Below are 144,179 nucleotides of genomic sequence, written 5' to 3'. Positions count from 1 at the left end.
GTTGTCACTTAAATTAAGTGTGACATAATAAACGACTTCTCTAGAAACAACAGCAAAATAACAAATGCAGAACCTTTTATATATCCCCAGGAATCTTCCACCTGCAATATAATTATTATTGCTTTTTCTTTAAAAGGATAGCGAATAATTGGACCAAATACAGAGAAAGTACGAAATACAGAAGAAGTTAAACTCTAAAAAGCAAGTTTCCTTGACTCGCGGTTAACCTCTAGACAACGACTTGATTCTCATGGTGAATCCATCATGGTCCCAGGGAACGGTGACCGCGATACTCGCATCTCGAGCGTACGTCTTCCTACGTCGCACACGGCGACCATTTTTTCCGTCCCCCCGGCCACGACGCACAATTTCTCTGCTGTCCGTCGCACAAAGCGTCGTTCTGCATTTCACGCGGCTGTATCCTCGTCAAGAAGAAAACTGTTCCACGGGACATCGTCTCGCCCGAAGGACCGAGACGATCAATCTCACGCATGACACCGAGTCTCGCGGAGTTAATTTACCGCGGGGGAAGCTTACGTATCCGTGTCTAATTGGAGTACGCTTAAAAGAGCCACCTCAGTCCCTCTTCACCTTTTCACGGTTTAAAATCCAAAAGATCCTTGACAAAGCAGGATCTTCGTAAGAACTGACTTGCAGCGATTCGTAGACAATATTATACATGCATTTGGTTCCAGATATTAGCAATTGTTTCTAACGCAAGATGCTGGAGGCGATGCCTCTTTCTTTCTCTGAAAACTAGTCCATTTTATAAGAAGTTTATGAAGAAAAATTATATTCAATATAATTAATATGCTCTTACTCTTTCAAGCAGATTTCTCATTGATTATATTAATTACTAGAATATTACTGAAATATTACATCACTTGGATCATGATTGATGTATCTATAAATTCTATCTTGCAGACAGTTCGTCCAAATAGATTCACTTTAGATTCAAATCTATAAAACACATTAAATTCAGGGAAAAACAGATTCGTTCAGAAAGAAATTAATCCATCAGAAGAAAGGAGAATCAAGAAGGACATTTTCATCGAATCTCGCAAGGTAATTAGAGGGAGTAGCGGGCTTGACTTTCTCTGCGATCTATCGACGGATTGAACGGCGTCATTTACCGCAGACCTTCCGCTGAAATACGTTTCCGGGTGACGGCTTAATGAACGGGCCGAAATAAAAGTGAAGAAGCGAATTTAGGGGACAACGGGCAGAGAAGAACGCGAGACTGAACGAAGTCTCACGCTGATCGATAGGATGCATTCTTTCTTCATTGATAAGGGTTTCTACCAATCGAAGAGAAACCTTGATAGAAATTTCTACCCTGTCTTTTTATCTTTTCGTTCGGGCTACGATTACTGTGAAACTTTTACAGTAAAAGTAATTACGGAGACCCTAAATTCACCGTGGAAACGCTAGTTTGTTGAAAACAAGCGAACGAGGCAATCGCTCGATTTGCATAATTAATGGGCATTTAAGCAACCGAGTCACGCGTTTTCCCCGGAGATTGCGACCGCTTCCCAATGTTATTCTCCCAGCCCAAGGATAAAACGCGGACAAAATCCTTTCTCAAGCGCAAAAACAACTCCACGTAGAAATCGTAAGCTGCGTGTTTTTATTCCAATATGCGATGGCGACAGTCTTGACTGTTTCGATCCGGTTTCGATACGAATCTCCGCCCTTTCGAAACCAACTTCATCGTTGGAATGGCTCGGTAGCACGGTAGGACAGCGGCAATAAAGGATCTTCGTCCCTGGCAGATGAGAATCTGCCTTCATCCATCGTCACGGAAGAAGATATCGTCGCCTCGTTTCTTTTCATTGGCGCTTCGAATTAATGCTCGATTTAGAGATCTTTCAGTGTATAAATGAACGTGAGATACATATCTTTTTAATCATTTTTTCTTCTTTTATATCCACTGTTATAAACCATACTATTTATTTGCATTTCGAATAAAATCCTCGGTTTGGTATTGCGCGATCATTTTTATCGGACATCTCTTCCCGATTGCGGTAGTACGTTCGTTAAACAATTCCTGGAATTAATTCCGCGCGCGACACACGACGAAACAGACAATCTATTTGCATATCGGTTACATAACACGAACCGGACGCAGGATTCAATTAATAGCCATCCGTATAATAGACTCCCATTGCGCCGATGATCCAACTAATCGCGAAAACGATCCTCTAGATAGCTTTACACACGAACTGGAAAATTGCGAGCAACCATTTGCTCTACGCCGTACCAGGGAAAAAAGCGACAGAGAGGAAAAAAAAGGGAAATTTTATACCCCTTCAATAAAATCAAACTCGTGTTGAAATTTCATCGTTACGGTTGTAGGTTTTAAATAAAAATATTATATTGTTAAATAAAAAAGCAAATTTTTTCTCTTCCATCGCATGTTGGTCGACATATTTACTCTTCTAAAATCCTTTCCTACTTTTTATCCTAAACTTTCTCATGGGGATAGACCTTTAGACGTCTTCAGTATCTTTTCTTGTTCCAGTACATTCATACTTGTCTCTCTATGTTCAAGCATCTTTTCTTCATCTCCATGCAGCCTCGGGAGTACATATGGATGGAGACACGTGTTATTCAGGATCGTGAAAGTGAGAATAGATTTTCTTCTGTAATTTTTCTTTCTGATACGTTCTTCAGTTTTATCATTTTCTACTATTTGCATCCGTATTTTTGTTATTTTAAATCGTATTTAAAATCAATTTTTAAGTTGACCTTCTGTTTAAATACAAATCGTATTTTGCTATTAATCCATTTCGATGGTTAAATAAAATGATCAAATAATACTTTTTAATCGTATCTAAAAATTCAACGTCGTCAAATTGGATTGAGGTTCTTTTTTGAATATTTTTACAACACAAATGACTTTGGATTCTTCATGGCAACGTCAGTTGAATATGCAAATCTAAAGCGTGTAGATGAAACAGCGTTCAAATATTGTTATACATTCATCGGGCATATAGAAACTTAATACAGACGATCACTGTTAGTAAAGTCGTTATCGCAATACCTGAGAAACAATTTTAAAAAGCCTATTGTTTCGTGATTGACAACTGTACTCGACAATGGAGACGAAAAGATTAAAGAAGTCGACACGCAATTCTACGTTGAACCACTTTTCAGCGGTACTTTCCTAACCAGGATAAAGTTGTCAGAAAACAAAGCAACACCTGGTACAGTGTTTAATGGAGCAACACCGGCGATACACCGACGACGATTCAATAAAACAGCTTAAACCGTCGATCACGTGGCAGTCGTTGACCGAACTGGGCCGGATCTACGGCGTCTCTCGAAGACGGTGATTAACGAGCGAGAATTAGGCAAAGTCCCTGATGAATAATTATGCGCCGTCCCGGCCCCAAGCGACCGAGAAAGTCTGGCGTGCACGAGCGTTCCACGTGGAGAAAAAGAAGGACCACCGTCAGCCCCACGACGATGAGGAAACGAAAAGAAAGGACAAGAAAAAAAGGGAACGTTAAGGGGAACTGATAGACGCTGCTCGAAATCGAGATTAATCGACGTTGATTGAAAGAAGCTACGGAGCAGCAGTCAGTTCCTTCGATGGAAAGAAAGGCGAAGAAGAAAACTGGCAGATACATAACAAAGCTACTGGTGAATATTAGGATACTTGCCAAAAAATTAGGTGAACTTGAATGATTATTAAGAAATTTTTAAGAGTGATTATCTTATTTGAAAGCTTGTACTAATTAGATTTGAAAGAAGTTGTATGTTCGGTAAATTTGTAATCAAAATTTGTCATTTTCCCAGATACAATATTAATTATTCGATATAATAAATTATTTAATTTATAATTTGTTGGCAAATTTATCATGGACGTGGATTCTTTATGTAATTTATTTTTCTTTCGTATCTGAATCTGCCGAACTATTGGAAAATTGTTTCCACTAACAAAGTATTGTCGATTTTCTTGTTATATTTATTGTCATTTGATCCCATGAATGCTTTGATATATTCAGCAAAGTAGATTCTAAAACTAAGCGGCAGGAGTCTATAATATCACTAATATTATTACACAACAAACTATTGCGCAAGAGATTCTTGAAAATATTCTAATACTTAGGAATCAGTGATACATACACCTGCCAGATTCTTTTAAATTAACACACTGTGCGATCAGAATGTTCCTAATAAGAAAATTGCGTCGATCTGAGACGAAACAACAGAATCATCAATCAGTATCCAGAGAAACAAGAAAGTACCAGAGTAGGAAGGATTTGGGAGGAAGTTTTGGAAGCTTGATGGATGGAGACAGTACGGTCAGTCACGCAGTCGATTTTGATTCGTAAAGTGCGTTCTCATGCTGTACAGGGTTCCGGTGATCTTGTTGTCGTTTGTCAGCCGTCTTTTCTCGGTGTCTGGAATTGTGTCCTCCATACCATCAACCTTGTTTCCTTTTATTGTTCCTCTGTCCTCGATCATAAAGAAAAATTGATACATTGTACCCTTTACATTGAATAAATCCTTCGTGTCATGTAGCATTTAGCTAATTTACATCAACGTATATATTCTGACTTGTAATAAATAAATAGGAAGATAGAAATATATGTATTGATCTTATAATTTCACAAGGACTCATCTAGGATTCGGAGATAAACCTTGGAGGAATCGTACGGAAAATTTTCACTCGATTTATTAAATACACGTGATTCATCTATTGTCGTCCCCTTTTTCTTTCGAGTTATAGAGAATGGAATGTTCGTGTTTTATCGGAAGAAAGCCGCGCGGAAACAATTTCGAGCCGCATGAAAAATACCACGAGGCACGCGCGCTCGGGGTAGAATCGTGGGTGGTGCGGATAAGATGATCAATCGGTGTGGCGCCCGAGCTGCTAAAGGGGGAGCAAGAGGGCCGCTGGGTAGTAAACACATCCAACTGGAAGACACCTGAACAAGGAGAGATATATGAGCGCACTTTCACCGAGAAGCGAAAGCACGAGAGGCCTCGAGCTTGAAAACGCTCGATAAAAATTAAGAAGAAGCATTCCGCGAAGCTGAATTCTTTTCCAATGAATCCCAGATTCGTTGGAATGAATTCTATTTGCGTGCTTTGGTCTAATTAGTTTGTTAAATTAATTAAGATGGGATTTTTGAAGGATGATACAGAAATTCTGTCTTCGATCTTAAATAAAATAAAGTTTAAAGTTGAAAATTAATAATAGAGAGTCTCGTCGATCCTTTTGCACGATAATTTACTAATTGATGATACTAGCGAATGGAAAAATTCAGAGTTACAGATTTGATAAATTTTTATAATAATTAACGTACGTATGGTATTCAAAGTAACATGATGATTAGACCGCGGACTTTTATTGTACTTATGGGAAATTTGACAGTACACATCGTATGCAAAAGTATATAAAATATCCAAAGTATAGTATTGGTTATAACACTAGTAAGAAATACAAGTTTCTGCCTAAGTGTCATTTCTTTAATCATATTTATAAAAGTATGAATTTACATGAATATCCGCAGTCTAGTGATGATATTCGTATGGCATCATGCCGGCAACAAGATCATGTTCTAGGTTGTACAGTTCGATAAAATCTTGTAACGTAGCGGTAGCTGATACAAGATAGCCCATTGTTACACCGTGAAGATTTGAATCTGTATCGCGGGTCACGTTGTAGATTGAAAGAGACGGTGTCTAATTTTAGAGATGGAAGATTTAATGGAAACGATGTCTTGCGGTCGATGGCATTTTTGAGGTGTCGTTTATGGAGGGAAATGGAACATTAAACTTGTACGCGGACAGCTGACACGGAGGGGTGTTTTGAGCAGAGAAATTCGAAGAATGGAAACGATGAAACTTTGAGAATATACGATTGTAAGGGACCTTCCCTCGCGTATCCCTTGGATTTCTGACAGCTTTCAGGTAACACGACACGAATACAACGTTGTATTAAGCTTGGTTCAGCACTTTACGATTATTCCGCCTTTCAAAAGTTTCATTATAATGTACTGGCTCTTAAGGTAACATTGTAGTATTTCTTAACTTGTTGTCTTTTAAAGAAACAGATATGTCGTAGTCGCTGTTCACAAGGGAGATTCGTTATCTTTCTTTGAATCTTCTTTTCCCTTCATTATACATTTGAAACTTCACTGAAGGTTTCTTTCAATGTATATGACACACTCGTTTGTTAACTTTCACATAATGTTGAATAAAATATTCTTCGATATATAAGCGTTACAGTCTTGTAAGAAGATGGAGACATAATCTGTCTGGTTTTCTGGTTATCGATTGCATATTAAGAGGTAGTTGAAACTTTATTCTTTGTAAATTCTTAATCGATTCTTGCCTTTGAGAGTCTTTGAGACAGTTTCATTAACAGTATCATTATAAGGAACGAAAATATATCTATGAAACATCTTCCATTTTTCTATCTTCTACGAGGCTCTAATCATTGTGAACGTCGCCTTACACGCTGCCCGAAAGGGACACGAATTTATTTCGTACCCGGGGATAAAGTAACCCTATGGGCTGTGAGAATAAATTATCGTAATCCCTCGTGGGCTTACGTCTCCCGCTACCTGTTCCCACGGATTTACATTCGAATTTTTGCGATTTACATTTTTAAAGGGCCCAGGTTGCCAAAAAGAAAGATGCTTCTGTGACTACTTTCCCGAATCATCCAAACGATTACAATCCCTTGTGCTCCGGTTGTTTTTCGTCAAAAGTTATTCACCACCATCTTTTAAACTTCACTCACGTATAAAAAAGATGAAAAAGAAAATCATAAAACAAATGCAAATAAACTGCAATGTCGGATGTCAATAAATTATATCATCCTCACCGACGTGACTCTCTTCGTTATTAATCTACGTGAACCCATCTACGTGAATCTCCATTTTGTCACAGGAATTTAATTCTCTCTCTCTGTTTTTCTTTTTTTTTTTTTTTTTTTTTAAGAGATTCGATTCAACCACGATCGTATAAAATTCAATCGAGTCAGGAGCAATTAACGAGGCAACCAGGCGAGGCGTTAGCGATACATTCGCGTAATTTATACGAAACAGCGAGCACACGCGATACAACGGCGCGGCATGCATACCGAAAAAGCAAACGCTACCTGCTCGCCCCTCGCTCTCTAATTATTTTTTTCGCGTGCAGCGTGACGTCCACCGGGCAATCTTCGATCTAAGATTTTATGAAGACACGTACCACGGTGCTCGCATGCTGTGAATTTATGATCGTGGCCTCGTCTATACTGGCGGACGACTCGCGCCAACTGTGTTCCTTTGGAAGTTCGTGTTTCCACCTACGTCTCCGGCTGTCTCTCCCTCGCCACCCGCCACGCCGAACGGGACGAGACAACGAATCGTCCGAAATGACATCGTCCTCGTGCTCAAGCAATAATGCCGCCGCTCCGGATCCTACCTACGCGTCTCTCTCCCCTCTTTCCTCCTCGTTTAAGCCTTCTTCCTGCGTCCTTCGAGCCACATCCCGCGATTCTTCTCGATTACCGGCTTCTATCGAATTATGCTAACGCACCCCGCCACGCTGAAACACGAATTCTCGACGCGATACGCTCATTCGCGGAATGAATTTTGTCGTTACCAACCCATGTCCTGGAATCTCGTTTCTTTGTGTGTCGCTCCTTTGTTTCGCGAAAGAGTTCATGCTCGGCCAAATTGTTGCAAATTGTTCATTGTAAAAGGTAATAGAGACGACGTAGACTGGGAATTCTAACTTTACTTTCTATAAGAATGTAAGAACATGGTGTAATTATACAATGTTTTATGAGATACAATGACTTTACTCTCCATGATAAGTTGAACTAATGTATAGGAAAATATTGTTGTACCGCAAAATTGATTCTTAGGGAGTGGTATGTAATAGCAAAAATTGTTAGACTGTGTGAAATTATGTACAGATAATAGAGAAACTAATATACATATAAAGATACGTAATTAATTGGAATCAACGATAAGATCGACCAATACACCGGCAAATTCTATTTCTGACTATAATGTACATACAGCTAATTTGATTTTGATGAACAATCTAAACTTACAGTCTTTTAGTCCCATAAACAGTAACATTACTAACTTTACAATTAATTTCGTACGAAAAATACACAAACTGCCTCTGATTATTCATTTACAGTTAATTTATACATCTTGGCGAAACTCATATACCATTATTCCATAATGTTTAAAAATTAATGTACGATTAATCTGTACACTTTGGCAAAATTCACGCTGTGTCGCTACAAGTGCAACCAGATAGTGCAGCCACTTATAACCTGTTACCGAACTATCGGGATATTTACGAGAAAGGATGCATTGCAAATAGTATTAAACTTTGCCAAGTTAAAAGTTTTGCCAGCAGAAATGCCGGAACTTTTACAATCTTGGAAATGTGAAACGTGAGCGAAGTTCATGAACACGTAAAGCGATCGAATCGAAAGTTACGGAGGATTCAAATCTTTCGTCGTCCAGTCAAGGCGTTTAATTCTTCTTCTGGTTGATTTCCTATGCCTGTCGCGATTCGTTCGCGCTGGAATCAGAGACTCGCTCCCATGGACTGTCTGGGTCCCCGGAGAAATCATTCGGAACACCTGCGCTTAGAGTGCCAATAACAGTGGAGTTTACTGCATCATCTTTACTCATGGAACCTCCGACGCAATTCCTCTACCCCGCGTCCTGCGTATTCGAGAAAGAGAAAGCTTCCTGTATTATTTACCGATGTCTGCTGGCATCGTATGCTTTATTAAAGGATGCGTACGCTTTGATGCAACGTCTAAAACTCGATCGAGCCGACTTCGCCCCTCCATTATTTATTAAACCCCCTCTCGGAGGGGAGCGTGTCTTTCCGTATCGATTGCAAACAATCTGCATTGCTGAGCAGCGCCGTGGAACGAAACGCTTTTAAAAGTCCCAGATGCATCTGCCAAATGCTCCTTCCTTTTTCCTTTCAATTCTCAAGACAAAGTAGCGGGGAGAAAACCCGTTTCGACACGTGGCGGATATTTCCGTTTTTGAAATCACGAATCTTCCTTACGTGAGTCCGGTAGCTAGCAGACAGATTCAGAACTAAACAGTGGCGTAAGAAAGTTAAATAGAGATCTATGATTAAGAACTCCCTGGGAGTCAATTTTAATTCAAACTTCGTCCGCTCTTTCCGCTATCTTCATCCCCTTCTTCCAACTATTTCTACTTATTCCCTTGCTCCTAATAACTAACTCAATAATCGTGCAGAGTGTCTTCTTTTTATTCACGACTCGCAGTTTTGTTTACTTTCTTCTTAGATAAAAGAGTTTTCATTATTTTTGAAGATCACTTGGACGAAATTACGAGACGCGACTCCCAAAAGCACCCCGTCGAGCGCGATCCGAGTGATCCTGTCGGTCCGAGGATTACGAACGCTGGTTATTTCGGCGAGATGGCCAGAGATAAGCAAAGAGGTACAGGATAGAAAGGGAGGAAGAGGGTGAGACCGCGGGGAAACACGGCAGGAGATGGCGCGCATACGAAGTGGCTGCTAGTCGCGATATTAAAGTAACTCTTTCTCTAACAAGGAAAGGTCGGCAACGGTCCGGCTCCGTTTTGGGTAAAACTTCATAGCCTTGAAGAACAGCTAAAAATATTACACGAAGTGCGTACTTTTTCTTAGCTATGATAGCTCAAGTTTCAGAAGTGAAATCACCCTGCAAAGCATCTGCATTTTAAAAGCCAACTCAAAGACGCTTACTTATAGAAACAAATTCTATCAGCATGGTTGGCGGTACGTATTATTTCCTGATAACGATGCATTTGTACCATTTTTCAAGCTTTTAACTGTTAACATGTGTAAACGTGTAATACAAAATTTCAACGTCAAACATTTATCACCGCTTAGCAATGGTAAGTTTCTGAAAACGATCTCGTAAATCGAAATCCCGGTTCATTGTTATTCACCGTGAGACTTCGACGTTCCTCGGTTTGAAACCGGTCGAATTCACGTCATCCTTTGAACTTCCAATTTTCGTTTCTTCCCATCATGCCGCTCCTCGATCCAATTTAATCCAAACCAAGGAAAATTCCCAGTGACGTCAAGGCGTTGCGTCGTTCGATATCTCGAGTGATTTAAGTCGTTCGCGGGACGAACATGTTTAACAAACGAGGATTCAGAGTTCACAGGGTGCACTTGGACGATCCTCGTCACCCTTTCCGGAGGGTGGCCACGAATTTCCGGGATCACACCCCAGCTCCCTTTCTTCTCGGAGACACCTGAGCCACGGAAATCAAAGCGTGACTATCGCGAAATGAAATCACGGGACTGTCGCCCACCCTCGCCGAATTACTCGGTCACTGTTCGCCAGGCTTCATTCGAACGGTTGGAATAGAGTCGCGTTATCATGATTGAAGCGTATTACGCTGGTCGAGGGAGTCGAAGTTTCGCGGGAATATCAGGTAGGGATGGAAAACTTGGGGGAAAGTTTGCAGAACGCTTTGTACCTTTGTGCATATGCCTTTTTCCAGATTGCCTTGTGGATCACAGAAAGAATATTTCACAAAAATATACCGTCCCTATTCTTCCTTCTAGAGTGCTTTCCGATTGAGAAAAATCTCTGGAAAATATTTTTTATTCCTCTTTCCACTATGCGATGTAGGATATTCGTAACTGTGGAAATACGTATTATTTTATCGACTAATATGTAGTATAACTTACTTCCTCCGTTGTGCAAGTTGCTTATAATTTTAATATATTCATTTCTGACTAATTAATATTAGAATTTCCTCTATTTGTATGTACAACTGTTCGATTATTTTCACGAGCCTGTGTATAAATGTGAATAGGACTGAAGGGTAAGCTCCAGCGTGAAAGTAAAAAAAATATCAAGTTAAGAACCTCGTAAAAAGTTCTCAAGTACTCTGCATTAACATGCGCACATACATAAACACACACGCACGATCTCCATGTAAAAGAACGGAGTAACCTGCAATCCTTCGTTCCGCGGGGAAAATATAAAAAAGCCGTAGCACGTTGTTGCAAAATGCTCGAACGCCAGGCTGGAGAGGCGTGAAAACGCGAGCCACTTGAAAAATTAAGGTCGGCGAACTTTAAAATCGAGCAGGAGAAAGGGCTAGAAGCTCAGGCATGGCAAGGTTATTAGCGAGTCGTCAAGTTCCCTCATATTTCACGCGTTTGACGAAGAATTCTCGCATCAGGGCGAACGTTGCTTTGAGGCGACAATTAAAATATCTCCGAGACATAACCGTGTCTGCGGCATGAGCTGGCGCCCGGGTGGAACGGCCGTGCAAGAAGGAACCCCGAGTGCCGGTTACACACCTCCGAAATAAAACGAGCCGAATTTCTGGCCGCAGTCTTCAAAGAATGTTCTCCGCGCAGAGTGAAGGGCGGAGTGAACGGAGAACACGGGTGAAAAAAAGCCACGGCAATTAAGCGAGATAGAGCCACGGGGACGCGAACTGTTTTAACCCCGTTTAATTGTTCCTTTAAGCGTTCTAAATATCCCGAGCGGAGAACCGTAAACAAAAGTAAAAGAATACGTCCGAGAAGCATGCACTGTACGTGTGCCGGCCTCTGAATTCTAATGTAAGTCGTTCGCGCGATTGTTCCGCGGTATAATAACGTGGAAATTGCATAATGGAGCAACATATGGTACTTGTCTTGCTCTGCAAGTTCTGAATAGTAATGTTTAATGAAATTACAGCTTATTGCTGCTTTCGTCGGTTATGGTAGTATTTGGAGTGTACAATGTGAAGGGTTATGCTATTGGGTACAATGTGGTACATAGATTTCTTAAATAGAGATTTTTAATGGTATTTACCACTCGTGTACTTATTGATGATATTAGCTTTTACACAAGATGGATAATATAAGTTCTATCAAAGCTTGGATATTTGTCACATGTACGTTAAATATAGAGTTTGAAGCTAATCAACTACAACATCATTGATTTATTATAAAAAGGGAAATTGTATGTCAACAGAATTGTACAAGTTTAAACTACGATATAGCGCACTAAAAATGTTAATGGTATTGGCATTAACATAATGGTTGAAAATAATTATAACACTTAAATTAAATGGTCGTTTTGATCATCGTGAAGCAAGATTATGATTACTGAAATTCAAATGAGTATATTGAATCTCTCGAGCCGTACTTCAGTTAATATCCCTTTTAATAAAACTATAAATGTCGCAAGAACTAAATAATGCGACTTATAGTAGCTGCAACAAAAATCTTCAAACAAGTCAGATTTTTATCTACTTCCACCTAAATATCTTTCGAAGCTGATATCGTATCGTTTTATTCGCCGTTCAACCTGTTCGAAGCGTACGACGCATAAACTGAAAAGCTGTGCATAGTGGAGCACATTCAGCGGGATTGCTACCGATAAACAAGCGTAACAATCGTCGATATTAAAGGTGGATATTGAAAGCGTGAAGGTGGAGACGGGGAATCGTTGGGAAACGTTGGCGCGACGAAGAAAGAAAGGGGTTGGAAAGGAAAGGCGCGTGCTCGCTTCATACGTGAAAACAGGCGAAACGCATTTATCTTCGTTTCAGGTGAATCGAGTACGAATAACCCAACACCGATAACTATGGTGCACCTGGGACGTCGATCGACTTATTTCCGACAAATCGGCAGGAATGGCGTCGGGTTTTCCATTGATCGAACGAGAGAACCCTCGCCTACGACGGCGAAATCCTCCCTGGAGGATTCTGTTTCTGCTTAGACTTCCACGACCCTCAACGTTCCACGTATCTTTCTATCATGCTTTGACCCTATTGGTTCTCTTATTTATCGTTTGGAATACGTTCCACGAATGATTGACCTATACGGTTCACCAGTTTCTCAGCTGACCCGTTTTTGACGATTTTGAAATGAAATAGACATGAATTAAGATTTTCGGTTATAGTTAGAATATACGTAGCATGTAAAAATGTACAAAATATAAAGTACAATATCCGTGATAAAACATACTTGTTAAGCGAAACAAATCCCTGACTAGGTCCTACTCTTTCACTTGTGTTCATAAAAATATGAATTTCGCAGCCTAGTTACAATAGCAGACTGATATTTATCATCGCATATAGTCTATTAGTAGTTACTGATACATTCACGTGCAATCTTCTCAAATGAATGCTCTCTCACATACTAAAATGCTTGTTTATTAAAAGCCTAAAAAATAAATGAGACCAAAGAAGCACAAAAACTTACATGTTCATCCAAACTGTTAAGAATCACCTACTAATTATGATATTAAAAATAGATCGATTTACCACCAAACGATTCTCCAAGGGACATAAAGACACTTTCGGAGTCGACAAAAGATAAGTGGAGAATACACAAAGAATATTGGATGCGACGTGACAACTCATCGGACAAGTTTTCTCCCTCAGTCCGGCGAGCTAAATGTACATAAAATATACATAAAAATATACATAAAAATATACACTAAAATGTACATAAAATACATAACGACGTTATCCATTTGGCAAAGTTCATGAAAATATGGAAATTTTTGGTCTGGTAAATAAGTCGGTGCGCCGCTCAGGGTGGCAAACTAAGTCGCTCTACCGCTCAGGGTGGCAACTAAGTCGGTGCGCCGCTCAGGCTGGCAAATAAGTGAGTGCGGGTTTTGTCAATACCGACTAATCCAATACCCGCGATCATCGTGTTTTATCGATGACGTTTTCCGGCAGGGGAAAAAGCTGGCGGGACATTATATTCCTGAAGATAGCGGGTCTTTGCGTCGCCGTCGCACGGAACAGCGTCGTGTAATTTATGCACCCCGCGGCTGCGTTCATAAAGCCCAAATATTTTAAAACAAGAGGAAAAGAGCCGCGCGGAGGTGGATGAAGGTGGAGGAGGAAAGACAGTGGCGCGCGTGGAATACACGTTCCGTGGGCAGGCCGCATTACCAAAGGAATCAAGAGCCCGTTCCAGACGACAAAGGGCCAAGAACGACTTCTTCGCGACTCGTTTCCCTTCCTCGATGCCAAACGGATGTCTCATCGTCGTCGTGGATGAACCGATGAATCTCCACCAACTTCTTCCTGCCGCTTGGATGGAGTTGTTCTTTGAGGAAGAAGTTTCTCTTGCGAACGTCTGCGGATGGAATTAAAATTAGGAATCGCCTCTCTGGAAAACCGTCTTTCGATGGCGATATTTTCCTAAGTGTTGTCGATGGAAATCGTTATAGAGACGTTGGAACGCTTTCGAGCGTTCTGAAACGAGAAGTCTGACGGAAGTAATTGATTCTTAACGATAGCGGGAATGGCCATCGCTATTGTGAACCGAAGGAACCAGCCGTGCTCACCTTGCCTGTTCAATTATTCCGCGTGAAACGTAATATAATAACCGGGGGCTGCTATTCAGCCGGCGACAGGTATTATTAATCGACGAAGTTGCTTGGCGAATTAAAAAGTCAGCCGGCTATTAATCCACCACCGGCCTTGCCCCGGTTCTCCCATTTTTACGATGCAACAGTTCACGACGGGTGTCGCCGGTTCCAGCCGCATGGAAAACTTTTTTTCGCGTCGGGGTTGAAATGGCGACAGAAAGGACGTAGCATAGAAGGAGATACAGATATACATATATATATAGAGAGAAGAAGATAAAGATAAAGATAGCCGCAAGGGAAAAGGAAAGGAAAACACGTCCTAAATCAGGCTAGTGAGCGTGTACTCGCGGCCGGCCAGTCAGTTTGCAGAAAATCCGCCATTGTTTTCACTTTAGCCGGCCGTTTTAAGCGTGGCCCACGTAATAAATATTCGCACTCTCTCCCGTAGGATTACGCCCGGCAGGAATAATATTCCTCTTTGTGGATGTCGGCTTCCTTTGTTACCGTCCTTTCGCGAACGTCGACGGTGGTTGACGTCGTTGTCGAGGTAACGAAGCGCCTTTAGAAATCGTCCTCTTTGTTTCGTCCGCTAACCTTTGTCAAAACCAACTCCCTCTTTTCCAACCCCTCTTCCGTAACCCCAAAAACTGGCTGATAACGCTCTGAATTATTACGTTGAAGCTTGTAGTAACCTGGTCCAGGTTATCGTTACGACACGAGTTTTCCGCCACGCTTGATCCCTCGCGAGACAAACTTTCGATTAAATGGTGACTCCGGTTTTCTTAAACGCGGAATTAAACGCGGGATAGTGTATTCCGTAGAGTTAAGAATCAGAAAGGGCATGCTTCTTTCTCCCTTCCCCCTTCCTTCTTTTTCTTTCCTGCCACGTTTCCTCCGTCTTTTTCTTCCCTTCCTTTTACTTCTCTGCTTCTTTGCCACGCAGTCCAATTTACCGTCTTCATTTGTTCCATGGCTTTTAATGAATACTGCAACTCGCGCTGTTCCTGCCCTCGTTCCTCTCGCAAATGGCTGGGCGTGACTCGTTTATTTGCGGATGGATTTCCATGGGCAGGAAAAGGAAAGGGGTAAAAAAGATAGAAAGGGATAAGAGGGTGGGCCGTGGTGGAAACGCATTCGCGCGGAGGAACGACCGGCTTCAACGAGTGGACGGACGGCTTTGTGGTTCTTGAAAGAAAATTTTCAAGATGGAGAGACTGGCTAGATCTGGAACGATTAATTTGCATTCATTTACATGGCATTTGTATGGCAAAGCGGCGCGATACCCGTGTGAAATGATAACAGCGACACGGAAAAGTTATTACCACCGAGTTGCCACTGTCTCTTCTTTGTCGGGGATCTCTCATTTAACGAGCAGTTGTTACCGATACCCTTGCAACACGGAAGCTTCTGATGCTGCTCCTTGCGGTTACTTTCATGAGTACTTCTCTATTTTTCCGGTGCTTCCTTGTTTCGGTTCTACCTCTGTAATTTATTCCGTTGTCCTTCTGTACTTACAGCTCCTTTTACACACATCTAGTAACGTTATTCTCTTTCATGGTGGCTTCTTTTTTCTTCTATGATTTCGTTTCGTAATATTTAATACTGTTCTACTTGCAAATAAGTAGAACATTAATGACTTTGCTGAATGCCATATCGTGTAACTTGTGTGGGTGACGAGCGGTTAAAAATCGAGCGAATGTTTGTATCAGAGTACTATCAATGAGCGAAGATTTGTAGAAATTTGGCATGCATTGTATCACGTGAAAGATATGACATGACCGAGAAGCTTGGGTATCTTATAAAAATCGTGGAAGAGTTTTTGGAGTTCATGTAATCGGCCACTAACAAAATTTTTTTCGAATGTACTGTAGTGTAAGAAAATCGTATAATACTGATTGAGACTCCTTGTAGAATGAAATGCTTATTGTATTCTCAAAATACAACTTTTACATCTTATTTCCACAATGTTTCTACACCTTAACATTTAGAAATACTTTTACTGGCATTCTTCTAAAATATTCTTCCGCTTAAGCGTACCAAGCTTACTAGGAAAATTTTAAAAATCTGCAACACGTTTCACGTCTAAAGTAAACAGGTTATTATATGACGACAACAAACAACGAAGTCTGGATAATCGACGATGAAACTCGTTTTAAAGCTCAATTATCGATTGCACGATGAGAAAGGGCAAAGAGGCATGGTGACGACGGCAGAGAAAGCAATTTTCGAAGTTGCTAACGCGACCAGACAATTTTTCCCCGCGTGGCTTTGGCATAGTGAACGCAGGTTGAAAACTCGGCTCGGTAATACCACGGCTGCCTGCCCATCTATTGTAACAGCCGGCCGTCACGAATCCGTCGTTTCAGAAGGCCTTCATCCGTGTAAAAGCCCCGGCGATTCGCCGCTAATTATGAGTAACGACAGCCTTTAACGCGCCGCGGCACGCCAACCCCTTTCACGTAGACAACTACAGGCTTCCCTATTATTTTTTTCGCTAGAATTTCTCCGACTGCCGGGCACCGCGCTTATTTTAGAACTAAGTTGTTAGCGAGATTTAAGAACGGCTGCATATTAACGTCGAAACATCGTTAGGGTTGGATATTCTGCATGTTTCGATGGTAGAACCGACCACTTTTTGTTGTGCAACCGACAATCGCTTCTGCACTTTTGAGCAAGTAGAATTTTAAAGCTCGAGCTAGAAGGTTATACGTAAATGCAAGTGTATAGTTTGCGATATTTAACCATTTTTATCGTTACACGGCTAGGTTTTTAAAGTTTCGCGTAATTTCCAAGTAATCTCGTATGCAAATATAGTGACTGAAACTGTTATCATCAATATTGATATTGATATTGAGCTTCGAATAATTGATCTGAATATAGTCTATTTAATCGGCTTTACTCTGGAACTGTGGAATAACTTTGATTGCCAATGATACGACCCGATAACCTGCCATAACTTCTAGATGTCTTTGGAAAACTTTGGAACATATAGTTTTAAATAAGTTTAAAGTGGTGTAAAGTAACCTTGTCTCCTATCAAACTTACCTTGCTTTTAAACTCAATTATTAATTACAAAGATGATATGAACCTTACCATTACGTCGTATAATCGCAATTAGCAGATGTAAGTACCAGAAAGCTATGCATACAATAATTTCGAACAACACTTTCATTCGAAACGACGTAATTCCAAAGCTATTTACTAATAGTCCACCGATCGTGGAATAATCTCTCGGCTACTTCAAGCTTGCCGGTAGAAAATCAACGCCGGTCTCGGTGTCGCGAGACACGATATTTAATCCGTGTAATCAGCAAGTTGACTCTCTGAGAAGCTACACGGCTAACGCTGGAATTAATTCGGCCGGCAAATTTAATTATCGCTCGCCGTGTTGGCAGGTGTTAGAGAACCAGTTGTCAGAGACAATTTACCGCATATTGGGTGTTCCGTGCGGTTTCCCGGAGAGAGATAGAGCACCGGACTGTTTGTCGCCCACGCCTATAGCCGTATTCTAAATGCGAGCTCGTCCTGTGTCCCTGTAACACGGACGATACCCGTGGTCCTGCTTATCGATCGACCGACTACGTGCAAGGATCTGCTGGCCTAATCTCAACGTTGATCGCGATCGGTCTTAATGCGAGCTTGCGAGGGCTTTACGGTCGCTCGTAAACCTGCGTAGCGATCGTGCAACCTTCTTACTGATTTACGAGCTGCGTAAAAATTAAGTGATTTCTTGCGCCGCCAGGTTAGCCACAATGTTTAAGTGTCGCTCGTTACATTAACTCTTTAAGAGGCAAATCTATGCATAGCGCAGAAGCTTAGTTTTGAAGCTTTGTGCAACATTAAATAGCTACGTAAGCTAATGGTTGTTTCAAAACAATTATGTCAAACGGGTACATACGTCGAACAACAGTACATGGTTTCTCAAAGAATGAAGCAGTATTATCATTCTATTAATGATAATTTTTAAGTTTTAATGATAATGATCATTTTCAGTTTGTAGATCAAGTTTCTCAAGGGGATCGAATATAACGTGTTTTATATTTATTTTTAATTGTAATTACATAAAATATTGTGTTCGTAATGATAATCATAACACAGCACGCGTTGTCTATAGGAAACGTTTATATCCGGAGTATTCAGTAGTCAAAGGGCCAAAGGGAATAGTATATACCAATAGCGCATACCGAATACATCGCAGACGATTATATAATGCAAATGTAAATCCTCTATTAGCATTCTTGTTAAACACATCATACACGATTGATATAATTAAAGCGGACTAAAATTATACATAAAATTTTCGTTGAAAGATTTGGCATTCTAACAAATTACTGTGAAAGGGACGAATTAATAAAGAAACGCAAGCAGGATTGGAATAGCATTCGGTATTCGGAGGAAAACATTAAACGTCTTCTCCGAAGAAAGGATCTCGTCATTCGGGGAGGATCGTCCCGCGAGGAAGTTGACTGAAAGACGCTGATCGTCTTTCATCCAAATCGCGTTACGGCAACTCGTTTCCAGCGAGTCGGCGAAAATCTCTGCGGCCATTGAACGGGACGAGCGCAAGAAGAGGGAAACTTTTCGGTGGAAGGTTCCTGAAAAGGAGCTGCATTCTTCGAGGGGTCGAGCAAGAAGAATTCGACGACCAGCCCTGCCAGACGAAGGAAAAATCTTACGCGGTCAATCGAGCCTCTGATCCTATAGTACAGAACTCGGACGAAAAACGAAACGCGGCAATAATAACGAGGGTTTTTTCGCGAGCCGATTTTCCTCGTTTCCTATACCCCCTACAACATCGCTGGATCCATTCATACTCGCGGCCAGTCAGCAAGTTTGAAATTACATCGGCTAACGAACCTGCGCCACCCTTGTTTCTCTATCCACCTCGATAGAGGTCTCTCTTTTTCTATATATTTTTCCATTGACACAAGCAACGATGAAAAGCGAATAAAATTCCAACCTTTATTCGGTTCTGATGCTTGTTCAAATCGTCAACAACATTTTTCTCCAAGCAACCTACATGTATGTATATATAGGAATAAACCATCATCCCCATTGATTTCGTAGAAAGGGGCGCAGCAGCGACGGGATATTCGACGTTTCTTTTTCCGGGGCAGAAGAATGCGTGCTGTTAGGCGTAGCAAGGACGAGATTCTCTTTCTGTGTTCACGAACGATCGGAAAGGGGGAGACTGTACTGAGAGAATAGAATTGGAGAGAGACCTGGGGAAACTGCAGGAAAGAAGACATTTGCGACGGTAGTGGAAGGAGTCCAAGGATCGCTGGCTCCGCATACGATCTCTCTTTGCGAATTTGTATACTGAGCGACATTAAAATTAACTAACAAATTTGCATCTTAATAATGTAAAATCCTTCGTTCTTTATATCGAGGATGTTGTCAAAAAACATATCATTTCTGTGAAGAAATAATCTTACGTAATCCCGAAAAAATTCCTCACATTTCATCCCCTAACATTTTTCCCAAGCTTCTTCTAATCTCCAACCTCCTCTCCCCCCACGAGCCTCCACCCTATGAATACAAAAAACCCTTCACCTTTGAAATAAAAGACGCCTGATTCTTACAAAGTATCAATTATACGCACGAAGAAAAAAAACTTAAACAACTTGATAAGAAACACTCCACCTTCTGTCACCAAAGTCGACGTTCAATAGCATTGTCCTTAACTCTTAAGCCTCCTACTGCGATCACCTTTAAAATCGACCCTCGTGTTTCTACCACGTACACACAACAACATACAGTGAAAGCAGATGTATCTGGTGTCGGTTGGTTCCGGTCGCGAATCGCTCGCGAGATCGGCGAGTGCCCTCGAAACAATTTATGCTGCTGGGCGCGCGCCACGTCCGACGTGCCTTATCTGCTCGCAACGTCCTCGCCGATAAGACGGTCTCGCACCAGTTGCCCTGTTCGTAAGAGGTATGGAGGGCAGAGAATCGAAGGACGTGACGTAAGTGCGTGTAGGAGCGGCTCTTTATCCTGTCGTCGGCAGACACGTCGGCTATGATTCTTACGCGTCGTAGGGAAGCGTTTTCACCGGAGTATTCCGGAGAAAAAAGGTGGAGAAGGGGGAAAGAGGGGAGAGATGTGTCACATCGGGGGTGGCTGAAAGTTTCCTTTCGCAGCTTTCCGTGGGGACGAAGTGACGGTAAAACGGTCTTTCTGGAAAAGGTGACCGTACGTTTCTGACAGATCTCCAACGTGAAACGATCGACGACGTCTCGTTAAAGCGACGTTGAGAATCGAAGTCACGAAAATGGCTTTTACGGTCTTTTAATGATCGCCGTGGCGCAGTCGCGATAATTGGATTCCCATGTCTCGGAGAACTCGGCAAAATTGCCGATTATTTGTTGTCCAGTCGCACTTGGTGGCCAAGTCGCTGGTAAATCATGGAGACATTCGCCGCGATTCCGCTCGATAGCTTGCTTATACGACGTCGCAGCGGGCAGTCCAAGAGAATTCGGCGCCTGCTTCGCCTAACGAGTATTTTGGGACACAGAAAAGATAATTGAAACGTCCCTGGGTAGAGTGGATTCGTCGAGGTGTTCGTACATTCCACGGATTCCTCACTTATGGAAGCAATTTCTTATTTAAACACGCGAAACTTAGATAACGTGAGTCATGATTGAGTTGCTCCTAAATCATATTGATCAATTCCACAAATATCAAAAAAACGAGGAAGGTGATGATATTACGCACATTTGTAATAAATATACTGTTGTAAAAAAATCCATAATAAATCACGTATATATTGAAATCGTGAAATTTACAATTCCGACCTTCTGAGAGCACAGTTCGTCCTCCAATTGTACCTATTCTCTAAATCTTTCCGTCAGAACGCAATCTTAAATCGTATGAACTGTCCATTCCCGAAACCTCCCAACTCTTGCCATCTTCCTCGAACTCGAAGCTCTAAATAAAAAGCATGCAAGCTCTTGGACCGCGTTATCTCGCGGAATCGTTAGGATAGCTCGCGCCATCAATCACCGACCGGTCTCTCGTAGGCGTGTCTCCGCGAGGGTTTTGTAGATTACGCGTCCCGGAAAGGGCCGAGAAGGAGCATGCGAAAAAATGCCAGGAACCAAGGGGGTGGCGCGCAGCGGACGGTTTATTTACGACGTTATTTCCGAGGAATTCAGCGCGCGCAGCCCGCGCGGTGGCAATTTGGTCGCTTGGTCGTGTTGGTCGCTCGCTGGGCCGATGTAAATGCAAATACAAATGCGTTTAAACTGGCTGCCCTCGCTTCTTCTTCCTCTCTTCGCCCTGTGTCTCTGTTCGTTGCAAAGCACACGAGGCCGTAACCGTTAATCCGTGCCGCAACTAACCGCACTCAAATGTGTACACGCCGGGGACACGTAGACGAGGACAGCGATTCAACGAGAGCGCTGCCTCTTCCGGGGCTGACGCGCTGTTGTTGCCTCTTCTTCTTCATTATACCAGGCGGCTACGCGCGTACGACCGGTTATCCTCCTTTTCGCTGGAACAGCGCCGCGACGCGTTTCCTACCGACCGCTGCGTCGTCGTCGCCGCCGGGAAGCCGGCTAATTTCTGCCGGTGTAGTTTGTCATTTTAATTAGGCGTTTTAATGCCTTGTCCGCGCCGCCGTCCCCGGATGCCACGTGAACAAGTTGTTGCTGGGAATTTCTCGCCTCGCGGAACGATATTTCCGACCACGGGCATGAAATTATTGTCCAGACTGGCGAGTTCCTGGAACGATATTTTCAGCTATTCGTTCAACTGTCGATCGTATAGTGTGACGACCATTCTATATTCGGTGCTATACTATAGAAGAGTACCTGATGCACAATGTTTTAAAGTAATTGTTGAAACAATTCGATCGTACAAGTGACTCTGATTGAACTCTTTGACTACTGTAGGACCTAAAGATATATTGTATTCATTTGAGAGCAGTTTCAAGAATTTGTACTTCCAGATGGACATCGGAAAACTCGTTCTTCACTTTCTATACTTAGATTTGGGAATGTTAACAAATCGAGTCAGTCTTCACGTGTCAGCCTTCTGATTTCGCTGTAATAGTCATGCTGATGAACTCACCAACAGATCTCATTAAGAAACATCCTGTTTAGAAACAGGAAACTCATGATACCTGATGTTAAATAACTATTCTTTATTTCCATCTTTAAATGTCTCAAATTTTCTTCATTGCGAATGACGATGAAGAATAATCAAGAAAGGAAATCTCCCTTTAAAAGTTAATAATACGCAACGAAACTAGGAACATAAAACCAAGCTCAACGCGTTATTTGAATCCTAAGTCATTCTACTTGAAAAAGAAGGAGAACAATCGCCGCCAAAATCCTGGAACAGCACCGGTACCAAAATAACCAGGGAGTAACACAAAAGCTTTGGAATCTAGCGGTGCATAATCTCCCGCGTCCCATTTTCACGGCCACCGAGAAACGTTGAATCGGTCGGTAGCCATTCCGCGCGGCGTATTTACCGCGTTTAATTTGGTATTCAAACGGCGCCGCGTTTGTAGCCACTGGAAACGCACGCGTTTCCTCAATGAAAGCCGTATTATCATTCGAGGCATTCAAGCGACGCGTCACCGTATTCTTTCGCCGGTCTGGACCGGTGGATTTGCATGCCCCGCGGTTCGAGAAGGACGAAACACCATGCCCCGAACGACGGCTTAATCCGTTGAATACGAAACGATAAATCGCGTTCCTTTGACGACGCCGCATCGTCTAGAAGAAGAAGAAGAAAAAAAAAAGAAAAAGAATAGTAATTCATCGTTTCCCGTTGCCGTGCCGCGTATTTATCTTCGTTCGCGATCAATACACTTTGCCATTCGTTCGTTGAATGAGTCCGCATTCAATCAGCCGTTTCGTGCTTCTTCCGCGTTCTGCGCGGTTGTTCCGTGTTGTTTCGGCCGGATGAATGCCATTGGAAACCATGGTGGAGAGAAAAATCGAGGAGGGCAAGGGGAGATCTTTGAATGGTCACGAGGGAAAATTGTAATTACTCGAGCGGGAATTACACAGAACTGGTAAGATAGGATTATGAGATATGTGCAGAATGTGCACGCGTGTGAATGTTTTCAGTTTTTCAATTCAAAGCTTGTAGAAGAGGTTCGGAATATTTCAAGTGTTTCTAAGTAATTGAAATCCTGGTTATAAAAAAGGAATGATGTAGTAGGAAAACCGAGGAGTGTCCTAGAATTTTCTCATAATTGTCAAAAGCTCGAAACAATAAAAAAAATTAGACTTGAACGTAAGACAGCCAATTTGCAAATGCCAAACTTAAATTTCTTCCACCTAATCTCTATTTTTATTAAGAAAGTATCAAATATGTATACCTACGTGTTTTCCGATACTTTGAATGCTTAAAATTACAGTCCAGTTTGCTGCATAGGAGACTATACTTACTAAATATAAATTATTATTTAAACGATAGTACGTACACCAGAAGAATATTTTCTTAATAAAGATCTCGAAACGACGTGCTCAAAATAAAGTCTGTAATTTTATCCTCTGAACCTATTTGCACCACTAAAAGCGCTAGAATTATATTTCTAGACTACGTAAAGTACCTTACGATCCACTTATCTGAAGCACTAAACCCTTTCAATTGCATCAAATAATTCGGGATGCTCTTAAGCAGTGATTTCGACGATTTTCGGGCAAGCACGTCGATTCTCTGGCTTGCAAGAAGCAGCACCGCCAGTCGGACCCGGTATAATTTCTCGTTTGTATTCGAGGGATTAAGCCGTTCGTGGTATCGCGAGGTCTTGCTTACGGTCGCGCTGCCATGCAAATCTGGCCGAGACGAAAAAATACGATAGCGTCGGGCTACCAAGCCGTGCCACCGACCGTTACAAATGATAATACAATCGAGAGTTCCGCGGGATAAGGGGAATTCATTGAAGAAGCACTTTTAGTCACGAGTCCGGTTCGTCCCGGTATGTTTGAACTGGCTAAAGTGCCCGTTATCATGCTTAAATTCACCACCGTGAAGGATCCACTAATTTTGCTCACCCTCGTATCTGCTCCCAGATAAGTTACGTCCCGCTTAGGCAAATTATTTGATACCGTATCAGTTTTTACAATTTATTTCAATTTCATGGATGTAAACTGTGTTATTTAGGGTTGTAATATTTATCGCCGGTTATACCGAGCCTGACCAATTTTTTATGCATAGTGATCTTGTATGGTGATTTATACTTCAACATAAATTGGTTAGAATTAACGTAGTTACATTAGCTTTTTTAACAGAAGTCAATTCTCAAAGTGGAATGTAAAGTAGGTATTAGGATACCGATCACGTAGAGAGTAGTGGATCACGAACATTATACATATGTTCAGGCTTGAGTTTTATTTCAGAAAGATGGAAATAAGTAAACAGGAAAATGCAAACAAACGAGGTAAAAGATAAACAAATAGGCAAACTTGGAAAGCAGACAAACTTGGAAACTAATGGACAAAGAAGATAAATACACAGACACTAGCCCAGATCGGAACTTTGTAAACATGGTAAATAAACAAACAAAAACATGCGAAAGACAAACAGTCACGCCTATAACATAACAATACGAACGTAGAATATAAATAAACAAACAGTTTATCACAAAACGAGATCCTGCAAACATGAAAAATGAACAAGTAAACAAATTCAGAGAATAAAAAAAACAAACGTAGAACTTAAAAAATATAAATGTAGAACTTAAACGGACAAACTCTCCACCTCGGAACGCACCCCAATTATCGTAAGAGTGGGCTTCCGTTTAACCGCAAATCTCTCAAGAATCTGCCTGAAATCTTGTCATCATTATCGTCGCCATCATTCTTCCCCACGAAACCACAAAGGTACAAAATTCTCTTCTCCATCAATCTTTGAGAAAATGTACCTTTCTACTCCGCCACCAAGTTTCCTAGAGATCGAGGGAGAGATCGCAGCAGTTCTGGCAATCGGCAAAGGAGGTGGCCGCGCCGCGGCAGACCATCTTCAAGGTGGAGTGCACCGAGGGGTCTGGATCAGGTCGCCTTCTATCTGCTAACAAGATCAAGGGGCCTGATCTGGCCGACTCCTCGAGGCCAAAAGATACACGCGGCACGACGTGTCTGCGTTCGAGGTAACAAGAGCGTTATCGAACACCCACCCCCGTAGCCGCCTCTTATGGAAACGCGCCCATGCGTCCCGACATTCTACATGCAGCGGGGGTGGTACGCTCCCTTTCACCCACCCTGTATCCTTATTTCTCTTTCGATGTTCCTTTCTGCTTATGGCCGCGTCTTTGTCGATGTTCCTCGTCGTAGCTCGCTCGAGATTCAAGCTGGAACCGATAGCACAGGCGACAACGATATCGATACCAGCCGGTAACAAAGCCAGCGATTTATGGCGGCGATTTATTGCCGTATTTATAGCGGCACCTTCAACACACTGCCCCCATAGCAGTCGGCTCGTTCAAGTTCGCGTCGGGCGCATTCGGTTGCACCGCGATAAGGGAATGCAATTTTTGGACCACGTGCACGCTGCCTCCGGAGGAAGTTGCCTTACAGTTTCTTTATACACCGTGGGCCAATAAGTTTCAACTCTTTGTATGTGTTTTCCTCTTTTGTTGGTTTTAGGGATCCGAGGAAATTTGGTCGGCTAATGTTATGGATAGGATTTTACGCGTTTGTGGAAAATTTAAGCGTGCAAAAATTTGTAGAATGCACGTTACATGTAAAAGGATATACAATATTCAAAGTATAGTAGCTGCTGAAATATTTAGTAAACGAAACGAATCTCTGATCGAGTCTTGCTCTTTCAAATGCGTTCTAAAAAATATGAATTTGCATAAAAATCAATTTCTTGATGTCCTTTTAATTTTCATCGAAGAGCGAACACTGCCATTTATTTTCTATATTTGCGATTCTCTACAATTGCTTCCAAGCGACGATCGATGCTACAGTGAACTGGACTCGATTTCCCTGAACTTCATAATTTTACACATATGTAGCAAAAACATTCGATGCTGTTATACTATTTCATACAAGAATCGCTCTGTTTAAAGGATGATCCAATAAGATCCCTTTTCTTTGTCCTCAACCCTGTCGTTCATCAAAGATCTTTCTTTGGCACTTCCTTAGGATTGTTCCTGATGTTTACGAATGGCCTGGTCCCATGGATTCGATTTTCATCAAGCCCACCCCAAGCTTTCAACGACAGCCGCGCGATCTCTCCGTGTGGCGAACGACGCCCGATTCTTCAACAGCCGAGACTAATCTTCGTGGCACGATGGACGGTACTTCACTGTCACCGGTCGTGACAATACAATACCGGATCGTAGAATCGCTGCTCCGTTTCCTTCGGTCCTTGCCTTTCTTTCATCTGTCAGCATCAGATCGCCCGATTCTTTCGATTATTCGTCTTCCGCAGGTGTCGCTTTTGGCGTCTAACGAAGGGAAAATTTTAATCGTTTAAAAATATTCATTTCCCCTTTTTACTTCGTTATATTTCATTTTAATAACCTTAATAATTAACTTTTACTTTATTCTATTAAGTTAATTAGTTCTGCCTTAGTCCAAATATAATTCCCAAATTTATCGTAATTTATAATAAACGAGCTACTGATTCCTTTGAAAGTTATGACAGTTATAATTTATAAATAAATATTCTTTTCGTCTCTTTGGTACATGTTTCGTGCTTCGTCGGTAATTTCAGTGCCGAGGAAGAATGTGATCAAAAAGACAGAGCTTTTATAAAACACGTGCAACAGCGATAGACTTTAAAAAATATCCTAAAATATAAAGCCACGATAAACGTTCCCCGATAAATGTCCTACTTCCTGCATTTAATATCCCCGCAAGCACGTTCAATCCACTATCTAGCCTCGAGAAAGAATGTATCACACTTTTCGAGGAGCAGAAATAGCAGTAATAGATTTCCAAAAATATTTCAAAAAATATTTCAAAAAATAGCTAATCGAGGCACTTCATCCTTTCGCTACTTCGCCTGGCGTACGCTTGAAATTTCTTCCATTTAATGTCCGGAAAGGCACGTTACATCCACTATCTGGCTTTGAATATACCGCACATACGAAATGGGATAGCTGCGCATAAAATATCGGTGCACATTCCCGTCCCATTGGATCGTCGTAAAAAATGTATCGCGCGAGGAACGATGCAAACGATCTCCGTTCGCTCGTAAGAACCGTTTATCTGGACGGTCGGTTCCGCGGAGAGAAAGAGCAGAACGTGGCCGACTCTCTGCTCCACCTCGGCCAAACCGAATTAGCATGCACGTGCACGGAACTTTAAAGTTTCAGCTGCACGATGTGTGCAGTTCGCAAGACATAGCGGCGATTCGTTAATACGATACGACGTTCAATAAAGAGGAGGGTAAGAGGGTAAAGGGACCGATTAGATCGTGACTGGCGGTCGAAGAACGTCGAAGGAACGACGGAGCTGAGGGAGGAAATTTACTTTCGACACGAGGCCAGATTAAAAATGAATATTCATGGCCACGCCTATTAAAATATAACCTGCTTCGATTAAGTATTTGTGGTTCAATTTGCTCCTGTCGTCTCGCGTAGATCGATCCAATGCACGATTTTTGATAGATTTTGATGACTGATACGACGTTTTGGGGAAAAGGGCACGGTGTTTTGTGAAGGAGAAGCTTTTCTCATTTTCATGATAAACTTTCGAGGAAAGATAGAGATTTTAGAGATTGAAAAATTGAAGCTAACGATTAGAGTGTAGATCTTCGTGCAATTCCACATTTTTATTGGACTTGTTTTCGTTAAATATTGTAAATACTTTAGTTTAGTTTGGATTTATTCTTTTGTTTCTCCCTTTTCTTCCCCGCTGTGTTCACAGGACTATAGATTTGCATAGAAATGATTTACGCGTGATTCCTCTCAATCTGCATTACGACAGTATTGTCCTCATTTCTCGACATCCATAAAGACCTAGCTGTGAGACCAATCACTTAAGACCGGATCAAATTCGAACAAAGCTACTGTAGTAATCAAAGTTCGATAGTTCGCAAGATAATCGACACACCGTCTAAATTGAGCGGGAAAACAAAAGCAAGCCGCGGGCGTAATTAATCTTGGCCGTCACGAGCTGCCGAGAATGCGAGGCAACGAGATACTCCGCGGTGTCTCGTCTAATCGATTACTAGTGGCGAACAAAAGCGAAACAACAAGCTGCGACCACGCGTTTAGAAATGGGGAGGAGAGAAAAAGTTTTACATGCTGATGGCAATCTCAACCTCTAGCAACCCTCCAGGTCCCATGGTTCGTGACGATCTTGAAAAATTGCCACAGATAAACCCATCCACCCTTCTAATTATATTCCAAACAATCGCCCCTGAAACTAGTCGTTATTTTTTAACCTCGAACCGACCGGCCAACCCGGTTAACCCTTGAACTTTATTCGTCCTCTAGAGAGAAGAAAAATATCACTTTATCATCACGACTCGTAGTGTGCTAAATGGCTGTGTCTGACCGAGAAAAAAGTATCGTACTCCCTTTGCAGATTAGCATCGCATCGCGTTTGATTACTCGATAGTTATTCTATATATTTTTTTAAAATAATCCTTATAGGTAATAGCTTTAAGTAATTTTTACAGGTAAATAATATCCTAATTAAGGATCCTAATTAATGATTCAGATAGTTTAAAAAAGAGTAAAATAAAAATAGAGAGTAACGAAAATTATGATATTTTCCCCAGACAGAGAGGAGCAATTTTAACGTATTATGGGCTGCGACAAAAAAAAAAACTGATTTTTTTCTTCTCTGTAGAAGATGAATTTGGTTCAAAGGTTAATCGAGTGAGTTGATTAATTCGAGATGAAAAAATAACGACGAGTTTTAGGAGCTACGACCCCCAGGGCTATTCGTAGAACAAGCACGAAGAACCAGAAGAGCCACGCGAGTCGAATCGACTGGACTCGAGGTTTCGTTTCTTATCCTCTGGCGAATCGTCGCGGTCATTAAGGCGGTAATCACAGTGGCGGAGATTCTCTCCGCCCTTTTTTCACTCTATTTCACCTTTCACGGGGCCACGTTGGTCGCGTGAATCTGCTATAAATCGTCGACATAGCCGATAGTTGCCATCATGGCAATGACGTACGATCGACACGGCCCATAACTTAAGGTGGAATCAAAAGCCGATTACCCGTCTTTCGTCCGCCCCTTACCCTTCTCATCTGCCTCGTCTCCAAGCTACCTCTCACCTCCGTGGTCGAACCTCGCACCCTTCGCTCAACCTTCTTCTTTCTCTCCCCACTCGTGGTACTCTCCATGGTGGTGCAATTTATCGTATTAACAAATTACCCTCTCACACCTTCGCCTTCTTCTCTTAATGCATGCAACACCGAGCCGACGCTTTCTCTTCTCAGTCTCCGTGCGAGTCCGTTCGTTCTGACCTTTCGCGAGCATCCACGATCTTTTCACTTGAAAGACAGGAGCGTGAAGATCGAGTGTTGAGTAATTGTTGATTAGTAGTACTGAGTGGTTTATTGCCTTTTGTTGAGCGAGATTTAGATGGAGAGATAAGGCGAAAGATCGTATCGGCATTGTATCGAGAAGAAATAGATTTCAGCTGATGGATATCGGTTTCAATAAGTATCTCTCAAACAGAACAGAAGATATTTTGTCAAGAAATTTGGTACAAGGTGGCACAAAAGTTGTACGATCGAAAATTTCTCTATTCTCGTATCTTTGCTATTATTACATTAATATAGAAATCTTCTATCGTTTGCAAAAATGTTTGCTCATTATATTAGTAAAAATATTCTTATCCGCCAATCTGCTTTCGACGAGTCTCGTTCCGGCGATCAAACGCAGGATCACAGATAATACGTTGCGAGAATTGTTGCGTCGACGAAGCCTTGTCGCCGATCGGTTATTGCGCGAGGTGTTTCGTCGCTTTTGTCTACGGACTGCCATACTACGGACCGGTTACGCCCGAGCAATATACAAGAGGACTAGAGCGCTGGCTCGTTCGTTCGTGACAGCAATCAGCTGCGCGATCAAGCGAGCACCGAGCGAAGATTTGTGTTCGAGAGCGTGCAATACATCTGTCTACCGCGACGGCTACACGTGTAGGTCCGTGGAAAAAGGGTAGAAAAGGCCCCCGGGGACCTGCTCGAGATTCGAATCTAGGTCTACCATAGTATCGTGGTAGCGGGAGATATCTAGTCTGTTACTATTCTCTCGTTCTGATTTTTCTCTGCTTTTTTTCTTTGCTTTCTTTATTGACGCAGAGATTTCAGTTTATACGAACATGGTGCGATTCTCGATAGCTGACTGAAATAAACATTTTTATTGAATGGTTTTTTGTGAATATGGAAAATTAGTCGGGCGTGACAGAAAGAAAGTAAGAGGTTTTAATTTGATAATTTATATGGTAGATGATAAAAACTTCTCGTTTACCATCGCTATACTATCGTGAGGTATCGCTTGGAAAATTATACAGCAAGATAGGAATAATACTGTAATTCTAGATTCCACGACATTAGAAAAAAAAAAAGGAATTTTGACGAATGATTAATAATCGTTGATGTAAACACTTAAGTATTACGTTAATTATTAATATATATATATATTCTTTCATGAAGAAGAATATTAAAAATCTCTCATTAAAATCTCTAGATCAGAGAACCATCCCCACTCTTCTCACGTCTCACCTTATCTTCGTGTAAATCACTTCGCCATAAGATCCCTCGACTAATTCCCATATCTTAACGAAACATAACGCGTCTGCTCGCATTCCTACGTACTTTACGATCACCTGTCAGCTCTTCACGATGGTCACAGTGTAACGAGGTTGAAAACGATCACGAGGGATCATCCTCAGCGACGGTCCAGTCACGTTGCTGTAAAGTTCGCTTAATTAAGTGAACCACGGATTTAATTCGAGTCTGGCGGCCAATTTTGTCGCGAAATCGTCATTTATCGGGCACACGCCGGGCCGAGCGTTATGCAAATCGTACGACTGGCATAATTCAGCGGCGGACTCGCGGATTAAAGCCGGGCGTTCCCATGCAAATGTCGAGAGCTAGGCGAGACACGGCCAAGAAATCCGCTTCAATTCGCGCTACGACGTCGTATCAAGGTGCATCGATACGGCGGGAATGGTTCAGGCACACGGTGCAAATTCGTCGACAGACGAGACAACCCTCGTGAACGGGCAAATACGATCGTGAGCGTGTAGCAGCGAGACATCGCGCTATTTACGTTCGTTCGTCGGCTTCGCTCGTTCACAGTGACTTGTAACCGACTGTATCGCAATTTGTAAAGTCACCGGAGGGGTGGAGACGCGAATGGGAAACTCACTGCTTTACGATCTTGCCGTGGTAACGTTGCCGTCTAGCAACACGCCGTAAGAAAATGTATGCAGATTGGGGCTGTGTTTAGATCCTGACGAGCGACGCGGTGATCGAGGCTACTGTTCCTGCTTCAGGGTTGGATTATGTGCGTGCGCGAGATTCCAGTGGATGGAGGTGTTTCTAGAATCTTTGAGGATATAATTTTCGAGCGATGGATGTATTTGAAGGTTGAGTTAGTAGAAAGTTGTTGTAGAATGAAGGTTCAACTTTTTTCTATTTGTACACATAGTTCATATTGTAAGAAAAATTTTATATAGAATGTAAATAATACAAATTCGAAAGAAATTTGTTTAGTACGCATCGCGAATGAAAAATTCTTTCGATTGCTCTGCGTGAATAAATTAAGAGTTTGGGAGCTTCCTAGGTGATTATCATTGAAGAAACTGTATGTAATATTTTGAACTTGAAATTTAACACCACGTAAAAGGTAATTCTCCAAACAAGATGTTATATGCATAATATTTTGAACAGAGTATACAAAATGATCTCGAATAATCTTGAAAGATCAACATATAAGAGGTTTATGAAATTGTTGGTAACGAATTGCAAACTTAGCTAAACGATAAATTCATTTTAGCTAAACAGAATTCATGTTCATAAAATGCTTCTTTCTAAATTCTATTATGTTAAATTCTATTTGAGAAATTTGTTCAAATAACGTATAGTTTAGGAAATAATTGTGTCTAAAGGTTCGAGTGAGAAATTCTGTATGGAAATTCAATGAAATTTGTATTTAGAATGGAGGAGGAGTATCATCATATTTGAGGTAAATGAGAGAAGTAATTGATTTCCGATTGACAAACTATTATTTCGCCTCATTTGCAATTAATTCATCGATCCCTGAAGAATTACCGCGTGGTTCTTGCAGGGACTGTACGTGCCTGAATGCTTAGCGTGGTGTGCAAAATGCGCGGCAAATTTACTGCCCTTTAGCCGCGGATGTCGTGGAATTCCACGACGGAATTGTTTCGAAACTATGCGGCCACGCTTTTTGTTTCCGCGCCGCGGCAAAAATCCGGTCGGACGACAGCGGAAAAATACGCCGGTTCCTTCCAACGCCGTTTTAGAGACGCTTTCGTCCCTTTTTTATTTCCGTATAACCCGTGTTTCCTCATGCCAGCAGTTTGCGTGATTCAATCGTTATTTTTCTCTTCTTCTACGGCATTTCTATTTTTCCCGCATATTTCCATGTTATTTCGCCAATGAAATAGAAATTTTAGAACGATGAGAAATGATTTTTATTATGCACGCTATCTCACAAGAGTATTCAAACCATAGAAAATTTTTATATTCACATTGTATACCATAAAACATTTTGAAGTTTCATTCACGCTGTAATGAGATACAGCGTTCGTTATTTGGTTCATATTCAATATAAGATATTGAAAAATTTGATTCTCCAAATACGTCCATGCTCGTTACAGATACGATTCTTGACTAAAGAATAATCCTCGATACGATTTCAATCGCAATCTCGTTCTTTACAATCTTCTTTTCATTGCGTCGGTAACTTCTCTCCTCTCGAAACGATCCTTATATCGCAGATTCTCTTTTATTTCTTTTGCTGGCGAGTGTAATTATCCGAAAGACCCCTGGGCTTCTAATATTACATCCATACACGCGTATATACAGTAACACACTGATTGTATTTACTTCAGCACCCCCTTCTACCGGTTCCTCTGCTGCTCGTTAATTCCTATTCAAAGCAGAATATACAAAAACATCGACCAAATGACTACTCAATGAACGTGCCAACTGTACATGTATCGATTTAAGTAAATCAAACTCATCGGATCAAATTTCCCTTAACAAGACCGACCCTTCGACCACCGCCGAATAGTTCAAACACGAGTCCAAACTCAACCCTGCTTAAACTGGCTCACCTAAACCTAACCACCAAAGCACACTAGCCACGAAACAACCGAAGTAACACAAAACTCATCAATGTATACTGCTCTTATCTAATTAACCAATTACCACCTCGGTTCCGGTAATCCTTCCTGCATTATACTATACTCTATTCGTCAAATATATCAACTATAGCCGTGCAATGTTTACACATTAGTCATACACGATCGAGCAATATTCGGCCGCAATTACGGCAATTAGTTGCATAATTTAGTCACATGGAATCGTGAATTTGGGCAGAAAGCACAGATCGATTTCGGAGCTCGGTTCGATCGCGATATCTCTGGACAATTCATAAAGCCAGCCACCCTCCATGTTGTTGTGCCATGCAGTTTTGCACGCGCTGTACGATGGCCGCGAGGGGATGGAAACGCGGGGCGTCGACTGCGTTCAGGGGTTGCGTGTGCGTGACCGGACCTTTCGCTTTAACGGAAGCGGGCGAAGCGGCCGCCGCCAATCTGATTGGCCCCATCCTTCTCGTAATTGCCTGTAGATCCCAATCGCGATTAGTCGGGGAAATTAATACGGTTCTGGATGTGGAATTTATGCGACTCTGACGTGGATTATGCATATACGATGGCCGGTCGGGCGCGGCAATAACCGCGTCGTTACGACGACGTTATCGAGGCATCCTGGTTCGCGGAAACCTCTCGCCCGCCACTTCTCGATTTTACCCGATAGGTATCCACGATTGGTTCATATCGAAGATTAATGGCGCTTGCGCCCCGCATCGCGGTCCAATTCCGAATTAGACGCTGAAAGAGACGGGGGTTGTCTATTTCCTTTGGCGAGACTGATAGGGGTTGATCTTGAGTTTGTATAATTCTGGGGATGTGGATATTGTGATGCAGTTTTCAAATGTATTTGGTTGATTCTAGTTAATTTCCGTACCAACTATACAATGTAAGACAACTTACATTGAACGGAATCTCAAACGTAAATTGCATATTTAATCACGTACTTTACTACTTTTCTTAGTCTTATAATGAGACATAATGCACATAATATCAAAAAATATGCAAAATTACATTCTATCTAAATATGAAAACACGGAATTGTATAAGAGTATTCGCAGTCTACTTACAATAATCCCATTGGATATAACAAAGTATATAACAAAGTTGGAACAATAGTAACCTGCAGCACTTTCTACTATTCCATCACCATCCTCTATGTACTCGACAGTCAATAATCACCAGTAACACCGTTCAGCTTTCACAATCCATCACTCTCCTCCAATACATACTTTTACATGAACGTAAAGAAGACAGCCATCTGGCGAGCGTCGAACGAGCGACAAATCCATATTCACGGTATTAGCGTGAAAGGGTAGTTCTCCAGTATCCCCGACGACGCAGGTTAACAGCCATTGTCCGCTGGAATTACCAGCAGCAGCCTTCCGTGATTAAACGGTTTCCCCCACCGCTGGTCCGTGATCCTTGGAAGAGGGTCGAGATATGAGGGGAAGGGCAGAGGTAAAGGGATACATGCATACCTATATGAGGGCTGGCATCCACGCATACCTATAGCTCCTCGAAGCTTGCCAGAATCCCAGGACCCTCACTCCCATGTTTAGCCGGATAATGCCCATTGTTTCGAGCATCCCACGCATCCTTGCTCTTGGACGCGATACCTAGTAGAAACCCCGAGCTGAAATGCTCGCGACGCGATACGATGTGTTCGAATGGCAGCCAAATGGCCGGCTAAATGCACTCGCGACTGTATTCTGCTGGCACCAGCCTCACCATCGCTTCGAGGAACGCGGACTCTGGCATTCAGGTGCAAATTGGCCCTGTGAAGGTTCGTTCCCTACTTCCGATCTTCCTGTTGTATTGTTGCGGGACTGGCATCTTACGGATCTTCGGTAGATCAGAACTGGTGAACTAGGATTCTGCGTTAGGATCGGTTAGCTTTAGGAGGCTGGTGATGACTGTCGTTGATCAAGTACTTGAGATTCGTTATAGTGGAGGATCGATACGAATGATATAGCAACTGACGGTGTTGAAGAATAAATGGAAAAGGGTGTTGTTTAATGGAGTGGTCAGTACGAAATCTAGACGACAGAATTTTGTCCTCTTTCTTTTATTCAGGCTGATGTTTGTGAGGGGCTAGAAACTTTGTAGATTCTTGGAGCTAAAGTTAAGAAGAACGCTGAAACAGATGATACTGTTAAGGACTGGTAGAGGTAAGGAGTGATTAGAAATCAAGTCATACCAAGAAAAATTTTCATTGAACTTGTAGAAAAGAGTAATGCTTGTGAAGCATTGTGTCTTCATCACGTATTCTTCATGGTGAGTGAAAAAAGCCACAAAAAAAAATTATACGTTCATACGAGTTATGAATATGAAATTGTAACATATATTTGTCTCGATTTCCTCAACTGCAAATAAAGAAAAGGATAAAAGGAATTTGTTACAGACCAGTAATAGGAATGTTTTAGGATTGTAATGTAGTAAGAACCAGTGCTTACTATAAACGAGTTTTATGTACAAACACGGTCGTTGCCTCTATACAACGTGATTCTACATCGATTCCTCTTATCCATAATATAGACTTCGACTCTCTTATATGTACAAAACATTGTAAAATTGTAAACGAATGCTTGCTTAATGGGCAGTGGATGTTAGATCCATGGACCTAGGCGACTTTCGAGAACATTGGCAGCGTCCACGCGTCCCATCAGTCTTAAATGATTCAAAAGATCCGCGAGAGCCGTAGCTTCCTGATGTTTTGCCTCCCAAAGATCCAAAATGTGCTCTGTTGGACTGGATTTTGTTGCAAAGTAATCAACGTATCTGCATAAAATCATCGATAATTGCAACCTTCTGTCTTTTTTCACTTTTTCCCAAAAACAGTTAACAAACTCTCACCGATCTACTTGAAGTCTCTGCGCTAACATTCTCCAATCGTTTCCTCGCGCACTTGGCGGATCGAGACACTGACACAACTGTTTTCTTAGCGTCTTAGAAAATCTTCAACGAATAAAATTATCCAGAATTATTGAACTACGTGTAAATTAAGAAAATAAAAAGGACGTCGAGTGATACCTGAATGGTCTGGGAACAATTGATTCGGTCGACCTGTTCGAATTCTTCCCACGCAAAACGATGGATGATTCAGACTTCGTGGCTCTCTTTCCACTAGAAGTATTTCTCTTCATCAAGTCCAGGTCGATTCTCAGGAAGAGCGCATGCTCTTCGAAACCACATTGACAGACTCGCAGCTCGAAGCTGAGCCTTAGATCGCCAACGGTTTTCTCGATCCTGAAGGATCTTCTCACACTGGTTCTCGTCGACGACCAGATTCGACGATGTGGAACCTCTTGACGCTCGACGAATCCGCTTTCTCTGTCTTCTAAGTCGATTCGAAGCGGTGAACCACCTGCTCTGAAGCCTAGCGCTCCGTGATCGATTCGGCAACCGCCTAATCGCCGTTCCTGTACGAATTGGAGGAATCTCAAGCAACACTTAATGATTTGTAAGTGTTATTAGAAAGTAAAATGGCGTCTGAAAAGAATTCTAACAATGGAAAATATAAATTAATGGTTGTATCATAAATAAAGTACCAAATAAATGTATGTTCCATTTCTCCAAAGCTTCTCTATAATTGTTAAAACTGTCATTTTTTTTAACTAACTAGCAAAAAATGAAAAATTAATTGATAGAAAGATTTGATCATGTCTGAATCAAATGAAACGATGTGTAAAAGCAAATTTAGGGTTAAGAAAGTGTCATTTTCTAAACGAAATGATTGGAGTTTAATCTAACAGCGAGAAATAACGTTAAAAGTCAACCTGTTCCACTACAAGTTTAAAGGCAGCCTTCGTGTCCTCCATTAAATGACACCTGATGTGATCCTTCTCGCGAGACAGAAACACAGCAACACAAATTCTCTTCACTGCCAATCCAGGCGCGACCACAGAATTCTCTCCAGCGACTGCATACACACTAGGACTCTCAGTGACCAAAAATACTCCAGAGTGATCTAATTGTGCAAATGGTTGCCCAGGAAGATTTATAGGCTCGCCTCCCAGTGTAAGAATCTTTCTCCACATAGAACCAGAAGCGAGACTAGAACTGGTAGACGAATTGCTCGAGTTGTTAGACTTTGTCTCCAAGTCAAGATCCGTGGACCAGAGACTCAGTTCCCAGTTTCCAGTCCTCAATTCGGCACAGTGTTCAAACTGGAGGATCACAGGCTTCACCAGGTCGATTCCATTCGGGCCACAAGCCACTATTGCCGACAATAGAGTCAAACCAGGTGGTAGACCAGGTCTCAGAGAATCATCTCCAAGAACAGCCAAGTGTAGACCGTGTCTTCTTCCACGAGAAATGGCTCCTTCTGGGATGGACATCGAAACTCCAACTTCTGGAACCACCAGAAGAGCACCTTGATCATCGACCACAGCTCTCACGATGAATCCACCAGAATCTTCGTGGCTTCTGTCGTCTTCTCCAGGTCTCTCCTCGTCGTCGTGGTCGTCGTCGTCCTCGTTGTTGCTCTCCTGGTTCGCCTGGCAGGTGGAACCTAAAGACCAGATGTTACCAGGCCCGTTTACTATCTGTTTCTCGATCGTCCTGTTCGAGTTGATGGTACTCGTTCCTTACGAGATGATCGGCCTTCCTCGTTATCAGATAAGCCTTTGCCACGCTGGGAGTTCCTACAGGAGGATCTGGCGACGGAAGAACTAGGCGATGGCCTTGTGGTCGAGGGCAATGAAAGCTGAGGCACGTCGTAGTGGTGCTCCGAGCAAGATCTGCGCACCATCAGAAAGACTTTCAACGAGGGACAAACATCGAAATGGGTTTAATTCCTGAGGGTCGTTTACCTAGGCATCCTAGATGCGTTTGACTCGTCTATCACTTGTTCCAGTCGCCTGTCCACGGATAGAACAGAACGATCGTTCTTCGAGACGACCGATTTAGCTAAATCTTCCGGACGACGGAAGTCTAACCTGGCTACCCCATACAGGGCTTCCCTTCGTTCTTTTCGACGCATCAAGCGGAAGAAAAAGATGCTTGTTACTATCAGAGTGATCGCTGCTAAGATGAGAGTGATCCAGAGTGCCAGTATGTTTCTGTTATCGGTCGCCCTGGTTGCTGAGGGAAACGACGGCTTTCAAACTTATTTTCTATAGGTAGAACTGTTCTGTGCAGTGGAATTTACCTTCCTTGAAGACTCGCGGGCCGTCCTGTCCCAAAGCTGCATGCGATAGCACGAAAAATGTGACTTATTTCATGAACGGACAGACGTGATCTGAGAAAGTCTGAGGAACACGAGTAACTAGTTACTTATCCGCGATGTTTATAAACTGAATAGTCGCAGTTGACATACCATTGTTCTTATTTTCAGAACTACCATCGACTGGATCATAAATCTTGTACGAAAGAAATATAAATGAAGAGTATACGAAAAAATAAAATGTAAGAGAATACAAACAATATAGATATATATAAATTTCATGTATACATTTCGTAACTATCAGGAGACATAGTGATGAAAACTAGGAATATGTATTTTCCACAATGAAAAAGAAACGTTGGAAATAATGATAGAATAGTTCAAAACGCCCATCATCTGCTACATAACACAAATTTCGAAGGTTCTTCTAACAAATTTACAAGGATAGCTCGTCTACCTTATTGTTGAATTATTATCTTAATAGTATGAATAGTTATTTTCAGTTTAGTATTCTGATGGTCGTGTAAAACTCTACAAAAAGTCATTCAAGTTCTCACGAATATACCATTATAAATTCACAAAATTTCTATGCATAATTACAAATTAATAATTTCGACCATTCTGTTAATTCTATTACAGTATTAATTCATTGCGTTCCACCCCGACAATTCATCGCCTGAAAATTTAATTCGACCTCCGCCAACGATGTGCCGTCTGTCACTGAACAATGGAAATATTTGCGTCCAACGACCGGTTAATCGAAGGAGGTTACAACGCACGCTTTCGGTCCTATTTGACCTCAGCAAATAAAGGATCAGGGTCTTTCTGCGAGTCATTATTAATTTAAATCGTATCTTTGCGGCACGCATGGAACCGCGAACGACGACCATCGGACGTGACGCTGGACAAGGGAAGTCCGTTCGCTCGTAATAAATTGTTCGTTGCTGCCCCGGTCAGGAGAATATCAAGAAACAAAAAGATACAACGAAAAAGAAGAAGAGAAGCAACGAAAAAAGGAGGCAAACGCAGCTGGAGCTCACCATTACATCGATCCATGGAACAAGACTCGACGATGACGTCCTTGCCTTGACAGGGACGACCACCATTGCTCGCCGGGGGGTCGTTGCAGGATCTCCTTCTTACTCTGGAACAATCGGGACCGCATGCGGACCACGAGGACCAGCTTGACCATCTGCCGTCGACCGCTGAAAGCAACGGGTGAACTTGAAAATCCCGATTAAATCTTGGTTATCAGATGTATCCTGCAGCCAACGGGGACCAAATGATTACATCTCGTTGTGTTCTGTGTACGCTTTTGACGACGAGGCTCGTCTTTGATCGTTTCGTCGATGGGACAAGAAACAAGACTGTTTTGAATTACAGAGAGGAATTACATAGTTGGTTATAGAGACACAGGTATGGAGTGGTATCGTTGTAATTGTTTTGTAATTGGTTGGTTCTGTCGGTCTTACCGGGACAGGAGGGATTGCACTCGACCCTCTGCGTCAGTGGACCTGGACAGGCTTGACCTCCATTCATGGCCGCGGGATTCGTGCACGTTCGTGTTCTCTTTTGTACACCTCGGCCGCAACGGGTGCTGCAGTCTGACCATCCTGACCAGGAAGACCACCCGCCGTTCACTGGGAACGTTTTCAGAATGGGTGGAATGTTGTATTGGGGAAGGGTGTCGCGTTTGCAAAAAAAAAGTGACGAGGTGAAATGGTAGTTTGAGCATTAACCCTATAGCATTTCAACTTGCCGCGTTCCATTGTCGAAAGAGTTTCTTCGAATCTTGACTATATGTAGTATATATGCAGGATGATAAATATGTAATACGTATTATTAAATGATGGATCATTATAATTGTAATAATCGACAATAATCTTCTTAAGCATATTGGATCATTGACGAGTGAAGCAAGGTTTCGTATCTAATTTTTTGAAAATTTAGAAGTATAAAAATTACGCGTGGACATATAAACTAAATCATCAATAATTCAAGAGAAATTTCGCCTTTGAACTGGTTTGAAAACAAGCGAACGACGTCTTACTAAGGTAGTAGGCGAAAGAACTAAAGCTATAGAATAGAAAACAATTCATATTTACTCTTCTTGCCGAGATTTCAGATAGATTCTCCGATTAGGAAGTTCCGGAACAAACAATAAGCGCGTTGGAACGTCAGCAAGCGTTTCGACAGAAGTGAACGAAATTACAGGAATCTCATTAAACTCCTTCAGGAACAACAATTAGCATCAGTCCTCTGCCGCGAACTTAGACTACAATCTCTCACGCAACGCACCACCGATTTCCCCTTATTGTCTACCCAGACACCGCCTCATTCTCCTATCCCTCTTCCCTGGCCCGTATCTGCGTTACGCTTAATTATCCCTCGATACGCGATCATCGTTTCTAATTACGTTCGCTCTGATCCGCGATTTAATACAATATTCATGGGTCTCACGGAATGTGCAAGAGGTCTCACCATAAACCGTCAGCACTGCCGGTTCACTGACCCGCCTGGCAGCGATGTTCTCAGCGACGCACGAATAATTCCCCTGATGCCTCAGCTCGGCCTTCCCCAGGATCAGGTGTCCATCTACGGTTTGAACGAAATTGTTGGCCGCTGTCACGTCATTGGGGATGCTGTCCGCCATAGAAGAGGCCGGAGTGGAGCTGGTCATTGTCTCGAGAGGCGTGCCATTCTTCAACCAGTAGACTTTCGGTTGTGGCACTCCTAAGGGTGGCGTGCAACGAAGTTCCGCGTTTCGGCCAGCTTCCACGGACAGCGAGTACGGCGGCGACAGGAAGTGCTTCTTCAGGTCTGCACACGAGGACCACCGCGCACCAGTGGCGGGATTTTTTTAATATTCGTCCGGAAACACGAGGCACGAGAACTCGACGAGACACAAGGACGCGGGGAAACAGCAGCGAGGGAGCAGGCCACTCAGCGATATTAGGCCGCGTATATAAATGCAAGGGCGCTTTCATGGACCGCGACTCTATGCTCCGCACTCGAGCAGAGTCTCTTTGCACCGGTCAGGAGAAAGATTTTGCTCGATCCGTGAGGGTTGCCATTCTGGATAGCCAACAGCATATTATTCGCTGTGGATCCACGGAAAAATAGATGCTTTTATATCGCGAAGGGAGGGACTGGTAAGCAAGAGCGTGCTCCCGATCCACCGGTTACATTCTTGCCCTCTATCAGACCGTCTAGACTACCTTTGACCCCGTATCACTATCAGGGATGCTTTTAGTACGCTCGTGAATGGGGAGTATGAACCGATTAGATGGAGACCGTGGTCGCGTTGTACGGGGTGTGTTATAATTCTTGGTGCAAATAGGGTGTGCTATAATTCGTGGTGCAAATAGGGTGTGAAGAATTCCTTGATTTAAATTAAGTCGAAATTATACGGGAAATTGTTTTGCCTTTTAGAAGAAATAGAACGAATTACAAGTTCATATTCTTTGTAATTCACTGAGTTACAAAGATCGTAACAATATTCATACAAGCGGAAATGAGACGATCTCGTGAATCAATCATAGTGTTCAATCATTAATTTTAATTAGCACACTATACTTCTTCGGTAATTAGGTTCTCCGGCTACGATTGTGCGAAAATGAACTACCATAAAGATTAAACTCTCTCATTAAAAGAATACTTTGTTCTTAAAGCGTACGAGTCTGGACAAACTTGAAAGAGAACGATCTTGTTGTCAGATTTTCCGCGTAATTTCCTCGGCGATTTTCTTAGGAATCACGCTCGCGTGTTGGTACGCGGTTTCGCCGGGTGCTCTCCAGGAATTTCAGCCGTGAAATTAAGCTGCGTTCTCGCGGCGAATCATCGTTTCGAGGCGTGCAACGAAATTACCGCAGGATTAATCCAAGCTCGATTTCCTCAGGTGGATCGCGGCGCGAAACGACGCTGTGTTTCGCGACGAAACGCCATCACGATCAATAGCGTCCCGCGTATTCAATTTCGAAAGCACGTCCGTTTCCTGTTTGCTCGCAAATACGAATTTAATTCTACGTCCTGTTTGTCTCTCGCGTGTTTGCGCACCGCGACGCGTCTGGCGAAAATTGCTCTTTCGACTCTTGAACTTCCGCCTGTGGCAACCCTCTGTTCGGTTTTATCTGCGCGCGAAGAGAGCGCCGATGGTATCTTCGATCACTGTGAAGGAAACGCGGGGATGGGAGAGGCTTGGAGGCTGCTTTTGGAAAGGTGATACTGGCTACTTCTGTTTGTTTGAGAGCACGACATGACTTCGTGCTCAAGAAAGTATTTTAAATTCAATATAATGTTTTGAAAATGAAATGTGAGATTCGAATCCTTTGCACTTTAAAAACGTTTCTATAGGATTGACCAAATTCAAGATATTTTTATAGCGAAGCCTGTTACTCAAGCAAATGTTTTAAATATAATATAGCGTGATGAAGAAAGAATAAGATTTTATCCCTTTGGACTTAAAAAATGATTTCGTATGATCAACAACTTCGAAACACTTTTATAGCGAAGCTCTTTGCACTGAGAAAGTCAAAAGGTTTGTTCATTAATACAGTAGCTTTTATCCATTTTTATTTTTCATCCATGATGTTCATTTCAATCTGTGCATCCAATTATTTTGTAAACTATACGTCATTCAAACAAGTGTTTCGAACGAAATACGCAATCTGGAAAGAGATACTTGAAAATGTTTTTAACATTTCAAAGTAATCTTTCCTTTCTTCGATACAATCATATATTTTGTATAAAGTTTTGAATATACCTGATTGTAAAATGAATTCACCGAATTGTAACATATATACTTTTAAAAATCATTCTATCATCTACGATCGTCTAAATATTCCCCACACCAAATCACCAATCAAATCGCCATCAAAAGTAAAATCAGTTCAAAAATCGCAAGCCGTCTCACATTGTTATGCATCTGGCATCATTGTGGTTCATGGGTTACCGTTCCAATTTGCATAGTAACAATACACCGTTGTTGTCTCTACCCCCACGAAAAAAAAAAAGAAGAAAAAGAGAAAAGAGAGGATAAAACGAAGGGTAGTCGGAAGGTAGCGCAACGTTTCTATATTCACAGGTGTTTGCTTTGCAATAGAATATCGATTAGATTTTGGGTTCGGTTTACGCGTCACGAGATATTCGATGAAAACAAGCGAACGCGGCATCCCTCTGCGCCACTACCAACTAACCCTTGCCGACAGCGAAGCTTATGGGAGTGAATTTCGCGGCGGGTATCTCGAAAACCCCTGTTCGAGAGTTAGCTCGCTCTAATCGGGTTAATGAAGTTACATTTTATGGTCGATTCCAGGTGCTAGTTGCTCCCGGCCGTTTTCTCTGCACGACCTAAGTCCTTCTTTCATCGTTCGCTCGAATATGCGCTACAATTGCGAGTTAATTCGTTTTCACCCTCTCTGTATTCACCCTCGACGCCCCTTTTTATTTTGCGTTACGTATCTTTTCTCTTTTTTTCGTCATATGATTGGAATTTTGGAGACTATTACTCGACGAACGTTCGTTTCAATTACATCGTAACATCCTGTCTTTAATGGAACAACTTGGTGTAACAATAAAAGTTTAGTATAAACCTTTTCAAGAGATATATTTTCGAAAGTTTAATTTGGTAGTAAAAAGAAATTTTCTTTTTTGGAAGCTTATTTTGGGAAGAAGATATCTGATTTGGACAAATTGATTGGAGGCTGTCTGATCTGTCAGACTCAATCTACTTCTCCCTATATTGAGCTGGCACTGTATTTATAGTGGAATAAATAGGGGTACCGTGGGGAATGTCGAGGAACTGACCAGATTGAGGCAGGATAAATTTATTATTTCTGGCATTGACTCATCTATTTATGCGTTACTACCCTCGCGAATTACGTATTCGGTGTCTACTGTATATTATATATCCATGCATTATATCAAATTCGATGAATTATATCCGATGAGATATGTCTTTTCCTCTCTCAATTATTCACAAAAATCCACGGTCCATTCATAACTATATCTTGCCAAAAGCAAGATTCAATAAAATCCCAAAGACTTTTGCAGGATTCAAGAATCGAGCGTAGAAAGTGGCATATACATGAAAAGGGACGATCGAAAGCTGAGTGACCGAAGAAAAGCTCGAAGAGGAAAAGAGAGCGCCGAATGGATAGATTGGAGTGTTCTCTACTTACAAGCGACCTCAACTGTAGCAGGCTGCCCTCGAATCTGACCTGGTCCCGACCATGCCACGCACTCGCACTTGAACCTCTCCCTACCGAAGTACTCCTCGACCTCGTTCCTCGTCACGTTCAACTCGACCTCGACGACCCTCGTTCCGGTACGAGGGTCGACAAAATCCTGGTGCTGCGAACGTTCAGCCCGGTCACCGTTACAGCGAAAATACACCTGCAATGCAGCACGGTTCGAATAAGACGACTAGAATAAGGTAGTAATTGGCGGCGCGTGAAAAGGGTCAGAGACCAACGGTCGTCCACGTGGTGGGTAGAGGTTTTTCGAGTGGTTAATAAGGGTGGAGAGGAAAATGACGGGGCAACGGCGCTTGGACCTGGCCTGTTTCGCGAACAACGTGCGAAACACGGAACCCATCGAGCCAAAAACCTCCTCTTGGATGCAAAAGCGACGACTACTTGCCTCTTTACTAAGCCTCTTCGACGCTTTATTTTACGAATTTCATTGTGTAATGGAGAAGCTGTAACTTGAGAGATTAAAGGGCTCGTTTGTCGCAAAGACGTTGTACGATGAACTACTGTAATTTTCAATTTCACGAAGGAATTTGGACAAATGTAGAAAATGGAGGTAGGCTGCGGTATGTACTGAATTCTTTAAAGTTTGTCACGTTTTTAGAAGGTATGCTAATGTTACGCGAGAGGAGTTTAACTCTTATATTACTAAGGGGAAATATAGGTTCCATACAGAAGAAATTTTTCTTCACTATGCTGCTAGCAGTGAAATACGATGCCATCTGAAGATTTTCGATTAATAACGACATGTGCCTTCTCTTTATGATTGCGACAGAAACCGGGTTTATCTAGCATACCTGAAGAGCGTGGGCTGCGCGGCAATGAAGGGTAGCTGGTTTCCCTTTGACTACGAACGTGTCAACGGGTTCCGCTAGGAAGATCGGCAACGAGCCACCAGCGATAAGATCGATATCGCTGTTTATAGTTGCACTTTCGTAGTCACCATAATCATAGTCATCAACGGAATAATTTTCTTCGTCATCTTCCTCCGCGTCTTCCTCCTCCTTTGTGTCTAGAAGCAAAGGGTGAAGTTCACCTGAAATTTATGTAAAATTTATATCGTAAATCTTTTGTTTCAACGAATCTCCATCATTAACAATTTTAGATGCTCTGCGATATCGGTGGAATAGCATGACAAAAGTGGAATTTAAATGATTAATCCAATTATAGGAGGCCGAGGGAACTTCCCTTGAACCATGAATAAATGATCGAGGCGCTTAACTTTGGCCGCCACAGATGTGAGGAAAAGTGAAAGTTGAAAGAGAATGAAGTAAGCGGCAGTGTAAAGACAGGGGCGCTTCTAATTTCATATAGTTTCATGAATCAACTAGTGTTCCCTTTCGTAATCTAATTATTCTAATCGAGAAACAATCGTAGAATCTTTAATGCAAAATCACACATTTCTCTACTTTTTACAGCACTTATAACCTCCATAACACCCTCTATCTGATTTAATAAATCCATCTAGAGCAGTTACTACATGTTCCTATCCATTCAAACAAAATTATAATTCATCGCTATTCTTTTTCTTTTAATGGAAAAATCCAATTACAGAGTATTAAATATATAACCGCCGAATTTTTCAATAGAAACCTATAATTCTCTAATATAAAATGCTTATACCATTACAATCGCACGAATTTCATCTACAGTTTCTCCTCCAATTTCAAAGTACCACGTCCTTCAATTCTGTTGCATTTATGCAACTCTGACGAAATATTTCATTATCTGGTCTGTAATGAGTTAACGCATAACTCCACGAGCAGCCGATAAAGATCGGACGTCGCAACCGAGTAACACGTGCATGGAGTGCAAAGCGTTAATTCAGCGAGTGAAATGAGCCGTGCTCGCCGAGAGATCCGTTTCTCACCGATCATCGTGGCTACGGATAACAAGCCAAACGATGTCTGTTCTCGAGCGATCGAATGTTTGTCCCACCTCGACCAAAGCGCGATTCTGCCCACGGTAAATTTAGACGTCGCGCGATGGAAACGGTAAAGCTCGGTTTAACGATGCGTACGGGATTTTACGTCGTGTATCAGTCAGCGGGATCCGCTCGCTTAAGATCTCTTAGTCTTTACATTTGGTCTCCATACCATGTTTCTCTATCTTTCTCTTTTATCCTCGTGATTCGTTCGGTCCGGCTTGCACACATTCTAAGTCACAGCCAGAACTTTATTACCCGGCACGACTAGGCGATCGCGACTCTTGTTTGACTCGAAGCAGTAAACCGAGAGACGATTATCCCCGCTGTCACACTCGCGGGAAAACATGTCACGATTTCGAGCCAGGGCTTTGTAGAATATCAACGTTGCACGAGTAAATTCAACCCGCGAATTTATCTCTGTCGCCCGGGGGATGTTTGGACGTGTCCGAGGACACTTCGAACGCGACTCTGTGTAAAGTTCTCGCGCGAGTTGTTAACACTGCGGCGGCGAAATGTAAAATGGACGAAATTGTTTCTTTACTTTTAGTATTTCACCACGTACACTGCTAAACCAAAAGTTTCAGTACACTGTATGTTCTATGAAACAGAAGGGTTTGGAGAGAAGTCAGCATAAAATACTGTTATCTACGGAAACTCTTTTGACAAAAATTCAAAGCGTAAAAGTAGAGGAAATTATTATTAATACATAAGATTACGAAGAGCAGCAAGAATTTATATATATTTGATAAAAAAAAATTATCTCCAAATATGCACCGATACAAATCTATAAAATTTCTACAAATTCTGAATATTCTGGTATTTTCAGTTTTAAAATTTCGAATATTTAGAAGCTGATTTGATATTCTGAGTGATTCTTGACAAATTTTACGTTTCTTTGACGATAAAAATCATGAAGAATATTTTTTTATAGGTATTCTGTCGAGATTTTTATGGGAAACGTGTGATTCGTATTCACGAATTTAATTCGCTCGCTTCATATTTTCGCGATCCTCTTTCCGGGATATGATTAATTGCCTCCGGTGTCGCGGACGCGAGAATCAACGCACCAGTTCATTTACATTCTGCTCAGTTTTTGGTTACGTGTTAATCTTCGCGCCCACTCGCTGTTAAAACAGCGCATGGAAATTCGCTGGAATTTTTATAATTTCCTGAACTGTGAATTTTCATTATTTTTTTTCTTTTTTGCATTCAGTAATGAAAATTATAGTAAAACATTTCTTGAAGAAACATCAATAACTCTCTATGTGAACTATCGATAGATAGAAAAGTCGCATTATTCGACCGTTTCTCCAACCATATCAAGACGTGTCGCGATAAGAAAAGTTCTGGCGAAACATAAATGCAAACGCGACAAAAGTTCGCGACCAAGCAGACACTAACAACTTCATAACAATCGAACAACCAGACCAAACTCTCGTACCAATGGATAAGGAGCGTTGTTTGATTCGGGGGTTCCAAGCACAAAACTCTAAATTCTCGAGCTCGAATTCTCTATTTACGATGGACTCGTAAGTCTACGATGAAAAAATGTTCTCGCTGCGAAGTTCGATGCTGTCTATTACAAACCATAAGCCGCGTGGTGAAAATAACTCATCCTTACTCTCGAGAGTGCTGGCGAGGCGTAAAAGCGCCAGAAGCAGTATGCTGATCTTTAGCTCCATTCTCGGCTCACATCTCACTGAACCGTTTCCCTCGACCACCGATGAACGAAAGCAGCATACGACCACCTTACGCTCCAATCACCCTTCAATTACACGATCAAAAATCCATTCAACTTCATGAATCTTCATTAAAACTTCTATCACCCATTGTCTATCTTATTACCAAACTCTCTCTTCACATCTTCAATTTCTTTCTAAGAATTCCAAATCAAATATCAAAATATCGAACAAGTCATAAAGAGAGAAAGAAATGAACAAAATGTTAGAAGAATAGAAAATTATGAATTCAGAGAGAAGTTGTTTTCTTTGATCGTTGAAAAAAAGACACGGACAAAAAAAAAAAAAGAAAAAAGAGAAGACTGAAGCGGCGTTAATTGTTCGCAGCTTCGAATTACATGACGAATCCGCGCGCGGTACGGTTCGCTGCGCTTCCGTTCGAGCGTGCCGCGTTGTAGCACGAGAAAGATGGGCTGAGAGAGGGACACGTGACCGGCTGCAAGAGACCCCCCGGTGTGCGCGCGATCGACAAACGGAACGAAGAGCTAGCCGAAAGGGGGGAATTCGGAATGGAGTGTTGGCAGCGCACGATCCTCGCCGCTCGGCACGCGGTAGACGACTGAACTTGCCGACGTGCGCGCACCTCTATATATATACATATATACACGTCTCGCTTCGATAGCGTCGCTCTTCTTCATCCCCTTGTCGTCGGGGGTAGTGGTGGCGACGCCGCTGCCACTGCCGGAGACGCGGAGGTGGTAGTGCTCCGGAGAGGATGCCGGAGGCTGCGCCTTCTTCCGCGAATGCCGAACCACCATCCGTCGCGGCGAAATCAGACGCGTGCTCGCTCTTTTGCGTGCGCCGGCCACCACTCGCTCGATCCTTTTTATTTATCGGTTATTTTCTTTCGATGGACACAGGGGGTGTGAGCAATTCAAAGTCGAGGAGTCGTCAACTAACGTACCAGCGAGTCGTGGTCGTTGGTTTCGCGGGCAAAGTTCCGGTGAAGATGGAAGGGGTGAGATGGAGATTTGATTTCGAAAGTAATGAAGATGATGCGTGGAGGATGTTTCGTCGAGTTTGAAGAGGTTTTGAGAGGTTGTGAGAGGTTTGTGAAGATGTGTATTGGGAAATTGGTGCTCGGTATTGAGGATTTGAGAAGGTTTTAGAGCTTGTTACTTAGAATGTAGAAGATGGGTAATTCCAGGTCAAACGAGTCTGTTACGTAGACGACATTTCCCTAGAAATGGAAAGGGCGAGATGGAGGTTCTAGCTGGAAAGAAATGAAGTTGACATGAGAATGATACTTAGCATGGAATGAGGAGGCATTGAAAGGTTGTGAGAGATGTGTGAAGTTGTATTTGGGATAGTGTGTATCAAATCAGTGATTTGGGTAGCTTTTGAAGCTTAATTTGTTTTCGGAAAGAGTTAACTTTTCCCTTTTAGATTTAGTTACTTATCTTTTAAGATTGACCAAGCGTTGATTCTAAAAATGAATTCACAAATTATACAAGTTCATATACATGTGTTGTACATACAACATCTTCCGAGAGAATAACATTCTACCGATAATTCTTACTATCCAAAACTGGCATAAACTTCATTGAAGTTAGCAACGTCATCTTGACACATTGCGTGGATCCAATTTTCCAGCCATTTGTCGGTAAAATAATGTTGTGCGCGGTCATTGTTACCGCGGCTTCGTGTGGCAGTTGATCAGGGCCGGTAAGGATCGAATGAATGTCATCGAAGAGGACGGTCGGGTTGCACGACGGTCGGAGGCGGTCGACGAACGAGTCGATCGTCGTCGAAGAGGATCCTCGCGGGAACGTATGGAATTTCCGGCGGTCGATCATCGGCGATCCGCTCGAACGTGAAATCGGATCCAACCACGGCAACGACGTTAGAGGCGTTGTTGATGCTCGTGACGTGTTCCTCGAAGGGAGGGCGGCATGTAACGGTAAACTAGCTTCCGAATCGGTTGGTTACGCGTCTAAGAAACCGATACCTGGCTCGGTGTAAATAAATCGCTTCGAGGGGATCTGTTTCCGTTCCGTCTTGTCCGCTGGATTAACTTTTGTCGATGCTTCACCGTGATCGTTCAACAGAATATCGGCTCAAGTTACTCATCATACAGGTTGAAAAGATTCCTTGAAAGTGAAATGATGATTAGATAGCTGGTAGAGATTCTTCGAGTTACGGTAGGGAAATCGGTTTCGTAATTTCAATGGAATACTGTTGGCAGAGTGGATTAATTTAAGGTTGCATCGACTCTTTCGCCGAAATGGAAGGCTATAGAAATTCTTCGAATCATAATAAAATAGAAATGCTGGTTTTGCTGATTACTTCGAGGAAATTGCTAGTTGATAGACATTTTTTGAGTTACAAGAAAAGAAATGGATAGGAGCATGAATCAACGTATACGAACTGTACCGATCCCTTCTACGTGTGTCTGTATAGATTAGCACAAAATCTACTAATTACTGCAGAAAGATCAGTTTTGCAATTTTGTTAGAACATAATTAATAAATTCGACCAATATAGTATAGAGTACACGGATTCCTCTGACATAAAGTAGTATGTAGTTGAATACCTGGTACAAATTCTTCGAGTTACGACAGAGAAATCAGTTTCGCAATTCGAACAGAATACAGTTGGTAGCGTGGATCAACGTCAAGGTGTTCTCGCGAAACAGTACTAATGGACTGTGCTGCAATCACGCTGCTTTTACTTAATGGAACAATCCCGGGCCATAGTAAATTACAACGGAACGCGGAGATTTACTTGATGTTTAGAAGACAAGAATGTTGCACAGTGGCAAATGAGATAGGGTAACCATTGTTGGAATTTATAGCGCACTATTATGATTGCGCTGTTTCTCAGACGTTTTACGAGATTGTTTTAAGAACTTCGTCCCGAATTTTCTATCGCGTTACTCTTTTTATACGGGCTGTTGAAACAAAGCAGCTCCCTTGGGCGAGATTCTATCAAAGAGCCGCAATTTAATACAGGATATTCTCGACTTCCAAACTTAATTCCAGGAAAATTCGTTCTTGAAGTTAGCGACTGGATTACAGGATTAAAAGGAAAGGATATAATAAAAAATCATCAGGGATATTACATTTTGCCTACACTACCAGCCGAAGTTTAATGAAGTACTCAAATTTCTATTAGTAGGACCTTAAAGAATTATAACTGTTTTCCACAATATAATAAACAATTAATAAATATCAATGTTATGAATCACGAAACACGTCTGATTGCCCAACAAATAATTCATCGAATTATATTTTGTATAGTGACAAAGCACTAGAGAATTACATTTATTCTTAATGTAACAATTAATAAGTATTAACTTTATGCAACAAACATTCATCATCAACACGCGTAATTTCCTACTACAACAAAATCCCAGGAAATCTCCGAGCATTAATAAATATCAACCTAACTTCATAACCGTGACATCCATTCATTTCTACTGCATATTCACTAAATATCCAATGACTTATCTCCACTAAGAGCTCCACGATTAACATTCCACATCACATAACTTTCTCAACCCTCCTGGAACCATTACAACACTTCCCCAAGAACAACTTGGTGCAATCTCCACAGAATCACACCCCGTCGTTTCCACGATTAATACCACCCTCGCGCGTCGGATTAGCGAGCGCGCGAAATACACGAAAGCGCGAGTGTCCGCGCGGAGGGTGCCCCACGTGATTCGAGACGAACACAAAGTTGTCTTAATCCAGATAAATGCGCGTACACGGGAAATAGAGCGCGTTGGCTGGTCGAAGCTTGACTTACATCGATTGCACTTTCTCGCAGATGGCTATCGCGCGCTTTTGCGTTCAACGCCGTCTCTTAAGCCATTTAACGTAAACACACGTAGCAATTTGTCCGATGGTTCATGTCGCCCTCGGGAGCGCCTGCGACCCGTCCAAGTGGTAGAAGAAAGAAAGAGAAAGTGGCGGAGAGAGGAGAAAAATAGGGTGGTACAATGAGCGTCCATAGTTGGGGAAGAAACGAAGGGTGAGTGACAAAGGAGGAATAAGGGAAAAACGGAATACGAGGGAAGGGTGATCATAGATCATGACGTTTTGGGATCATCGAGCCTCTTTGTACAACGTTCTCGTTGCCAAGTGAAGGATTTGTCTGTGAAAGGGGTGTTGACTTTTAGAGAACTGCGATTCAAGCGGAGGTCTGATGCGTAGGAGGTTAATTCTACTTTGGAAGTAGAATTAGCGAACATGGGCAGACACGGCGACCGTGTGAATTTTGGGCTATCTGTATGGATTAATAGAGATATTTAGTACTTTGAGGCTAAACGCTGAAGTCAGACATTGTGACAGCCTGAATTTTAAATCATTTGGTATAAATTTTGAAAGGCAGATATATGCAGATTAGGAAAGCTATCTATTAATTCGTGATGTGTTAAATTTTGAAGTAACTTTAACGACCATTTAAATTTGAGAGTCAAATCTGGCGATAGGCTAAATTTTAGTGTCATTTATAATAAATTTTGGAAAGCATATGTAGATTAGGATACTTACTAATGTAGGTGTGTTAAATTTTGAAATTCGATCTGATGATCGCTTACATTTTGGGATCAGGCACTATAAATTTTAAGCTCCGCACTTTGTATATTCCACATTAATGGAGCTACTATTTCGCTATGGTTTCATTACATCAGAAAATTCTACAAATACATTTTGATAAACCCCATAAAAGAATTTAAAGCAAATTAATATTCTCAACCTCACTACAAGTTTACATACTTAATCCACGCTTAATCTACACTCAACTATCCTCTACAAAATTAATCTAAAAATACAAAAAATATCTCAAATATACCGACCCTATCCTTCATTTTATTCTACGCTTATCTACACCCCGTACACTGCAAATATCAGGATCAAGAGAACTGAAAAGAAAAAATAAGAAAGATGGAACTAGAGCACAAGGGGTAGCGACGGAGAGGAAGAGAATACAAGGAAGAAAAGGGACAATAGAAGGACAACGGAAGAGAATAGAGGCGAGGGAAACAATCTGGCAGTGCCAGCCCGCGGCTAGAACACGGAAAACAACGGAAGAAAGCCCGTGCTCGGTTGCTAGCTACGTTCCACAGCCGCGACTAATTACGATCGCTAATTTCGCGCCCGAGTAAGAAAGGAGTACACCGTCGACAAAAGTTCGTCCATAGACGGACAAAGGAAGAAAAATCGCCGACTGCTTCCTCGCGAGGAGAGACGTTCGCGAGTGGGTGGCAAGGTGCTCGTGTGCACGCGTTTAAATAAATTACCACGCGCTCGTTTCACGCGCAGCATGTGATATATCATGTTAAATCGAGATAAGAGGCGGTCAGAATTATTAACGGGCTCGAAGCCTCGAGGCTTACGAGCGTTCGACTGCTTATTGGAAAGGACGCAGGACTCGGTAATGTCGGGCTTTGTTCGAGGAAGCCTCGTCGCCTACGCCTTGCCTCTTGCCAGTTGGTTGAAATATTCAAACGTGGAGTACATATCCGGTGTACGGAGACATCGAACGCTGCAAGTTTCGCGAAAGGGCTGTTGCGTGTCTGAAAGGGAAGCTGTTTGCCTCGGGAATGTGGAAACACTGCAAAGGGTGTACAGTGACCCGGAATGAATCCCCTTCCTGATCTCGTTTGATTTCCGCTCAGATTGCGAGTGTGAAGGGTGGTTTTGCCGAGTTTTACTTGGTAGCTCGTATTGGAGAAATGTTAGACTGTAAGACTTTTAATCATTAAATATAAAATAACAACTATATTACATACGAATAAAATAATATTTTCTAGGCAATTTTTAAAATCTTTTTTTAACAAATGCGTTTATCTTTATACATCATTTCATGTATGTCATTTTAAAGTTGAGAATCTTCTGCTTCATATATGAATTGTAGTTTTATATTTACGTATATAAACGAATCTCCCTTAGGATCCAGTGAAATATGAACCAGGCATTCCATATGTTACATCCTAATAATAAAATCAAACAGTACAAGAACAATTCAATTCTACAACAACCCTCGCTTAATACAATCGGACTCTCTCAATCATTGTCTTTCTGAACTCCTACTCTCTTTCAATTCTTCAACGATTCACTTATTGTCAGAACTTTCTCACTTCTCAATCGTATCGTCTAGATCTATCTTATATCTTATAGATCTCGCACGATAACACATTCTTTTCAGATGCGTCAAACTTCCACATGGCTACTATGTATGTCAAACCTGCGTGTGTATCCTCTAAAATATCCCTTACTCGCTATCAATAGCTTAATACGAATATTCATTTGCAGGCCATACGAGTGCTCAATTCTACAATAGCATCTAAATTTTCCTAATTTTTCCTTAAACGGGATAAAGTTATTCAATTATAAAACTTCCTAATTTCAATGTACCCAAAATTAATACCGGTGCCACGAAGCGGTGCCAGGTCGTGCTACGTAATTTCGCGCGACTAATTTTAGCCCATGACGCAGTTGGAAATTATGAAACAACCAAAATCTATTAACGCTTCGACCGACGTGTGCGAGCGAAGCGAAACTGAAAACGGCGGGGCCAAAACGATCGCAACAGCGAAATAACTGAAATCGGGTATGGCAGGAGACGTGGCGCGATGATTACGTGCAAACAAACGGTTTTATACTGTTTAATGACGTTCCGCGTCATTAAGCACACATATCGACGATCTCGTTTAAATCGGATCCCGTTAATTGTGTCCACGGAACATGGAAAATACAAATGACAAACCATGTAACGATCCGCTCCATCATTAAACAAGGATAATCCAGATCGAGTTCCATATAGCCCGACTCACGTTGTGGAAGGCGTGAGAGGTTAAAGACACTGTGGCGATCTATCTACGAATCGTAGAAGCAACGATAACATCGACCTGCGTTTCGGAATGTAGCACATTCAATTTGTTTTGCGAAAAAATACAAGTTTGTCTCAGATGTGATTCAGAATATCGTACTTCGTTTTTCTTCCCGAAAAGAAGCACATTTGTACGTTTTGCTACGAAAATAATACGAAAAGAATGTTTCGTGCTTCGTAAAATGAAATAAATTAGACGTACTACTTTCCGTAACGCGGATAGAATCAAAACATTAACAATTCGACTAGATATCCATGTTAAATTTGCCAGAGGCTGAATAGCAACTATTGGCCCTGTTTCGTCGATAGGGCGCCACGATTGTTATTTAACTCGTCTCGACGTAGGTGTAGTCATGCGAATCAGCTTTCGTAATTCCTTTCTGAGAATCGTACCATGAAATAGGAGTGAGAAGGTTCGAGCAGCTTTCGCTGTAATTCGAGTTTCAGAACGCTTATCGTGACCGCTCGTGGATCGGTGCAATTTGCACGGAAATGGGGTAGAGGCTTATCGACCGCTGTTGGTATCTTGGAGTGGTCTGGTCTTTCGCGGTCTATCGATTTCGATATATATATATATATATTCTTTGATTTGTATAATAATGCATCGAAGTCTGGAAAGCTTTAAGAAACTGGATGCACTTAATAAGACTTCGATGATTATCCTTGTTACTACTCGATCGGTAACTCTAGTGTTAAATCCAGTTCTGACTAAAACATCATTCCAATAAACGTGTCTCGCACAAACTAAACTCTACTGTATCACGATATGGATCACATAACGGTGAAAACTCATTTTTAACATCTTACGTAACTTAATATAATTCTTTGGTTCAATCCTCTGCACTCTGGATCCGCAACTTTCTTCAAGAGGTTAAAGAACGTTCCGCGAAAAGCTCAAACGTCACTCATACCTCCCTGTTCTTCTGGAAATAGTGCGAGCATTACACAGAACGCTCTACTTTTGTCTCGTGCGGCGAGTATAGCCACAGCTGCACAAATACATCGATTTACCGACGACACGATGTATTATCGATCAACGAAGGAAGCACGACGTTGGTCGTGGCGTTCGATCGATTGTATGCCTCTCTTAGAGGGTTGGCGCTGCTGCCTCCCATATGAAACTCCTTAATATTTCAACGAGCGTGCAGCTGTTGTCTTCGCAAACTCGAGAAAACCGGCTGTTCTCTTCCGCGGCACGGTGACAAAACTGGATGGAAAGGAACTCCGTCGGGGGTGGCGATAGTTCACGTTCCGAGACGACGATGTACGCCCGTTTAGGATACGCGTCGCCGAATATTACTAATTCAACGACCGCTAAGAGGGGTTCGCGGTTTCGGCCACGAAACGTTACACTGGGACACTTATTAGCCATCAGCTATTCATGACGAAAGTTCTTGCACGTGAACGCGCGAGGCCACCAGCACGGTGTTGCATATTCACGCAAGAAGACGAACGATTAACAATAGTGTACGGTCCGAAGAGTAGAACAGTCTTGTTCCTCGAGAAACGCTTCATTAAGTCGAAGACTTCTCTCTCTCTCTCTCTTTTCCCTGTGGGAGTGGAAGGTGAGGGTGGAGATTCTGGATTCTCCCAATTATTCCGCGGTTTTGCTTTTGCTCTAACTAGTGTTCGGATGCCTGGTCATGAATGGACTATGGACGTTTATGCAATTTCGTATTTTTTGATTAAGGAAATGGAATGTAAATGGAGATTTGTTTCGTTGAGTAAATATTTGAAGATTAATTCAGCAACGAATAAAGAGAATATGAAATACTCTTTTAAGAGTGATGTGGGAATTTTTCAATGGTTTTTTAAAAATATCGGTTTGTTACTAAATCGATAATGTAGCGTATAGTAAATGAAGTATGTCGGACAGTCATGAACTTAATGAGTGGAAGGAAGAAATAATAGACAAAAAGTATCGAAGTAAAATTATACAGGAGTGGATGAATAATGCAGAAGTCTGAGGGTTACAAAATTATGATTACCGTAAGTACGAAGAACAATTTATGGAGATCTATAGCATCTATTATTGGTGGAATACACAACGTGTAAAAACTTGTAAAAAATCATACAACCTGCTTCGGGAAAAATATTCGACCCTAATTGAAAGTAATGAATTATTCACAGATATAAACCAACTACTCTGTCTACATTGTGTACCTTACTAATACTATAATGCAGCAACGAAATACATAAATTGTCAGATAGATAGAGAACGATTATAAGTAACGATGAACATTATATCGAATACTAACTGATAGAAAATTCAATAAAAATTGGTTACTACCCTTTTAAAGAACAAAACGACAGAATTTTCCGTTTGGCTCCCATATTTTTGGACGATAAACGGAAGGAGGACATTTTCGGAAATATCGCGAACACTTCGGTCGGTAGAGTAACGACGTCGATTTTAGTAGTAGCTTCATGGACATTTCACGCTCGTAACTCGGTCCTGATCTCGTGGAGATTTTACGAGACGACCGTGACACGGGCAACGTTCCGGAACTGCACGGTATGCCGATACACGTTCATCGAGGGATATACGAGGGAAGAACGTGCACACTGCCGACACGGAAGTGAAATTCACGCAAGACGCCAGGGTGGAAGGGTTACATTTCCCCGGATAGAACGTCGTACGTTTGCATGACCGACCACTCGATTGCCTCGTCATTCATTTATTATAGCTGATACCGGTCTAAGTATATCCTCGGATCGTGCCTCTGCCTCTTGCCTGGGAGAGGATAGGGAGGGGAAAAATGCAGGTTCGAGCGACGATCGAAGGGAACAAAGTGTCTGTCGTGCAACGCGATCGTTCAGAAGGGACAGAACGGGGTGGAGAAACGAGAGAAAAAAGCACGGAGCAGAAGAAACACGCTCTCGATACATCGGTCTATATTTTATTTACGCTGATAGAGACCTGGAACGATTCTTCGTTCTAAATTTTCTCGCTCTACCGTCATAGAAAATAGTCTTTTCAGTCACATTGTGTAATATTTCTTCCAAGCCTTTTTATAACTATGTAACTTCTACTCTCTCTCTTTTCATCCCTCAATAATAGTGTAAAGATTAAGTACATGCGTTTAAGAAAAGTCTGTACGCGAGTTGAGAATCTAGTACTTCCACGAAACACAACCATGAATGAATGATTGTGAGCATATATGAGACACACATAATAGAAGCCTTGTAAAAGGCTTCCAGTCGATAAAATCAACGGATGTCAAACGTACAAGCAAAAGTACAGCAGACATTTGATTGTCACAAACCAATCTTACCAACCGTAATGTTTATTAAAAAACCGTGTTAAAAAAAAGGTTTATCATAACATGCAACACAATCATCCATCAAGAAAAAAAGAAAGCGGAACTTCAGTGAAAAAGGTCCTTAAAACTTAATACAACCTTTCGTCAAACAAAACGCAAGGAGAAAGAGAAATAGAAACTTGTCTGTAGAGAGTCTGAAGGCTCTCAGAAGCAACCAGAAGAAAGCTGTGTATCCTCCCTCCGTTTTTAATCTCCCCGGGAATAGAGAGAATCAGCAGAATCAAACTGATATTAATCCCAGGGTTTCGCGAGGCTGTAGTCGCGCAGCGTAATCCTTTAACCTTGGTGAAGTGTCCTCGAGAGTATCCGTGGGTGACATAGAATCGTCGAATCGGCTCGTAGATCTTTTGGAACCGTAGTGTTGATAGAGTCCTCGGTATCCGGCGACTCTGTCAAGGAGGCACAAGGGTGAATGTGGGTGGAAGAAAGGGGTAGGGGTGTTGCAAGTCAAGCGAAGGATAGAAGTCAGCAAGCGAGAAAGGAGCGCTGTGGAAAGGGAATGCGGAGAGGTCTCGAGAGGATACTCCCGGAGGATTTTCCGGCGTGGAAGGTAGAGGAAAGCCCTGCAGGCTTTTCCCGAGCAGAGAGGTCCTCACAATACGTCGTTACGTGGTGGCTAACCCTCCCCTGCGAGCGAGGGCTCGTCGAGTGGATAATCGTTTTAGGGAGGGCGCCACCGGGCCCCGGCCCTGGTATTACCGCCTTTGTGGACGATGTTTGAACGCCGCCGGCACTCGGGCAATCAGCTCGATTCACAATCAGCGTACTTTCCGCGTCGCGACCGATCGCCACCACGGAAACCACCTCTCTTCGTCGATTAAGTCGTCGTGGCACAGCGCACGCGGGGATCCCCCAATACATTTCTGTGAATCGGCTCTTTTTTCTGCGCTAGGCCGCACGATTCGTAAAACGGGGGCGGTACGATTCTTGGATCGTCGGTGTTAAACGCGTAATATTTCCACGAAGGGTAAAGAAGAAAGGGAGCACACGCCGCTTCTTCTCTATTCTTTTTTCCTCCCATTTCGTCCTCTTTTTTTTATTTCGTATGTGCATAGAGAGGGAACGCGTCCCATTCGGATGCAAATTCTTTTTTGTTATGGACTGGACTCCGGTGAACAACGTTGACGGGAATTCGATTTATTCGATGGAACTCGGTGGAGCGAGGAGATGGTTTTTTGATTTGGAAACGTATGGAAACGGAATCAGAGGGTTTAGCGATATTCTCCAGTTTATTGGAATTCTTGAACTCGATTACGTAGCTGATAAATATGTCGGTTTTATTCAATGGCCCCAGACAGGACATTCGACGTGCGATTAATCCGTGAGAAGCGTCAATTGTCGCGTAATCGCGTCGCCAAATTTATTATAATTTATTATCGGGCGTCCAGGATGGCGGGCGAGAAGGTATGACAAACTGCAGCCGGGGCAAGAATAGCTCCAAGGCCTTAATCGAGATTCCAGACAGAGTACATTTGCAAGTAATGATTAATTCATCGGTTCATGAATTAAAATGTTCACGATCTCCATTGTAACGGTGAACGTTCCTCCTCCGTCCATTGAGTGAGCATCGCCCGCCGCGTAAATCCGCCGCGGGAGGAAGTTGCGTGCGAATGCAGAGTTAATTTCGGCCTACGCGTAACTGCCGCCAACCATTCTTCGAATTATGCTTCTATTAAAACAGAACAAACGAAAGACCTATTCAATTTTTCGATTTATATATCAGCCTCTTACAAACCAAACTGATTGTCTTCTTTGCTCTTTTCTTAATTTCATTACTGATATGCATAATTTTGATTCGATCTTTCATCAAACGAATTATATATTTCCATAAATTTATAATTTTTTCTCCAGAAATATAAAACTTTGTTTAATTATTCTACCGTCGATTTAAAAATTCCTCCTTACCATCCCAAAACTGAACATCGTCCAACATCTCAGCATCCTTTTATTTATCACTAATTTCCAAATCATTGGAGAAGGTTTACACACGCCAAAACAGCATCGTAACCGATTGCTTGTCATTATTCCCAAACAAGCCACCCCCATAGATCTAGGGGATGTTAAACCAAATGTCCTCCGGTAAACGCGGGAAATTCTAGCTGCACAGTGTATAGTGGCAAGTTGGTGTACAAAAGGAAGGTCTGACACAGCCTTCCGCCATTAGAAACGGAATCGCAAGCAGCAATTCCGTCATGTGATGTTCGGTAAACCACGACCTGGCTTCGACCGACGAGAAAATCGTCGTTTCGGATGGGCACGATCGTTCAATTATCTCGTATACAGCATTTACATAACGCGCATGGTCCGTTCGTCAGCGTGGCGCTTTTCACTAGTAACGGAAGCACCGCCATCCCTCGTTCGAACGGTGGCTTGCGAGCATCGGCACCCTACACGACAGCCACGAGCTCGCGGCAACCGAAGTAATTACAGACGCGTTTCAGAGAGTACCGACTGAATACAGAAATTATGCAGATGGTGTAATAATATTCGCCACACGTTTGCCCGGGTCAATATTGAACTAAGCTTGCTCGTAATTCCTCGCGGAAGACGCGCGCCTCGCAAAAACTCGGTTTACGACGCGGCCGTCTAATTCGCTCCGGGAAAAAGAGGAATTCTGTTCTCTTTCCCTAACCATTCCGATCGTCCTTGACTGTCTACGCTGATTCATGAACGTGTTTGAGCATTTACCATAATACATTTTTACATCGTATGTGTTGTATAAAGAACATTAAAGTTTCATTATTGTTATATTGTTATAGAAAAAGATTGAGTGAGTTATCGTGTAACCTATTAAAAAAATCGAGCGCGACAGGTGGATGAATAATGAATATCTATATGATCTGTACAATAAGCATAGATATGAAGGGATTTTTGTATAAAATTACGAGCTAGTCTTATATTCTTTAGTTTCTTTGTATTATTAAATTGTTTCCTGAATTTATATCGGATCGCCCGGAAAGTTCATTCCGATTTACATTTCGACTCTATGTACGTTTATTGAATTATATAAGTAACATTTTGTTCCGCAACCTTTCCCATCCTTCACGCAACTTGAATATTCCATCCTCCCAGAAACTCTCAGGTTTTTTTGCGAAAAACTTTTCAATATGATCTTTCGTATCGACCAAATTCCTTGAAGATCGGAACGAACTTTCAAGATAGTATCGTATGAAATTGTGGTTTAAAGGTTTACTAGAAATAGTAGGTACATTAAAATTTCTACATAATAATCTACAGAAAATTAAAGAAGGGAGAATACCTCTTCTTTTTCTGCTCACATTATTCTATGATTGTTTCTGGCATCGAGGTGCAATATTTTCCAAGCAAAACCCAACACCGCTGCGTATGATTCCACACAAGGATTCTCCAGTTTGGAATCCAATACTCCTTTAAAATCTCAGTATCCCGCCATAAATCCGTGTCGATTCGACTTCCCGTGCCCGGTCCACTCGCGTCGCTAGCGCGACACAATCGTCGCGGCGTGTGCCGTGGTACTCGAGGCGAACTGCCGGCGAATCGCTCTATAAATCAGCCGTTAGCGAGTCAATTGAGACGTCGCGAGCACTCTTCCGCGTCCCTGGTCCGCGTCGTTGCAGGCTTTTTGTCGGTTGGCACGAGGGGCGCCGCGATGCCGGTCGTTAAACGCAGCCGTACTCGAGTACCCAAGTAACGATATGCTAAAACCTGCGGTAGAATCGTTCATCCCCCTGTGTTCCACCGTTCTGCTTTTCTCGGCCGTCAACGATGTTCTCTTTTTCCACGATCTTCCACTCTCTCTTCTCATCTTCTTTTCTCAGCTTGCGTTTGCATCGGTAGTTTCTCTTCCGTGGATATTCGTCTGTTGATTTCGTCTCTCTTCAACCACTAGGCGGGGAGATGCAGCGACCACTACCGCAACCCTCGTGGCCTGGTCGAACTTAACGGTGGCACAGCCGATGGCAAAGTGGCCTCTTGACGGTGAATTACGTCAAAAGCTTCGTTTCACGGGGCCGGTGACCATAACGCAGCTCGTTACCGATGCGGACGCCCCGGGAAACCGCAACAGGCGAGTGCACTCGTAAGAAAATATAACGTGCCTTGCGCTGGACGTGCCGCGCCACCCTCTCGCAACCCACCACCCCGTTCTGTCGCGCGGTTTGATGTACCGCTGCGTCACTTTATGTCCCCGGGGGCTGTAATGACCTATTTAGCAACGCGCGAGCATCGTTTTTTGACGTGCCTCGTATTTCGTATTTTCGAGGGTTGATTGTGCGTTTAACGAGCAACGATTTTTCTCTGCTTTCTTTTTTTGAGTGGAGTTAACCAGGGGGAAGTTTGTTCCGCAATAAATCACGGAATAAAGGATGTTGAACACACTGGCTCGGTTTTCTTTATAGAAAAATAGCAGGATATTGTGAGTTTTATACGTTCAACGAGGTAAAACGTAGAAATTTTACGACGCGATAGGGAATGAAATATTAATTTTTCAGGGGTTGCGAGTTTCGTTTGGGATATCGAATCGTAAAATTCAGTCGACCTTTTCCCTACCGCCTCGCCATATTTTTCTGATTTAAGCGTAACCTCCGTGCTCGTGGCCAATTAAATCGACGAAGCGCGAGCAAAGGTTTCGCTGTGGCGCGTTTTGGGCAGCGCTGTACTCCGAGCACTGTTATTATTTAACCGTATCAAGATCGAAAAATACAAGCAACCGAGAGGGCACACGATAAACTTCTGCGGAATTGTGCCGGGAAAACTATCAACTGTTACTCTGCAAAAGTAATCGGTTCATAACTCTACCTCTCTCTTTCTCTCTGGCTGTGATTGTGTCGTGAAACTTTCGAATGTACAGCGACACCGAGTAAATACAATATTTATCGAACTAGCGGAAACCACTTCTACATTATATACACCGTAAACTTTCCTTTTCCGAAACACAATGTTCCGGCCAAGAGAACTTATCGCCTAAAGTTTTATGACCATCTTGGCTTCCGCTTGAGCAGTCGGTAACGTTGGATCGTTTGGTTATTCAGTATGAAACTATACTTTACACATCAAAGGAATTATAGCATCCATTATACTCTATAATTTAACCCTTCAGTGATTGTTTGATAATTACAAAACTTTGATTTAATTTCAAGATATTTAATTTTAATTTATATTCTATCATTTGCATTTGCTAAATGCTATTAATCTTTTGAGAAATATCGGCATGACATTTTTACATCCTCCTTGAAGAAGCTAATGATCTCTATCACATGAAACACTAATGACGTATCATAAACTACGTTGTGATTGCATTACATTATAAACAAGAGTAAATCAAAGAACATGTTCAAATATTAAGAAACTTACTCTCATAGATCGTTTATAATCCAACTACACCTATTGGGAATTACAAATATAATAGAACAAACGAATAATACGATCCTCCAAAAAACAGAATCTCTTTATACACATGTCACTCTAAATAACTTCTTCAAAGAAAAAAGTATTTATTTCTTAACAGCAAGCAGAATCTTCTCAACAACCACTCCGTGTACGATTACTCAACACACCGAATGCAAGAAGACGTTCACCACTTGGTTAGAAGCGAAAGTTACTCATGTCGCACTACTCGAAGAGCATTTTACAACATCTCGATCGTTGACATCGCCTCGAAACGCGTCGCAGATCTCGATAACGAGGGATCGTGAAGAATACGCCACACAATGGACCATCACTGGCGTCTTTTGTTCCCCCTCTTTTTCCCTTCTCTTCGTTTCTCAGGTAGTCTGTAAAGTTTTGGGTGGAAACGGGAGCGTATCAGGTGGAATTTAATCATATAAATGGACGAGCGTCCGAATCGGCTCGACGAAAAATAAAAGTTTCACGCGGCACCGACCATCCCCTCCAGGTTTTGCTCCCTCGAACCCCCACGGAATTTTTCCGATCGAATTAGCCACGGCGAAACTTTGCTCGCACTGCTTTCGAACCGACCATTCGCTCCTCTCAACTCGTTCCTCTATTTCTTTCTTTTTTTTTTATTTTTTTTTTTTTTTCAGTTTTCCACAAGGTCTGCGTTTCGAAACCAACCCCCCTATTTATGCAGGACAGCTCTTTTTTTGCCACGGGACGAACCGCCGGGGTGAACTGACCAGCTCTCGACTGAAAGTCCAGGGAGTGGATGTTGCAAATTTCAGTCCTTTCTCTTTTTAATGATGCGTCGCGCAGGGATCGAAGCGTTGATTATCCAACTTTTATTGGCGACTGAGTGACGAGACGGCGGCACCTCAAAATTAGCATGAGAAAATTGTGTGGTGTCCATAATGAGAGTGTGTTTTAAAATATAAATGATGTATGAAATTTATAATTATGCATCTCGATGATTCGTAAGGGTATTGCAATAAAATTGCAAATTAGTCGTGTGTCTGCCAACGAAAAATTTATAATATGGAATATTGTAATACATTTTGTATATTGTGTAATGTATAAAATATATACACTCTGTTTAGGAGGAATCTCTTTCAATGTAAATCCGGATGTTTCTCAAGTGTATACGCGAAAGTAACGATCGAAGAAGCTCGAAAGTCGCTCTTGTTTTGCTCCAGCGTCACGTTTGCGGTCTCCATAGTGTTGTCACGGTATTCCATAGAAACTGTTCGGAAAGAAAAGAACTCGACGGAACAAGCAAAGACTCGACGAAACAAATAAAGATTCACGACACGATCGAATTCTCGTTTTTTGAAAGCAACGATCCGTTCGAGGGTGATAGGGCGTGACAATTGTAACTCATGGGGCGGTTGCTCTTGTTTTTAATAAATATTTAAAAATCGACATATAGCCCACTTCGTCTCTAGCTACAATTTTTCTTTTTAAACGTTTCCCTTTTAATAAATTGTATTTTCAGCCATTAAAACTGAACTCCTTAGGAATGATTTCTCGAAAGTTAACAAGCGATAATTGACTTTTTTTTCGAAGAGAGATTGTTACTCGTTAAAATTAATTACTCATCAACAACGTAGAGTAGGATGCGACTAACTTGGAACAGAACAAAGGAAATTGTTGTAATATTTATAAATCAAAGATAGCTTTTTACCTAATAAATTATTTTAACGATAATGCTTGCTTTTATCTCGTTTCTGAATCTCGCACTCATCTTTATAAGGTCGTACACACTTCAACAAGTGAAATAACTCGAAATCAACGACGAGAAAGTGGCGCCATTCGAGACGAATAATGTTTCTTTATCGACGCATAACCAGCGCGTTCGCAACAGCTCGCAAATTCCGGCGTAATACATTTTCCAATTGAAAATTCCACTGAAGCACACGGAGCCCGCATAAAGCATCATTAGAGAATCGTATTCTTGAGATACGACCGATTCGACGCGTGCACAATCCAATTTGCTTCCACTGAGTCCAGTAGAGAAATCTATTCGAGCGGACACCTCGCGCGTTAAAAGCAAGAAAAATCAGGCTTTATGGATATTTCCACGCTCGTTTAACGCGTTCTTTTAACCACGTCACGAGCCATTTCAGCAGCTGATTCTTAATTTCTGACTTGATAATCTATGCTCCTCTTGGCGCTTTTCTGCTCGTCAATATCGTCGGTTTTCTAAAAGTGAAACATCTAACAATAAAAACATTTCACCCTTCGTGCAAACCAATCATATATAATTGAATATCATAAAATCGCCTTAGAAAATTATTGTAAATCCTAAACTCCAATTCTATTAAACTTACGACACTAAGTATATAAAATAAGAACTGCAAAGAACACTAGTATACACCGATCTCTAAATAATTCCACAAACAGATATACTAAACAATCTTATCTCGCACGGCAAATAGTAGTATACCCCAGGATACCCGTTATAAAGAACAAACAAAATTCGAAGTAACGCGACTCGAAGCGTCCTCGACTGTGTTTGAACCAGGCAGGTATACCTCGAATCATCGATACCGTGTCACGGTGTTCGAAACGACGCAAACGTTCTCAGCGTACCTATATTGTCTCAGCAAACTCGAAGTGAGGTGAGCGATGGGAGCGAGGGAAAAGCAAATAGCCGGTCATCCCGTGGCAGAACTTATCGTTTCTAAAATGGCAGCTGGAGGGTCGCGGTCGTCCCTTTGCGACGAATCTTATCGAGACTGACGAACCGGGGTTACAATACTGCGGCTTGCTTTCGGGAAAGCAAACAAAACCTCAAAACGAACGTAGAACCGCGAAGAAAGCCGAGGCAAATAAGAAACAGATAGACTAAGAAATATCGTAAGACAAAGAGGGTGGGAGGAGAGAGAAGGACACGAGAAGAAATAAAACACGAGAAAAAAAACGTGAGAGGACAGAAAAGTGTCCTGTGTCCGTTGTAGGAATCAGTCGGAGCAATGAGAAGGAGAACAACAGGAGGAAGAAGAGTAAGAAGACAAATCGACGTTGAGAAGAATGGAAGAAAGTCAAGAGAGAAAAAAGGAAGAACAGGAAGGCAAGGAATCACCTTTCGGTTCCCACGAGATTTTACGTCTCGCGACCGACCCTGGGGAGACGATGGAACCGGAATCAATTTTACGGGCGGACGGGCATCGATGCCTCGCCGATTGGCATCGATCCGATCGAAGTATCTGGAGGTCTCGATCTTCTGGGAGTCGCGAAATTGCCCGACCTCGGAAATCCCGTCCGCCGCCTTTCTTCCGGTCCTCGTCGTCGAGGAAGCCGCTTACGTTGGTCCTTGGTCTCGTCCAATTTGTGGCCTTCCCGGGTCCCGCTGTGTTTCGTTGTCTTCGAGAAGGAAAGAACGAGGTTCGTCCTCCGTCGTCCTTTTCAAAGAGCTCGATCCAAGTATCCGTGGAAGATCGAAACGGAAGAAACACGAGCAGCGCGGGCAAAATGTTATTGGAAACTGTTCGAGTCATGCGACACTCGCTGGCACCTCGTTTCTGACGTTTTCGCATTTCGCGTTTCTCTTTCGCTTTACTGTCGCGACGAAGACGTTCACATTGTTTATGGTTGTATGAAAATCAGGAAAGATGGTAAATGGTGCATGGAACGAGATTCTGATCGTTTCGATCTCGATCGCGATGAAGCGGATTGAATTTCGTTTTGAGGATGGTGGAGCTTTTCTGCGTAACGATGTACGGAAAGGGGGTTGCTTTACCATTACAGAGTTCTCGTTTCGCTGATGGCATGGAAAATTGTATTGAGTTTGGTATCGGTTAAAATCGAAGAACGTTATAGCGAAATGGTACTGATTCTAAATCTGCATTATTCATCTTCTATTCTTCTGGCTATTCTACTGTATATGTTTATTATTCAATTATACTTTAAAGATACATATATAAAGCGAACCTCTTACTCCCCATAATTCTAACTGTAAATTCAAGCATCTAGAGGCAGATAATAAAGTACGTCAAAGACTGTGCTGGAAGCTACATCGACCTATTACGACGTCGATGAGAGAACAACAGAGGAAAATAAAAAGAACGTAAAACAGGGCAGCGTTTCACGGTGTAAGACAAGAGAATGACGGAGGTGCTGCTCGAAAACAGCACCATCGTCGTTGTCGTCGTCATCGTCGCCGAACGACCAAGGGAACACGATACTGAGCAACACGAGGGCGGAGAAGAACACGAAAACTCGCTGCCTCGTAATTAATAACCGTTCGAACAGCGTGCACCAGGCGTGGGCGTCGCAAAGTGGCTGTCGTTAGTCGCTCGTTGAGACGGCGCCTTGCCGCCTGGACTCGTTCGCACTTCGTACCTCTTGCGTGCAACCCCGTCGAAAAGCTGATTTCGTAATGTTTCACCGAGAACGGAGAAAAATCTCGGGTAATTATTCCTTCCAGCCGCTGTCTTTCTACCCGCGTGCTACCAACAGCGACTCATTTTTTTTCCTGGCGCACTCAACCCTCACGTTCTCACTGTAATCGTATGGCTACGTGTTTAAAATGTTACGTTCACCAGAGGTTAATTATAGAAGTGCAGATAAGGAGAGTGTGTATATTTATGCAAAGTTGTATTTTTACGAACGCGAAGGAACAAATGGAATCAATTCTAGCCTTTTTATTTCCAGCCTTTTATACCTAGCAATTTTCTATCACGATAGATCAAGATTATTTCATATCAAATGTGAACTTGTTTGAAACGAGAGCTATGTTAATAAGCTCATACTTTTCAACTATTTATATGCTACATTTATTTATTTTCATATCTGGAGTCTATAATTCGTCAGAATGATGTCGATAGGAATGTATATAGAGTATGTACGATATCACAGGGTGATAATTTTCTTCCATTATTATGAATAATATTCTGAGTGAAATTTATTAATGATTTTACTTGTTAATTATTTCTTGAAATCCTGTATAATGTAAATGTGTGAATACAATATGAAATATTACATTCAAAGGAATTTGTACGTTCGAAATTGGAGAGCAATTACACATAGAATCGAAAGGACGGGTGTGGAAATATCGAAGGTATATAACCGATCGACCAGCAAAACTTGGACGCTTTGTGCGACGAGACTGGGACGAGTCACGATTATCTGACAAAGTTTGAAAATTCGATATTGTAATTTTGGATAAAAGCGATTACGTTTAAAGCAGCGGGATTCGATGTTTAGCCACGTTAATATCGATCATCTGTACACAATTAAGGCAATATAATATCGCTGGAGTTTCGGATGAAAGCAAGCCCCGGCTATAAAATCTGCTCTTTCAACGGACCCAAGTGCCCATGAAATTAAAAGCTTTCCATCTAATTGCGATAACATCGAACGCGATTAACCGATAATTCTCGATAAATGTGATCACATATGAAATTTCGTGCATAACTGGCCTCTGTGTAATTTCAAAGCCTCGACATGTTCATGACCATGAACATCCTAAAACGAAAAAACAATCGAACTTCTCAGAAATCAAACAGATCATTAACTGATCATTAATATCCAACCCTGAGGGAAACAAATATTTAATTTCGTAGCTTTACTCGTTGCAAGAAGATGACACAAATAAATTCTATGGTAAATGATTCACTGAGTCGATCAAAATATTTTCTGCTATTGCAAAATCTCGAAATGTTCAGTCCACGAGAATTCTAAAATGAAAAAGTAATTACTTGTTTCCTTAAATGCAAAGAAGACCAAAAGAAGAAGAACGAGGGAAAAAAGAATCTTGATCAGGCTTTCGTTTCACGTTCGAACAACGCTCCTTTTGTTTCCATCGTTTTGGAACCGCTCGAAGGGAAAGAGAGAACTTCCACATCGTGCATCGATCACCGCAAAACTCGAAGCAACTTTTTCAAGAATCCCTTTGAATTTCTTCCCCGTTGCTTTAGTCAGTTTCGACTACAGAGAAAACGAGCTCTCTTTCCTCTCTCCTTTTCCTTTCACTCCGACACACAGACATTTCTCTTCGATGAACGTTAGCGTATTTTCCTTTCTTCTCTTCTTTCTCTCTCTTTTTCTCTCTTCCCAACCTTTTTTTTTTTTACATATCGTAATAGCTCAGGCCTGCCGTCTTTGACGCCCTTTGTCGCGCATCAGCGGCGCGAGTTTCGAGACATCGCTCTTCCTTGAAACTTTCTCATTCGTCAAATTAGAATTCGCCTTTCCGCCGGCGCGACGGCGACGCTCCCCGGAGGCTCTCTCGCTCTCCAACGCCACCTCTCCTCGCCTTCGTCGAGACAATGGATCAAAGGATCACACACAGCCTCTTCTGGACCTTAAATTCCGCCGTTGCTGCCCTCCCAAGGAACACCGACCGACGGGGCACGTCGAAAAGTCGCGTCGCGACGCGATTGTCACCAAACCCCTCCCCTAGAAAGATCAAACGACCAACCGGGACACGAGTCGCTCGTTTCCAAGTGTTTCCCATCGAGATCTCTCTGAACCTGTCTACTTCCGAAGAATTAAATACCGTTGTACTAACAGATGGGGGGAAAAGGTGGGTTTTTTAAATATTTTAGTTTGGAGTTTGAAATTTATCGAAGATTTGCAATGTTGGTTATTCACATTACGAATGTTATTGAGACATCAGTAGTTTGAAAGAGTTTGAAGTAGTTGGACTTCATTGGGCTTTGAACATGAAGGATCGAAAGACATATATATATAGATGATTTCTTCTAAAGGCCTTTGATTGTAGAAGAATTGCAATGATGCCATTTATCGCCTAATGAATATCTAACATCTCTTCTTCTTGAAATATAATAATAAGCATAAACAAAATGTAGGAAATTACCTTTTCAAATACGATATAATGTAAATGTAATATAATTAACTGCAATTCTAATACAATTTAAACAGAATATCATTCTAGAAAAATAAAAAATTCTCCTAATTTTTAATACTTCTTACATTTCTCCTCCGTGTCTTTTCTAGTAATAGTACCATAAAAATGCATAATATAGTATCATATAATACAGTAACACTGTACATAAACGCTGGGTTATTCTTCTCTTAATAGTCGAAATGATCGTCTTCATCGAGATAAACGAGGCGAAAACTTTGGAAACTGAATCCATCATGGAGATCGTAAAATATAAAATCGGGCAGTATCAAAGCACGATATTCTGACTCGGCATCGTAAAGTCTTTAATGAGTATTATCGAGACTCCTGGCGTCTACACATGACAGAAGAGAGCGTGAAACGTTACTCGATAACACGGTCGGGTTGGTCTTTAATCGAAGCACGCATTGGGACGCTATCGTTCGTACTGGATGATATAAGAGTTTGATGCTGCAGACCGTTCGATTGGCTCGTTTCATGGATTTGATGTACGACGCCCGGCCATGGATCGTTTCTCGCTGCACAGCCGTGAAATCAATTTTGGGATCTGTCGTTGGAACTCGCCACTAAACTCAGATCTTGCTGTTTTTGCGTGGATCTGAGCCACCGGTTGGAAAATAGATCAATAGATAGGAGATATGTGAGCAAATAAATGGCTAAAATAGAGGAAAGGAGGAGTAAAGAACTGGCAAGAGGGTGTTTCCTTTTTGAACGATTTTTCTATCTTTGAAAAATTTTTATATTTTAATAATATTTCTGCTTTCGAAGAAATCCAAGAATACGTGTATTTTAAAGGATATTATAATAAGATCGTTGGTGAGTGAAAGTCTGGGGTAAATCAGAAGATAATTCGATTGCCAATTTTGTTACTTTATTCGTAATTTGTTAGTTTCAGCTCTTATTATCGAAATATTATTGAGCAGAGCTCTATTTTACTCTATTTTTAATTGTTTACCTTACAGTTGTTTATTTCAAATATATCTAGAAATATTAATATATAGCTAATATAGGAAAAAACTTCGACACGCTTGAGGAAAATAGTGCATAAGTGTAGACATTTCGATTAATTTAAAAAGAGTATGAAGCTTATCCTCAAATTTTATTTTCATTTAACTTTCATATCCCTCCATCTTTTTTAAAAAAAATTTCAATCCTACAGTCTTAAAAATACTTTGCATTCCTCGAAATAATTACGAGACCAAATTTAAAGAGAAGGTGAAACAAAAACATCAGGAGGCTTTAGAAAGGATAAATAAAGCAGAAGGAACGAAAAGAACGAACGGGAGTCACCGGTGAGAAAAGAAAAAAGCAATCGAAAGGAGATGGGATGATCAACGAAAACAAAAGTGGGGGAGGGAATTAGCAGAGGCAGGCAAGGAGAAGAGAGGTCTGGGACAGAATCAGGGTGGAGAAGAAGCGAATGCTTCGACTTATATAAGGCGACTCAATTAGGATTAGCCAGTTGCCTCGGAGTCTTTAGGTCTTTGCTCGCTGATCTCCGACTTCGTCTCATCGGCTTAGGATTTACCTAAGGATCTTATTGGCATCGAGAGCGAACGATCGATACGCCCACCGTTCACGAAGCTACGCTCACGAAGTCACGAAATCGTGATCTCTTCGTCGACAATGGGACATACGACGGCCACCTACCGTCCGTGAACTAAGGAATGACTAAGAAAGTTCAGAAAACCGTTCCTATTGGGACGAAGCCGTAACATTAACCCCTTCCACCTTCTTTCAATCCGCCGCTTTTCGATAGAACGAAATCTAACCAAGCAGAGAAGATGGAGTAATTAAATCTGGTTTAAAGCTCCTTCGACTAAAACTTATCTTCGATCCTCTCTAGAATGGCCGTAGTATTGAATTCTGAACTCTAGTACCCAAGTCTTTCGATTCATTTTTTATCCAATCATATCTTCTTACAGATAGAGAACTTCTTCATTCACTTGAAACATATTCAGTGTCTATTCAATTTAACTGATGACATACGAAGAGTAGAAGCAATATTACGGGGAATATTGTATGAAATTGAGAAATGATTGTGGTTTCAAGTTAAGGAAGAAAATAATCCAGAACCATCAGAACTATCCTGAGGATTGTCTTCTACTTAAAGGTATATCACGAATGAGTTAAACTTGAAGAAAATATACAATAATAATCATTGACGTGCTGCATGTTTTCTCGTTTACTTTCTCGTTTACACACTTTTCTTCAAAAAATTCAGAGTCATATCATTTCTGGAAACAAGATTGGAACATGAAAATTTACCAGGCTTAAATTACTATTTCCATCAATAGAAACAAAGTGTGCTCGTCAAGATCAAAAGAAAAATCGTATTTAAAAAGTCAAGCCTCTGTGTCCAATCTCATCCTCCATCATCCCTGTGCAAAAATATGAAACAGAGAAAAAAGTAAACGCATACGTTGCACACGCAGAACCACGTCACACCAGAACAATAATTATTCCATAGAGATAACTTGCGATGCCGTTTCCCGATCGAGCCATTCGAAAAAAGCAAACCTTTATTTTTTTCCCCCGGATCGAACTGTGCAGGGGATATTCGGTTCTCTGATGACGGTCGTTTTCCCATCGACGATATCCAGCTCTTTCCACCTTTCCTGCGGAACTTCTGGCTGTCTCTTCCCCGTCCGAGAATAATAAGTTTCCGGCGATGTGACCCGTGAAAATCGAATACGCTTGCACCGGTTGCAGCGACAGCTCGGCCGACAAGGCAACTCCGCGTCCGGTCGACTCAGTTATGGAAATCCCTTCGGCGCGTCGGCTCATCACCGTCGCGCCAGCTCATGCTGTTTCCCGACCAGTCAGCTTCCTGTCGTCAAACCCTGTTCAAAGTCAATCGCGAAATCTCGTTATTCCGGGCCGCGTCTACGTTATAACGAGAAAAACCGTGTTCACCGGCCGCGGCGACGTAATATCGAAACATCCTGATTGCCCGCGATACACGCACCAGTTGCGTTTCACGATGTCGAATCCGCGATGCTCTTTCCCCCCTTTATCTCGTCTGTATACGTGCAATTCGGACGTCGTTTCAATCGATACATCGATAGCTACTAGAGAGGGAGAGCGTAGATTTCGTGGGATTAATATACTCGTCAGACAGATATTGCACGCTTCTGTTCACAAATATCAGAACACTTGCTTGTTCGCTATAAGGTATAATAATTGATCTGGATCGTGAAAGGAACGATTAATCCGAAATAAAGCAGAGTTACGTAAATCCGACGAAACAAAATTAGATAATAGAAATATATAGTAAAAGAAATTGCAAATGAAGTTTGCTGTGAAGGTTCTTAACGGGTTAACTCTTCGCAATCGGAATATGTATCTGGTGGCACACCTAGTCGACAAATTTAAAATACAGCCTGTGTGGCGAAGGGTTAATAACCTTATCCAGCTTCACATTAGAGAAATTATTAGCAAAAAGAGATAGTAAAGCGATTACCGCCAAGAATTATATGTTTCGACACGTATCATTCTGCCACTAAATACAGAAATGCCGCAACAGGCTATTAGCAAAGTACTACTCTCCATCCCTTCTCCGAAACTCACCCTCGAGCTGTAAAAAGCAACGAAAATTAAACCTGTCCGGCCTACAAGTTGCCGTGCACGGTTCGCCAAGCAAGTTCACCGTCTCAGTCGAAGCGTTAAGAAGGTATTCGACGGGACTCGGAAACGGACGCTGGTTTCCCACACCGGAAACAAGAAGTTTGCATAACGCGGCCCGCGAAACTTTTGATCGAGGGGTGGCCCAAGTTTGGCCATGCGGAGGGTTAACCTCCCGGAGGGCATGATCGCGAGTAGTATGATGGAGAAGGGAATACTACGAGAGAGAAGGGGTGCAGCCTTAGCTCATTGTTTGCCCGGAGCTCGATTACGGGTTAATAACGTTACCGTGACCCCTGGCTTCGTCTTGGCTCGCGCAACGCCGGTGGTTTTGAGGAAGACCGCTTTTGCCCGTCGAAGTCGGTCGCATAAAGGAGCGGATCGCCCGATCCAATTACCCGACTAGCTAGTTTCTTCGTTCGTGGCTCGTTAGTGGGACGAAGGAGGCACGGGCGAGCTTAAGGCGAGTTCGTAAGACTTCCTCGCGTCTCTCGCGCCCTCGGATCGAGTTACCGAAGATCGAACGCAAAAACCTGCAGCGATCAGTTGACAGGGTCTTCCCGCGACATCGACCACTGTCCTCGAAGGAATTAGACACTCCAGAGCTAAGATTTCTTTCAGGATGGATCGTGGTAATTCGCGTTTCAAGACACCGCAATGGGTCGTTGAGGTGACTGTGGATTAGTTCATGATGTGATGGGAATGCGTGAATAGGATGATCTTCAAGAGTGGATTAATGGAAATGAAAATCTTGGAGGAATTTTCTTATCCGAGTTTTGAAATTGAAGCTGTATGAGTTACATTTGTTGGAGTGAAAAAGGAGGGTGAAATGTTTCTTTGGTAAACGAAACAGAAAGGTTGGGTCAAGATCTTTTTCACGGATACACATATATTTCTACATAATAAAACAGCTCAGAAAAATATTGGATGTTTGTAAGGAAGGTTTTTAGTATTTGGAATCTTAGAGTAAAACAACACGAACTACGGTTAATAATGAGATGGACTTGTAACAACAATTTAACTACACAAATTACATTACTCTGGCGAACTTTCAATATTGAGAATAACAGTTTCTGTTATTCTTAACTGCCTAGCCAACTGCATTTGCATTTCGTATATTCTCCCTGCTTTTATTGCTTTATTTTCTTCGCTTAATGTAATCATTTCTAAAAAAAATAATCTATATCCATGCAAAATCGTGAATGACGATAATGTTGTTTCAGACGATAAACTCAGATTCTCCGTGCAAATATTCTTCTTTCATATTTCGAACAGTATCCAGACCACTCTATAAATATCTATTTCTCTACTACCAAGTCTCTTCTACAATATTTTCATCGCAAAAATTCTACCATTGCCATACGTTTCTGCAGAAAAAGGTTAAAGACATATAAAATCTCCATTTAGTTTTAGCCATTTTATAATCCTGATAGAAACTGAAAGGACGAGCCTGAGCAAGCCCTTTGCATATCTAATTGCAGAAAGTGGCAGTAATTACCAGAATCTCTGTGCTCTTTCGCAAATTCACGGTACCAATTAGCTCCGGATCACATTCTCCCATTATTCCAAGGAAGAACTGATCCGAAAAAAGGAGAAGAAGACGAACGACCGTGCTTTCGTCTTCGGATACGTTCTCCAGACGGATGCAGTCTGCGCGTTCGATCGTATATTTTAAGAAAATGTCCGTACAGCCCACGGTTCGGCGGAAACGTACCCCGACTGCGGAAACAAATCTCAGGCTAGGCAAAAAACCGATCTGTGATTATCGTAACGATCTCTTCGTTTTCCTCGGAAAGACCGGGGCCCCGGAAACCGACATTCCGCACTCCGGCCACGTATGTGCGGCCGAATTTATTCGCGAGCCGAGCCACGCCATTGGACAGCCGGCGAGCATTATTTACCTTGGTAATTACGCCGAGGCCGGTTCCACGCCGGTGGTTCGCGAGCCACAAATTATCGAGCGCCAGGCTTTCGTTGTTTCGCCGACGACGCCGCCAGCCGAACCGCCCGGGATCGTTAAACGCTTTTTACAAAACTAACTCTTTCTTCCCCCTTCTTCTTTCTTCTCCTTTTTTGCCTCTTTTTCCCCTGAATGCTACCGCTCAAGGTCACCGGCTACCAAGCACCACCAACATCGCCGGCAGCTTGAAAATTGCTCCTTGTTCGAAAGAGAAGTTTCGAAGTGGACGGAGCAAGAAGTAGAGAACGATTAAAGATTCGGTGGCGTATGAATGACTGCGAAGTTTCTTAATTAATATGGAGAAATGCGGAAAGAAGGGGATATGGATAATGAAGTCGGAGAATTTAGCGAATTATAATCTCTGATTGAAATATTCGCTAGGATATGTAAGTAAATTCGTCGTTATTGGTTAGACAGGACTTCAATTGTATATAACTATGTACAATTGTTAGCAATCATTCTTTCACCAGGAATTCGTGCAGTTTCTATCCTCTACTATCAGCTGTTTCGTTTAATCGATATTGAGGATCTTCGGATATTCTTCAGTAGGTAAAGACAGTTTCCTTATTCTACTTTTAGTATATGTTTTTATGTGATTCAAGCACCGTCTTCAACTGCATCCAAAATTTATTGAAGAATTAGAACTTGTTTTTATTTTTTAATGGTATATTTGGTTAAAGGTTTTCAGACATCACATAGCTTATACAGATAATTTCGTTATTCTATTTATCTTATTTTAATCGCCGAAAATCATTTACGAAATCGGGCATCAGGTTCTTGCATAATATATAAGTACAACCATCTCATGAAACAGTATGACAAAAATCCAATGCTAAATCCGTTCTAACAAGACCTACATAGAATCTACTCAGGTATCTCCAATGATACACGAGTGATCCTCTAATTTACATTTTATAAAAAAATCGAAGAGGGCCAGAGAACATCGTACTAAAACGTTCTTAACCCCAGACCACGAGCTCGATCGTTTCACCTGCTCGCCCAGCATCGATTCGTGCCCCTCCCAATGCACTGGCTGGCATTCGATTCCAAAGACTGCCGTTAATTACAGAACGAGTTCGCAAGCTACGATCGTCGGTTCGCTCGATTTCTCGATAATTCTCGGTTCACGTCGCGAGCATCGAGTAGCTGCAAGGGATGGCCGTATAGGGTGGCTGGTCGGCCAGGGTGGCGCGACGTAAATAAGATTTCATCCGGCCCGTTGATCCCCCGAGTGTTCGTAATAATAGTAAATTAAAACGTGCGGTGACTCGAGGGACAGGGCCAGCGTATCCGATATTCGCGGAGCTCTTGACCTCCGTTAAATTACTAGATATCGGTATTCCACGAAGAAGAAGAAGAAAGTAGAAGAAAAGAGAGTAAAAATGGAGAAGGAAGAGGGAACTGATCGTTCATCGACGTTTGATGAAATTTCAAAGATAGGTGTTCATTTGGCGTTCCATGGTTATTGCCGATAGAAAATTTCTTAACTTTGAGAAAAATATGAAGCCTCTATCTCGATGGAGGGTAAAGCATTGGCTGAAATAAATACTGAGAAACGAAGAATTCCAGCAGCAAGTTTAAGACCATAGATACTACTATGTTACAAATTTAACTGTTATAAATAGGCTGCGGATATTTGTTTAAGTTCATATTTTTTATGAATATAATAAAACAAAATAAAACATAAGCAGCAAATTGTTTTACCTATTAAACAGTATAATAATTTTATATCATTTTGCCTATCATGTACATTCTATGCATTTTTCCACCTTTAAATTTCCCATATATGTATAAAGATTTGCAGTTTAGCTATAAATATACCACTTTTGTGTGGTCGATTAAGTGGCTAGGCTGAAGGTAAAGAGAAACGAACCTTAAGATTGCATTTATTACCCATGAATCCCGCAACCACCCCCTGATGCCGGGCTGGTACGAAGCCGAAATTGTCTTGGCGATGACCCAACCGGGCCGTCGCTCGAAAATGAGAAGATAATCGAGTCCACGCAAAGCTAAAAGAGAAGTTTAAATGCTATAACTAGAGAAAAAGACAGAGAGACCGTGATGACTCTTGAAAGGGGAGGCTTTGTCTGTCTTTTTTTTTTTATTTTTCCCTCTTCTACCTTGATACTTGATAACTGTCTTCGTGCAACGTCTTGATTCTTGATGGGTTGTTTCTCTTTTTCTCTCTCTGACCTTGCGAGGGAGGGGTAATATTCTGCTGTGCATGAGCTACAACACGAAACCGTGGATAGAAGAATATTTTCTTGTTCTTTGATCATAAGCGGGCCAAGGGAATTAGAGATGAAGTCGCCTTGAGTACACGTCGTGCATGCACGTAGGTTACCATGGGTTTTCCCTGAGAAATGCATTATTTCTTGAGAGGAAATCGAGTAATCGTACAAATTTTAGTTAGAGATTTCAATGGCAGAAAATTTATTTTAGGGGAAAATTCTAGAAGAGAATGGTCAATTCTATTTCTTTAAGAAGTTAAAGGTATAATCAAAGCGTTGAGACCTGACATAGATTTAGACTTGAGTATAATTTTCGTGTCATTTAATACTTTCATACAACTGTAAAATTTGATACTACGAAGATTTAATGTAGACCTCGATAAAAAAAACTTATTTATTAAGAAGTTATTTAAAAACTTATTTAAAACTTATTTCATTCTTATATACTATTATTAAAACTTATTTAAATTATATTTTTAAATCAGCAAGTTTATTATTCACGAGTCAAAGTCACTATTACGTCTCAGTTTATTAGATTAGCTTCAGGATAGTTCTAAAAAAATTAGAGTCCAACTTGTCAAGCCAATAAAGTTAATTATCCCGTTTCCAAACTTTCTCCTGCTCACGAATATAAACAATTACATTCTGCTTACACAATACAGACAAGTCGCTGGAGCCAAGAAAACAAAGAACAAGTGATGCGAAAAGTTTTACAGACTTGGTCGCATTGCCGGGCAGAAGTGCAGCGAACCACGGCGTCGTTCGAATTTATCGTTTCGCTGGCACGCAACGATAAAATCGCTTTACTTCGATATCTATGTCGCAGCTTCATTATCGCGCTTGCAGCGTCGCTCTCGAGGCTAGGCGGCATTAATTTGCGTGGAACGCGCCGATGTCCCTAGGGGCAGCGGCATTACAACTCCTCGACAAGCAATTGCCGGACCTTTGCCTAGGGCTCTTTAATAAAACGTTAATAATTTACGTAAAATACAAAGCAATTAGCGACCAAGTGTGTTCGGGTGAAAAAAAGAGCGGAAAAAAATAAAGAAAGAAGAAGAGAACGATGTTTCATACTGACACTTTTTTGCGCTTGTTTCTTTTGGGATTCTCCGGAATTTATCGTCCGTGATTCCAAGCATGCCTTTGCAACATTTTCACCACGAATAAAGATGTCTAATTAGTAAACTATCAGTACATTCAAATATTAATAAACAATTTTATATGAGAGCTTCGTTAATGAAGCAATACTTTGAAGACGAAGGCTGCGAACGCTTAGGTTGCTTTTTATCTTTAGAAATGATTCACTGAGGAATAGGTTGAGTTCTAGTAAGGGTAGATGTTGCAACTTGCTAGTAGTAATGTTAGAACTTGGTACCAGCCAAGTGTTCGACTTCAGTGGAGTTTGCCCGATACTAGGTTTAAATTAACGTCTTACGTTTGCTCGTGTAATTGAAAATGCACCGATGGGAGGAAACGTAGTTTCTCCTGCTGTAAATGGATTTTACGTACTTTATGTAACATATCACATTGAAAATGTCTCAAACCCGCTGAAGTTATCTAACTATCTTATTTAACGTACGATTACAAAATCATAATTAAGAAAACTATAACCTATTCAACCTGCAACCTATTAATAGACTAATACTATTCAATTCAATTATCAATACAAAAAGCTCCACCTGTTCGATCTTTAGCTATTCTCTAATTCATTCATTAAAAAAGAACGTTCTCTGACAGCTACTATTTATTTTCTGTGGAAGCAAGCCACTTGACTTAAACGACCGAAGACAAGCTCCATTGACTCGGTGCAATCAAAGGCAAAACGGGGCCAACGAGAAAGCATTTTCCCGCCGCTGGTAAATCAATCCTTGCCACTGTCGTCGTCCGGGTAAAGGGCGTTCTTTCGTAAGTACCGAAAGGCACTGGGGCCAAAAGGGGAGGTCTCCAATTTGCGTTGAACCTCGACGATCAGGGTCCTATTCCCCTGATGGCTCGTGCGATTCGAAGCTCGTTGACGACGACGAGATCACCGCCGCGACGCCACGCGACGAGCCAAGGGAACAGGGAGAGCAGTTTTACGCGTAGAAAGAGCCTGGCTGCCGCGGGGATCCGATGAAAAGGCAATTAGCCGAATGAAAATGTAACACGAGACCGCACGTGACTAGGAAACACGTGGGGGGTTAGTCCGTGACGTTCGTTTGGCTACCCTCTCCCACTCGACGCTTATGGATGCGTGCGTGCGTGCATCCCACGTAATTGTCACTTTGTCAACGTGCTCCTCCTAGCCCGAGGGCTTTTCGTCAGGCGTGAGAGAGAGTCACTTCTTCTAATTGACGCGAAGATTCACCGTGGTAGACGCGAAGAGCATCGGGAGTGACGCCTGCACATGCCAAGGATTAGCGCGAGTGCTCTTCCGTGAGTGCTCTCGATGTCGGCTTCTTGTGTCTCTAGATTTGAGTTGCTTATCGAGTGACAGGTTATATTTGATACTGTAAATCATTTGGTGCAAATGGTTTGGAATATACAATATTACACTTCGATAGTTATGGCTAGATTGGAGATATTTATACATTTACGTCAAGAATAAAAAGTTGCGATTCGATCAATCTTCTAGACTTGAGATAGCAGATAACAGAGAATGAGTAGAAAGTATAAATTACAGATATAAGAAGAATATAAGATACAATATGTACATTAAAAACGAAGGATACATTTACACGATGAATAAATTTATTTTAAGGTATAAACTGAATAAAAGATACAGAACGAACAATAAGATATATAGAATAAAATTTCAAAGCGAACTTATTGTTACTGAAGAAATATTTCTCGACCACCCTTGTTTCCGATCGAAACAAAAAAATTCCTAGATAGAAGACACAAAACAAAATTCAGGAATAAATTCCTTTCCTCCGAAACATTCACGAAATAGTCACGTTCCATTGCAACTTGTCCAAGAACAAGCACAATTTGAATCCATCTCACAGCGAAACAGTTCCGTATCGTCGACTTCCCGGCAGGAAGTCCCGTGGAAACGCTTCACAGAGCAACTGTTACAAGCAAGGAGTCCGAAGCTTCGCCAGTCCGTGGAAAGAACGAAATCAAGCGTGATAGAGCGCTCTCTGTGCAAGGCCAGTTGACGGGTACAAAGAGGCAACGTCGAAGTCGTTACCATAGTCCTTACAGTCCTTCGTTCTTCCTTCCTGTCGCCTCGTAACGATGTATTTCCCGCTATCGGTTTCTCGCGCGAACAATGCCTCGTGATCGTCGACGAAGAGGGTGGCCGCGGAGGAAACACACAGAGCTAAGTACTCACTTCTCTCTAGGAGGTTCTCGTCTCTTTCTAACGTAGCAAGAAGGAGAGAGGAAGACGACAACAGGGTCGGATCAATTGAAGGTAATCCCTCGGGTAGAGTCTGCCGCTTCGCAGAGCATGAAATTCTTCCTGTCTCGTCGATGCACGATCCTGTTGGGAGAGTGGCCCTCTTCTTCCTTGCGAACCTTCCACTTTTTTCTCTTTTTTTTTTTTTTTTCAAGAGAGTACTAACTCTATAGGGATGAGAAATTGGATGTTTGGTACTGATTTCATTTTTACTGTGTGATTTAATATTAACTATATTTTGTCTTTACTGAAAAAATTAGTAGACCTACGCGTTTCTCATACTCATTTATTTATTATTTTGTATGGTATTATCAATAACTCTGTAACCAGTTTCTATCGTAACCTACTACACTACAATATTTATAACCCGCACGGCGCCAATGTTCCAAACTATCATTCAACAGCCATCGCAAAGAAAATTCAAAGAAACTCCATTCAAGTACCTACTCAACTTCACTTTAAAACTATTCTTTCTCCACCATCTATCCCCGATTTCATCTACAACTTCCAACCACCAAGAAACCTCGCACAGACCCCAAAAGAACATGCTGCTCTTCAACAGCCCCTCATAACACCTGCACGAAACCGCAAAAGATCTCAAGATCCATTCACGAACTCCTAATAACACCTGCCCTCCCAGTACATCTTAATCTCTCCTTACATCGATGTCTGCCTATTGGTACAAGCTTCGGAGGACGCGTATCCCCAACTGGAGCCAATTACATAGCTAGTTCGCTATTCAATCTGAAGCAAGGAGAGGGGAGTAAGCGTAGTGCCGCGGTAGAGAGTATCGATTATCGATCGGCACGCAGCGTGACTGGCGTTCCTCTCCGCGAGCCGGTCACTCTCCAGACAATTTCCTGCCGATACAGGCCAGGAACCAATCGCTAATCCGACAAGCTTTTGACGAGAGGGGAAGAGAGAGGGATGCAATCGCGATTACGAGCGAACACACTGGTTCTCCGCCGCGTGTTCCAGTTTACCGGCCTCGCTTCGTCCCTCTCGGCCACCGGTTCTCCGCTTCTAATTGAACGATACCGCGCCGCACGCTACGTATACGCGTATCGTAGTTCACCGGGGCTGTTTGAGGTCGTAATTGAGCGGCGCACACGGGCTCGCTTCGTCGTTCTAGCTAATTGTAAGTAATACCAGGGAGTGGTTAACCGCGTTGCCAATTTATTAGAAGTTCGTGGATCTGTAACGGCTTAATGCTCGTGCCCGTGCGTAGCCGCCTCTTTAAATGACTTTGGCCCGTATTCAGAACGCGTTGTTCTATCTTCCCGAACGATACTAGCCTCCCTCCCTCTAACTGGACTTCTTTTTCACCACCCGCCTGCTCCTACTTCCGCTTCCTTTTGTACTAGAAACGAGTTTAGCGCACAAGTTTAAACGGCAATTAGGGATTCGTGTAACAAGTAGATTGTTCGAGGTGGTTTCACGGAACGGGACGCCGGAGACGGTGTTAAAAACGCGAAGGAAGTCTCCGGGTTTAGCCGGAACATGGGTGGAATTTGGTTCCACGGATTGCTAAGCTTTCTTGGATGCTCGAGTTAAATGAGCAACGTTTTGTAATTTTTGTAGAGTCCTTTATCTTCTTTCAAGTCACGTACATAAATTTGTAAAAGGAACGAGATGGATAGTTACAATTCGATGCGACTTTCGCTTTTTTAATATATTGAAACATATACAATTTAAACAAAAATCCTTCGACAACAATTCACAACTTCAATTTGCCTTCACTTTCGATCCTTTCATGTTCGTTCGCTCTCTTTCAATTCATGTAAATACCTATATAAAATTCTTAAACGAACCGAAGGCGACTTATCACCCTCTGTGACTTGTCGCAGCTTTCATCCCAAAGAACGACCGCATCATCTCGAATGTTCTCCGAAACAAAAAGGAACGTTACAACGCAGGTAAGTCGATGCATCATCAGTGCGTTAAAGGGTTCCTATTTTTCTCCCATCGCCGGTACATCGAAGCCGCTCGAGGCCAACATTTTTCTCGCGACGAAGCATCGAAGCCACAACCACGTACTCTTTATCGGCACACCGAAATTGATCGTCGTCGATTTTTCTCCCCCGGCCCTGAAGACGAGACACGCGAGAAACAGCCTGTACACCGACGAAACAAAGAACGAACAAGAGGGACGAAGACAAAGCGGAAATGGGACGATGAGGGCCGCCGTTCGAATCCGAGTATCGACGAGATCGGTCGCGTGGGCGATACCCGCGCCTCTTTTTCGTTCCGTGGTATTCCGCGTCGCATTGTTTCTGACAGCGGAGATTTATATTTGCCGCCAGGGCCGACCACTTTTTCTCCCGATTGGGCTCATTGTCCGTGGCGACGATCGTGATTAAGAGTCGCGTTAACGAGCCGCATTGAATCGGAACCTGTGCACCGATTTCGCGTTTGTTTCGCCGGGCCACCGGACAGATTCATTGCACTTATACGCGTTACACGCGCCGCAGACCGGAAGGAACCGCTTCTGGGGCTGTTGCCGCCGTTCCAATGTTCCGCCGCTCGATCTCGTACGATGCAGCCATTCAATTCCAGTGATTTGTGGATCGGACCGGCGGTTCTTTTCGTGCACGATTTTCGACCCCCTTTTCGTGTATGTATCGCGTTGTTCGGGTGCAGAGGATTAATAGAATAGAGAGATTTTAATTCTGAGAGATTGATTCTATTGATATCTTCTGAGCTCACGTTCTGAAACTTTCGGTAAAAGTTCGGTAAGAGCACGCGAACGATGTACTTTTTACATACAATGTTAAATATTACGGTAAATTTTTACAAAAGTTAAAAATGTAAAAATAAACTGACAACCACCATCGTGACTAATGATTTCCAGATTTGTTCTAACGAAGGACATAAAAATTGCCAGAAAACTTTCAAGCTTCCACATTTATTTTCAGCTTTCAGATTCTCCAATTTCCAAACGTAGGTTGCCATTAATACATTAAAACAAGCTAAGACAAGCCCGAAAATTTCCCTCATAATTCATCATGAATGGCGTTAATTAAATGCCAGACTTCTCTAACGAGATAACCAATACACGAACCACCGGGAAAAGAAGAAACTACTCGTCTTCGTACAAGCTTGAACCGCACAAAACGATACCATACATAGGGTGTCGGTGAACAGGTCTGCTTGACGTGGACGTGTGGTTCGAATTACGCCTCCCCTGAGCGGACTTCCGCTAAGAACAAGCGGGAAGTGTCTCGAACGTGGCGCCAACGTACGATAACATCGAGAGGATCGCACGTGTTTTCGTTTTACGTGTTGTAGCATGGCCTCCGGGCGTGCAACCTCCGAGAATATCCGGGAGTTAAACGCACGCGACGCTATCGCGAGACGTCGAACAACCCCATTTCCTTCTTTTTGCTTTTCTACTTCTAAGACGAATAGCGGTTCTCGTAGAATCGAGAAGAGAGATGTACGGTGAATCTACGAATTCGAGGAGAAAACGAACGAATTTCCGTGCTACGACGACGAGTTATTGAGTATGCATAAAGAACGCGTACGTTTGGAAACCGCGGCTTTTCGACCTCGGAATTCTACTCGTCGTGAAAGTTTGATTATTACCTTAGGCATCAGACCAGCTGGATAAGTCGGTTAATTACTCGAGGGAGCAGCCAACCCTTTACTGTACGAGTAATCATGCTCCCTAGTGAGACTCTTCTTTCAATGGAAAAAGATAGGATCTTAGATTCTTGTCATTGTTACTACTTATACGATACTGTTCTGTTAAATTCCAATAAATTGTAATCCAATTCCTACTTTCTTCCTCCATTTTTATTAAAGATGAGCAATTAGTGGTGTATTTTATTATATTTTAATTAAAGGAAAATTATATAGCTAGAAAATAATTTAATAAAATTTAATATTATAATTTAATTCTCACGTACGGTACTCAATTCTCATTATAAAATTCGTTATAAAATTCATTATGAAATAAAAATTTTGTATCGTTATTATCTCATCACAGCTTGAAGATACTAACAAAATCACGTACCGCTAGGAATTGACTCGTACACATAAAAATCACGAGTAATATCTCACGTTCAACCTATCCGTTAGTAAAAATCTTTCGTGACAGGACCAATATTTATGCAAATATTTTCCAAATAAAAAATCATGCATCCAGTCAAGTTTATCTTTATTCAAACTACGCCCGATGATAAATTTCGATAAGCCAATAAACTATAAATCCATGTATACGTAACGCGATAAAAATAATTCAAAAACTAGCAAACGTTCGCTCATTCATCATGGGTATCCTAAATCGCCGAAACGCCGGATTTTTTCACATTTAACCGACGCTCGATGTCTCCATTTTTCAAAACAAAAAAGGAAAACAAAAATAAAATCACATTTTTTGTGTCACCGAGACATTGGTAAAACGTAAAGCGCGTGTGCGCATAGGTTAAAGAGCGCATTGTTTTATTCAACGACTACTCCCAGTGATAGAACATACGAACTGTCATCGAAGAATTTAACGACATAGAACGTTTTTGTCATCGTGATCGTCGTCCCTTTCGGGTAAAGCAGTCGCGCGCGACCCAACGAGGAAATTGTCGTCGTCGTGGTTCGATTTCCATGACAACGGGACGCGAGCGAGCTTGAATGCACGTCGTTTAGGGGCGATCGACAGGCCTGTGGCCTCTCCATATTCAACGAGCGAAATTCCCGGCCTCTTCGTCACCGCGACGATCCATCGTCGACTCCTTAACGTCGATCCTGCTGCAGAAGCCAGGGCTGCGGCTTTGTCGTCGCGACAATGACCTCCCAGGATTTCCAAGTTCGTTCTTGTTCCTGTACGAATTATTTTACCCGTGAATACTTACGCGATCAAGTTCAAGTCAGTTAGGATTCAAAGATCGATCAAGAACTTAATAATGAGTGGAAGTATGAAAAGTTGAATAATGAGAAAACTGAAGTTCCAAGAAATGTATTACAAATAGTAAGAAACGTATAATAACATTTTGCTGTTTCTTGGTTCTACATCTCAACCGTATAAACATTTCCTACTTTTATGCTCTAATGATTCTTTTATAAATCCGTTGTTTCATTTACGTAATATGTACCTTGCAATGTAAAATTCTAAATGAAGTAAAAATTGTTACAGTTTTCTAATAAATGTAACCAGTACGTGTTATAATATTATGATTGACAGTGTACTTTCAATGGTAAAATTCATAAAGATTTTATAATCAGACCTTAACACATTCAAACAATAGAATAATAAAACCACGTATATCATTTTCCTACATAGTAAACAGAGAATCGAACAAAATGGAACTTCATCCTTGCCGAACCACCAAAACTGTTCCCTTATAACATCTATTATACGCATGATCACTACGATTCCGGCTCTGAAATGATCGCAAATGTCCAGGTGATCAAAAGAGGTGGTAGGCGGCAATTAACTTCAATTCAGAAGGATCCAGTGGCGCAGATCGCCGGCTCGGAAGTGACAAAAAGCAGCGAGGGCTGCGATTAGCAGAAGTGGCGGCCTGGTACGCCGTTATCCTTCGCTTCGACCAGGGTCTTCCGGGCCGGAACGAACTTAATCCAGTAATCCACTTTCCCGGGGAAATCACATTCGCAATCAGGGCTCTGGCGAGCATATCAAAAAGCTTCGCGCGTGAACGACTCACCGAGCAATTATATTTCCTGTCCGCCCTCGTTTTTCCTTCGTCGTCCTCGCGGATTCGGCGCCAACCCTTATCCTAGCGACTTTGCCGCCTTTTTTCCGAGGCTCTGGTGCCTGTCCAGACCTTCGAGACTCGGTTTTCTCGCGAGTCAGCCGAAAAGTAACGAGATCTCGCCGAGAAAAAAAACCTGCCATTTTGCGGTCTTCGTTGTCTTCGCCCGTTTTCCACGTGGCTACATATCGCCGACTGAATATTCTTTTGAAGTATTGACTCCTTTTTGCGCGGTGAGAACGATAACGAACGGTTATACGAACAGAATGGAATGTTGAAATGCTGAAGGAGAATTTTTATCTATTTTTCGGGTGCTACACTGGCGTTATACAATTGATTTACTGCTAGATATTTACCGTATGATGTAGGTAATTCATCGATGGAAGCGTTGAGTTGCAGGCAGATTTTACACAACTACGGTCATTTAAAACTTTTGCTCCTTTCGAGAATTCTCTCTCTGTCTCAACTCTGACTTCAATTCGGTCTTCTTCAACTTAGCATCCCTTCCATGAAGATATTCAAACACTTCCACCTAAAATCTTGGATGATCGAAACTGTACAATGTACGTTAATTTTAAGTATTTGACCAAAGGTTTCTTTTTTTTCCATACTTCTAACTCTCTGAACCAGAAATGTCTATGACTCACACCTCCATCACCCTTCTCTCAAACGACTCTTACCTCTCGATAAAATTCCATCACCCTCGCGACATTAAACAGAATTTGTTTCTAATATAATCGAGGTAATATTGCATCACTCTTCGACAAAGGCTATTTTTGGTCGTTATTGGATTTCCAAGATCTCTCGAAAGGCATTCCGAACCGAGCGAGCTAAACACGTCGAGGAAGAAGCAATCGACTCCAGAATGCTCAACTAGATCGCTAACAATGTCTGACTAATTACTTTATAGCTGGACGAGTGGATGGCCCGGAAGAGTCTGCAGGATCCGCGACAGAAATAGACGAAGTGGAGCACTCCAATTAAGTGAAAGAGAGGGCGCATCGTTTTGTCGAGAATCGTGGACTCCTCTACCCCATTTTAGATACGACGCTCCTCTGTTCGCATCAAAACGTATTATTGCAGTAACTTTGAACATCGGCCATCGTTCTAACGCGTTCGTTATTCACCCCTTTGCCTACTCTTTTTACCACCCGCTATTTAATTCAAGGGTGGTCTACGATAAATTAGAGGCGTCGTTCATTAAAACGAGCCCACGCGTCCGCGAATTTTATCGCCCAACTAGAAGGGGTGGCGCCCCAAGCGGACCGCCATTGTCGTCGCGGTGACTTTCGCGAAATTTCGTAAATCGTAGCCACCCTCATGATCGTTAGCGCACCACGAACCAAGGGTTACACTAACTCTGGTCTCTCTCCAACCCTATCCAACGTATGGCAACTTGTTAATTGCCGATATAAACAGGGTTGTTTCCGGCCGGAGGCGCCAGGAACTCCATGTCTCCGCTCTTCTGATCATTGGAAAGCTCTCGTGGCTTTTATTGCGTCAATAGACACGCGCTTTACAACAATTTCTGATGAACCACGATAGTAACACAACAGAAGGTACGTTCGATTTCTCATACCATCCCATAAAAAACGTAATCTTCTCGTAAAGATACGAGTCCGGATCGATTTTCGTTCAAGGTTATTCCTCCATACGGTTCACGGTTTACTGCACGCGTAAAATCAGATCGATACGAGATTGCCGGTCGATTTTTAACACGGGCGGGTTGATTGAACGAGTCAAGAGGTTTGCAAGCAACTGCGTTTCGTCGTTTGAAACGAATGTGCTCGATCGTGGGAGGTGGATCGAAGATGGAGATCGCTCGGGTGAGAGAATAGGGAATTTGCAGTTTCGTGGTGATGGTTTCGAGAATTGTAGAGCGAAGGTAAATTTTATTCGACGGAGAAGTGGAATGGTGTAAGTCAAATAATGTGTTGGAATTTAAATCTGAATGCACCTACACGTAACGTCTGCCGATGTAGTCGATACATTTGGTTATTGATTTTTATGAATTCCAGTTACGATAAAAAAACTGTTTTCACAACTATTCTCATAGCTGGTTTTGCTTTATTATGAAAAAATTCGTTTATTTCATTTTCAGAATTTTCATTCCTATCGTTACTTTGACACTGCCATACAACGTATTTACTTCATGCAAATAAAAACTCAATGATGTAGAATCACGGTAAAACCAAGCAGGATTTTACCGCCGAGGTTAAATTTCCAAAGAAGAGAACCCTCTTCGCGGTTTGGCGAAATGAAAAATTTATCTGAAAATCGCGGCTCGAAAAGCGGGAGAGGGGGCAGAACAGCCGTCTACATCAAGATAGCCGTGCGGTAATTCGAATTTCAAACAGTCTGGCGAATTTCCATTGTGCCTGCAACGGGGCGACGTATGTAATTGCTACGCTCGGCTATCCGTAACTGGCTTGTTGCTGCGTCGCTGATTGGACAGCTCGGCCCGCCGCCGGCCCGTTTCGCCCTATTACAACGACACACGGAACGATACCGCCGCGAGGAAAATCGAATTCTTCCGGTTCACCACTGGACCTCGTTACGTCTCAAACGAGATTCCTCCGCGCGCTCCAACCTCCGATAATTTCCCTAACCGACGCTAATCGACTCGTGTGCACTCTGCTCCAGGATTTAATCGACTTTAACCTGCTCCTCGTAATTCCTTTAAATGACGCAGTGGATGGAGTTTATTGTTTAATTTGTTATCGACTTGTATCGAAGTTTGGTATTGAGTTTGATCGAAGTTTGGTCTTATGGAAGGTAAGAAATAAGCGAAGAGATGGATCCTTTCGAATCTGCGAAAGAAGTATCTTGTGAGCTAGCGAAATTCGTAAGAGGTTTTAGACGAGATGTTTGAATCTCCTTATTCAATGATTCAACAATTAATAATATTCTTAAATTGACAAGTCATAAGGTGTAGGTTAAGGATATCATTTCCACGATATTATAAATTTTCGTTGAATAAGATAATCAATCTATAATGTGTAAAATTTGCTTGTAAAATTTCATTTGTTTGATTTATAAACTTATCATATTAATGGTAACATGTAACTTGTGACTTTTCAATGCTCATGGCAAAGGCGATTAAAATATGATCAGATCACTCTTGCTAAAAAGTCAATATCCCAAAGCGATTAATAAAAGAAAAAATCACTAAAACGTTCTATAAACGTTGCACCTTCTAGTACGATCATTTGACAGGGATTAACGGGCTTGGCAAAATCTTCTCGGTGGTTGGTGTCACGTCGATGTAAAAATGTTCGCCGTCGCGGAAGTTCGACGCGCTTTCACGCCCTTCAAGCTTCAGCTTCGGCGAAAAACAAGCTTCAGAATTTCGTTGGTTCGCAAGGAACAGCGACGCGAACTTCTCCCCTTTAATCCGTATCTCGCGTTCACGCCTCGATTGCCAAGCTACGCGGCATAGTTATTAAGGGAAACTTTCCCTTCCCGCGATTTTCCCCCATCCCGATCAAATTTAGCCTCTTTCTCTCTTTCTCTGATATAGCCGCTCGATCATGTCGTTTTCTTCTTCTAAGGAAAAGCGGAAGGGCTTCGAGCAGAATCTCTTGCAAGCTCTATCGTTGGCACCGGTGCGTTTCCGCCTGCTTCGGTGTCTCCAAACTTTCGAACGTCTCAGGCAGACCGTGAAATCTGTCCCGACGAAAATTTCGAGTAATTCGCCTCGCGCGGGAACGTCTACGTCGATCGAGTAGCGACGAGCACGAGACAGGAGGCAGACAATAGACGAGGAATTCGTAAATCGCCGCGATAATTCCGAATTCGGGGAGCCACCGGTGAATTTCACCGGTTAGAATGAAAGATTGTGCGCATCGAGAGTTGAAAATGTTTCGGGTTTGACGTAGATTCGGCCGCGCGTGCAAGTGGAAGTTTGAACGGTTTATATGATGAATGGGTCGTGATATAAGTGAATTACCTAATCCCAAATGGAATTTCGTAGCAAGTGTGAAACAAGTGATTCTGTGAAAGTTAACATATTTCGAAGGTTCGGTGCATTCAAACAGCAGTTATGAACATAGCATAATTATTGGACAAGGCGATACTAATAAAAAAAATTGCGAAAAAAGATACTCTCTACAGAAAATCACGTTAAGTAGAGGAAAAAAGACCGAAAAAGAATGAATCTTGAAGAAAAAGACAGGAAATAGTATTAAATAGAAATACAAAATAAGTATAAAATAAAGAAAATGAACAGAACTTCCTTGTACGATTGAACGAATATTATTAATAAAAAGTTGTAATTAATAAATACTATCACTTGATAAATTGTCATAGAAAAGTGTGTAGCTAATGAAAATGAGAAAGGTTCGACAAACATATCTATTCCGATCCTTTGTGAAACAACAATTGACAGACAACAAAGAGCAGACAATTCCAGGTGGAGCAAACGATCACCGACCCACGTGTGTGGCCGAGCGAATCGAACTATCACGCATGGCGCGCATCGAGCCTCTAATAAACGGCACGGAATTGATATTTCAAGATCCAGCCTTGATACACGGTCGATCTCGGCGGTCCACGACACGGCTCGCAATAAATACTCGTAAACTCTCCAGCAATGATAGGCAAGCCGCCACTCGACCCACTTGGAAGTCGGCCGATGTTGTTGCGCTGAAACGAGGCAAGGTAGAAACCGAACTCCCCGCGACCTTCGACCTCCGCCTCGGTAACCGGTTCGACTCGCGAGAGCAGTCGTCTCTACGTATAATGCTTTGTTCAGCGGGCGTGCCAACCAGCGAGATCCCCTCGTGGGAACGGGGGTGAGCGAAAGATCCCGGAACGAAGTCGAGCGAAATCCACGAGAAGCTCTGTGGCAGGAAAAGAGCTGCCGGATTGCGGATGAAGTTAAAGTTTTTCAGGTACCAGTCGCGAGACGATTTCCACGGTGTGTGCAAGCGACACGAGGACGACGAAAGTTTCCCGCGAGTTCACCAGAGTAAAATTGCAAGGGGGTAGAAAGAGGAGAGGGGTGTCTCTCGTTTGGAAGTTGCGATTACCACCAGCATCCTTCGCCATTTTTCGTGGTTTCTCTTGTGTCTCGGTTTCTTTCGTCGTAGCAAATTCTACGTCTGTCTGTCTACGCTCGTTCCTCTTCCTCGGAAGCGCTCCGAATCTGTCCCGCAGAAGGAAACAAAGTTTACTCACCCGGGGATCGAACCAACCCCTGCATCTTCTTTTCGCTCTATCCATAGTCGCTGACTGTGTAAAAAGGTTTCGGTGAAACTGTGAAAAACGTGATTAAACGACGGGGACAATGTAGCTGTTCGTTCGACCTGCACTCCATTGAAGAAACTTCAGCAATTCCTTTTTTCCTTTCGCCAGCCGTCGAACCTAAGCTACGCGCCGGTAATTTAAACGTTACCGCTGCCCGATCTGTTCCGGGTTGCTGGATTTCTTTGTCCCCGCGACTCGTTATATTCGCCCTCTCGATTCTCGGCGTACTTGTTCGATTCGTCCGGGGTTTTATTGTTGTTATAAATTGGGAATCGAGCGGACGGAGAAATACGCGGTTTAATTCCGTGGCGAAATGTTAAATTTCGAGGGTCAAAAAGTTGGATATATTGAAGTTTATATTGAATATTTAGAAAAAACTGATGAAATATAAAAAGAGATGCATGATGTGCAGACATAGTTAATGAAATATATATTCAGAGAATATTAAGAATATAGAATAATGCAACAACACAGTTGTTATACACAAAATATACACAAAGCGTGTATTCAATGCAAAGGAGACAATGAAAAAATGTACAATACCATATTCAGCGTAAAAATGACAATGCAAAATAGATGATACAACCACACTATGCATATACATACGCAATACAAAAATGGACAAAGAAACGACGCTATATTCAAAGAAATGGTCTCTCAAGCAATGCAAGGAGCATTTTTATATACCCGACCAACTGTAAATTTCACGCACATTTGTCTTCACCCGATTCAGTTTCTAAGATTGAACTGTTAATTTTATAAATAATACATTATTACATGGAAATATTACATGGAAACGAATTATTAAAATTACAACAAACTACGTAGTCGATATTCCGACAAATGAATATCGATTTTGGTGGCTGGAAGAAAGGGTTGAAATCGCGACTGCATCGTCGTAGCGTGTTTCGCGCGGGGCGGGAAACAATTAATACGCAGGCCGTATCCGGCGCACTTGTAAGCGAGCCGGGGTACCTGGTATACACGACACATGGCCCATTACGAATTAATGTAGCATTTCACGGCGAATTAATTACACAGAGAGCGGAGTCTCTCTCGAGTGGCTCTCCAGAACGAAAGAACCGACATAGCCGGCTGACTCACCGCTGCCACTCGAGTACCAAATCGTTTTAATGGAACAACTGTTACCCGTTCGACGAACTAAAAGCGTTCGACTATTTCGAAACCTTCCTACGACGTATTCGATCGTCGGATATTGAAAGTGTTGGAGGATCAATTTTTCTCAGAGAACATATCCTTTGTACTTTCTACACTCCAACGTCTTTGTCCGGTACCGCCATTTGTTTTCTAAGTGATAAGTTGTGAAATAAATAAGATTTAATAGAATGTTGGATAAATGAAAGACGATATAAAGCTGAAAATTTTTGGGAAAGAGAGAAAAATATGGAATCAAAAGAATCAGGGATTATTTTTTAATTACAGATCTATTCAAGTAATGAAGGAACTGAGTAACTGAAGTGTCTGTGTGGTTAAACTATTAGTCCATAAAAGTCTAGAGGTGAACATTAGCTAAAAATATCGTATTTTATTTCAAAGAATTGCTAAATATTCTATGTCGCAAAGGAAAACCATAAAACAACTTATATAAAGATTACCAATCTAAAATCTAGGAAACTCGACTTTAACGAGACGCCAGAGAATTATGCGGGCTATTCGCAGCGAGCAAAAAATATATCGTGGGCGGTAGAGGGGATGGAATGAAAAAAAAAACGGCCGAACACGACCGCTAAATTTCAGCAAAACGAAATCTCGTAGGTCGTGTATCGCGCGTTGCAACCCTCGCCCCGTTTCTCGTTCGATTTATGACGCAATCAGATACCATGGCGCACGGAACTGACCATAAAACATGGGAAACTACGTTGTCACCCAGTGGTCGTACAGTCCCCGTTAGAAATCGCTTTTTTCTCCCCCACTCTCTCGTCCGTTCGACGAAAGTGCGTGTGTGGTACCGCGACAGAGGTTATTAATCGCGGCTAAACATTATTCGAAGCAGATAACGTCGGGTCGACGCAAAGTGACACGTCGAATTTCCGGACTACATGACGAGTTTCCGTCTCTTATCATCGGAAGCGTACCACGTGCAATTACACGAATTTCTTACGAAAATTTTTATTAAAATCCTTTCGTTAGTCCATGCTGACAAAATTTCTAGGCTGACAAAATTTTTCCACTATATCAAAACGATATTTGGAACACCGGAAACTCTGTCATTCGCAATCCGACATCCGCAGAGCCACGTTAATTTCAACGTGAACTCGTTGCGCGACTCTTTCAACTTTCATTTCACTCGTGGACGGATGGACTTCATGAAACGAAAGTCCCGTTAAAACAGTTCGGCAAAAAAGGGAAAAAACCAGAGCAATATTTAAAATCCGAGTTGTACGTGTGGACGAGTGAACGATATCTCGTTTCCATGGAACTATTTTCCGAGTACTCTAAAAGCATACGTCGTATTATAGAACGTAACCGCTGCGAATTCTAGCGGCAAAATTTCGCTACAAACAGGACGTTTTCCGCGGAAATTTCTCTGCTAACTGGCTATCGAAGCTGAGCCAGATAGAACAAACAAAATATCATAAAGAATCAAACTGCAAGGAAAAACAAGGCAAAAAGACACGTAAAAACGGCGATAAAAATAAAAGAGGGATAAAAGCAAGGGAGAAACGGAGTAGAAGAGACGTGATTCTGCACAGCGTGTGCAGCGTCACCGAGTTTTTAACTCGATCGGGCTGCGAGTCACGACAGGGTGGTCGGGCGCCAACTGAAAATCCATAAACCCCCGGTTCTGATCGCCAGTTTTGCCGCGTGTGTCGGCGGATGAACAATGAGCGGCGGCGGCGCGGATGCTCGCGCCAGGAAAACTGAGAGAAAGAGGGAGAGGAGATGCTGCCGCTAACCGAAAATCGAATTATTGCCCTACGGGCGATAAACGTCCGTTAGAACGGTGCGCTCGTTTCGATTTCGATTAATCGAGCAAGGCGCCTAGTCGGACGACCAGGGGAACGTCGCAGACCCAGAAGAGGGACGAGGACGGAGTTCCAGTGTCGGAGATGGATGAATAGATAGAGACACCGGGCAGAGATGGACGCGCGAAGAGAGAAAGGGACGACACGGCGCCGTGCTCGCTCCAGCAATTTGTTTAAATTGCATTTCCGGCTAAACTGCAATGGACTGCGGCACCCATCGAATTACGGTGGGTTTTATAGGTTTTCAATATCGTCTGTCTCTCAACGAAGATCTAACTGCTGAAAATCTCCACCGTAGAAAACAAGCTATATGAAACTAACTTGGGATTGGTCACAGTAGATCTACACGTCTAATTTCTAAGTCTGATCTACAAACTTGCGAAAGATCAACAGCATGTCAAAGATCAATGAACTAAATGAACTTGGAATGGAATGGACTACACTCTGAATTAAACGAAAGTACAGTATCGTTCTCATTTTCAATTATCTTGTATTAAAATCCCCTTATCATAGAGTGATGTTAAAATCAAAAAACCAGCAGAAACGTACTTCATCGTTGATTTTCATCATTGATCTTCGTCAATGGTCTTAATTGTTGCTAATAACCGTTATACGTACGTGCAGTTGATTCGACTTTAAAACTTATTATAAAAAGAAAAATATTGTTTCATCACGCATCCTTTCTCTCTCTTCTCGCGATTCATGAGACGGAACGATAACTACCAAGATTTTAGGTTTCCTACTGCTTCCTCTACCTTCTCTAGCCCTTCGGTAATCGTAGCAGATTTTGTCATTCCCCATGGAAAATGAGCCAGTCTTTTACCCCAGTTACGTCGAACCCTCTTCCTCTTTCCTTCCTTCGATTCGTCCCTCTCACGGATCCTCCAGGGAAACTCGTTTCACCTGACTGGTATCTGTTCTCTCCTCGCGCTCGTATCCAGACCCTCGTCCCATCAGAGGTTCGATGGATATTGAATCGACACTCTTCCGCGTTACCGCCTCCACGACGTCGTTTCCATGCAAACGATCCCGCTTCCGGTATTAATGGCCGACTCCTCCGCATCCATGGAATTTAGCTGCTACGACTTATTACGTATACATGCGACATACCGCACGAGAGCTGCGACCCGACGTTACCTTCACGAGGTAGTTTCGGAAATTGTTCGAGTTTACGGCCCAGCTATGAAAGTTACCCGTCGTAATGATCAGAACTTCTTCCGTTTTATTCTACTTAGTTTTCCTAGTGGAGTCCTAAGCAACGTTTCCTTGTCTTTTAATCTTCTTTCGAATTAAATCCCAAAGAATGCATCATATTAAATCTATAAAATTTGTATCGAATAAGGGAATTACGAATCAATAATTTTGACCACTCTGCTTGTCCTTGTAATGTCAAGAAAACGATCTTACTTCCCAATTACGATTTAATTTCGATATAAACAAGAACCGCCCTATTACTCAGAATTCCCTGCCTGCAATCGCAGGGAGGATAATCCCCATTAGCCCCGGTCAGTTCTATCGAACGTCGAAAATCAGCCAGACGCAACGCAGCAATTAATCTACGATCACTTCCCACCCTGTCTCTCTACCTCGTGTAAGCAATAGAAAAATCACTCACAAAAATAGTCTTTATTTGCCTTTAATTTAAAAACAAAATGTCGCGAGTGTTGGACTGTTTATTTTCAATTTAACGCATTGACGTTTTCTCTCTGTAACCATGGAGGGAGAAAGCTGCTGCGAGCCAGTGATCGTATGAAACGGGGAAAAAAAAAACTAGAAATCTGTGGAACCGGTGGGTCGAGCGCTCAAAGGAGACACCGACGACGCCCACGTGTGTGTTCTCCAGAGGGGACCGGACGTGGTAGCTGCACGGTGGCGATAAATAGCGACGCGGGGCGACGCATTAACAAGTACTAATACACCGTGTCGATCGCGCGCGTCCGTCATGTAGGCGCACGTGAAACGTTCCGTGATCGGACGCCATAGATCTCTTCCGCGCCCGTGGATTCGCTTCCACGCAAAAATCCCGGACGGATATCGCGATTTACATTCAGCCCGATCCGGTTTGCAATTAATCAAACGTCCTGCGGCGGCCAGTGACGCTTCAGGGGGTGAAGGAGCGTTTCTATGGTTTGAAGAAAAACAGGGGAAAAAGGGGTAGGTGATTTAGCGGTATGATTTATATGCTGATGATTACAGTATTGTTGGATATTGTTTATATGTAGATGCAATATTTTATACGTGGACGTTTTGATGTGTTCGATTCCTTCTCCTCGCGACTTTTATTTTTCCTTTAAGAAATATTTGCAATTTATGTTGTTGGGGACTTTCTTATTTATTGTATTGGTATTTGTAGGTGTTTTAAGCCCAAACTTGATTCATTCGAAAATCAAGCTAACTTGATTCATTCGAAAATCAAGCTAACTTAATTTCTTACTTTCACAATTTAAGTATCAGAATATATAATATACGTATTGTTAAAACAATAAACCTTGATAGGATCGATTAGCGAATCGTTTATCGAATTTACAACTACCATACGTATGCTGGAGTTGAGAGGAGAAAAACGTGCGAGAGCTCCTTTTCTGGAGGGTTTTGATCGCGCCGGTCGTGATTCGCTTCGCGTGTGTCGCGTGACTCTCTCATTAACGATCCTGCCGTGCAAAAAGTAGATCGCGCGTGCTCGCGACCCGGCCAGACACGATCGACTGGATATTATTACACCAGCGTCGACAGTAATTCCTGTGCTCGCGCGGACTTCCTCGTGCCGTCTCGTGCGACACGAAGCCTTCTGGAACCGTGGAAAAAATTCGACAAACCTGATCCCTGGACTCTGAAACCATCCCCCGAAAGCGTAATCCCAAAGAGACTCGCGAGATTGTTGACCGATTCGACAAATGGACGGATATTTGCTTTGCTTGGGAATTGAATATCAATCGTGGGAAACCAAGAGAGTGTCCATTCGCGTCTGTGACCATTGACATCTGCAAACTCGCGCAAAAGCGATGAAAATCCATCGAGAGATCTGTTTTTTCTATTCTTTTCGTCATTTTTCCCCTTATTTTTTCTAGCGAAACGATTAAAAGTTGAGGACGCGCGTGAAAAGACGCGTTGCGTTTCTACGGACTCTGGAGGGCTGGTCGATAAATATTTATAGTCGCGATCAGGCCGTTCATAAATATTTATTTGAGCATCGCGAGTTACTATAAATATTTATCGCTCTGGCCGATACACGGCCTATGAAAACCAGCGGATAAATTATGAACGGGTGAAAACGCGTTGGTGGCGCTGGGCCGGTCCTTTGAATAGCAGAGTTGCGTGTAAATTGGTGGAACGATCAAGAAAATTCATTACGACCGTGCATTTTATCTTTCGCTTTAACGATGTTGCGTTAGGCCAGCTGCGAATCAAGAAGAAGAAATCGCCCCCAATGAAAGATATAATATATGTGTATTCCTGTTACGTAATCGTGCCACTCATCTGTAATTCCAATCAACATGTACAGTAGAATTTAAGGTTGCGTAATTTCATCAGTGAAGTCAGAGATAAATATGTTTTTGTTATATAAACACGTATTTTTCAACGTGTTCCGTGTTTATTTGTGATTTAATGTATCCTATCAATGGAAGATATATTACCGTATATTAGAATACCCTGGATCATTGAATAAAACTGTTCAGAATTTTCTTATTAACAGATAAACCAAAAGAATAAATATCATAAAACAAACCTATCAGGAAAACATACTATATCTTCCTAACTGATTACAAGCTCACGCAAAAATAATACCATGTAGGAAGCCATGGTGAAGGTAAGTCTCCATAAAAGCGTACAGTACCTACACCGACGTCCTTCGCATATATTCTTCCATTACCCTACCGGCACTAAATCCACCCCCGATCTAGCTCGTATAATTCAGCAAAAAGCTTCGAAAGACCGGGAAAAAAAATTCAGAACACCCTCGGAGCTTTTCTATTAGCGATCCACGGGAGCGGAAACCCACCACTCTTACACTAATTCACCCCTTTTCCGTTACCGGCCGCTTTACTACCCAATTCGCCGGCCATAGGAACCCTGGAGGATTAGGTTCGTTCCTCGGAAATCTCTCCGAGAATTTGCCTTCGTCATCGGTCCCAGGAGTACCGAAAACGATTCCGGGCCACTGTGCACCCCTCGTCCCTCTCACTAGCCACCCTCTCTTTTTACCAACAGGGCGAGAAAAAAACGGATCAGAGGAGTATTCCCTTTTAAGGATCGTCCTCATCCGATGCAATTTCTTTCCTTGTTGGAGAAGCTCGATTATCCCGGAGTTACGAGTCCAACGAATAGGCTAACCGGTCTCGAAATGAATCGCACGAATCGCTGCTCATTAGATTATCCTTCGAGATGGTATCGAGTCGCGTGCACCGTTGCTTTAGAATGTCTTCCTTTCTCTTTCCCTCTCTCTCTCTCTCTCTCTCTCTCTCTCTCTCCCTCTCCCTCTCCTTTTCTCTTTTGTATTGGATCTTTAATTACGACTCGTCCAGTTAATCGTTATTACGATTAGACTCGTACTAGCGAATGAAAAATCGAGGTAATGCCTCGTCAGGCTTGTAACCGTCGGGCTGTTAAACATCGAGACGACTTAATTGCGCGCGGAAATTATACGTACGTCATGCTAATAGAACCTCCCACGCGTGTGTTTAGCATACAATGACGGTGGTATTTAAGACGGTTTAATTTTCGACCCTTGAAAATCGATTCGATGATGGAACAGTAACTTTTTCAGGGTCCTAATTATATTACATGTGTTTTTGAGTATTTCTGTTGTGCTATTTCCAGGAATGTAGAAAGATAAGATATGCTTATATGTAATACAATTTTTGTAATTCCAATTAAATTCTTGCTTCCTACATATTTATCATTTCTGTCTTGCATTTCGATATTAAAAATACAAACTACATATTCCCAATTGAAGGATATCCTCGAAAAGCAGAATTTTAGTTGCCATAGTTTGTTAGTTAGAACTCTCATTTAGCAGGTCGTTGGACGAGGCCGCGACACAGCCCGGTCGCATTAATTCACGCTAATTGCAGAAAAAAGAGAAACAAGGGTGGAATCGGCGTCTCGTGGAGTCGACATTTTTTTTCCCGGAGGACGCGATCGAGGTCGTCGGACCGCGAACAATATAACCGGCCAACGAATGCTCGCCTAATAATTAATCGAAATAACGATGCGCCGAGCAGAAATGCTCTTGCCCCCTAACGAGGTCCCCAGGCTTTTTTGTTCGAATCTCGCGTCGAACAACCACACTACCCTCCCTCACACTTCTTTCTCTCTCTGACTCTACATGGGTACGCTCGTTAGAATCTCGTCTCGCTAGAATTTTGTTTCCCCAGAACAGACGGCGTCGTGCACCAACCACGAAGCTACGTAATTTCGCGGCTGGCTAAACAGGGATCCAACCGCGCCTCCTGGACAAAAGGTGAAAAGGAACGGGGTTATCATGAACCAACGTGACCAGCAGTCACGTCGCTTATCTCTCGTCACTGGCACCGTCCTCCGTCTTCGGTTTTTCTACGCGCTTTTTCTCCTCGGTTTCATTTTTCATCCACGATTTTCGTCAAAAACGATTGAGACGTTGAAATGATGCACAGTGCAAGTGCTATAAACGAAGACTTTCAATGGAAAAGCAGAATTAATTTCTACTCATTTCTTGCTTCATATTTTTCGTTATTTAACTTAGTGAACATAGTGAACTTCGGAATACAATGAAACATCCGAACGACTGGTTGTAAAAAATAGGAGTGACTCCGCTTTGCAACGTTGTGATTCAAGATAATATATAGTGGTAATGGCCTGCCATTAAGTTTAATCAAAGATGGAATTTCGATGGTAGGGGGGAGGGAGAACTGAGAATTTTCAAAGACGCTTTTAATGCCTTCGGAACCGGTTTCTGACACTGTTCCCGCCAAGGATTTACAAAGAGGCGCGCGAGTAAAAGCTAATAAAGAGATAGGGAACGCGGTTTCGCAAGGAAACTTTCTTAATTACACGCGGCAATTCGCTTGCACCGCGACTATGTCTGTGTTCTTTCTACTCGAAAGTGCCTATAACAAAAACCAGCCTAGCAGTGCAGCATGACTACTGCCTAACCTAAACCTTCTTTGTGCTTTAACGATTTCATCGATTTTTCTCCTCTGGAAACACGTAGCTTTCGTTCTCGGCGAGCAAAAAACCAAACAAAATCTATTCGTTCTTTTCTGTTCAAATAAAAAAAGTAAAGAGAAGAGGGGAGAAAGAGAAAGAAGAGAAATTCAGAGAGAAAGAGTAACAACCGTGGCTCGATCGTTACCCGTTCACCGTTCCTTATTATCTTCCCGGGCGTTTCTCACGAATTCCTTTATAACGGCTCGCTCTAAAACGCGAAACGAACAGTCGCTGTGAAATAAAAGCAGAATTGTTCATGCGGAAGAGAAACCCAGCAACGATCCATGCTTGTTAACGATCAGGAAACCCGCTGCCACCGTTTTCCTTCGAACCTTTTTTTTTCCATTCGTTCTTTTCGATCTATCAGATCTTCGATGGCGACTGATGACGCAACTGGTCGCTTTCTAAAGAAAAACTAACGATATTAAAGTTCTTTGTTAGGTAAACTTTATGACATAGTTAGGAACGATTGCTATTTTTGAAAGTCATCATAGAATTTGGCATTTTTATCCTTTAAATACCAATATTTATACCATACGTCACCTTCTAATTATTCCCTGGGATTTTCGATGATATATATACTAATATATATAATGCGTGATGAAATGGCATTATTTACATTAGCACAAGTATTCAAAGTAATAAAGCAACTACTGTCAACGACTATATACTTTCGCCATTCCTCATTATTCTATCAACGAATACTTGAATGGACCATGACAATCAAATAAACGTGCAAACATTCTGAAATTCAACAAATCAAACAAGATCAACCATAATCGTAACAAATGACGAAACTGAGAGGGGAAACAGGACTGTCGTCCGAGAAAGAACAAATCGTAATAACGGAGGCGTTAATTGTTAGACGCGAGTTTCGTTTTCTCCTTCGTCAGCTTTCCTGCAGGTCGCCATTCCAGTACCGGAGACGGTTATCAGGATTGCGGAGCAGAGTGGTTATAATTAAAGCTTCGCTAACGAGAATCCGTTCGTTGGTGAGATAACGAGGTCTTCGATTTAAAGAGACCTCGGGGAACGGACCGAAGAAGAAGCATCGTCACGAAGGTTGTATAGCGTTGGTTAGCTGGATGACGACGAGGAAAGAAGCTGCAAAGAGCCACCAGCGAAAAAATGAGATGCAAAAGAAATTTTTGCTAGTGTGTACTTTTATGTGTATACATATAGATCTTGGTATGTGTAAGTGCATTTGCACGCATGATGCCTACGCGAAAGGTAATGAAAAAAAGGAAGCGACCTCGGCAAGGAAACGAACTCGTCGAGGGAGGCTCGCGTGCTTCTACCCCCGCCACGCGCCTCGATTGGTCGGTTAATATTTTATTCAGGGCGGAGTCGGATTTGCATACGAAGTGGCCCCTTTCTTTGCTCGTCTACTCCGCGTTGTTCGTTCTCTGTCTCCGTCTAGATTCGACCGGGCGCATCTGCCATGGATATAAGCAGCCAACGATATCCTGCACCGTGGCTGAAAGATAGACACTGCAAGATAGACTCGATCATCCACACTTTCGTTTCCTTCCGATTGCATCGCGTTACTCTTCTCTTGGTTTTTCTTACGATTATATGCATCCTATCGAGGCATGCCAATAAATATAAGATATCGTTCAATATTCTCTCAATTCCTACCTTCTATCCTACCAATTTATGAGGAAAGACAGACACTGCAAACTGAGGTTCTTTGTATTTTTGAATAGGCGCAAACATCCTGCATTTTGGTTCAATATGAAAGGAGAGTAAAGTACGAAGAGTTTCCTACAATCTAATATTCTTTAATAACCATAGAAATGTTGTTCGCTATTAAAGAAAGGATTTTAAAATAACCCATTTTTAGAATTAGTTTTTGCATATATGGTAGAATCGACAATTTCTTAAATGTCTTTCTTCTACCTATCCCAACAACACAAATTCTTTATTTTAATCCAGACAAACGAAACTTCGCTATATAATTCTTACGAGGTAATATTCTTCTTTCTGAAAATCTCTGCCTAGTAGCTTAGCCTTTTAAAGTTGCATAATACTGTAGCCGGGGCTACATCCCGAGAAAGGTCCGAGAAAAATCGTGAGCAAAAGGCAGTGGAACGGTCTCGCGAATCCAATTTTCAGAAAACGCGGAAACCGAGGGAAGATACTTCCGGCCTCCCGTTTGAATACTTCATCGTCGCAACTCTCCGTCTCTTCATAGGGTCGGAGAACGGCCGTTGGCAAAGTGCATAAGCGAAAACAGTTACGTTCACGGGCTATAACCACGCGAGTCGGCCGAGGGTCCCACTCGACAGCATGAAATATTTCTCTGGCCGTCTAAGCTCGGCTGACCCAGTGCAGCAACGCTCCGCGCAGATGTTACGATGCATTTTCTCATGCATATTCCATCGCAGGAATGGAAATGTCGCCTTAACCCGCACTAATTTCGCGCGCTCTATGTCAGTATTACAATAAACATGTTCGTCGCGCGAACGCGCTCTCATGCATATGCATAAACCCCTTCGTTGGCCAACGATGAGTGTCCTTTAATAAAATTCGGCCGAACCCCCCGCGGTCGTTGAAACTATCGCGTGCAAACCACGTTATCGTGTTATTCTTTTCTTCCTTTTTTTTTTTTTTTTTTTCACTGAGTTTATATCCACCTCTTTCCTAACCACGAATGGTTTACAGTGGCTGGGTAATCTTTCGTCTTGCACGCTTCTCTGAGTTGCTTGGATGACTGTTATTCTTACTGTGATGTTTCGTGAGTGGAAATTGGGTCAAAAACGTTCCGCGAAATGCATAATTTGGGGATTTTAAAGCTTGCTTCTTCTGTCAGTCTTTTGAAACAAGTTGCAATTTATTGTAGTTTAAAGAGAAACTTATATTTTGCAAATTAATTAATTCAATTATGAAATAATATTGCCTGGAGAACGAAAATTCAATGAGAGCTATTTCTATGAATAAAATAAAAACCTTTTATTATTTCTTCGGAATAACTAAGGATCTCTTGATTCAACGGAGCTTTAATGTACCTTCAAAAAATTATAAAATAATTTCACTTGGATAGCAAAAATTGAATCAGAATTCGAAGATCTCATATGGTAGATTCCAAAGCCTGCTTACTTTCGTTACATTTTTACAACTATCTAAGATTTCTTATTGTTTAATACAGCTCCATATTGCAATATAGCATACTTGAAAATTCACGAAATTTATTAAAAACAAACTTGCAACAAAAATTCGCCGGATCCTCTTCATATGTTAAGCAGAATCTTACTTATCAAGTTCTGTATCGCAACAAGGGTTTATCAGCCAGCAGCAATTAGCGGAGCTAAAGCAGCAGCCAGCCCATCATTGGCACAAATCTAGAGAAGCTGATCATCGAGAAGTACCGAAATAAGACTAATTAATCGATTACCGTAAATCGTTCACGGCTCAGCCATAAAATCCACGCAGCGTTTAATCTGATCACGCTCTCGCGAAGCAGCAGCGCGACCGCAAATACTCATCGTCACGTTCCGGGGCTTAAGGGCGAACACGCGCAGGTGGATCGTGCAAAACACCGTGAAACTTGGCCGTATCTGCGTCAACGAACGAGCTCGAAAGCATTTAGACAATGGAAAACACGGATGTATATTTATACAGATGAAATGGAGTGATTAAGTATCGATTGTAACACGAGAGGAAAAAATTGTGGTCGCTTTTGAGTGCCGATCGTTAGATGGAATGGATTTGTTGCTGCAGGAACTATCACGGATATTGCATTGAAACCGAACATTGCTTCTAGCCAAAAAGTGGAAAATGTGATTATTGTTCAGCGAGTAAATTGGAAGCTTATTCGTATGGTAGGTATTTGTTTGTATGTTAACTTGTTTAACTGGAAAATCGTGTTGCTTGTAAATTTGAGGTAGTAGTACGTGAAACGATGTTTACGCAGTAGGAATATGCATACATTGACGGACAGCTATATTTTCCACGAAATTTTGTCAAATTCATCATTTTATCGCAACACTAATTTACATCAAAATCGCGAAATTATCACAATTCTACTTTAAATCGAAATTAACGTTTATTCGCAACTTTAATAGAAAATACAAAATTCAGACTGCCCGATATTAGTAAAAAATTCACGATTTGCCTAATATGATGGTAGACTGACTCGTACATCGGCCAAAAAAAGCTTACTACGACTACAAATACTAAAAGCGAGCATAGTAACAAAATAGTAACAAGAATGACTACCCATGCTCTAGGTGAACCAGAGAATGGGAAATCATTAGTAGTTGCTCTTTTGAATGGCAATTTGCCGAGCCTCTTCGGCTTATAGCCTCTTCTTTCTTCGTGCGCAACGCTCGCTGAAACTTAAATCTAGGCTCGAGACTTTTTCATCGAAAACTAAAAAATAACTTGCGACGGTGAAATAAAAATATAAATCGCGAAAGCTGATTCAAATACACGGAGATGACAAACGATCATAGGCGATCGTTGCCTGTTAGTAATATGCATACTCGTGCAATATGTGTACGTTCGTTTCGAAACCCACTTCGTAACCGCAACCATGAAATTCGAAAAATCGATAGGCAAAGCTAGAGATGAGTTTTCTCACCTGTGGCAATTTAATTTGACACCTGAGTTTGGCATACAACTTGCATGCTAATTTACACATCATTTTCCTGAAAGTGACTGACGATGGCTAGTAATTATTGCGTGATGCAATAAAAACATCGGTATAAATCTTAATTTTAATTACAAATGTGCGCCTATTCATAATAGATAAAGTACATATATCTTCTAAATTGTAATGTCTGATTTAAAATTACTGGAATAGATAGTACAAAAATTTAATAGCATTATTGAAATTTAGTAAGAAAATTAATATTATTATTTATAGTCCTCACTATGTATTTAATTTTATCCATTACTTCAGCTATAATATCTAAGAGTGAATCTAGCATTAATATTATAAATTCAAATTCAATTACTGGTTATAAATTTTGTTAATATGCAATAAATCTCGGAACGACACAATTCCACAGCCTAACCACATATACACACAATGTGGAAAATACATCTTGTATAATATATTAACCCATCGTCAGTCGCTGAGACATTGTTAAGTTTATAATCTATTATCGTTGTGCCCATCGTCTCTCACCTATGTAACACGTGAGTGAGATCTTAACAATGAATATGGAACGGTGAAATCTGGAAATCCTGAGCTAAAAAGGTAATTATTATATCTTGCATATAACGGTCTATTGTTATTCTAATTTAATTTTGCATTTTCTTATTTTATTTCAAATTATGTCTCTAATCTATTAACTCAAGCAATTATTAAAATTCTAATATTAAAAAAAAAAAAAAAAATAAGTGGCAAAGAGCAAAAAATATATAAATTATCCATTAGAAAGAAAACTAAGATTTAATGTGATGGAATAATGGACTCTAATTGAAAATTAAATATTAATTGAAATAACCTCAGGCGTTTCCTTTATCAAAGCACATTTTCGAAGATACGGGAGCAGCGTTCATACTTTGTTGCTTTGATTCCAAAATCTGTCTGTCGCGAGATTTCTACTTGCACATTTATTTAATAGATTATGTACGATATTTAATATATCACAAAAAGGAACATTAATATCTATATATGTCAAATAATATTGAAATTTATAATAGAAAAGATTTGAATCGAATTATCGAAATTGTTTAATATTATCATAAAAGAGAAGATAAAACTGAGAAATCTTTATTATCTTTATTTATATGAAAATATCAAATATATTCTAATTTTATAAATAACTATATCATATTATTAATGTTATACAAAAACGCGGTGTGCAAGAAGACCTACCTGAACTAATAAATCAGACACAGAACAAAAAAAGTTACTATTCACAGGTATAATAAATACCCGTGGTTACTATGCTCACAACAAATTCTATGTAATGCAACCAATCACCCGTGTCGCTTCGGACCTTTCATCCTACGACATGATTGAGTGATCAGAGGAATAAAAACGCATGCGACTCACGGTTAGATGCGGTGGATGTTGTCATCGACGGTGCTATGGTCCAGAGGAAGTCATCATAGTAACTGTCATCTCGCAAGAATCATCAAACCCCAAGGAGAAAGTAGAATTTGTAAAAAATCTATAAAAAAAACCACGGAGTATTAAAATTTATTTTTAAACATATAACAATAACAATTAAAGCAAGATATAAAAGATAAAATTAATTGAAGCAGATACAAAATGCAATGATATTTACATTCTTGTTTTTAGAGTATGACTAGATCCTTTCTATAGAATAACAGAAAGTGGAGAGGTTGTGTAAAATATGTAACAAAACAGAATATGAATGTAAACTATCACTTGAAAATGTTTGAAATCAAAACATACACATCAGAAATAAACTGTGCCGTGCCTAATAAATAGTCGAGAATGCTTGCATCAAATCAAAACACGACAGCTAAACATGCCTGGGGGCATAACAACACTACGTAACAACGGCGCGTGACTGCGTCGTAACTTGTCCAATCGTGTTTTAACATGAAAAATCATAACGTTGGTATAGAAAATCCATGATCGAAATGTATGAAAATAGGACACTTATTTCAATTTCTCATTTAGATTTTAATGAATTTACAAAATCTAATGAACAGGCTTTAAATTATTTCTTTAATTTATTTCTAATAAATCTATACGAAATAAAAAATGATTTCTTTCATCTTTTTTTACTTTGATTTTAGTACTCTGAATATTAATCATATACTATAAAATATTGATCGAATATATATCAACTGTGTGCTACATTATCAATAAAAAGTAGTATATACCTATCTTAATTATACGTTGCCATATTTGTTTGAAGAATCATTGAATGGACCATTAATCATCGTGGCATTCACATTTTCTAACGCCTACTCCTGTCGTGTCATTCTCGTAATCATCAATTATTAATCTGTACAAAAGAAAAACAAAGATTTAAAACGTGCACTATCACAGTAAATTACGTATATCGAAATGAAACAATAATCAAAATCAAATGTTGTTTCAAAAAATGATAATCCACGCTACCGGTAACACTAACCTTTCAAATTATGATCAATTAATATATATAAGTCTATATGACAATGTTTAACAAATTACTATGTAAACGCGTAATAAGTAGACAAGGTTAATACTACTGTATAAATAATTAGAATAACGATGGAAATATTACGCAGTTAATACGTTACGTACCTCAATAATGATAATACGACTCGTCACCACGGTACTCACCACGGAAGTGACACTATGCGCAGACGCTTTCCCGCGCGAAATACCAATATGGCGGCGGGCCTGATTCCCTTTCCGCTCGCGGCTGCGCAGTAAATGCAAATTTTGTATACGCGCGAATTTGTATCTAAATTTGAATTTGAATACGACTTCGAACCTGAATTCGTTTATAATTTTCGCGTATGAAATTTAAAAATTAACAATTTTCGTATATGGATTTTGTCAAATGTCGTTTAAATTTCTCTATTTATCTAGATACTGATTGTCGTTTCTGATTGTGAAGGTTTCGCTATAACTAGAAAATTGCACCCACTTAGACATTCTATTAAACTTACTTCTTGTTATACATATTCCACGCCTTGTTCCAAGCATATCACTTTTACGTCAAATGTCTAGACAGACTCAAACCGACAAACAGACGTACCATCTTCGAACGATTTATAATTCCGATATGTTGCGATGGGGAATATAATTTAAACCGGGTAAATCATCGATCAAATTTACTGTTACGTTGACCTATAAATTTTATATGGAGTGAAACATCGATTTCTCGAAGCTTTCCTCGTCTTTTTTCTTAAAAAAAAGAAATTTACGTCTCCTCGTTACAGTTTAAGAGAAATACTTTTGGTTTCGTTTTTTGGAGTTGGAACTTTCCTCGAATCCGAGACGATTATGGTGGAAAAAGCGTATCTTTTATATAGAGAATAATAATCCGAGCTGAAAGAAGGTAAAAACGACGCTCTAGGGGAGAAGAGGTGTTTCATCATTCGGCACGTGTGTACTCTACGGGAGCGTCATTACCAACTGGCCTCGTTAAAAAGTACACGTTCGCGCTGGATCAATAGCGAGCAATGAGGCCGGGACACCTTGTTAATCTCACCGCTGGTCACGTTTCTATCCGCGCTGGTCATCGTCAGGGAACATAAAACGCCATGTATGAAAGCAGATTTCTCCCCTTTTCGCCTATCTCGACTTAGTCATGACGATACCCGTCTTCGCGAGGAATTTGTGCTTTCTGAAATCTCACGATTCTCACGTTCAAGATACTGATTTCAGAAATCCAGGTTAAATAATTTCATATTTTTGAATTGAACTTAATTAAATCTAAAGTTATATCCTCGCTGAAACAAGTATGAAACCTTGTAAGCGCATCGTTATCGAGTAATAGAAACCTACTATACAAATTAGAGGTACATGATGAATTTTCACGATTCAACAAAAAGGAAAAAGGAAATTAGTCAAATCCTAAGAATTTCTCTTCATAACCAGATCAAAAAATAGAATTCGATAAAACTGATTTCCTAAAAGAGAAACTTACAAATGAAATATTACGTCGAGACGTATTGCTCTTAATAATTTACTCCAACCACTAATCACGTCTCCATGTCCACATCATTCTCAAACAACAAAAATCCCGAAAAAGTCACACATCAAAGAAAATTCGTATCCTGTCTCATCCACATTGATAAACTTACGTCGCAACGTCTCTGTTCGAGTGTAATCTCGCAGCAGAATTAAGCGGCAAAAAGTTGCCGTACAAACTCCACCAGCTTCCTAGATGCCCCCAGGTTCGGATAGCACGATGTATACGCTTCCCCTAACCGGCTGTCCGCCGTGTGTCTCGCGAGTAGTAAGCAGCAGCCTGGCTACACGTAGAGTCTTGTCACCGAGCTGGAGGACTGGTTAGAGAGGAGTCGCTTATCGCGAGCAACGATCTCACTGACAGCCGCCAATTAAAACATGCTAACGAGCTGCTGATCTCGCGATATCTCGAAGCGGGGCCTAATTAAACTCCCGCCACGCGGGCGCGGTGCAGAGGGGCATCGGCGAGGAACGACAAGACAGAATCTACGAGATCTCGGTGTGCGCCTAGACTTTATCGTCCCCGCGGTCTCCACGGCGATCTCTCCAAGACCCCCGCCCCAGCTGAACTTTAACAAACCTATTTCCAGCACAGTTCCTCCAATTACCAAGACACGTCGAACCAACCCGGTAAAAGTGGACTGAGAAAAGGTGTACCGATGCCAGTTGATGGCAATAACGCCGAAAGATTAAGGAGATGAAGTTACTGCAGTTGTTTGTAAAGTATCTTTGACTGTTTATAATGATATCGTGGATGATTTGAATGTACAAATGTTCGAGATGTTCAGAAAGGAGATTAATAATTTCCTTCGTAATATTTTGTTTAAATTATGAGTGAATTAATTTGTGTTCGAAACATGGGGATTATCGATGCAATTTAAAGTCTGTGGTCGATGTACAACAGCTGTATACTTGACTCGAGAGATCCGCAGGGTTTATGGTTTCTAAAGAACAAGGGGATTCCCCTTGCATTATCGTGCAAGATGATTTGTAATTCGTGGCGGGGTTATGGAGGGAACGTCTTCGCCGCAAAATATGTATGAGTTAAGGAAGAAGAATAACATCTTTGCCTTTGGCCCCTTCCCTTCAACAGGGGTTGAAAACCGCTTTAGAGTTCGAAACACGTGAGCTTAATGTTTCCTTTTCCCCTTGCGAGACTCGTTACTTTTAGTTAAGGCTACGTCGACGTGTTATTATACTACCGCCAATTCAACGTTGGTTATCACTATCTGATAACCTGTGTAGAATGTTGTACAAAATATTCCTTCATCTTTAAGGATATTATAGTTGGAATTTTCTTGTATATATTATACTATATCATTAAATACATAATTAATTAACTTCATAGATATTAAGCTTTGAAGTTGACACTAGAACTATCAGTCTATAATAACTAATAACTAATAATCAGTCTAAAATATTTAATTATTATTAAATATTTTAATCAAACTATTTACTCCTTGTAAGTAGAATAATACGATAAAAGTGTGTATAAATACTCCTTACTCATGTTACACGTTTCGACATATTGATAAATTAATCCTCCTACTTTACGCTTCGACTTTATCCTTCGAATTTAATCTCCAATAAAAATACATCACGAGTTGCACCTGCTCGGGGTCCCAAAAAAATTCTTCATCCAGTGTATAGAAAAGAAACTTCAGGAACCCATACATTCACACGTTGACCACGAAGTGTCAACCGATCTCCCAGCATCCTTCGTTCCAAGCTCACCTATCCGCGACAACTTACACCGTCGCTATTTACTTATCAAAACCAGACGTTATCCGGAATCAGATCGCAAATTCACCTCCGCCTCTACGTCTACCACTTTACGAGCTATCCGTCCTCGTTATCGGCGCCCCATCCAGGCGGCGTTCGCCAACCTTGCACCAACGCCCTCGATTTTATCTCGGTAACATGCCCACTTTCCAGTAACAAATCTCGTGCTTCTTAAAAAAAATCTTCTCAACCTGAAATCTGTTCCCCTTGAACAGTATCTCTGATCGAGTATCTTCTCGAATCCAGCTCAATAACGATTCTCCTTGAAAATACAAGTACAACGTATCTTTACTGAAAGCCTTTAGACCTTTTCATTACATAAAGGTGATGAAATAATGAAAGATCTTATGGGGGCCTTTTTTATTGTATAGAAATAATGAAATGTGGAAGTTATGAAGAAATAAAAATTATAGGGAAAAGTATATTTCATTTTCTGTTAACCACTCATGATTTATTCATCGCTACCAACATACTACTTAATTCATCTATCCAAGCCAACCATATCCCTAATCTCTCTACATTCACAATAGAGCATCAATTCCTATGCATCGTTTCTAACCTAACAGCCACTCAGCGGTTGAAATTCGAACGGTTTCGTTCCTAGAAAGAGGCGTGGATAGAGGGTTACTCGCCATCGAGTAACCAGCCTCTCTGTTTGCAGTAGGATTTTGGAACTAAGCCCAGGTTTGCCCAGACAGATGCACCCACTTGCCGCCCTTAATAGCACGGCTTACGCACCACGTTGATCGGACAGATCTATCGCGCCTCCTTTCATTCCTAGAATCTCCCTCGCAACGAAACTTCTTTCACCGATTGTTGCGGGATAGACTTTCTCTTTACCCAGTGCCCAAGGGCGAGCTCCGCCTTTTTATTTCAATCGAACTGCGACCCCAAATACAAGGATTAGTCGAGTTAATCGTTCGTCGATTCCAGGTTCAAGTGAGGAGTCGAATTTCTCCTGAGGAATCTCACATTCAGAAGCAGGGATGAAATGGCTACGTAGGGACGCAGAAAATAGCAGTCAGGATAGTATACTGCCTGTTTAGCTGTCTTTGCAGTCAAATATCCAATGACTTACAGGGTTGTTTCGCATAATAATTTGACAAATTAGAAATCGGAAATTAAGTTCCTGTTTTACAATTTTACAATTTTAAACCAAATAAAATAGTCAACTGACTTGTCCGTCTCAAGCGTCAACTGTCAGAATGCAAGTCTAAACGCTATTGTACAGCATACTATTCGATGACGTTGTAACTCTTACTTATAGACGAACACCATTAATTATTATAAATTACTCTAACGATAAGCTAGCTATTTCTCCAGATGGTAACTAGAGAATCGCGACGTCATCCACATAGCCTGGTGCAGCCCTATTCACGATAGGAATATTTTATAAGTCGATGCCTTCTTGGTATAGATCACTAAGATCTACGTCACGAAACAGGGAGGACGTAAGGGCATCCCGTTGACGTTGAATGATAAATCACGCATCGATCCCCAATGACGTTCCTTCTCCATCTGCATACACGTCGTCGTGAAACGAGCAACGATTGGCTCTCTTTTCACGTCATTCAGCGGAATGTTTCATACCTGTCCGCATAGAGGAGGATATCGGTAGCTGAGAATTACCAGGGTACGTCATCGTCTCTACTAATTACCTGCATACGCTTCCTCGTGCTTCGTCGTTAGCTCATAGTCGTTCGTGATCCAACCACGTCTCCTGTAATTTCGCGGGCTCACAATGCACCAGCTGATTAGGACCGTGCGCCGCGGCCTCATCTGCGTCCCGTGTAATCATCGACGATGCTTCAGGCGGCACTGCGACGCCAAGGGGCGGCATCGAAAAGCGCTAGGGCCATGGGGGCGGCTCGGTTTTACCGTAGACGCACAATGCGCCCATAACGAGATGATTACAACCGAGGCCTGCTTTCGGGATCCAACCTGGATCAGCCCTCCACTCGTGGAAAATGCGCGCATATCAGGCTCGTGATTTAGACCCTAGGGTCCACGAGTTTCGCTTTAAGTGGTCGCGTAAACGCCGCTACAGGATTGTCCTGGCGAATCAGCATTTGTATTCCGACGGCGTACGCGTTCCTCGGCCCACGAACACCGTAAACCGGCCTAGATCCTCCAACTAAGTCTCAGACATTTGTTGGAACGAGAATCTGCCCCGCGAACTTGGGAAACCAGGCCACGGATTTCGCTGCAAAATTTGACGGACTCCACTAGCTCGGTTTTATTACGTGTTCCGAGCGGAGATGGAGCAGGATCTAAAAGTTTCTGGAATATAGAGTGGATTTTTATGGTACAGTTTTGTTCGGGTGAATACCGGATGGTGAATATTCTTGGAAACGTGGCTTTAAGATTTTTCGAATTTTTTTAGGAAGGAAGAGTATAAATAAGATTTAGCTCGTGAAATTTTTATTTTTACTGTTTTGAATTATTAGGAGATAGATGCGTATATATTCAAGTATTATCGAGGTTCAACGTATATTTGATTTAAAGCATTCTTAAATAAAGGTAGTATTTTCAGATACTGTAAAGACATAAAGGATTATTTGAAGAATGTGAAAAATTATGTGTCGGCTTACTAGAAAGTATTACAAAGCTAAGAAAAACTTAATCCACGAGCTAACATGATAACGTTTCTTTCAAATAGCGATACTAACTTGTTCAGAAAGTACTTCAAAGGGAAAGCGAATCCATGAAATCTACCGAAATCGGGAAATATCGGCAATCGTAATTTCCTGCCTGTCAAACCTGCTTTTATCCACTTTCATATCTGAAACCTTTAAGAAACAGCTGACACAGAGGCGACGGACTCCTTTTTCTCAAGATTTGTTGCTTTCCAACACTGACCTCCAGCGTTGAAATTCCCTCCTAATACAATCCAATTCAAAAGATTGAAATCATTTCTTCAGTTCTATCAATATCTTCATCAAATTTTATATCAATTCAAATATATTCCAAGTTTTCTCTCCATATATTTCAAATGTTGACTTCTTATATTTCAGTCGTTGGTAGTTCTAGTACTAAGGATTTTTCTAAAAAAAATTGGCATCCAATTAAATTTTTTCGTTTAAATTGTTATATATTCCATGAAATGCGTAGTCATTCCAAACTTTTGACCAAGAATATATTATTATGCTTACCAAAAAGTAACTCGATTTTGTTAACTTCAATTAATTTTTTCGCTTCCATCGTTCATATCAATATAATGTTCATGATCACATAACATGATAACATACATAAATCACAGTCGATCGCTCGCGATAGATTGCAAAGATTGTTTGACGGATCCTAGTCACGTTTCGCGAACGGCAACCAGGTCAAAGGAGGGAAGAGGATCATCGTTTGTCGACGAGGTTCGGGGATAAAGCGAAGAACCTCCGTTTTCGGATAGCAACAGCTGGCGCGAACGAGAGTTGTGTCCCTCCTCTCGAAGTCCCTTCGGTTACGTCGTTCGAGTTTCAGCGAAATCGACGTCCAAGACCCGCGCCAGGATCGTCGCAACTCACTCAACGACCAGCTGACGTTACGACCCCGTCGAGGAGGAGTCGGATACACCCACTCTTATAGCCCTCCAAGGCCACCCTTGTCTTCACAGATTCTAGCAGCCGGCGGTGCTAAGTGCCGAAAGACTGTTTTTCGAACAACATCCTGCGCTACGGCTTTAAACTTCCTGCGAAAAGGATATCGCGGCTTCTAACGCCTTTGTAATTTCTATCATGTACTTAATGTTTCATACAATGCGTGGGAAGATCTGATCATGAATCAAGAAAATTTCAAGGGAAATATTTTTAAGTCAGTACTTTCATATTTCTAGTTTTGAAATTTCTGTATCTTTTTTGTAATTGAAGAATATTGAGATCTAACTTCAAAAGACTCTTAATAACGCGTTATGAAAATAAAAGATGTGATACTTCTCAATTATATTCCAAATTGCATCATGGAATTATTTTATTCTCGATTCAATTAATAATCTGTTTCTTCGCAATTAAATATTAATCGTACACTAATGTAATGAAATTAAGAAATGGGTAGAAAGCAAAGTTGATCAGTTTCACTTCTAAAACGTTCATCGAACACACTCATATCCCAAACATAGATACTTTTATACTATAAAAATAAAAGATAAACATACAAAAAACAAAAGATTCTTGGATCCAAAAATTCATCAACCAGCTCATCTTATAAGTATTAATAAAAAAAATTGGGATGAACGGACGATTAATCCAACAACCGGAAATCCCTTCAAAGAACGGTCGCGCATGGCCGAAGTTGGGCCGATCGAATTCATCGTCTCTTTAATCCGACGTTGGGCAAGTTAATCTCGTATCAGGCGGCAAAGAGCCGTTTCGTGAGCATTCGGTTTCGAGAGCTTTCGAGCTTCCACGATTCCATACATCGATGAGCTTCCATTCCGTAATTGCGAGCATCTCCCTCGGGTACCTCGGTGATAACGCTTCCGGCAATAGGATGGTTGCATTGTACATTAGCAGATCAAGTTCCGTAGTCAGCTAACCGTAGAATCCATGATTTCACCGCTGAAACGTAGATTCGAGCCCTCCCGCGTTGACGCTTATTAGGTACGCCAACTTTAACGCGATCCCCAAGACGCGAACGACTCTTCCTTCCCAACGACGATTTCCTACTTACCTCAGCTAAGGATGGAGAAACTGAGTATCGTCTAGGAGAACGATACACGGGATTTAATATAAGAATTGCTTATGGTTGTTGCGTTTGTTTAGATTCCAAGGAATTCTATTAAAGGCAACGGTAGTTAAGGCTCTCTATGGTTCTCGGTAAATGATTCTATGGTGGATGATGGAGGAATATCTCGGAGGAGTGGTTATGAATTAGTATTGGCTAACGTACAGTTATTTGTTGAGGTAGACCACCGGTATAGAGTGATTTTGTCTGGCTTTTATCGCAGGCAGATCTAAGTTAATATGGTTTATGGCAGAAATATTTTCTGCCTCTCTGTCTCTTTTAATATTTCAATGTGTAATTCGAATATTTATTTTTCATGCAACACAATCATCGACTTCATTAAACAACGAAATGTACGATATACTGGATATAATTTATGTTCGTGGTTAACGCGATTAATCATCCAAAATACAAATTAATAGATTTGAAACAATTACTCTCGAATCACATTGCTCTTCGAAATAAAATTACAATTCTGTAAATAACTAAATTGATATTTGCCAAGCCATGTATGCTTCTTTAAGATAAAAATTCCGATTTTTCTATATCTAAAGTCATTTCTACCAAATGTTAAAACTAAAAGAGCTATTTCCAATTCCATCCCCCCTCCCTATCGAGAACGAACAAACTAGTTTCCCTCATCAGAGAAACTATATGGTCTTGCAACATCGATTACGAATCCGTAAGCGAAGTAATTCTGCCGGCAAAAATCGTGATACGCTCGACGGAGTCGGTTAAAAAGGGCAGCGAACCGAGCGAGCAGGGATCGGGTACCAGGTTTAATTATTGGAAACCTTTTCGGTTTCGCTGACTCGGTTCGCTCTTTTATCCATCGGTAGCGTCAATCGCGTTCGTGGGCGCGCGCATTCCACGGGAGCAAAATCTTGGACTCTCGCAGCGCCTAGAGGTCGAACGTCGTCGAGCCAGCTTCCGCTGTTCCACCAGTCAGGAAAAACATTGTTGGACCGGGGCGAAAAGCGGCGCAGGACCATGGTCACCGTTGCGCAAACTCGATTAAAACGAGCGTTAAGCGATCGAGCGGTCGCGGGGGTGGAAAGCGCGCCGCTTAATAGGGTGTGATAGATCGGGTAAATTGCATCGGTGCTAATGGGATTGCACGCGATGGTGCTATAACCATTACCGTGGCCGTAGAGACTGGTATCCGTGCCCTGAAACCACCCCCATGGAGCGTTCCCAGCGATCGTCCTCGCTCACCCTTCGATTTTCCGCTCTCTTCTTTCTCTCTTCTTCGCGTTCCTGCATCCCGTGATCGAAGGATCTCCTCGCTCCCCCGAACAAGATCCGCGAAACGTGTTGTTCGTTCTGTTCACTCGCCACGATAACACGCGGATTTAATAATTAATGCAATGAAAATCGTCGCGCAGTAAAATTCGAATCGCCATGATTCGAGTTTTCGCTGGAGGAAGGATAGCCATAGTGTAATCGTTTCAACGGCAGTTTGAAATTTCATGGGAAATTCATTGAGAAATTCCTGACGCCCTGCCATACAGAATTTCCATCAGTATGGTCAAATTAAATTCGTTATCGGGCTCGATCTCTCCACTGCTGCGCGATTAAAGCGCGAGTGCGCTATGTTTCGGGCTGGTTTTACGAGTTTACGTTAATGTGCGGTTGGGTGTTGTAATTGGTCAACTGTGACTTTTTTAAAGTATACATAATTGTCATAAATTAGTAAAGTTAATAAGCTTAAATTATATTGGCTTTTAAAAATCAATTTAATCGAATCGCAACATTTCATTATACCCACGTAATTAAGATGGTTATGAGGAATAAAATTATTACAGTTCGATTTATCTACAATTTCGTAATTGAGATAGATCTTGTCAAAAGTAAGCAATACTGGAATGGTAGCATATGTTTCTCGTCGAGGCAAACTGTAACGTATCAGCTCGGACAGAGGAAAAATGACAAGCTGCTCTTATCGCGAACAACGAAGGTTGCTCGTTGATAATTCTCTAAACCAGATGTACATATTCCAATATTCTGTCTAGCCCCTTTGAAATGTTCCAATTATTCCAGGAATGAAAGATTAAAGACTCCATCGCTTTCGATGTTAACAGTCGTTCCCTAAAACCTGTCACTTCATTTCAAATACAATACACGAACCTCTCCTTTCGTTAATCTCACCCCTTCATCCCCTTCTGTTCTATACATCAATTACCTCAGTAACGAAAATTAAAAAAACCCCCATCATACTCCACGTACAGAAATCACAACGTCCCATCGTTTGCATCCATAACAATTCCCCAAAAACGCTATCGAACCTTGTCCCCGAGTTTTCATGCTTCTCACCCCCGTTCTTATTACAACCCCGAATCTACAAAGGGACTGCGATTGTTTGGAAAAGTCAACGTTGCAGAATCTACTATAGGGTTGACAACACCCTTTTTCTGGTCCGGTACGATTGATTTCTCCTGGTTTCGAGCACCGAAACATTTCTCGCGACGCCTCGGGGACATAGACGACGAACCTGGAGGCAGGAACAACGAACGTGACGACGAGACATCCTGTTGCACATTGAAACAGAAGCTACAGTGACTCTCAAAGGTATTCGAACATGTGAGTTGTACGAAACATTTTGAAACTTCATTAGCAGCGTAACAAGTCACGATTATCGTCGTTATATTGGAAAACGTTGAAACTAATTTAAAGATGTATATATCGTAGAAACTACAATGTATTTAGTGTAGGTTCATATTTCACACAGATCGTATAAGTATTTAAACAAACAGTTTAACACTTATTACATGTATAAGCTGGATATTCACTTTTCTAATAAATATACATACATTTGCAGCAAGTACCTTGTAACTGCCATATACATTTTCAGAACGTATTCAAAACGATCGTGCCTTATTACTCGGCTAATGAAATTTCAAAACTTTTTATATAACACACATAATATATTTATAGAAGACTTCTATAAATGTTTGAATACTTTCGCAAGCTACTGTACAAGAACAGACCAATACACAGAATATATGGAAGAGAAAAAAAGATAAAGAGAGGGGAGAAAGATTCATTGACATTTAGCATGGCGAACAAAAAGCACGGACGACGAAGGGACAATGGCTGTCGAATTCTTTGTCCCACGCCCGGGACTGGATTTTTAATAACGCCGCAAAAATAATGGAGATACCACGGCAACAATGGAGGTGAGTCTTCATTAGAGGGCCGTCCCGTTCCTTGATCAAATGCTTGTCTAGCGGCCAGCACTGGTGTCAGTTGGCAGGGCTGCACGCGGCTCACGACACATTTTACACGGATCATTCGTCGCGTCGAACCATTTTGGCGCCTCTGCTTCTCTCGTTTCTTCACTCGCACGCGTAGTTTCCCTTCCTCCACAGTTTTTACGCGAAGAGAAGTTTGGATTATCCGGCTATAATTTTGATTCGCCTGTGGCGCCGGCGGGAAGTCTCGGTTGAGGATGTGCTCGACGATGTATAGGTATAACACGCCAAGTCAAATAGCAGCGCGAAAGAGTTACGATTTCGCGGACTGACACGGGTAGGCGAATCTCGGTCTTCGTTTCGTTTTTGTGAGAGGAAAGTTTGTCTTTCGACATAGGGACGATTCTTCGTGAATCTATGGGAGTCTACGTCTGCCTGTGAATCTTTTTCTCAACGATGATTCTGGTCTTCTTTTTTGTGGCGAGGTTGTTGAAAATTTGATAGTTGAAATAAATGATATATAAAATATTACAATGATTTCCTGTGTGTGAACAAAATAAATATCTACTTGAGTTCCATTTCGTTGGTCGTGTCTAAATCTATTTCATAAGAATACTAATCTGTATAAAATATTTGCAGTCTAATTACAATATATGAAACAATTACCAAAATTTATTTCTCATAATAAGTTCGTGTCTAAGTTTAAAAATTCTAAACATTTTCACAGTAAAGACATCTTTACTGAATTATTTGCTAAGTCATTCGTTCATCGTGAAAGGGTTTAAGTTGAAGAGACTTAGGTTTCAAAGTGGACCAGATGGAAAGGAACTGGAAATAAATCGAAAGTAGTAAGCGTTTTAATCGATAGTCATTCTTCAGGACAAATATTGCGAGAGAGGTTTTCCAGGTGGTCAGCCATGGCTCGTTCGCAAAGTGCCGCGTCTTTGTTGTTTCAGAGGGTTAGACTCTGCAGCGTACTCTCAAAAGCTGATTTCCTGGCCACGGTTAGATTGCTGTCCACTCTTTGTTTCTCTTTTCCTTGTGGTACACAAACACAAGGTCACGCACACTCGTCCACTGTCACGCGCAATCCCTCCGTCACAGGTCAGATAAATAAATAGTACGGGAAGACTCGGCAAATATTTGCAAAGACCCCGCACACCTGAAGATAGAAGCGTGCTACGTAAACGTGCTGCCCTTGATCTCTTCTAGCTCTTTGATTCTTCTTCGTACGCGTACCTCGATTCTTGAATGTAATACAAATCCTATCACGTATAAACATTTGACAATTACAATTTAAAAATAAAATAATGGGCATTTCAACTGGCACGCGTTTCCATATTCAACCAATTGTTGCTTTTGTCTAATTCTATTTCTATTTCTTAAATCTTAAAACATTTCTTGTATCTATTACATATCTTACAAAACCTACTGTTTCAGTAACACAATTTAAGCTTACAATCGTTCTCAAGCAATTATTTCCCCTAAACATAAACTCATCTTGTTGCTCAACTCAACGATAAACTACAATTACAAATAACGAGGCCCGCTCTACCTCCTAATTTTCCAACAACTGACCACATCATCCACCTAACATTTGATCTCTTCACCACGGACTCACAAAAAGGTTGCCACAATTCTCTATTTCGAACCCTAGGGTGAAACATAATACCTCACCTCGTATATCTCATAATTTCGACCGAGATTCGGTGGCAAAAGTATGTTAGTACATGGATTCGTGGAGAACTCGAGCGTTTCCGGTTGTATCGCGTCGTTGAGCCGGGGTCGAGCTTCTGGCAACTCGAGTATATTCATAAGCAACGGGTGTAAACCTCATAAGCGATGCAATACACTTCACGACTGTGGTTCGGGACCGCGCTCGGTGTATTTCAGTCGGCGAAGACGACGCTTTACAATGACACCGTCCCGTGAATTAACAAACAGCCCGGTGGCACGTCGTAGCCTCACGAGAAGTTAAGTGCGCTGCGAGTGATACACTCGCGCGTGCAAAGGGGATTGCGAAATGCGAGCACTGACATAATTCGCGTTTTGCGCCACCCCAACCGTCTTCCTCAACCGCCACGACTCGTCTTGCTTCTGGTGATGTTACGGAGAACCGACGAAGTTCTTCCCTCGCCTGTCACGTTAGGTAAAAACGGAAATGTTTCTCTTGTCTGTGCAACTGATTAGGAAACGTCTGTTTGCTACCTTTTTTATGTCAGAGCCGTTTGTTACTTGCATTAGAAGGACGGTAAATTTCGGGTTGGTTTGGCAAGATTCACATTGTATAATGGATAAAATTTGTGTCCATGTAGGTATGAAAATTTGTTGAGATGGTGCAGAATGATTTAATATCTGTCATTGTTCTTTCTCCTTATACCAAAATCATGTGTCCTCACTTTTTTAGTAAGAAAGTAGATTGAATATTTTTTCCTTTTAACTTGAATTATGTACATTAAAACGACGAGTGTGGCATAACAAACGTAGTACGATAACAGTGATTGTAGTTTGAACTTTTGTATCATTTCAATATTGACCATTGATCCTTTTATATTCGATCAGGAATTTCAATGGTTGAATTTATGTAATAAGAAGGACAACGTTGTATGATGAAAATATTCGTTCATATAGTGTTCCTAAACCCTGACTACGTAGATGACGGGTATTACCAGTATATTAGACCAATTTATACAGACTCTTGGTAAATGCTATATTTACCGAAACATAGATTATATTAAAAGTGAAATGTGACCAAACAGTTTCAGAGAACTCAATCATTCATCTTGAGAGAAGAATCCAGTAGATCTGCAGATTGCGCTCGATCTAGTCTCTCGATTTTTATCGTCCATATTTTGCGGCTACGGTAAACGTTTCGGTGCACGAGCGTGTATCGAGGTCCAATTAACGGGCGGGACCCGTGAAAATATATTTCACTCGTTAATTGCCACGGCAGCGACAAGTCCGACAGAATTTCAGCATAGATCCGATGAAATACGGGGAGAACTGGTCTCGCGAATTGCCTGCGTGCAATTTATAAATTATAATAATCGTATATTATAGTCGGGGCGCGTGTATCCGCGTGCAACGGTTAACGGGCCAGCGAAATATTTGATAGCTAGCCATAAATTCGATCGTAAAAACCGAGACGCGAGCGTCGAATGTTCCTTTCGTGGTATGTCGCGGATTTCGCGCGTTCCAATGGTCGTTTGTTGCCAATATCATCGAAAAGTCGATAATTCCACGTGGCAAAAGGGAATAAAATAAGTGAATCCTTCAATGGTCTTTCCAAAAGCGTTCCAAAAAATTGTTTTTAAATCCTTCGAATGAAAAATTCAGCTAAATAAATGTTATCGCGCGTATCTATGCCATATTCGAACAAGGATATGGCTTAATTTTACAGTTATTTATTGACCTACTTTTTAATCAATTTATATTCTTTTTTCTGTTTTTTAACACTGTGATTACGATAAAGAATTCAAAAGATTAGCTTGACGTTTGTTTTGTCATTATCTTTTCCTTCCATCTAGATTCTACAATTGTACAAAAATTTGCAATAATAATATTTATTCGATTACACTGTCCATTATACTTCTTTTTTATCTTTCCAAGTCACTTTGTTAAAGCATACAAGACACGACAATAAAATACGTTTTTAAATCCTCAAAAAAAGGATCAACTTTTCCACAGAGGTTCTCCGCTTTTCATCTTCGTCGTATCCTTTCACAAAAATGTCGCCTTTTATCCGTACCATTCCCTGTTGACAAAATTCATTCTTATGTACGTTGGTTCTCATAGTCCCGCGCAGCAAACAGCGGAACAAACGGGGAGTTACTTAAACCACTAGGCTTGAGGATGGTTGGCGCTGCTTCTGAAAACTTTGCTGCGCCGCTAACTCTCCCGTGTCAAGCCGAATCTCGCGGATATTACATTGACGCTGCAGATTACCGGGACGGAGCCGCCGTTTGCTCAGCACATATTACAAACTACCCCTCGGTTCCCTTCGTTTCTCTCTTCCCATTCCGTCGAACCTATCTGTCTCTTTCTCTCTCTCGCGGAATGTCAAATATTTAACCGAGTTTCAACGCGGAATATCAAATGGAACGATCGATAGGAGTCACCGGCTTTAGTCGGACACAAGTTACGCGCGCACACACATCCCACACCCTATCGCGGTTCTCTTCTCTTTGACTTCCCTCCTTGTAGCCAAACAAGCCCTCCTGTTCTTGTCCGTTCCTTTCTTTTGGCCGCTTCTCGATATCGTGAAACGTGCGCAAACACCATTCTTTCATGGATTTCGCCGGTTGCTGCCCGTGGAAATTACGTCACGTTGTTCCCCCTTTTTCCTTTTCTTCTTCTTCCTTTCTCCTTTTTATGTTTGGTCGGTGCCGCCTTTCCGCCGCCGTTGCTTTTCCTCTTGCAAATTAACGACGTCGCCGCGCGAGGGAATGGAGTGGAATAATTGCACAGAGAAAACTGACAATACAGAAAGGCGACTCGATGATCGCGGACAAGTGGCACGGAAACGGGTCTCGGAAACTGGAATTAAGGATTGACGGTCTCTAGCCATTGTGTTGCGTTTAATGCCCGACAACGTTGGAAAAAATTAAACGCAACTGGAAATTGCCACCGCGTTCGATGCCTCGATTAACATTCGTGACTGTTGCATTGTGAAATCCTTCGGTGAATGGAGCTTTGTGTGGCGATAATCGGTTGAAATTATAAATTGCGATCGGGTAATTGATAAATAAATAGGGAAAGGAATTTTTCAATTTAATTGCGTTTTAGAATGTATTATCCTTGAATATAAATTTGCTTTATATCGGTATATATTCAAATTACTGTATTTTCAATAGAAGAACTACTTAATGAATCAATTTGATCCTTTTTATAGTACGTATCCACGGTCGTGAATATTCGAAAGAAAATTAAAATATTTGTTTTTCTATTATTTAATAACAAATGAAGAATATACGTGAGAATTATATTTAAAAGGGAAGTTGCTTTTTCAAATTCTTGCTCCATAACGTTTAATATTGAAAACTCGTATTTCTTTCCCTTATTTTTCAAGTCAAAGAAGTTCAAGATTTATTTGAGAATTTGATGGGAATAAAATGGAAGTTCCGTCTTCTCGTTCATCGATTTTACTCACAAGGAAAACAATAACCGTGCACCTTTTTCCGCGAAAGATCAAAGAACTTTCTAGCAACGTCATGACGCGAAAACAGAGAGTTTGACTGGAGGGTATTCGCGGATTCATAACTCCGTTCGTGAAAATGGACCGATCCTTTCAGGGCCATTTTCGTCATCGGTTCGACCTGCCATGTTCGTTGCACTCGTCACCGATTCGGGATAGTTGGTACAATGGGATCGTTCGAGCGTATCGGCCTGATATTTCTCTGCGTTGATATCGACGAGTTCCTCCGTGTCGTCCATCGAAAAAGCACCAAAGTTTGTGATACCCCATCGCTGACGTAATCTAGATTTTTTCAATCTCCATTCTACTATTCGAAATTCTACTCGTATTTCACAAACACGTCGCTTCTGGAAAATTTTCTCAAATATTGAGATATATACAAAGCAACAAATCTGCTTGAGATAATTTTATATCGAACTATGAGCCAATTTTTATTATTTATGTTTCATGTACGAAAGATTAGAAAGAATAGAACCGATAGAAGATTCGACTTTGTGAAATCAAGTTTAGCATATTAATTATCCCGAAACTTTACTCGCATAATTGTAAAGACTCTTTTCTCCTACATAGTAAAATATGTAGTACTTAAAAATGTCCTCATAACAAATAAATAAACAAATAAGTAAATAGATACAGATTTCCAAAAATTCTAACTACTAGGATTCATACTACAGTCTTGTCGCCATTATAAAAAAAAAATTAAATTAACTTCCGTTTGATTCTAAAATTTTCTCGTTAGTCAGATAAAGCGTGCTTGCTGCATGAACAACGTAGTTCTGTCCGAAAAGAAGGTACACGTAGCCTAGCCGGAAGAAAGATTCGCGTCGTTCTCGGCCACTTGTTTCCTCCGACGGGGCCGTGGCAAATAATAACCGTGAGGAAATAAGAAGAGAGAGGGAGGGTTAGAGCAAAACGTTGGAAGAATCCACCCCAGTTTCCCTAGGGCTATTGTTGCTCGTTCTCTTTCAGACAGGAGAATCTATCTGGCCGCGATAATCGATCGGGATGAAAGTAATTCCCCGGCACAAAAAAGCTCGTTCAGTTATTTATTACGAACAAACAGCCGACGTGCACGATCTTCCAAATTATTGTCCCGTTCCCATCCATCGAGTAACAGGCCTCGGATAATACGATTCATATAATTCCAACCGAAACTTCCACCCTCGGTCGAACAATGCAACCCGCTAATTTAAGAGATCGTTCCCGAACGAAGCACTCGCAAACCTTCTAAATCTGTAATTTTCTCGTAACCTTCGTTGTCTTACGGATGGAATTTTTTACGATCGACCGATAGAGACGACGGTGGTTCTTAAAGTCGACCATGGTGGAAAAGGGTAGACGTTCACGAGGACAGATAGGAGAAAGGAAAGGGGTTAGAAGAAAAGACAAATGGACTCTGCAGTGAACCTGGGTAGATTCGACGAAGAAACCAGGCCACGCTCTACGGCTCTACCTTATCGATTCTGGAAGCTGACTCGCGGGTGGTCCCTTCGCGTCTACACGATCCTCTCTTCCGTCGACATCTTTTATTTTCGATCGGTGGCGGCACGAAAATACACGGGCACTGGCCCGCGAACTGCCCCCAGGGGGCGGACCCTTCCACGTGGGTGGCTCTCGCGTGCCGGGCCCTAATACGTTTCTAATTGAAATGTTTATCGGAGGGACCACTTCTAGACCGCGTCTTCGTATACCGAACCGATGAACAAGAAGAGATTTATTACGGGCTACAGGAGATTCGATGATTAAATATTTGGCTGTTACATAATAAGTGGCGCGTTTTTACGAAGTATTACTTCGACGAGTTGTTTTATAATTATTAAAGAAAGGAATGATTGCGTCGATTTGTCTATTATTCTGTTTCAATACATTATTCTCTTCAATGATTTTATGATTTTCTTAATTCTTTCCTTACGATATTCTATTATATGATTTGAAAGTACCATTATTGGGATAAAAATTGAAGCAATTTTTATTCTCTTTCACCATAAAGGAGAAGATATATAAATATATGTATATGAATTAATTATATATATACGTAAAGATGATTTTATGTTATATGTAAAAGATCTATAAAAATAGGATCATTTTTCTTTGTGAATATAAATTTATCTAAATTGTTGGGCAATTTCTCAAAGCAGCGGGAACACCTAGTTTTAAACAACACTGAATTTGCCTCGGTTTAGTTCGGGATATTTAATATATTTAGCGATATTTTGTAAAATCAGGAGAAAGATTTCTTCGCGAATGATATGAGATAATGGTGCTTGAGAACGTATATATTCCCTTTCTTGACGTTCTTTCATGGAGACACGAAGATAGTCGAGCAAATCGCATGTTATGATACGACGAAGGTATGTACCTACTTCAACATTGCGCAATAATGGGGAAACGGAAATACAGGCCTCCGATAGACACGCGTGATCTTTTATTCTTTTGTCGAGACTTCACAGCCAGTTGCACTTAATGCATTCCCTTTGTGGCTGCAGCCTATCAGACGGTTATAAGAGCCCTGTTTCCCGAGCTCGTGTGCACGAGTACTCTATATCATCGCTAACATTCCCCATTAATTTGCATTTCTAACGACGAGAATGGCGTCGAAAACAAGTACGCCTCTCTATCGCTTATCATATGACATTATTACAGGCATTAACCCCCAATGATCTGGATGATATCGTTCTTATTTTCAACGCTGTGGTATCTTTATTCTAAGTATTTCAAGATATTTCTAATAACACACGTGTCTAAATGTTCCTTAGAATCATTAAGATACGAATAGATGCGTATAATTCCATCGATACATCCTTGATACCTTACAGTAGGATTACCAACGTATAATTTATGTACAGTAGAGCTAGTAACATGTAATTTATGCACATCTAAACACGATGCATAGATGCTTACAATCAAACTGATATAATATAATCAACGGTAAGCCTATATATTTTTAAGAATTTCTATTTCCTCAATAGACAAGACCATAAAAACTTGCATGTTAAAAATTCCAAGTAAAAAGACATTTAACATTATATATATAATTCGATCACTTACCAGATCTTTCAAAAATCATTCTGAAAATCCATCCAAATTCCTCCGAAAGATTATCACTTGCGATACAATTTTTATATAATCTAACAAACAATTCGACAACAAAAAAACAACAATGAAGCTACGCAAGTCGTAGACGCGACGTTGGTTCGCTAAATCATCACCGTTCGAGGATGGTCCAAAAATGCGAACGTTCCAAGAAATTTGATCTTTCCGCGGTAGGAAGCACAGAGAGTGTTATATATATACATGTTCTTCTCGACGGCAAAAACGTAGTGCAGTGTACTCTCGACGGTGGTCCAGGACGTCCACATCGCGGACGGGTCTCGTGGTCTCGCCAGCTCTCTCACAGGAACGCTTAGATCCCGCGCGACAAATTCTCAAGCGCGCCGCTTCGTAATTGCGATTTACGAGCCGTGGTCCTCTCCTTCTCTCGCTCTTCCCTCGTTCCAACCCTGTTCCACCTCTTTATTCCTCTCTTTCACTCCAACCCCTACTTTCCAACGAGTCGAGCACTTAATGGCGTGTTGAATAACGGATTTATATACTGGGCCTCGAAATACGCGGCAGGACGCGGTTCGCGATACGCCACGGACGTGTTTACGACGCCGAAAATACAAATTGCGCCGACAAGAAAGAGGGAAAGGGGGAGTCGAAAAGGGCGGGCAGAGCTTGTATGCAGCTTCTGATATCGCAAAAAACGCAACGACAGACGGTACGCGACGATACCAACGGAAATAAAAGATGATACGCGTGGTGTAACCACGGTTCATTAAGCGGATGGCCGTCGAGAGAGACATTGGATTCGAGCGAGGCTCGTTAACGACTTTCGGAAATGGCGCGCCGTGCCGCTTCACGTATCCGGTCGAGTGTTACACTTCAAAAAGTTCACTGTCGTTTCAATTAATCGGCCAACTTCCTCGCGACAGCGCGAGAAAAGGGGTTCCAAGGGATTAGACGCGGATAGGAATGGTAGATGTTGGCTTCTGTCTCTGGAGCTTCGTTTTGGAGTTGCCGTCCCTTGAGAGAAATATTGTTACGCCATTCGTTTATGCTTCGCTACCCCTCGTCTGTTTGAGGTGCTTTATGGATGAGAGAGTTCGTTGGTTTATTTGTTTCACTTGTGTATTTGTTAGTGTACAGAATAGATACAGAACAATAATGAAAACAGTTATCGTATTCGTGATGACAATTTGCTAAAAGAAACTTAAAAGGCTGTAATTTTTAACCAATAACATTTTTTACATAGCATCTTGATATATGAAGATCTCGTGTTAACACCACGCAGGAATCTAATCTATCACACGAAGCACTAGAAAAAATTTGCATTTCTAATAGCAACATTCATCTTCTACGATCAGAACTAATCTATGTCGAAAATAGTTAATCAAACGTTACAAAAGGATGAACCTATCGGAGCGATGATCATCAACGGAACTGAATTTATTACGAGCCCCAGACGTTTCGAAGCTTATATACGTGTACTTTTTTTTTCTTGATTCCTCGAAGTAGAAGACGAATGGCGAAATCTGACGAGACCGACATTGTTGTACGCTTAGGTTCTCTTCGTGGAGCGAGGGCAGAGATCGTCGGGCTTGTTTTTATCGGAAGACGTCGGTCGGTCGAAACCTGTCGAAAAAGTCGGTCTCCAGCCGCGTGTGGCTGCCATCCAGACTCGCGGCTGAACGAACGTTTCGTACCAGGGCGCCAGAAAAACGCGATACTGATTCTAGAAATCCCGGAATCGGTTCGTCCGCAACACATGTCACCGAGCGAAAAAACCATGACGCTCGTGGGATCTGCCGAAACGATGGTGTCCTTAACTTCGACCAAGTCGAATTGTTAACAGTCGAATTTCCTGTGTCAACGCTAACAGGCCCAAGATTCGTAGAATACAGTTTAATGACGTTTAACATAATACTTCATGGAATCAAACAAGACTTACTATTTTTTTGTAAAGATGATTGGAAGATATTCTTTGATCCTATTTTACGATTTTTGGTAATGTTGTTCACATTTGAAGTTATGCTATTCTAGTATTCTAGTTATTCTATTTGAATAGTGGAAGTAACAAATAGAAGTTAAGTTTACATCAGAAATAAAGAATGAACGACTAGTTCTTTCAAGAACATTACAAACAAAAAATTGTAGAATGTCTAAGTTAACTGAACAATAGTAGTATCTTAAAAATTAAATCTACGTGTAATATTATGTTATTAATAACATACCACGATCAAAGACTTGAACACAAACTACCAAGTACAACTACCAAGTAAAAACCATCAAAACCTTGCAACTCCAAATCCTCGCTCCATATTCTTTGCCAGCGTCGTTCAATTACATTCTTCGCAATCCAATTCTCCCAATACCTCTTACGCTGAAAAGAAAAGTGGCACCACGTGGATGTGTCACGCCGAAACGATCTTCGACCTGAGCAATTCGAGAACACTCGATCTTCAGTGCTTTTTACCTTGGAAGTATGAGCACGTAACTCGCTGGGAGCAGCAGAAACGTCGAAGAAAGGGCGAACAACGTGTGGCTGCCATCCAGGCTGGCGAACGATCACGAGCAGGGACCACCGTAGCTTCCACGATGGAACTGCGCGCGGCTACCAGTCCTGAAGGACGCGGAATTGTGCAGAGAAATGGGGAACGTAGAAACGATGGCAACGGTGAGCAGCAGGACAAGGAAGAAGGGACAGAACGAGCTGGTGCACAGTGTGCTCTGAGAGGAGAAAAGCTTGGAGGTTGGAGAAAAGGGGGTTGGGTTAGGAACCGACTCGGCGGCGTGTACTTGGCAATCGAAGGAAGCGATAAACCACGAAGACAATACGAGCTCTCCATTGTCGGGGAGCTACGGAGTCTGGGGTGGAGGACTGTCTTCGAAGGAAGGCGAAGCCAAAGCGACGAAAGAGGAGGAACAAGCAGGAGAGCCGAGAACAAGCAGAAGGAATACGAGGGGCAGGCGAACGTCGCGAAGGTCCAGGCAAAAAGTAAACCGACTACCGGGCTCTCTCCTAGTCCTATTGACTAACTTCAGCATTCACTGGCGTCCTCGACGTCGTCTTCTTCTTCCTCCTCCTTCCCCATCCTCCGCGGTTTCCTTCCACCCTCTCGCTTTCACTCGTTGCTCCGACTGGCTTGCACCCTGTCCAAGCTCCTGCAATTAATTAACTCTCGACCATGGCGATCGGGCTGGCCGATGTTCGGCGAACTTTTAATCCGGCCTCTGCTCGTGACTCCCGCTCCTCGTCGTCATCGTGCCCCCGGGAATCTTTTTCGGTTGCTGGTTCCATCGCTCGTTTCTCTTTTTCTGTCTTTCTATCGTTCCACCTTCTTCCCCTCGATTCATCCCAACTTCGTATGTATGTATATATGCGGTTTAATGTTGTTGCTGCAAGGTAGACGCTGGTTCTTCCTGCTGCTGGGTTGAGAGACTCTTTCGGGTTGTACTGTTCGAGAAACCCTATTATGTTGCTTGGATTCTCGAGGAATGTTTTTAGAGTGCTTGTGATTTTTATTACCGAGGGTCGAGGAAGGGGAAGTCTTTGCCCTGTGGTCTTCGTATCGATTACGGTCATGTTATATTCATTTTGTACAATCGTATGAACTTACTAGTTACTATGGGACAAATTTAATTACAAAATTAAACAAATTTAATGGCGAAAATAAGAAACAGACGAGGATTAAGTTTTTGGCTGGCGCAAAAGTTAAAGCAATATTTCAAGCTCAAATTAAAAAATATTTAACGATCGCCGTTTCGTGTGAATAATTGCCACGCGTGAATAATCGCCACGCGTTTTTCTACCCTCGAAACTGGCGCCGACCATACGTATTTGCACCGGGCAATAATCGACGTCCGGATACCGAGCTCTCCGACGTTATCAATCCCAACGAGGACATCGAGGACGATCAACAACCGCACCGCAAGAAATTCCGTGCAAAAACAATCCGAAAGCTGGAAGTTTCCGTGATGAAAAGTGGGCGGACGCGACGAAACAAAGAAACAAGGATGAAGGGAATCCGTTAACATGGTGGAAGCCGGGGGTGAATCGGTCGTTTTCCTCGCGGAAAATATGATTCCCTTCCGCCGGTAGACGTTGATCGAGAATTCCTCGATTAAAACGTCTTCCTCTTGTTTCTTACCTTTTTTCTTTTTCTTTTTCTTTTTTTTTTTTCGTCTTTCGTTCATCTCAAGGGGAGAAGATTTCCTCGCGCTGGAAGCGAGAAAAACTTGCCGGCCGAGTGGAGGGGGATGAAACGAGCCACCTGCAACGTCCTCTGCGAAGAAAGGAAGTTTATATTCCGTCGTTGAAAAATGCCGTCGTATTGTGGCGTACCGTGGAAGCCTCGAAGAGGACGTAACGGCCGGGAAATTTACGTCCAACGAGATTTATGAATATGCACACAGGCGAACCAATGGGATCGTGCCGGTTTCATGGAAGCAGCCTGCTTATGCACCAACTTCCATGCGATTCGATCGATTTAACCTTGGAAATTGTGGGCTGGTTCTTTGTCCTGGAACCATAAACCACCGAGAAATATCTTTCGCGGACACGTGCTTCGTGCGGCTAAAGTCGATCGTTGAATTAATCTACTTGTCTATTATTCACATCTTCGAAATATGTCTCATTATACTTTGGCAAACATGTGGCTGGTGGTGTAAAATTACGGCAAATACAAATTTATATTTTTCACAAATGGAAGGCTCAATGAAAAGGTGATACAAATAGGTTTTTCTCTAAAATGATATTGAATGACATAGAAATTGAAAAGCATGCGAACTTCTTTATTAGAGTCACATTCTACCCACAGCTTTATTAAAACAAAAATTTCCTTACACGATGTACATGATATATGCTGTTATTTATTGTAACATATGAAGATTAGATACAGGAGAAAAACATTACAAGTATATTTTTATTAATTTTCTAATTGTAATATTACTTTATGCTTAAACAGTGGAATATTTTATACAGGCTTGTATTAAAGAGATATTATATTAAAGTACGCTCTTTCAACCATTAAACTGCATAAAATTCAGAAAATTAACAAAACTGTACTTATTACATACTTTGTCTCACACGCATAAATCCTTTTCTTCGTAAATTAAATAAAATTCCTATTACGCAAGGTTAGGAAAAATTAAGTAAAATCCTGGCCAGTTAACGTGACTTGCTACAGTAACACGAAACACAGACACACGACAAAAGAAGTCATAGTATGGCGGATTAAACCTTCAACCCTCTCTACCAGCCTCGTCGCTGCGGGTGATTTCTCAAATCCGTGGTCGCGCTAATTACAACGTTTTTCTCCTATCCCATGACCGCTAATAACTCGTCCCTTGGTCGCATTAGGGATGCCTTGTCGCGCTTTCTGTCAAAAAAAGCACCGGCAAAATCGAGCGAGAAAAAGATAGAAGAGGAGTGGTAGAAAACAAAACGAAATGGAATGGCCAGAAAGGAAAAAGGAACCGAAGCGAAGGAGCTGTCGTCCTGGTTTGGGTTCCCACCAGCGCGAAATTGCAAGGATGACCTCTGAGGTCGCAGGACTAATGTATGCGGACGTACAGTTCTTTACGTGCTCCCTTCTTTCCCTCCCTGTACCACGATTTCTCGTGCTTCCCTCGCCACCTCGCTGTTTTTTACCCTTTAGTCCCCGTGGTGCACGCTCGCCACGGACTTTACGTAATACGTAGGCTCGCCAGAAACGTTCCAACGAGTAGCATGAAGTAAGGAGGGAAGAATTCTTCTTCGTTGCTGTGCTGCTTCGTCGACTAAAATGGAAAAAAGAGAATGGTACCGGCGATTCCTTATCTGGAAAAGAAATCGCACAGCCTTCGCAAAGCTGAAAATGAAATCGTGAAAGAAGTTATGAAAAGTGGCACTTGATTTTTAAAACAGCGGAAGAAGCGAGGATGAATTACAAGATAGCTGGTGAAATTTCGAACGTACCGATTCATTGTGTTACTTAGAAAACAAAGATGTACGCATTCGAAAGTTGGCTATTGGAAGCGTCGCCGAGTTTTTCTAATTTTCCTATTGTTAAATTGAAATATGCTGTGATCAGGTATTACCACTTACAGGAAGAAAACACATCCATTGCACTAATATATTCTACATTATGTTTCTTGTAATCGAAATTCGACAATTTAGAAAATTTAAATTTTAAAAGATCGAGATCGTGGAAATTATGACTTCATACAATCAGAAGGCAGAACAGACCATTTCAAAACACTGTGCATCATGGGGCACACATGGAGGAACACGCTGGATATCGAGCTCGTTCGAAAATTATGAAATGGTAAATCTTGCGATTGGTTTGATTTTTGTCGGATATTCGCTGGGAATTCGGAAATAGATATGGTTTCTAGCGATGGTTTTATCGATAGAGGATGAATGGAGTTGCGGGAGGTGAATCGAGGGGAAAAGTATAAGGTTCGTAAATCGTCGGCAGGGTTTCCATTTTGGATAAAATAGTAATTCGAGGTCCGGAAATTCTGGAAGTTCGTGGCGAACGTTAGTTTATGACGTCAAAGAACGAAACGTACCGGAGAACAGCTGTGGGCACATTTGCTGGGATTAAGAGCTTTAATCCTCAAGACGGGTGTTGATTTAGAAAAAGGGAAAATAATTCATAGCAGTGAAAGTTGACGCTGAGACAGCCGCGTCTTTCGAATTGTGGCGTACCAATATAAATTAACCACCAACCAACGTAAATCAACGTAAACTACAAAGTCCATATTTAAAGAGTATTTTACTTGCGCTGAGTAACAAACAGTCTCAAATCTTTTAACATTTACACTTTGAAAATATTGAAACTTTCAAGCGTTCAAATTTTTGAATCTTCAAATTCTTTAATTGATTAAAGTTAATGTTTTAGACGAGAACAAAATTTCCAACGTTCTTAACTCAACCATTCTTGTCGCAGGATTAAAAAGTATATTAAATTTACGTACATTCTCCCCAACCCCGACATGAAACATAACTCATAAATCACCCCAACAAGCAGTGCGATATATAAAAAATTCTATAATTCTTTCCAAATTAATTTTCATCGTTTCAATCTACGGAACGCGAAGTTTCCTACAGATTAGCTGTATCCAGAGCCTCGTTAGCGGTGAGGTATTGCCCGTGGCAAATTACTCAGTTGATTACTTAGCCATTACGTTTTATCGCGCGGCGATTTCTTTCGAAAAGGAGCAGAACGGTAAAATACGACCGGTCGTTTCGGTTCGATCTCGATAAGAAACGCAAGTTTTCAAGTGTGACGAGAACGTTACACGCGCTGCGTGTACCTCCGCCATCCCTTGAATACAACTTTCGAAGGAATCTTCGTCGTTAATGTTATCGGTGGCGCGCATTTTACAAAAGTCTTTCGCCGAGTCACGCGACGAACGCGCGCGAAAACGAGTCACCGGCTAGTAAATCATCGGAACTCGTCATTAATCACGGAAAGCGAGCGCGAGCACGCCGCGATCCGACGCGGCCGTTACAAATTGTGTTACGCGAGATGCGCGCGAGATAATCGCGGCGAGCCAGGCGCCGATTGCCCTGCTGCTTTATGACTCGTCGTTTGGATGGTTTCTGGTGTCGCATATCCCCGTCAGTCTATCTACAACGATTTTTCTCTCCCTTCTCTTTTATTCGAAAGCTTTTGTAACAACAACGAATTGCATTTTTAAATTGCCTGCCTGTAGAATATCAAAAATATGACTTGTCTTCTCTTCTTGTCTCTCATCTTCTTCCGTAGTCTTCGTATGTGTCACCTTTCAATCTGCAAAGTCACGTATCTATCTCATATTATAAACAATATTAATTTATCATATTTGTCATAATTTTATACATTAAGTATCCTGTCTGATCTCAGAATGAATAACAAATGAATCACAGAAATATAAAATATTTCTAAAATTTCTAGAGACGCGAGAGAACCGACTATCTACAATTTGATTCCTGAAGCATCATAGCCTCAAAGGTCGTAGCATTGAAGAGGAACGAAGACTAGGACGCGGCGTAGAAAGCGAAAACGTTGATTCTTTCGCAAGAGTGCGGATTCTGCGGCTGTATTGCGAAGGGTAACGACGAGCGAACGGATTTCGCAGATCGGCTTAACCTGAGCCACCGTGAGCCTGGTTGCAGCTGTCGTCCGCAGCGGAAACTCTGCCTGTCGTCCGGAATCCCAACCGTGGCAGCGCTCCTGTTGCGACGACGTCATTACTTATGCAAGCCCCACTTACAGCTCGTCCTAAAAGCCGTTCGTTTCCCCCCTCGTCCTTGTCAAAGAATGCTCGCAACCCGTATCCTTCCTGTCGAAGAACGATTTCGTCAAGCTTTCACGGATTGAAACGACTCGTTTACCGCGTTTTTTAGTTTATCCATGCGATTATAAACGTTCGATGAGTTATTTGAACACAGATATACAAATGAAAAGTATTTAAATTGGTTAAAGGTGTATTTATATTTTATTGTAATATATTTAAGGCGTGTAAAATATATGTGTTAAACCAATAAAACGAACCTCTCAAAAATCAAACTGATCAATTCCATTTTGTGTGAACTTCTCAATATCTCGAAAACTAATTTTATGTTAAATTGAGTTCATTGATATCGTGTGTGATGTATCATTGTTTACATTATCTTATGTGTATTTTTTATTTCCCTGCACACGTACTTACCTAATAGAGTCGCTACTACCTTTAACATTTTTGTTTCGATTTAGAAATCGATACTTGTTGAAGTATCGCATGATATATTAAGAATAGAATGCAGGTTCGCGGGTATAATTAACGGAATATTTAATTGACGTAAAACCTTCAAACCGTGATAAATGTTTATCAAAATGTCAGGATCTCAAGGAACTGGTACACGGAGGCAATGGACAGCTCGCGTGCACATTCTACTCGTCGGTTCACATTTCATGCCGGATAGCTAAAGCTAATGCCTTTAGGCAACGTGATTAATTTATAATAACTGACTTGGAAGTGTTTAATTATGCCAAGGAATTAGTCTCCGTATCGTGAAATCTTACCGTACACTTATCTCAATAATTTACCTGTCTTGCCTACTTGTTCAGTTTCAATTTTCCTTTTCATAAACATGCTACCTTCCACCTTACTCCTTCTAATATTCACGTATACGTCTTCAAACATCTACGACTAATAACACTGGTAGAAACGAACTGCAACTGTGATCAAAGATATCAATTTAATCAAAAAGTCAAAATATCATTAAAAATATTTCAGTAGAACTCAATTTTCCTTTTCATAGACGTGCTATCTCTAAACCTACTTCTTCCAATGTCCATGTACACGTTTCGGAACATTTACGATTAACAATATTAATACAAATTAACTTTAACAACAATCTTGCTAAAAATTCAAAATATCATAAAAAATATTCTAAAGTTTCGATTTTCTTTTTGGAAACATACTATCTTCCAACTTACACCTTTCAGTTCCGATATATTCATATTAAAACATTTACGACCAATAGCGTCTACCAAAGTTACCTTTAACCAACGATCTTACCAAAAATCCAAAATATCAAAAAGGATATTCTTTTAAAATTACTACTTTCTTTGTTATAGACATACCACCTTCCAACTCATTCCTTTCAAACGTCCCATACACATTTTCAACCATTTATAACAAATAAAACCGATAAAACATAACTTCAACCACAATTAGAGACATTAAATGTGCTCAAAATTCAAAGTATCGTAAAAAGTAGCCCCGTAGAGCAGTGTTCGTCAAATAAGCGTCATAGTAAACCTTGAAGCCTCTGCTTTAAAATGCTTTTTGTCTCATTCCGATACGAGCTTCTGTTTCCGAGATATCGTCGTTCAAAGTAAATGTAATTTTTCGGCGGTTTACTATGTCCTCTCAGTCGCACACATCGGACTTCTCTCTCGTACACTCGTCGTTGACCTGTCCCAAGCGGCCGACCGTTGCGCTGGTCAGCGCTAGACAGCGTCTGCGTTTTTTTTACTATTTACTACGCGCTTCCTGGAAAAAAGTAGGTCACGCCGAATGAATGACGTCCTATACATAATAAATGGCTACTTCGATGGCTTATATCTCCGGAACGGATTGAGATACCAACGTGGGACAAAAAGCATCTTTAAAAGCATACTTTCTACTATCTTTTAAGGCTATTTGCATAAAAAATTGTTAAATATTTTGAGATATATTTGTGAGTCGAAATTGACGTTTTATAGTGTCTATTACTTCCATATTCGTTGTAAGGGAACTATAATAAGTATATTATGCATGTTCAAACGATTGATCAATGATGTCGAATCATTTTTCAATTATATCTATAATGAACTTTTTATGATTCTGTTATTTACTGCAAATTAATATCATAAAATGTTAATCATGATTTTTGTCTACAACATTTTTCAGAATAAAAATTCTCGCGTTTTCTTAACTTCTTTGATTACATGGGACACATACAATTGGTTGATAACTTACGAATAAGTGCAAGCTAAAGAGACTTGTTTTACCTACTAAGTGTTATGAATACTCTACTTCCAACGTTTCCTATATTTTTACATATGGAACATACTATGTATATATATTGTAAAATATATATTCTATACGTCTTTCCATATTCAAATTTCTCATAGATATACAAATATCCAATGTGAAGCGATAATTACGTAAAACGATCGAGGATACTGGCATGTATATTATTTTCTACAAAATTAGAGGATAGCAGACAAGAAAGTTCACCTGGAAAGCAAACCGAAGATAAATGGCTCGACCTACACCCAGCCCATCTTCATTTGCATCCGGCGAAAAAAAGCAAGGAATCAGATTGGCGTAGCACGGTAACGCGATCGCTATGAGCGATCGTTCGTGCCAGACGATGCTATCATTCCCCGTAAGCGTTCAGATTAGACGGAGGAGGAACTTCAACGAGGTCAATCGTTACGGTCGCGATGAATATTCAACGAACTGTGGAAGGAATAAAAAAGCGAGAAAGAGCAAAAAATACACAATGAGAGCGAAGAAATAGGAAGAAAAAAGAGAGAGAGAGAGAGAAAGCAGAAAAGAAGATACAATTATCCGTAACGATCGATTCGTCCCAATTTCCATATTTCGATCGTCTCGTGCGGAATATGATTTTCGTTTCCTTTTACCAACTTTGACGTATCGAACCACTTCGTCATCTCTTATTCATGCAATATGGAGCTGTTATTATTGTAACATCGACTCGATTTAATTCCGGGGAAGATGTCATTTGTAGTGACCGCAGGTTGCATTATATGAGCCACGAACTATGTCTATTATAGTAGTTGGAATGGATGGAACAGAAAGGGATTAATCTATTTAACTATTTCCTAATAGAAAAAGTCGCTTATCTTTTCTCTTCCAGATTACGTATGCAGAAATTAATTTCTGCCGAATGAATTACTCCTGATATTTTCATTCTAATTAGTTTTATACAGAGAATTCTTGTAAAATAATATAGCTTTTATTAATTTACTTTCAAAACCTTATCAACAAATACTATTACGTAGCAAGAAATATATAATTCGTCGAAAACAAAAAACAAAAAAAAAAAAAATAAATTATTCAAATCAGGACAAATTGATAAAAGTAATAAAAATAACTTGCAAGTAGCTCGCCGCAGCTCAGAACATTTATTGATCGGATTAAGATTTTAACACCTTAAATACGACTACAGGATACAACTTTCACTATTAGAAGTCATAAATAATAAACAAATTTTGCTCCCATATTTCGTTCCACTCTAATGTACAGAGAGGCCAACAGAAATACAACCCGTGACGAGAGAGCAAGTAGAAGAGATACGCGGGAATCGGATTCTAATTTTACACACGCCATTATATCGTCGGAATTATACGAGCGCCGAGATACCCCGTTCATATCGAACGGTTTCGACGTTAATGCATCATTGAACGACATTACACCGCGCACAGACGATAGCCAGGTATATTCCTACGGCCAAGCCACTCGCGACCCAAGCTCTATTTCTATTTCCACGTCCCTTGAATTAATTATCACGGACTTCTGTCCGCTATTCCCGCGCGCCAGTCACCGATACCCATCGATTATTCATCGAAGTTTCTCGTTGGATCGTCCCTCGATAGCGTTGCTCCGTCATACCGGGACGAAACGTTGCACGTTCGCCTCGTGGGGATACCCTTTCAGATACGATGCCCGATACGCGATCAGAACAACGTCCTTACAGTTCCTCCGCTTTCTTTCTCGCTTGTAAACAGCGACAAGTCGTGATTGAACGGTGAAATTCGATGGATTGAGATCCGATACTCGATTTTGGACAAGATTAAATAGATAGAGATATTTTAGACTCTCGTTGGAAAATGGAACGTTGAGGAAGGATATTTCACCCTTGAATCTCTTTGGAAAGAATTTTTAGTTTCATTGAAAAAATTGTTAACGTTCAATTAGATATAGTAAAGACGTTGTTGAGAATATCAAAATTTTTTTAGATTTTTTGACAGTCTAGAATATGTGAATTAATTATCCACACGAATAACAGAGTTTTCTTACAGATTATAAAAAAAATATGCGTTTCCCTGAAGGATTATACAAACTTTGGAAAAATTGAATTATCCTTTGGACGAATTTATAAGACGCAGCAACTATGTAATTAATATCCCATATCTTTATTCTTTTATGACTATAAAATCGGTAGAAAGTGTCAGATTTTGCAGGGTATGACCTACTGTTGTGTCACGTGAGGTCAACGTAAATTTAGAGGCGAACATATAAAATAGCGGCGCTGGATTTGTTCCGCGTGACGTGATAACGCGTAGGCTTTCGTGACGCGATCGCTGCCGTGTATCTAGCTTAATCCAGTAGCGTACAACTCCGTGCAAGTGAAAGTCATTAAGCGTTACTTCTACTGGAAACGTGGTTGCAATCTCTCGTTTTATTCTTCCCTTTCGTTGAGATGAACGCTTCTTATAGAATACCATGCTATCAAATGTCAATGCTATACGACAGAACGACGACTCATAACGTATCAAATTGACATAATCTACTATCTAACTATCTTGAAAAATCTTTATTTCATTGCAAAAAATCTTTAACTTCAAAATTATTCAAAATTATTTCGTTTATCTCTCGCACCATAAAAGACTCACAACCTTCGTTCGATCATCAAAGCTCTTTCTATTCTCACAAATCATAGAAATAATTTAACGATTTGAACATTTCACTCGTTGATGAAGCAAAAAATATACTACTATACATCTTTTACAGCTATGGATCTCTTCTAACAAGCTCCATAGAGCAGACTTGTATAGTCAGTCTTCTCGTTCACGTAATTCGTAGATGTATGATTCAGAGATGGAAGAAAGGGAAGAGAAAGGACACAAGCAGGTCTCGTTCGCCAGGACAGCCACGAGGCGTTTCTTTGTTCCCGGGGAACGTTACATTTATCTCCGTTCGAAATTTTTATAGCCGGCTACCGCTCGACGAATGCATTCATAACGCATAAAAGACAATGGCCCCCGTAAAAGTCGATGTCCGTTACCGGTGATCGCTTACTGGAGCAGAAACAAGACCCGCAACCGCTGGGACGAAACTTCCATCCTGGATAGGGAAATGGAGTGTAGGGGATAACCACGGAGAGAGGAACGAGACTCTAATTTTATAGCCGCCATTATCCGCGGGGACACGAGGAGATGTGTAGTGTACTCGGCATATTGATCCAAGGCGTAATACATTATCGATCAGCGTTTGTTGGTAAAGGTACACTGGTGCTGATCGCGGTTGGATAAATTTCGAATTACGCTAGCAAAATTGATTTTGCTGTCGCTGAGTGAAGAGGTGAAATTTCGTAAGCTGGACCATTCAGAAAGCACGTTGATCAATTGCATAAATTGAAAAGTGTTTTCAGAATTTATAGTTATTCATGACATCCTTTTGCGATAAACGAACATATGAAAATAAGTCACTTGTTCCTTGAGAATAGAATGTTACTCCTGTACTCGTAGAATGAAATTTAAAAAAAGGAGGTTCAAATTTTCAAGTTTCCTTTGCATCAGCTAAAAGATAAAGGAATTGATACATATAAGAAAACTGAGAAGATAGGTATAAGAGTCTTGAATCATAAAAGTTGAACTGCTCAATTTCTCTCTTGACTTGACTTTAAGACGAAACGATCGCTGAATGTACCTTTTCCATGAGATAGGAAGGAAAAGGAAACGGTCGTCCGAACTCTAAAACCAAACTCGATAATTTTAATTGAAATCAGAAAGATCATTGAATGTTTCTCCTTCGTGAAATACGATAGAAGGAAATTTCACCGAAAATGGAGAAAGAAAGATCCTTCGGAAGGGGGAGGAACAGTGACGCTGGCGTAGAAAATCGCAAGACACGGAGGAACGGTTTCCAGGACGCGTAAGAGCATTAATTCGCGAACTTCTGCAGCCGAATCTCGCTTCGAACGTTTTCTCATTCAGTGCAGGACCCCGGGATCTTCGTGGAAACTCCTGCTACCCGCCGATGAGATCCCAGTGAACTCATTAACCCGGAAATCAACGGCCGATTCCCAAAGTTCCTCGCGCTAGAGTGGTGCAAGAACGACCGATGGGAAACTTCCATCTGCAATAACGCGACCGATGACAAAACTGCCATTGTTTAACTTCCCGACAATGCGCCCGGATGAACAGCCAGAGAGGGTCTTAAAAGCGGAAAGTTCGCGCCGAGACGGAAAGTCCCCTTGCGATTTTCTATCCGTAAGGAGGACTTTCGTAGACAATAGCAACTTCCGTTACTGACCTCTTCAACTTTGGCTACTACTTCGCCGAAGAAAGGAACTCTTTCTTCTTGCAATTTATACCCGTTGATCGATTTTCTTACACGATATTTTCTTCTACAGAGAACAGTCAGGATTTGATGGGGAATTATAGATGGTATCGATAAATTTTTAAGGAACTGGATAAGATCGGATAGAAATATCGTCTATGATAAATTTATGGGGATTTTCTATATCGGAATTTTTCGGAACAGGATATATCTGGATCAGTGTTTGAGTATTTTATATAGAATGGAACAGTAGGAAGATTCCATGTGTGAAGATAGCGTGAAGAACGTCGCAAAGATCTTCTGACAGCTATTACAGATGGAACACTGGTTCGGGCCATTTGTTGTTCCTATTTTACTCGTTCATGACTCTACTGCCTCTTTTTTGAACGTCGCT

The 144,179-nt window shown here is 41.5% G+C and overlaps 1 protein-coding gene across 3 annotated transcripts; it reads right to left on the bottom strand.

Annotated features, from left to right (window-relative positions):
- Positions 1-36,082: 36,082 nt before the first annotated feature.
- On the bottom strand, positions 36,083-109,690 carry LOC139986204 (netrin receptor UNC5C). Of its 3 annotated transcripts, XM_072001341.1 has the most exons (15): positions 109,655-109,690; positions 109,249-109,373; positions 108,446-108,563; positions 45,844-46,082; positions 44,978-45,191; positions 41,280-41,618; positions 40,271-40,438; positions 39,839-40,003; positions 38,784-38,819; positions 38,446-38,716; positions 38,225-38,373; positions 37,411-38,144; positions 36,665-37,053; positions 36,488-36,589; positions 36,083-36,412 (listed from the first exon to the last, which is right to left on the bottom strand). In XM_072001341.1, the coding sequence occupies exons 3-15, from the start codon at positions 108,468-108,470 to the stop codon at positions 36,241-36,243; spliced, it is 3,003 nt and encodes a 1,000-aa protein (XP_071857442.1). In that variant the 5' UTR covers positions 108,471-108,563; positions 109,249-109,373; positions 109,655-109,690; the 3' UTR covers positions 36,083-36,240. The 3 variants fall into 3 exon arrangements, with proteins under 3 accessions (XP_071857442.1, XP_071857440.1, XP_071857441.1); XM_072001339.1 differs by lacking the exons at positions 108,446-108,563; positions 109,249-109,373; positions 109,655-109,690 and adding exons at positions 48,595-48,849; positions 49,051-49,260; XM_072001340.1 differs by lacking the exons at positions 108,446-108,563; positions 109,249-109,373; positions 109,655-109,690 and adding an exon at positions 48,595-49,260 and having other exon boundaries at positions 45,844-46,058.
- Positions 109,691-144,179: the final 34,489 nt, after the last annotated feature.

Source organism: Bombus fervidus, chromosome 4 (assembly GCF_041682495.2).
Source record: "Bombus fervidus isolate BK054 chromosome 4, iyBomFerv1, whole genome shotgun sequence".
In the NCBI taxonomy this organism is placed as follows: domain Eukaryota; kingdom Metazoa; phylum Arthropoda; class Insecta; order Hymenoptera; family Apidae; genus Bombus; species Bombus fervidus.
Note: the sequence above shows the minus strand (reverse complement) of the source record. Positions and strands in the feature narration are given on the sequence as shown.

What these genes read in the sequence shown, in the direction of transcription:
- LOC139986204 (XM_072001339.1), bottom strand. Translation starts at nt 48,655, where the DNA reads ATGGAGCTAAAGATCAGCATACTGCTTCTGGCGCTTTTACGCCTCGCC. An exon ending in GTGCAATCCCTCCTGTCCCG is followed by an intron (nt 40,004 to 40,270) that starts GTAAGACCGACA and finishes CGTTGCTTTCAG; the next exon opens with CGGTCGACGGCAGATGGTCA. An exon ending in ATTGTTCCCAGACCATTCAG is followed by an intron (nt 36,590 to 36,664) that starts GTATCACTCGAC and finishes TATTCGTTGAAG; the next exon opens with ATTTTCTAAGACGCTAAGAA.